This window comes from Saccopteryx leptura, chromosome 3 (genome assembly GCF_036850995.1).
Source record: "Saccopteryx leptura isolate mSacLep1 chromosome 3, mSacLep1_pri_phased_curated, whole genome shotgun sequence".
NCBI classification, from domain to species: Eukaryota; Metazoa; Chordata; class Mammalia; order Chiroptera; family Emballonuridae; genus Saccopteryx; species Saccopteryx leptura.
Genome location: NC_089505.1, coordinates 16,213,027 through 16,357,205, shown reverse-complemented (window position 1 = coordinate 16,357,205; position 144,179 = coordinate 16,213,027). Strand labels below are relative to the sequence as shown.

The 144,179-nt window shown below is 47.2% G+C and overlaps 1 protein-coding gene, 3 long non-coding RNA genes and 1 pseudogene across 7 annotated transcripts; 3 read left to right on the top strand and 2 right to left on the bottom strand.

The window, feature by feature from the left end:
* Positions 1-57,881: 57,881 nt before the first annotated feature.
* On the top strand, positions 57,882-88,620 carry LOC136398722 (uncharacterized). Its single transcript, XR_010750037.1, has 5 exons — positions 57,882-58,021; positions 58,850-58,944; positions 61,765-61,986; positions 63,795-63,947; positions 88,365-88,620. It is a non-coding gene; the product is annotated as an uncharacterized lncRNA (long non-coding RNA).
* LOC136398724 (uncharacterized) lies at positions 62,762-63,798 on the bottom strand. The gene is made up of 3 exons (XR_010750038.1): positions 63,682-63,798; positions 63,117-63,260; positions 62,762-62,833 (listed from the first exon to the last, which is right to left on the bottom strand). It is a non-coding gene; the product is annotated as an uncharacterized lncRNA (long non-coding RNA).
* LOC136398720 (retinoic acid early transcript 1E-like) lies at positions 88,365-132,286 on the bottom strand. 4 transcript variants are annotated; one of them, XM_066373001.1, is made up of 6 exons: positions 120,245-120,328; positions 90,557-90,805; positions 90,022-90,291; positions 89,529-89,672; positions 89,108-89,245; positions 88,365-88,720 (listed from the first exon to the last, which is right to left on the bottom strand). In XM_066373001.1, exons 1-6 carry the CDS (start codon positions 120,321-120,323, stop codon positions 88,569-88,571), a joined length of 1,032 nt encoding a protein of 343 aa, XP_066229098.1. In that variant the 5' UTR covers positions 120,324-120,328; the 3' UTR covers positions 88,365-88,568. The 4 variants fall into 4 exon arrangements, with proteins under 4 accessions (XP_066229098.1, XP_066229094.1, XP_066229097.1 ...); XM_066372997.1 differs by lacking the exon at positions 120,245-120,328 and adding an exon at positions 102,246-102,447; XM_066373000.1 differs by lacking the exon at positions 120,245-120,328 and adding an exon at positions 132,203-132,286 and having other exon boundaries at positions 88,366-88,720.
* On the top strand, positions 98,446-98,594 carry LOC136401826 (U4 spliceosomal RNA; annotated as a pseudogene).
* LOC136398725 (uncharacterized) lies at positions 101,482-103,349 on the top strand. The gene is made up of 3 exons (XR_010750039.1): positions 101,482-101,765; positions 102,257-102,466; positions 103,219-103,349. It is a non-coding gene; the product is annotated as an uncharacterized lncRNA (long non-coding RNA).
* Positions 132,287-144,179: the final 11,893 nt, after the last annotated feature.

Genomic DNA, 144,179 nt, shown 5'->3' with positions numbered 1-144,179 from the left:
ATTTAATGCAATTCCCATCAAACTTCCAATGACATTTTTTAAAGAAATAAGAGCAAAAAATCATCAGATTTATATGGAACTATAAAAAAACCCGAATAGCCAAAGCAATCCTAAAGAAAAAGAATGAAGCTGAGGGCATTACAATACCTGACTTCAAACTATATTATAGGGCCATGACAATCAAAACAGCATGGTATTGGCAGAAAAATAGACACTCAGACCAATGGAACAGAATAGAAAGTCCAGAAATAAAACCACATATATATAGTCAAATAATTCTTGATAAAGGGGCCAACAACACACAATGGAGAAAAGAAAGCCTCTTCAATAAATGGTGCTGGGAAAACTGGAAAGCCACATGCTAAAGAATGAAACTGGACTACAGTCTCTCCCCCTGTACAAAAATTAACTCAAAATGGATCAAAGATCTAAACATAAGACCTGAAACAATTAAGTACATAGAAGAAGACATAGGTACTCAACTCATGGACCTGGGTTTTAAAGAGCATTTTATGAATTTGACTCCACAGGCAAGAGAAGTGAAGGCAAAAATTAATGAATGGGACTACATCAGACTAAGAAGTTTTTGCTCAGCAAGAGAAACTGATAGCAAAATAAACAGAAAGCCAACTAAATGGGAAATGATATTTTCAAACAACAGCTCAGATAAGGGCCTAATATCCAAAATATACAAAGAACTCATAAAACTCAACAACAAACAAACAATCCAATAAAAAAATGGGAAGAGGACATGAACAGACACTTCTCCCAGGAAGAAATACAAATGGCCAACAGATATATGAAAAGATGCTCATCTTCTTTAGCTATTAGAGAAATGCAAATCAAAACGGCAATGAGATACCACCTCACACCTGTTCGATTAGCTATTATTAGCAAGACAGGTAATAGCAAATGTTGGAGAGGCTGTGGAGAAAAAGGAACCCTCATACTCTGTTGGTGGGAATGTAAAGTAGTACAACCATTATGGAAGAAAGTATGGTGGTTCCTCAAAAAACTGAAAATAGAACTACCTTATGACCCAGCAATCCCTCTACTGGGTATATACCCCAAAAACTCAGCAACATTGATACGTAAAGACACATGCAGCCCCATGTTTATTGCAGCATTGTTCACAGTGGCCAGGACATGGAAACAACCAAAAAGCCCATCAATAGATGACTGGATAAAGAAGATGTGGCACATATACACTATGGAATACTACTCAGCCATAAGAAATGATGACATCGGAACATTTACAGCAAAATGGTGGGATCTTGATAACATGATACGAAGCGAAATAAGTAAATCAGAAAAAACCAGGAACTGCATTATTCCATACGTAGGTGGGACATAAAAGTGAAACTAAGAGACATTGATAAGAATGTGGTGGTTACAGGGGGGAAGGGGGGAATGGGAGAGGGAAAGGGGGAGGGGGAGGGGCACAAAGAAAACAAGATAGAAGTTGACAGAGGACAATCTGACTTTGGGTGATGGGTATGCAACATAATTGAACGACAAGATAACCTGGACTTGTTATCTTTGAATATATGTATCCTGATTTATTGATGTCACCCCATTAAAAAAATAAAATTAAAAAAAAAAGGAACAGATTGATAAGGGATTAGTCTGTAGGTATTTAAATATGTGTATATATATATATTCAATATATATATATATTCAATATATATATATTTTTTAACTGGTCCCATATATATATATATATGTGTGTGTGTGTGTGTGTGTGTGTGTGTGTGTGTATACACATATATATATAAAGGAGACCAGTGAAAAAAAAATCACTTTGAATAACCTCTCTCCCTCTGCTCCTCACCATCCCATAAACTTCCAGGGAGTTGGACTGTTGGAGATTCTGTGAGCTGTTCTTCCCTCCCCACCTTCCACCACCTTCCTTTCCCCTTCTCTTCCCTGATTCTTCTTTTTTAAAAAAGACTTTATTTATTCATTTTTAGAGAGGAGAGAGAAAGAGAGAGAGAGAGAGAGAGAGAGAGAGAAGGGGAGGAGCAGGAAGCATCAACTCCCATATGTGCCTTGACCAGGCAAGGCTGAGTTTTCTTTTTTTTTTTTTTTTTTTTTTTTTTTTTTCTTTTCTTTTTTTCATTTTTCTGAAGCTTGGAAACAGGGAGAGACAGTCAGACAGACTCCCGCATGCGCCCGACCGGGATCCACCTGGCACGCCCACCAGGGGCGACGCTCTGCCCACCAGGGGGTGATGCTCTGCCCATCCTGGGCGTCGCCATGTTGCGACCAGAGCCACTCTAGCGCCTGAGGCAGAGGCCACAGAGCCATCCCCAGCGCCCGGGCCATCTTTGCTCCAATGGAGCCTTGGCTGCGGGAGGGGAAGAGAGAGACAGAGAGGAAAGCGCGGCGGAGGGGTGGAGAAGCAAATGGGCGCTTCTCCTGTGTGCCCTGGCCGGGAATCAAGGCTGAGTTTTCAAACCAGCAACTCCAGCATTCCAGGTAAACACTTTTCTCACTGTGCCACCGCAGGTCAGGCTCCTCCTTGATTCTTTTTCTTCCTGTTTCTGTTCACCTCCCCCTCCAGCTTCTATTTGTCTGTAGCCTTCCATTCAGGCTCAGGGAACCCAAAAGAAGCTATGTGAGTTCATGATGCCCAGAGGTCCATGGAGGCTCTGCCTCCTTTAAGTCCTCACACTGACACCTAGTTCCTAAAAGGTCTCTGCCTTCCTCCTGTGCCCAAGCCCCTTTGCCACTGGGAATGCAGCCTAATCTCAGCCTGCTTGGTTGGGACAGTTAAGTCCTTCTCAGTCACCTTCCACCAGGGGTTAAAGCCGGACCCCTGTGCCCACAGCTCTGTGGATAGGCTCTCCTTCCTGTGTCAATCACCTGCACCCACGTGCTACTGCCCCGCCCAAGTCTAGGCAAACATTGCCTGTGCTCCTGCTGACGCACAGCACCCAAAGATGGGCCCTTTCTAGGCAGTGGCTCTGTTCTGACTCATTAGCTCCTAATTTTCACTTCAGGGACCAGTTTTAAAATAGAATAGAAAAAAAAAATCAGGTCCTTACTATTCTTTTAGGCAACTAAAAGGGTGGAATCATTATATCAGTATCTTGTTCCTCACTGCATAAGTAGTTATATTTCACATCAGAGGGAATCTCAACTTTGCATCCACAGAGAGACATTTAAGAGGTTTTGCCAACACAGAGACACAAAGGTTTATTCCATGTCCATATGGTCCCAGGAGGGAATGGCTCCCAAGTGCTGTCCCTGCCTGTGACCCTCTGGATTGCCCCTCCCCGTGGCCTTACCACCTGCTCTTTGGGGCAAAGTGTTCCCAAATTTCAATCCTTTCTCCTCAAGCTGCACATTACCCCTGCTTCCACTCATTCTCCAGGCCCACTATAGCTTCCCATCTCCTTTCCTCATTTCACAATCATTCCTTCTTAGAGACTCAAGGTTTCCGTTTCCAGGAGCCCTCCATCTTAACGAAGGGGCTGAAGACACTCTTAGCTTTCTTGTCCTCAATGGCATATTTTCTACTAGTTCCCATCCCAGCGGTGGAGGACTCAGAAGAAGGTGGAGGGATTCAGAAGAACAGACCGACAATTACAAAACAGTCACGGGGCTGTAAAGTACAGCATAGGAAACATAGTCAGCATATCGTACTAACTGTGCTCCAGGTGGGTTATGATATATCAGGGGGACACTGGAAGATAATGTAATTGTCTAACCACTATGCTGTACACCTAAAACTAATACAAAATAGTACTGAATGTAAATGGTCATTAAAAAAAGTAATACAACAACAAAACAATTACAGTGAATGGCAGTATAACTCAAAGTGAAGATTTTCAAATATCAAAAAATAAAATAAAAGAAGAAAGAAAGAAAAGGTTTGCAGACTTCTGCCTGCATATAGGACCTTTATGTGCTGACGCCTTTTTCAGGAGGTGAAAATGGGACCAGCGAGTGCCCTTCCTTTCCATCCTTCCCAGTGTCATTCTTTGCAAAAAAAAAAAAAAAAAAAAAAAAAAAAGTGCTTCCTGTCCCTCCTGCTCTAGGTTCTGTGGGCCAAGTGCAGAGGCTTTTTGGAGAGTGTCTTCAAGCAAGGCGGTGGGGGAGGGGGATACAGTGCCGCGGTGGAGGAATTAGGGTCGCTTCAAAATGGTAAGGAGTTGGAAGAACTGGTGTTCTTAGAGCGCCAAAGAATTGGGTAATCATCGTTCTGAGCCGTGCTGAGGAGACAGAAGTCATCAGGGGAAGTACCCGGCGAAGTGAGCCGCGATGGGCAACACTTTGATCAGCCAGCCGAGAGCCTGAAGTTCAAGGGCGGAGAGTGAAAGTGAGGAAGGGGATTTGCGATGGGAAAGTCGTGCGCGCAGAGTAGGGTCATGTGGCTGTCGGTGGGTCGGTGGGTCGCTACCTGGAGGGAATGACCCCGCCCCATCCTGTCCACGCCCCTCCTGCCACTGGCGTGTGCTCGCACTTCCCAAGAAGCTTCTATTGCCGCAAGGGTCGCGATGAGGCCACTTCAGTCCCTGTCCTGGCCTGGAAGGGCTCTACCAGCAGGCAGCCGCGGCGGCCCGGAGATGATAGAGGAGGGGTCCGCGGTGGAGGCACCACTGCTGGTATGGTCCGGAACCCAACCGTGGGCATCCCTGCCGCTCTCCTCCCCACTCCGTTTCCTCCCCTCACTCCGCTCGCCTCTCCCCAATCGCCCCCCCCAACCCCCACTTCTCTTCCTCCAGTATCCGAATTATTGTTCGACCTTTCTCGCTTGTTCCATCCCCAGACTCACAGCCAGACGCAGCCCAGGTAAAGTAAGGTAGGAGAAGCAAGAGCAAGCCCCGGTCCCTGGGGAACCTGGCCCACGGGGTCCGCACCATTGTGAACAGAAGCCCAGGTGGAGACCCTACTGTGCGGCCTGGTCAGTTCGTGTGATGGCAGGAGAAGTGTGCGATGAAGACACAGTTGGCCAAGAGCTTTTCTACTGGTTGCTCCGCCCACCTGTTACATATGAGCCCTAGTTCTTGCAATATTTCACCTCCCATTTACTTCCCGAGGTCAGGCCTTCTTCACCACATTGTCCTAAAAACCTAACTTTTCCCATTCCATCCCCACTTTCAGAATCATTACTTTTTGTGCTCAAAAGGCACAAACTTCCAGGTACAAAATAAGTCACGGGGATGTAATGTAGTAGAGCATGATGACTATAGTTAATACCATCTTGTGGAGGGAAAGTTATTAGGAGAGTAGATCTAATAACTTCTCATCACAAGAAAAAAAGTTGTAACTGTGTGTGGTGAGGGATGTTAACTAGACTTATTGTGGCGATCTTTTCACAATATACGCAAATATCAAATCATTATGTTGTACATTGAAACTAATATAATGTTATCTGTCAATTATATCTCAATAAAAATAGAGAAAGAAATAAGCAAAACATGGAATTGTATTCTCTCGCAGTTCTGAAGGCTAGAATTTGAGATCCAGATGTGCAGAACCACACTCCCTCTCCTAGCTTTCGGATGTCCCTGGCGGCAGCCCCTGGCTTACAGCTGCTAAGGCCAATGTCTGCCTCTGTTGTCACAGGGCCTTCTATGTGTTTGTATTCTCACATGGCTTCACCCTGTCTGCCAATGCGTCTGTTCTTATAAGGCCATCAGTCACATTGAATGAACGTTCGCTCTAATGTCCTTGTTTTCACTTGATTAAATCTGCAAAGACCTGGTTTCCAAATACGATGACATTCACAAGTACCAGTTAGGACTTAACAAATTTTTCGGGGAGACACAATTCAATCCATAATAGAGGCATACACTCTATCATTTTCCACCTCCAAAAGAATCTTTATTTTTTCAGTTTTCCTTTTTGAAACCCTTTTATCCCTCTGAGATATAATAGATATACAACATTATGTTAGGTACTTTTATACAACAAGATTTTATATTTGTGTATGTTATTAACTATAGTCACCCTGTTACATTACATTCCCATGACATTTATTTTATAAATCAGAGTGAGTCCATACTCAACCAGAGCTCAAGCTGGAAACTCGAGGATTCAAAACTGGGTTCTGAGCGTCCCAGGCCACAGCCAGCGTCCATGCCTGACTCCCATGTCCCACCCAGTGGCCGAGCCTCTGCGGCCCCGGCCCCCCACCCCAGCCTCTTGACCACCTCTGCGGCACCCCAGAGCAGGATCCTTCACTTCTGATCATCCGCGGGTACAACTGGCAGAGCATTTTCGATTGGAATGCCTCTGGAAAGCATTAACTGATCTGGACAAGGCTATGAGAAGAACATTCCCAGAGAGATTTTCTTAATACTCGCCATACAACTCTGCGCAAGCCAGAATAGAGTGGATCGCCTCCTTGAGTTCCTCTCCTTGCTGCAGACCCGTGGGCTCCAGGTTTATTCTCTCCTCCTGGTTCCTGCTGTGCTGCTGGACTGTCCCCTTTTTTCAAATATGGTGACATTCACAAGTACCAGTTAGGACTTAACGAATCTTTTTTGGGGGGACTGTAAAGCCAGGAGCCGCCATCGTGGCCATTCACATGCAGGTTCACATTGGATTCGGACAGTCGGTAAAGAAACAACAGAGCCATAAACTGATGGACCATTGTAAAGCCAGAAGCCAGGGCGACCATCACAGCTGCCTGGCCTATGCAGGTTCGCATTGGATTCAGACAGTCGGTAAAGAAACAATGGAGCCAAAAACTGGTGGGACATCATCTTTAATCCTAGCTTGCACCTGGCAGGCAAGTAAAAACACACACTGGACTCCAAAACCCACTCACATTCAGTGCTCACAAAGCTACTGACTTATCTGAGTTTCCTAGAATCAAAGGTTTCTAGCTCACCAGCCTTATTCACCTCTGTTCCCCATCTCCTTCCTTCTCTCTGCACAAACTCTGCACTAACTGGCTTCTCACTCAACACTCCGCCATCTTGGCTGCTTCTCCTGGCCTCTTCCACCTGGCCTTTCTCTGCTCTCTGCTTTCTAATGCTAATCTCAGGAACCAAGAGAGCAAGCTACCGTTCTGCCCCCATTTTATAGTGTAGATTCAAAACCTTTAATCCAATATACAAAATAGGGAAGTCTCTAATACAAAGTCACTTATCAGAGACATGATGGGATTGTACCACCCCACATCAAAAAGGGTGGAAAAGGCTTAATCCCAAAACCAAGCCCCAGGCTACAAGAATTCTGCCTGCCCACAGCCCACAGAGACACACATTAATATCACCTGGGCAATGGCCTCCACGTGAGCAGTGCCATCTTTAACAAAGTGAGCATAATACATTTTATCTGCCCAACACTTCTCCCTGCACAAACTCTGCACAAACTGGCTTCTTACTCAACACACCGCCATCTTGGTTGCTTCTCCTGGCCTCCTCCACGTGGCCTTTCTCTGCTCTCCTCTCTGCTCTCTCCTCTAATATTAATCTCAGGAACCAAGGGAGCAAGCTCCCGTTCTGCCCCTATTTTACAGTGTAGAAATCCAAACCTTTAATCCAATATACAAAATAGGGAAGTCTCTAATACAAAGTCACTTATCTGAGTCATGATGGGATTGTACCACCCACATCAAAAAGAGTGGGAAGGGCTTAGTCCCAAAACCAAGCCCCAGGCTACAAGGATTCTGCCTGCCCACAGCCCGCCCCCAACACACATTAATATCACCTGGACAACGGCCTCCATGTGGGCAGCATCATCTTTAACAAAGTGAGCATAATACACTTTATCTGCCCAACAACCATTATCTTTAATCCTAGCTTGCACCAGGCGGGCAAGTAAAAACACACACTGGGCTCCAAAACCCACTCACTCAGTGCTCACAAAGCTACTGACTTATCCAAGTTTCCTAGAATCAAAGGTTTCTAGCTCACCAGACTTATTCACCTCTGTTCTACAACTCCTTCCTTCTCCCTGCACAAACTCTGCACAAACTGACTTTTCCTTCAGCACTCTGCCATCTTGGCTGCTTCTCCAGGCCTCCTCCACATGGCCTTTTCTCTGCTTTCTGCTCTTTAATGCTAATCTCAGGAACCAAGAGAGCAAGCTCCTGTTCTGCCTCCATTTTATAGTGTAGATTCAAAACCTTTAATCCAATATACAAAATAGGGAAGTCTCTAATCACTTATCTGAGGCATGATGAGATTGTACCACCCCACATCAAAAAGGGTGGAAAAGGCTTAGTCCTAAAACTAAGCCCCAGGCTACAAAGATCCTGTTTGCCCACAGCCCGCCCCCAACACACATTAATATCACCTGGGCGACAGGCTTCCATGTGGGCAGTGCCATCTTTAACAAAGTGAGCATAATATATTTTATCTGCCCAACAGGGACACAATTCCAACCCATAATAGAGGCATATAATCTATCCTTTTACACTTCCAAAGAATAATAATTTTTGTTTTTCTTTTTGAAAATACTTTCCCCCCCTGGAGACAGTGGTGGGATTCAACTGGTTCACACCAGTTGGGTAGAACCTGATAGATATGTGAATTCCAAACTGCCCTCTTGATGTTCCACTTATGTGTCAGACCTCACCTTACTGGACTATATCATCCTGAGACAGAAGAATTACAAGAAGCTGGCAAGATCCCCAAGGAGGAGCATCCCAGACATAGCAGGACTTTTGACTCAGTATCCCCTCAGGCTTTCCCAAACACTATATAATTCACCCCTAGTCTGTAACCAGCACTCTTCTCCCCCAGAGAAGTGCCCAGCAGGGTTCCTTTCTTCCTTTCAATAAAGTCTGTTACTCTGGTCTTTCGGACTCCCATGAATTCCAACAGAACTGATACCTAGTTTTTGTTGAGTTTCGTTGTGCTTGTAAATCAGGGTTCTCCTTAAGGTGGGCGGGTGCCTGGGCAGCCGCCCAATATGGAAATCACCAATTTACATTCCTTATTCTTTTTTAATGTTCCTCTGCACAACAGTGTAGTCTAAGTGCACATAGTAATAATGTTCTTTTCGTCCATAAGCGAAAAAAAATTACAAGTGAGGATGCCAATCAAGAAGCAATATAGAAATATCTTAAATATCAGTTTCATTTTCTTTTGTCAGGTATTATACTTTTGTCAGGTATATTAATATTTTTTCATTAATATTTTAAAACTTATAATCTAGTTTTATGTAACTTTTCTTTTTAATTTAGTGAGAGGAGGGGAGGCAGAGACAGACTCCTGCATGCACCTGGACCAGGATTCACTCCACAAGCCCACTAGGGGATGATGCTGTTGTAAAGTACCCAAACCTTAATTCTGTGGGTTTACATAGAGACACCAATTCAGATGAATTTTGAAGAGTTTTATTAAAGGAGAAGATTTATTAAATATGCTGGCTGCATATAGCTTACATGGGGCAATCTGGAAGGCCCAAGCCATGTATATGCAAAATATTTTAGGGGCTGTTTATATACCCTCGATTACACACATGGGTGGAGAAAGCATGACATTTTGACATAAGCTTACAACCTTTCTTTTCACCTATACAGGTTTCGGGTAAAGGAGGAAGGGGGATGAGACACAATTCATTAGCAAGTTTACAACATTTGTCTATAGGATTTATAAAAAATATTTTTACACATTAAAACTTACAAAGTAGAACAGCCCAAATTGGCCGACTTGGAGGATCAGGTGTTGGATGAGGAGAAGATGATTCTGGATCACCTGTAGCTCCAAGAAGGTTGCTGAAGGCCAGTCAAAAGCGGTGACTCCCACTGGTCTTCACCAGCTTCTGGCCAGGGAGGTCCAGGGCTGGTACATCCAGTGGCCAGATACAGAGAGCATCAGCTCAAGACCTAACAACCATAGTTAGAGTGGTATCTTAAGGAAAGGCTTATCACACCTGACCCAGCTAAGGCATAGAAAATGTTGTCACAAACATCAAAAAGAGCAGTAGTGGTAGACAAGTAGCCTACAGAGGATTACAAACAGCTGAAGCTATCCCAGGAAGATTTAGAAATTACACAACTGAAAGCTGGAGTCAGACAACACCAACCCTATACTCAGCTACACAAACAACATATTTGAAGGAGCAGTCTATATAGAGACAAAATGGGAAGACAGAGAAGTGCAATTCAAATGAATCAACAAGAGAAATCCCCAGAAAAAGAATAGAATGAAATGGAAAGAACTAAGATGCCGGATGCAGAGTTTAGAATAATGATTGTTAGGATGCTCAAGGATCTTAGAGCAACCATAGATAGATAACATGAGCACCTAAACAAAGAGATATCTGGCATCAAAAAAGACATTGAAATCATAAAAAAGAATCAGACAGAAATGACAAACACAATATCAGAAATGAAGACTACACTAGAAGGAATGAAAAAAAGCAGGCAAGATGAAAGAGAAGATCGAATCAGTGATTTAGAGTACAAGATAAGTGAAAGCACAGAAGCAGAACAGCAAAAAAAAAAAAAAAAAAGGAAGATCAAAATGTCTGAGAAAGCTCTAAGAGAGCTCTGTGACAATAGGAAGAGAAACAACATCCATTTCATAGGGGTTCCTGAAGGAGAAGAGAAAGAACAAGGGATAGAGAACCTGATTGAAGAAATCATAGCTGAAAATGTCCCAAAATTGATGCAGGAAAAAGTTACACAAGTTCAAGAAGCATAGAGAATCCCATTAAAAAGGAACCCAAATAAACCTACACGAAGACACATCATAATTAAAATACCAAAGCTAAGAAATAAAGAAAGAATACTAAAAGCTGCAAGAGAAAAGCAGTCAATCACCTACAAAGGAGACCCCAAAATGATGACATCTGACTTCTCAACAAAAACACTTGAGGCGAGAGGGAATAGCAAGAAATATTCAAATTAATGCAGAACAAGAGACTACAACCAAGACTTCTTTATCCAGCAAGGCTATCATTTAAAATAGGAGAAATAAAAAGCTTCCCATACAAAAAAAAAAATAAAACCCTCACGGAATTTATTACAACCAAACCAATGATGTAAGAAATGTTAAGGGTCCTGTTGTAAACAGAACAAGAGGGGATGGCGGGGAATCTAGTAAAAGAGGAATGTAGATTTAAGATGTAAGAAATGCATCCAAATTGAAAAAGAAGTAAAATGATCATTATTTGCTGATGATATGATACTGTACATAGAAAACCCTAAAGTCTCAGTTAAAAAACTACTGGACCTGATAAGTGAATTCAGCAAGGTAGCAGGATATAAGATTAATATTCAGAAATCAGTGGCATTTTTATACACCAACAATGAACTGTCTGAAAGAGAAATTAAGAAAACAATTCCCTTCACTACTGCAACAACAACAAAGAAAGTACCTAGGAGTAAATTTAATCAAGGAGATTAAAAACTTGTACTCAGAAAATTATAAAACATTGATAAGAGAAATCAAGGAAGATACAAACAAGTGGAAGCATATACGTGTTAAGGATAAGAAGAATAAACATCATTAAAATGTCTATATTACCCAAAACAACTTATAAATTCAATGCAATTCCCATTAAAATACCAATGACATATTGATACTTCAAAGATACAGAACAAATATTCCAAAAATTTATAGGGAACCAAAAAAGAACACGAATAGCCTCAGCAATCTTGAAGAAGAAGAATAGAGGTATCACATTTCCTGATATCAAGTTATACTACAAGGCCATTGTACTTAAAACAGCTTGATACTGCATAAGAATAGGCATACAGATCAATGGAACAGAACAGAGAACCCAGAAATAAACCTAGACCTTTATGAACAATTGATATTTGACAAAGGAGATAAGAGCATACAATGGAGTAAAGACAGTCTCTTTAACAAGTGGTGTTGGGAAAATTGGACAGCTACCTGAAAAAAATAAAAGTAGACCACCAACTTACACCATTCACAAAAATAAACTCAAAATGGATAAAAGACTTAATGTAAGTCATGAAACCATAAGCATCTTAGAAAAAAACATAGGCAGTAAGCTCTCCGACCTCTCTTGCAACAATATATTTGCTGATTTATCTCCACGGGCAAGTGAAATAAAAGACAGGATGAACAAATGGGATGATATCAAACTAAAAATCTTTTGCACAGCTAAAGATAATATGAACAAAATAAAAAAACAAACCACACAATGGGAGAACATATTCGAAAATATGTCTGATAAGGGGTTAGTAACCAAAATTTACAAAGAACATGTAAAACTCTACAACAGGAACATAATTCAATCAAAAAATGGGCAAAAGAAAAAACGTTCAACATCACAAATCATTAGAGAAATGCAAATTAAAACCACAATGAGATATCACCTCACACCAGTCAGAATGACACTCATTAACAAAACAAAACATAATAAGTGCTGGTGAGGATGTGGAGAAAAGGGAATCCTGCACTGCTGGTGGGAATGCAGACTGGTGCAGTCACTATGGAAAACGGTATGGAGATTCCTCAAAAAATTAAAAATGGAACTGCCTTTTGACCCAGCCATTCCATTATTAGGAATATATCCTAAGACCACCAAATCACTGATTCAAAAGAAGAAATGCACCCCCATGTTTATGGCAGCATTGTTTATAATAGCTAAGATCTGGAAACAGCCCAAGTATCTTTCAGTGGATGAGTGGATTAAAATGCTGTAGTACATATACACAATGAAATGCTATGGGGCCAAGAAAAAGAAGGAAATACTACCTTTTGCGACAACATGGATGGGCCTGGAAACTATTATGTTAAGTGAAATAAGCCAGGCAAGAAATAAAAATGTCATATGACCTCACTCACATGAGGAATCCAAAGAACAATGTGAACTGAGGAACAGAAGAGAGGCAGAGGAGGGATCAAAGGGACCAGTAGAAAAGCAGACAGAGGGAAAGGGGATGAAAGGATGAGATTAGAGAAGGAAAAGAGATCAGTGAAATTATATATATTGATACATAACACAGTGTTATAGAGAGCAGAAAAGCAAATCCTGGAGGGAAGGGGGGAGGGCATTTGGGGGAGGGGGACAAGGGGGGTGTTGAGGGGAATTTGAGGATGGGGGAGGATGTTTTCAGTGGGACACTTGAATATCTGTAAACACAATAAATTTAAATAAACAACAAAAAATACTTACAAGGTAACAGAACAGTAAATATGTCATTCTACATATTAAAAGATATTCCTATATTTTCTAGTGTTCATTTACCATTCCCTTGTTTAGAGATGATTACAGGCTTTCAGGAGGGGAGAGGTAGTTTCCATGGCACTAGGGGATAAAATGCCTGTAAATGGCCCATCAATATAAGAAAAGGTTTATTTTTTTATTTATTTATTTTTTTTTTTTTCATTTTTCTGAAGCTGGAAACAGGGAGAGACAGTCAGACAGACTCCCGCATGCGCCCGACCGGGATCCACCCGGCACGCCCACCATGGGGCGGCGCTCTGCCCACCAGGGGGCGATGCTCTGCCCATCCTGGGCGTCGCCATATTGCGACCAGAGCCACTCTAGCGCCTGGGGCAGAGGCCGAGGAGCCATCCCCAGCGCCCGGGCCATCTTTGCTCCAATGGAGCCTCGGCTGCGGGAGGGGAAGAGAGAGACAGAGAGGAAAGCGCCGCGGAGGGGTGGAGAAGCAAATGGGCGCTTCTCCTGTGTGCCCTGGCCGGGAATCGAACCCGGGTCCTCCGCACGCTAGGCCAACGCTCTACCGCTGAGCCAACCGGCCAGGGCAGAAAAGGTTTATTTTAATCTTTCTCTTCCTGCACCTGGCTAGCTATTTACCTGCTTCCTTACAGGTGGTGGGAAAGACAGGAATTTAAATCTCCTTCCCCTTTTCATTTACAATACAATGCTATCGGCCATCCTGAGTTGGTGCTAATCTCACAAGTACTGTAATCACATTTACAGAATCTCTGTGCACGCCTAGCCCAAATTAATAAAATGTTCTTTAAGCTTCCTACTGTTAATATTAATTCTGTAGTGATTTTGGTACCTTATTACAATGCTCTGCCTAATTGGGGCCTGTGCTCGGTTGCAACCAGGGCCACTTTTTAGCACCTGAGGCAGAGGCCATGAAACCATCCTCAGTGCCCAGGGCCAACTCACTCCAATGAAGACTTGGCTGCAGGAGTGGAAGAGAGAGAGAGAGAGAGAGAAAGAGAGAGAGAAGTGAGAGGGGGAAGGGTGGAGAAGCAGACGAGGTCCCTCCTGTGACCCTGACCTGATTCGAACCTGAGACATCCATACTCTGGGTGGATGCTCTACCACTGAGCCAACTTGTCAGGGCCTATTGTTCTTATTTAAGTATTAAATGCGTAAAATAGCCTGACCAGGCAGTGGTACAGTGGATAGAGCATTGGACTAGGAAGCAAAAGATCCAGGTTTGAGACCTCAAGGTCGCAGCTTGAGTGCAGGCTCATCTAGTTTGAGCAAAGCTCGCCAACTTGGACCTAAGATTGCTGGCTCAATGTTGGGCAGATAAAATATGTATTATGCTCACTTTGTTAAAGTGGTGCTGCCCACGTGGAGGCCGTCGCCCAGGTGATATTAATGTGTGTCTCTGGGCAGGCAGAATCCTTGTAGCCTGGGGCTTGGTTTTGGGATTAAGCCTTTCCCACCCTTTTTTGATGTGGGGTGGTACAATCCAATCATGCCTCAGAGAAGTGACTTTGTATTAGAGACTTCCCGATTTTGTATATTGGATTAAGAGTTTGGATTTCTACACTATAAAATGGGGATGGAGTGGGAGCTTGGGCTCTTGGTTTTCTGAGTTTAGCATGAGAGAGCAGAGAGAGTAGAGCCAGCAGCGGGAGGAAGCCACGTGGAGGAGGCCAGGAAAAGCAGCCAAGATGGCGAAGTGCTGAGTGAGATGCCAGTTTGTGTAGAGTTTGTATCTGGGATAAGGAAGAAGATGGGGAACTGAGGAGAATAAGGCTGGTGAGCTAGAAACCTTTGATTCTAGGAAACTCGGTGTAGAGTCAGAAGCCACGGCCACTATCAAAGCAGCCTTCTGGCCCATGCAGGTTCGCATTGGATTCGTACAGTCGGTAAAGAAACAACGGATCCACAAACTGGTGGGCCATAGTCTTTAATCCTAGCTTGCACCCGGCAGGCAAGTAAAACCACACACGGGGCTCCAAAACCCAATCACATTCAGTGCTCACAAAACCACTGACTTATCCGAGTGTCCTAGAATCAAAAGTTTCTAGCTCACCAGCCTTATTCTCCTCAGTTCCCCATCTCCTTCCTTATCCCAGATACAAACTCTGTACAAACTGGCATCTCACTCAGCACTCCGCCATCTTGGCTGCTTTTCCTGGTCTCCTCCACGTGGCCTCCTCCCGCTGCTGGCTCTACTCTCTCTGCTCTCTCATGCTAACCTCAGGAACCAAGCGCCAAGTCCCGTTCTGCCCCCATTTTATACTGTAGCTTCACAACCTCTAATCCAATATACAAAGTAGGGAAGTCTCTAATACAAAGTCACTTCTCTGAGGCATGATTGGATTGTACCACCCCACATCAAAAAGGGTGGGAAAGGCTTAATCCCAAAACCAAGCCCCAGGCTACAAGGATTCTCAACACACATTAATATCACCTGGGCGACAGCCTCACATGGGCAGCGCTATTTTTAACAAAGTGAGCGTAATATATTTTATCCGCCCAACAATCCACCCCTATGCTCACTTTACTACCCACAATTTACATCACCAGCATTCCTGTGCAAGGAAATTAGAACATTACACAGATTACAACAGCAAAAATCATACAGTTTCAACAATTACAAAGGTACATTTCACCAGTCTCTCAGCACTTAGCCCAAAGCACAAAATGTCCTTGGCCTTCCTTCTAGCCATCAGAAAAGCTTCCCGGGTGGGGGAGTGCTTTCAGCAAAGCCACCCCCCACCCCCATCAGGGTATTTCACATTGTCCAAAATCTGTAATCCGTAAGTCCATCCAACAATGCCAATGCCCACTCCGGTCGTAGTCCAGGAAATCAGTCCACGCATATGGGGCATCAGCCACCCCCCTCATCCCTGCCGTCCTGGCAGGTCTTACACTGTCCCAAAGAGGGTCACGTGGCAATGGCAGTCAGCATTTCCATCTTGGCTCTGGAGAGCATGATAGCGTCCATCCTATGTCCCCAAAATCGCAGACCTACCAAGGCTGTAGTAGGTGCTCCTTCCAGCTGGGCTCCCATCTTATGGAGACTGCGGATTGCAACTCCAGCCCAATTCTTTTCATCCTCCAAAAAGGAACTGGAAACATCAGCTCCCGCTGCCAGGCTCAAGCCCCGGGCTGCCGCCGCCTTCTGCTCTGAAGACCTTGCAGCTCCAGACCCGGCCTCAGCTTCAGCCTTAGCCTCAGCCTCAGCCCCGGCCTCCTGCCGCTGCTGGCTCTCCACAACGTCCAGGGCAAGCTGCAACTCACGAACTTGTGAATCCTCCTCCAGCAGTTGCTCCATTTCCAGGCGAATCTCGCAAACCTGGTCAGCCTCCTCCTCCAGTGCTTCCTCCAGCTCCAGGGTCAGCATTAGTTTCTCTTGCATTTGCTCCAGCTCCTTCCACTGCTCGGTTTGCAGGTCCCGGGCAGCCTCTTCCATGGAGGTCTCAGTTTCCTCACGCATGGCTGTAAAAGTCAGCCAGCCTACGATCCCCAAAAGGACAGCCATGGGGAACCCTAACACTAGCCAGTCCTCTACTCCACTACTGAAAGGCTCCTTGCCGATCTGTATCGAATCCTGCTGACTACGCCAAATGTAGAGCCAGAAGCCATGGCCACTATCAAAGCAGCCTTCTGGCCCATGCAGGTTCGCATTGGATTCGGACAGTCGGTAAAGAAACAACGGAGCCACAAACTGGTGGGCCATAGTCTTTAATCCTAGTTTGCACCCGGCAGGCAAGTAAAAACACACACTGGGCTCCAAAACCCAATCACATTCAGTGCTCACAAAGCCACTGACTTATCCGAGTTTCCTAGAATCAAAAGTTTCTAGCTCACCAGCCTTATTCTCCTCAGTTCCCCATCTCCTTCCTTATCCCGGATACAAACTCTGTACAAACTGGCATCTCACTCAGCACTCCGCCATCTTGGCTGCTTTTCCTGGCCTCCTCCATGTGGCCTCCTCCCGCTGCTGGCTCTACTCTCTCTGCTCTCTCATGCTAACCTCAGGAACCAAGCGCCAAGTCCCGTTCTGCCCCCATTTTATACTGTAGCTTCACAACCTCTAATCCAATATACAAAGTAGGGAAGTCTCTAATACAAAGTCACTTCTCTGAGGCATGATTGGATTGTACCACCCCACATCAAAAAGGGTGGGAAAGGCTTAATCCCAAAACCAAGCCCCAGGCTACAAGGATTCTCAACACACATTAATATCACCTGGGCGACGGCCTCACGTGGGCAGCGCTATTTTTAACAAAGTGAGCATAATATATTTTATCCGCCCAACACTCAGATAAGTCAGTGGCTTTGTGAGCACTGAATGTGATTGGGTTTTGGAGCCCAGTGTGTGTTTTACTTGCCTGCCGGGTGCAAGCTAGGATTAAAGACTATGGCCCACCAGTTTGTGGCTCCATTGTTTCTTTACCGACTGTCCGAATCCAATGCGAACCTGCATGGGCCAGGCGGCTGCTATGATGGTAGCCCTGGCCCTGGCTGCTGGCTTTACACTCAAGCAAGGGATTACTCCAGGGGTCGGGAAACTTTTTGGCTGAGAGAGCCATGAATGCCACATATTTTAAAACGTAATTCTGTGAGAGCCATACAATGACCCATGTACATTATGCATTATCCAATAAAAATTTGGTGTTGTCCTGGAGGACAGCTGTGATTGGCTCCATCCACCCGCAACCATGAACATGAGCGGTAGGAAATGGATTGTAATACATGAGAATGTTTTATATTTTTAACGTTATTATTTTTTTATTAACGATTTGTCTGCAAGCCAGATGCAGCCATCAAAAGAGCCACATCTGACTCGCGAGCCATAGGTTTCTGACCCCTGGGTTACTCGATCTGCTGTAGCCCCACAGTCAAGGCACATATGAGAAAGCAATCAATGAACAACTAAGGTGTTGCAATGAAAAACTGATGATTGATGCTTCTCATCTCTTTCCGTTCCTGTGTGTTCCTATCTATCCCCTCTGACTCTCTCTCTCTGTTTCTGTAAAAAAAAAAAAAAAAAAAAAGACTAAGCTATGTCTTCAGATTCTGAAGCCCATGGTTCTTAAAATAAGTAAGTAAGTAAGTAAATAAATAAATAAATAAATGCATGAAATAATAAACTATCTTTTGGTATATCATTTTTATATGTAAAATGGTCATTAGGGCAGAGAACCAGTTGTTAAATTCTTTGAATTCTACCACTGCTTTGAGATATACTTGATATACAACATTATATTGGTTTCTTGGGTATAACAAAATTTTATATTTGTATATATAAATATTATTAACTATAGTTCACCTGTACATTACATTTATTTTATAAATCAAAGTTTGTACCTTCTGACCATAAGGAATAATTGTTTTAAAATTTGATTTTTCAGTTATAGTAACACACAATATTATACTAATTTCAGTGTACAGTGTGGTGATTAGACTTTTATATACCTTAAGAAGTGATCACCTGACATTCATGGAAGTGGTAAAGATGTCCAACAGTTTCTTTTGCTTGGAGTACTTTCTCAAATTTCCTGTACTTTTCTCTGCAGAAAGGAAATGGACCAGTCATGGTCTCGGGATCCATCACAGGACTAACTGAAGGGGAGCATGGATTCCAATTCCATCAGTTTGGAAGATAATACACAAGGTGGTACCAGCACAGGCCCTCACTTGACCCCTCTATCCAAAACACGTGGTGGGCCAGAGGATCAGAAGAGGTATGTCAGAGACCTGGGCAGTGCGCCTGCTGGCAGAGACAGTATGGCTAAGGTGTGTATTGAAGGTTCCAGGATCGCACTCTCAGGAGATCATTTCATCATTGGCTGCACAGTGGTGGGCCGTGAAAATCAAGATGACTTGAGCAAAGGCAGAAATGATGAAAGTAAAAAGACAGGGAGTGCTGGAAGTTGTCTGGCTTGTGTGACTGGATTGCCCAGTAAACATTCCCTAGAAAGACATCTGAGTCCTAGTCATTCTCCTGTTATCATGTCAGTTGTAGAAGTTTTTAACTTGATAAAATTAAACACTGCAAGCTTAAAAAGAGGTGATCCTTCAATAGGTCTAGTACCCATCTGACACCATACACAGTATTACAATATTACTGACTATATTCCCTGTGCTGTACTTCACATCCCTGTGACTATTTGTGTAACTGGTAACTTGTACTTCATCCCTTTCACTTTTTGTACCACTCCCACACCCCTGCCCATCTGGTGACCTGATATCAGTTTGTTCTCTGTATCTGTTGGCTTATTTCTGTTTTGTTTGTTAGTTTTCTTTGATTTTTAGTTTCCACATATAAGTGAAACTATATGGTATTGGCCTTTCCATCTCACTTTTCATTTAGCAAAATGCTCTCTAGGTTCATTCATGCTCACCCAAATGGTAAGATCAGGACTGATTTTAACATTGATGGAGTAGCTCAGTTGCTTAGAGAGTTGTCCATATATGCCAAAGGCTAAATTTGATCCCAGGTCAGGGCACATACAGGAATCAACCAGTGAATGCATAAATAAGTGGAACAACAAATCCATATTTCTCTCTCTCTCTCTCTCTCTCTAAAATAAACAAATAAATAAATACATAAACACACAAATACATAAATAAATAAAAGAAGGAATGTAGTGGAATAATTCATTGCATGGCCTTGGATGGGAACACAGCCAACAAGAAAAGAATGTTTTGCCAAGAGAATTGTTTTGTGATTTGAAGGCGAGTCACTGAAACAGGTCTATGTGACTGAAGGCAGTTGCTGGGCTTTTTCTCAGTAAAACATTCTCATAAGATTTCTGTACCTTCCAAGGTTATCCCTTGAGATAAAGAGAGGAATGTTGTGGAAACCATAGAGGCAATAGCAATTAATGCCTTTTGATATTATGTTGTTATTAAGCTACCATGCAGGTGTACTCCATGTATCTTTAAGTAAAAGTTATGCTTGATGTTATGCCAATTTCTCAGTAAACAAGCTTTTTGAAGTCTTGTGAATAAAAATAGGACACAGCGCGAACTCAGCGCCATTTGCCTGAGCGAGCGGTGGTCCTTTGCTAGTCCATGATGATTTCATCTGCTGATCTCTCTTTCTGCGTCCCCGACTCACAACAACATTTGGTGCCTACCATGGGGCCTTAAGAAGAGATTGGGAACAGACGGAACCCCGAAAGGGTAAGTTGGACGCGCTGTGTACGTGAAACTTTCAGGTAACTAGCAAAGTCATGGGAAATTCCCATTCATTATTAGACAATTATGTACAAGTTTTAAAATCCCTCTCAAGAGGACCAGAGATTCAGATAAAAGACACGGTTTTGTTACGTCTTTTAAATGCTCTTCAGAAACACTGTTATTGGTATACTCCTGAGCATCGTAATCAATTGAATTTGAATGTTTGGCAACAAGTAGGAAAATCTTTACGCTGTGCTCATCGGCATGGAGATCCACTTGATGCTGAAATGCAGGCTGCTTATAATCTTATTGCTACAGCCCTTAGCCCTTTGCAATCAGATAGAGATTATGTTAAAGACTTGAGTGAGGTTATTCATAATGAGCCTGAAGAATTTGATTCAGCACAGAATGAACAGAATAATGACTTGGACAATACTGTCTCTGCTTCTGAAGTTACTGATAATGTTAGTGAAATTCAGCCATCCACAGGCTTTCCTCCCTCTTTCTTAAAAAATGAGGGAGCCCCTATGGATGATGTTGCCTGTCTAAAACATTTATTAAATAAACTACAATTTACACTGGAACAACAGGAGATTGGAAATCAGTATACTGCTTATCCTGTTCAAAAGCAAGATATATGTGAGCCTACGGCTTCTCCAATTCAAGGTCAAAAATTAATTGGTACTGGCAGGGGAAGGATTTTTCAACTCCCTGAAATCTCTGAAATGCAACAGGTGCTTATGCATCATGATGATTTAGAATCTAATTCTAATAATTTTTCTGCATCTATTTTTCCAATTATTTGACAGCCTTTTCCTCTTAATGCTCCAGATCTCGGGGGAGGGCATAATATCCAATTTGACCACATTGAATTTACTTTCTTAAAGCTAGTCAAACAATCTGTTGCTACATATGGACCTCAGTCCTCATATGTTTAAGGTCTTATCTCTTCCTATTGTAATAATCATTTAATGATTCCTTTGGATTGGGATTTACTTGCTAGTATGGTTTTGGAACCAGGACAATATTTACAATTCAAATCTTGGTGGAGAGAGGAGGCTTTTTGAATATCTCATATGAACGCCAGAAATGATCCCCCGGGAGCTACTTTTGAAATGCTCATCAGCATTGGCACTTATGCAGCTGTGGGACAACAAACTGGTTATACTGATGCTGTTATAGCTCAGATTAGATTGCTTGTCTTAAAGCCTGGATGCAAATTCATGGAGTTGGAGACAAGGGAGAAAAGCTTAAAGCTTTACATCAGTTGGTACAAATTCAATTAGAATTAGGACATATAGAAGAATCATGAAGTCCTTAGAATTCTCTAGTCTTTGTAATAATAAAATAAATAAATACTAATTTTCTTTGGTGTTTTAGCTACAATCCTCTGAGCTATCATTTTGTTTCTTTCTTATTCTTTGCCTGGAAACTGAGGCAGGGGACATGCGTTGGATTTGATTATAGAAAATATCCCAGCAGCTGCCAAGAGAATTTTCTTGGGGAAATTTTGTTTAGTCTCATCCAGTGTCAGTCCCTCTGTCAGAAAATGCCCTGATTAAAATCAGGCAGGCATCTTTCTAGTCTGACTGTGCTCTGAAATCCCAGGTTTTTCTTTGGTTTGTCTGATTCTAATTTCTGTTTAGTTTTTGTTTGATGTTGTCTAAAATGTGATTTTTAAGGCCTGAATTGTGTTTACATACAAAGATTAAAAATGCTGGCTTTTATATTAAAAAAATAGTTTCATCCATATATTTTTTGCCTTAAAATTAGAAATTATAAGGAGCGCTCATTTAAATTTAAATTAAACAGAATATGGATCCTTAAGACTTGCTAATTTGGTTAATACATTGTAAGGTATATTCAAAGTTTGAAATCAAATAAGAATTCAAGTATTAGGATTAATTAAAGTCATATGTTATACTTGTGTTCTGTATTGAAAACTGTCTTGTTTGTGTGTAAAATATACTCAAATTTGTAAAACTAAGGAATTAAATAAAATTAAGTCATTTTAAGAACTTATCTCAAGCTGCTTCAGACAGTTGACTACTTGTAAGGCAACATCCTAAAAAAGCAGGCACTGAGGAAAGCAGGAATTTAGTTCCTCTGATGCCCTATAATAGACTTAACAATACAAGAAACTTTTAGATATAGAAGTTGATGCATCTCTTATTGCTAAGCAACATTAGTTTTCTTTTTAGCCGTCTTAGACAGTAGTCACTAAGCTTCAAGGCTTAGGGAAAGTCCCTAACAAAGCTCTAAGATTTTTTTTACAATAGGAAAATAACAAGGGTCATTTAGCCTCTGATAAAGAAAAACATTTATCTTATAAATAATTAAAAGAGCAACTTTTTAAATTACAGTCTAAACTTTCTGACAAGGAGTTTTTTACACTCACTATGATGAAATTTCTGTCAAAGCTCTTAAAGAGTTAAAAACAGCTTGCTCCCAGTATAGAACTAATTGTCTTTATACGCAGGAACTACTATCCTCCTTCATGGACTCTGAATGTTTTATTTCAAAAAATTTAGAAATGTTAGCTTGGACTGTTCTTTCAAAAGCAAAAGAGTTACAATTTATAACTTAGGAAAATCAAGCTTGTATTCAAGCTAATCAAAATGCTAATGCTAACCCTGTTATTAATATTACATAAGATGAACTTTTTAAATGGACAGTTTGCTAATTTACAACAGCATGTAGACAAAATGTAGGGGTGAGGATTTGCTCTTATCTCCACAGATACAGGACTAGTAGATACCTTCCAGAAAATTGAAGCCTTGGCATAAGTTGGAAATAGAAAAAAGGGATATTTGACAATTAAATAAACTTACCCAGGAGGCAAAAAATGTTTTAATTAAAACTAAGACTTCAAAAAACATCATTTACTCTGTGTCTAGCAATGCTAGCTGTTGTGTCTATAACAATAAGCAGAACTAACTATTCTTACTAAATTTATATTATTTCCATAAGCAATGTTGAATAGCCTGACACTGTATCAACATTATGTAAATCAACCTTTAAAAAACTCATCAGAAATGTCCTCAATCTTTAATAATCCATTATATAAATGACATATTAATAGCTTATAAAAATAATGCTGAACTTTCAGTCATCCTTAAAAATGCTTCTGAAACCTTAAATCAGTGTAGTTTGATTGTAGTTAAAGACAAAATTTAAACATCCTGTCCTATTAACATTGTTACTGATTCACTATATGTAGAACATACAATTAAACTTATAGAAACTTTATATTTCAAATAATAGTTCTAGATTGCACAAATTGTTTCAAGAGTTACAACTTTTATTGTAGGAATGAAATTTGCCTATCTATATAACTCACATTTGTTTCTCATACAGCTTTACCAGGACCTATGTCTACTACAGATAATGAAGTTGATCAATTACTCATTAGATCAATAAAAATAGCTACTAAATTTTATACAAAGACTCATAAAAATAAAAAAGATTTAATGCAAAAATTTTAAATAACCTGGCAAGAACCTTGGAATATTGTTAGAAACTGTCCTCAATATAGTATGATAAATGCTCCTCCATTACTGAGAGGAATGAATCCTAGAGGGCAACACAGTACTAACCTGTAGCAAATAGATATTGCTCATATTTCTTCTTTTAAAAAACTATCTTATGTATGGTTTTATTAATATTTATTCTTCCTTTCAATAGGCCACACCTTTGCCTAGAGAAAAGCCTAATTGTGTCATTCAACATCTTATTAAAGCTTTTAATGTTATAGGCATTCCTAAAGCAATTAAAACTGACAATAGTCCTGCCTATACATCTACTAAATTTCAACAATTCTTAGCATTTTAGAATATTAAACATACTACTAGAATTCCATATAATCCACAAGGACAAGCAATTATTGAACACAGTAATAGCACTCTGAAAAATGTTACTTAAACAAAAGGGGGGAGAAGAAAGGAGATTATTCCCCAGAATTATGTTACACAAAGCTTTATTTACTTTAAATTTCTTAAATACAGGAGAAGATAATTTGCTGCAAACAGACGAAAAGTAACAGTTCTAAGATTAATCAACCTATACATTATAAAAGTGAGTTGGATCAATAGGTACCTAGTGTAGTACAACATTAGGGAAAAAGGTTTGCTTGTGTCATTGCAGAATCCGGTGAAGTCCTTTGAAGTCCTGCTCACAGAATTAAACTAACAACATGAATAAGAACAATAGATTCTTTCCATATCTGCCCATTGCTGAGATGGAAGAAATGAATTTCAAAAGAAGAATCTTAAAGGTGCTGCTGCTTGATATTGAAAAGGCTAAAATACCAAGTTGGGGTTAACTTAAAAAACTGACCTTTAATGGTGAAAAAATGCTACAAACTACTAAAAAAGAAGAAAATGCTACTAACCTGTTTTTAGCAATGATTGCTTTGGTAACAATTCCAGTAAGTAGAGCTGAAAATTTTAGTTATTAGGCATATGCCCCTAATCCTTCATTAAGTAGAGCTATTTATTAGGAAAATAGTGCCTTTCCTATTTTTGTTAATGACTCTAATTGGCCTCTAGGACCTTTTAATGATAGAGGTCCCTTAGCACCTTCGAAAGAAGGTGTAAAATTAGAAAATCATACAACAGGAGTTGAGGAATTACCTATATGTATAGGACATGAGCCCCATTGTTTAAACATAGAAGCTCAAGCTTGGCTCTCTATTGTCAAAGATAATAGTAAAGGAGATAAAAAAAAAAGTTTGTTACAAGGATATAGATTTAAAAGTAATACATCTGTACATAAAACGTCATAGGTTAAAGCCCTCATAGCTCCACCTGAGTTAAAGGGCAGGGTGCTGATTTAAGGTGGCATAAGAACAATGGTTTAATTACAGCTGGTGGTCAAAGTAATCATACTATCATATAGCATAGAGGAGGGATGTCACCTCAAGCTCCTCATATAAAATTTGGTCCTATACAATATCATTTGTGGAAAGTAGCCATGGCACTTAAACATATGTCAGTGTAGAAAGGAAAAATCTGGAGAAATTATCCTTCTAATCATATTATGTTAATCTTTAAGAAGAATGAAACACATTTCATATCTGCTTGTGTTAGATTGCCTTATATGTTTGTTATAGGTGAAACCAAATAGACAGCTGAAAATTATTCAATAACTTGCAATAAGAATAAGTGTGCTTTTTATACATGTATTAGCTCTTCTATTATTTTTAATAAAAATAGTCAAAGTCTTTACATTTTAAGAACCTGAACAGGAGTCTAGATTTCAGTACAGATGCATCAGATGTGGCAGGGTTCCCCTTCCATGATGCTGTTACAAGATCTTATTAAGTCCTTGAAGTGAACCAAGAAACTGGTTGGACTGATCATCACCATTATTATGGGACTAATAGCTGTAACCACCGTGGCTGCTGTATCTGGAGTTACATTACATCAAAGTATACAGACTGTGGACTTTGTACAAAAATGGCATGAAGATTCTGAACAACTGTGGACTTCTCAATAACATATAGATAGTAACATTAATACTAAAGTTAATGATTTAGAACAGACTATGATTATGTTAAGAGATCAAAATGTTAGCCTGCAAAGACAAATTAAGCTAAGATGTAATTAGAATGTAACTATTTTTTGTGTTACCCTTATTTCTTAAAATCATACTTATTTTCCTTAGGAAAATGTTAAAAAGCATTTGTTAAATCATGATAATGTAACTAAAGAAATTATTAAATTACAAAGACATATTCATGAAGCTTTTCAAAGAAAATTAGAAATTCTAACATGTCAACCTATATTGAAGGAATTGATGGATAATTTATTGCAATTAAATTCTATTGAATATATTAAAGGATTTTGGGGACCCACTGTAGGACTTTTTATAATAATATTAATTCTATGTTTTCTTTTATATGTAGTCTGTCAACAAATCAAAGCAAGAGAAATAAGGAATGAACGACAGAAGGCTGTGTTTTCTGTGGTGCTTCATAATAATCAACATAAATAAAAAGGGGGAAGTGTAGTGGAATAATTCATTGCATGGCCTTGGATGGGAACACAGCCAACAAGAAAAGAATGTTTTGCCAAGAGAATTGTTTTGTGATTTGAAGGCGGGTCACTGAAACAGGTCTATGTGACTGAAGGCAGTTGCTGGGCTTTTTCTCAGTAAAACATTCTCATAAGATTTCTGTACTTTCCAAGGTTATCCCTTGAGATAAAGAGAGGAATGTTGTGGAAACCATAGAAGCAATAGCAATTAATGCCTTTTGATATTATGTTGTTATTAAGCTATCATGCAGGTGTACTCCATGTATCTTTAAGTAAAAGTTATGCTTGATGTTATGACAATTTCTCAGTAAACAAGCTTTTTGAAGTCTTGTGAATAAAAATAGGACACAGCGCAAACTCGGCGCCATTTGCCTGAGCGAGCGGTGGTCCTTTGCTAATCCTTGATGATTTCATCTGCCAATCTCTCTCTCTGCGCCCCGACTCACAACAACAAAGGAATGATTCTGAAAGTGGGAATGAAGATGGGAAAAGACACAATGGCCAGACACCCTGTGAAGAAAGGCTGAGGGGAAAAAGTAGGGCTGTGATAGTGAACCTGATACACGTGTCAGCACTGACACACGTAGCCATTTTCAATGACATGCAGCCGCATGTGGCCGCATACTAGAGAAGTATGGGGCTGCATGCTGAGAAGGACGTTTTATCCTTGACTCCTACATGGCCAGGTGCAGTAGCCGAGGATAAAACATTTGCTATAGTGTAGACCAGTGGTTCCCAACCCCTGGGCACAGACCGGTACTGGTCCATGGGCCATTTGGTACAGGTCCACAGAGAAAGAATAAATAACTTACATTATTTTTGTTTTATTTATATTTAAGTCTGAACGATGTTTTATTTTTAAAAAATGACCAGATTCCCTCTGTTTACATCCGTCTAAGACTCACTCTTGACACTTGCCTCGGTCATGTGATACATTTTTACATCCCACCCTAAAGGCTGGTCCATGAAAATATACTGTCTACCGGAAAGTTCTGTCCGTTTTTGGAATAAAACAAAATACAAATTTTTCTTACCGTCAATAAACTTTATTAAATAATATATTTCCACACCAATACTATCTTCCGAATATGGTCCAAAATGGTTTGCTGAGCTCAATTAAGCCTTTCTGCGATCTCCGATGTTGTCAGAAAAGGATCTTGCTCCAACATGGTCTTAACAACATCGTCATCGATCAAAGATGGTCGCTCAAAATGTGGCTTATCAGAAAGGTCAAAATCACCTGTTTCGAATTTTTCGAACCATCTTCTGCATGTCCTATCAGAAACTGTATCTTCACCAAACACTTTCAATAAATTTCTACATGCTTCTGTAGCATTTCCTCCTTGTTGAAATTCGTATACAATACAGTGGCGTAAATGAACTTTATCAGTAGCCATGGGTACACTATTGCTTCACACATAAGACTAACGTGAATCAACTTTGTTTTAGTTAATTTGCTAGGTCAGTATGTATACATTAAGAGATAAAAATAGAGAGGCACACATGCGCCAAATAAACATGTGCTTACGTGTCGAAACTTGTTATGATAGAAATGGACAGAACTTTTTGGTAGACCTTATATTTTCTGACATTAAACCGGTCTGTGGCCCAAAAAAGGTTGGGGACCACTGGTGTAGACCTCTGTGCTAGAGGTCTGTAGGCCAAAACAACAGAACTCCGGCACAGAGTGTCTAGTTCTGGGACTTCCGGTTAGGGCGTTTGGGGATCTTTGACCTCACTTCAGGCTGGCGGAGCAGGGAGCAGCAGAATGCCATGGGGGACGCATCTCTGAGGTCCCTGTGATCGCCATTACCAGCGACCACATAACTACAGCAACCATCATCCAATCTACTGTTCTGGGGTGTCGTAGATTTCTAATTGACCATCATTACTGAGATAAGTGAGGGGGAGGCTGGGAGAGGCGAGGGCCTGTGCTATGGGTGCCATTTCCTGCCATTAGAAATAGCGGCAGCCATCTTAATGTCAATTGCAGAATTTCAAGACAGCATCTGGGCTCAGGTGTTTGTCGACTAGAGGTCAAAGCTTGAGAAAATGGAAAGGTGCTGCTTAGAGAATCAAGAGGAGTGCCACTACAAACAGGAAATTTGGAGTGCCTGGAACCGATTACCAGACACTTTTAGCACCCTAAAAAATATAGCTTTACTCACAATTTTTCCTTCTGTGTACTTTTGTGAGACCTTATTCTTAGCGTTAAATAATATCAAAACCAACAAAAGAAACAAATTGACAGGTGAAGTTAGTAGCACTTGCTTGGGCTTGAAGTGTACAAAATACCAACCTTCAATTGAAGATTTAGCCAATGAAATTCAGCAACAAACAAGTCACTAATAGGCAGGTTAATTAAAGAAACCCCCTCCCCCCACTTATCTTAGTTCATGGCACCCCACACAAGGTAAATAACATCAAGACCAACAAAAGAAACTGACTGACAGATGAACAAAGAAGTCAGTCACTAAGCAGATAAGTTAAATAATTAGTTTTTGGTTTATTAAATAGTTATATATTACAATTATACATTTTTGTTATTTAAACTATAAATATCATGAAATTATGATTTTTTTCTCGAAGTGACACACCACCCGAGCTATGCTTGTTTTTTTGGCAAATTTTGACACACCAAGCTCAAAAGATTGCCCATCACTGGAGTAGGGCCTAGTCTGCTATATTACAGGATTTACCAGTGCACAGGTTCAGGTAAGGGGCAGGGCCACCTAGAGGAATTGAGAATGCAATACTCAATTGAGTGTGTGAAATGTTTCATGAATTCTGTTCCCACGTTTCAGTTCTGTCAGCTATCCTGGTCCTCCTGGTCCCGGTCCTGTAGCCAGATTCCCAGGGGATCTGTCTGGGACGCAACCGGCAGTGTGGGGGAGGGGAGGGAAGTGGCGGGAAACGGGGCTGGACAAGAAGGCTGGCTCTGTGCCTTAACAGCGGTTTGGGGACAGGGACTCCAAGGGGGTTCGAGAAGCTTCCCGCATACTGGCGCTGCCGCCCCTTCCTTAATCCTCTTGCTCGCTCATTTCCGCCTCGGCAATGTCCTGGGCTGGTTGTTGCTTTCCAGGAGAGAAGAAGGACCAAGAGGGGGCTGGGTGAAAAAGTGATCGTGGGCGAATGGGCGGGAGAGGGGCGGGGGACAGAGGGCGCGGCAGGGAATGGTGCTAGCCCAGCCCAGTCCAGCCTGCAGACCGCTTCTTCGGACCTCGGAGCCCCAGGCTGTAACTCGGAGGAACAGTGAAATGGACAGTGTGACGAGCTGAGGAGAGGAGCATCGACTCACGGGGGAAGTGGCTGGCTGCGGTCCCCAGAGGCTGCATGGCGGTGCGATCCTCTGTCCAAGGCACTGGGAAGATCAAAGGCGGAGACCGGTGGGGATAGTGGAGCTTTTCCTTGGGGAAGTCCTGTGAGCAGAGTTGGGGCATAGTTTGCCTGTGGGTCGTGACCCTCGTGAACATCCCCTGTCCACACCAGGAGCCGAGCCTGGGGTCCCACTTGGCGAGGGGCGGGCAGGGGACTGTAGGGTGGGGTGGAGTGGGGCTTTAGCGGAATTTCCCGCCACGACCCCTTCCTCCTCTCTCCCCCTCCTTGGACCAGCGTCACTTTTTAGCCCCAAGGAGCCACTTTTCTGCCTCTAGCCTTGCCTGGAAGTTGTCAACCTGCACCGGAACTGACGCCTCGGAGGAAACAACTCCAGGACGCCAACTGAGGAGGGGGCGGCAGCGCCCACTGGCAGTAAAGTTCCCCGGGTGTACCCCTGCCCCCGTCCTAGTGTCGCCAGCCCCGCAGCTGGTTTCCCGGATCTCAAAGCCACCCGCCGCCTGGGACAGTCCGGTAGCAGAAGCGGGAGCAAGAGGACACGACTGAAGTTGGTGCTCAGAGGCTGTGCCACGGAGACCTGGGGCCTGACGGCGACCCAGCTGTGGCGAGGAGCCGCGTTCATACTGTCGGAGGAGGGAATGAGTCGTGAGTGTCCCCGCCCGTGATCCTCCAGGTTGCCCTTCCCCACGGCCAATACCTGCTTCTTGGGCAAATTGAGAAAAAAATCATTCCTTTCACTTCGCGCTCCCCAATCCCCCTTTCTCTACCCATTCTCCTGGCCACCTGTCCTTTCCATCTCCTTTCCCGATTTCACAATCATTCCTTTTCTTTTTTCTTTTTGAAGCTGGAAACGGGGAGAGACAGTCAGACAGACTCCCGCATGCGCCCGACCGGGATCCACCCGGCACGCCCACCAGGGGCAACGCTCTGCCCACCAGGGGGCGATGCTCTGCCCATCCTGGGCGTCGCTCTGCCGAGACCAGAGCCACTCTAGCGCCTGGGGCAGAGGCCAAGGAGCCATCCCCAGCGCCGGGCCATCTTTGCTCCAATGGAGCCTTGGCTGCCGGAGAGGAAGACAGAGACAGAGAGGAGGGAGGGGGGGAGGGGGGGAGAAGCAGATGGGCGCTTCTCCTGTGTGCCCTGGCCGGGAATCGAACCCGGGTCCCCCGCACGCCAGGCCGATGCTCTACCACTGAGCCAACCGGCCAGGGCCCATTTCTTCCTTTCTTAAAAGACTCAAGATTTTGTTTCCGCCCTACCGTGGTGGGGCAGTAGATAAAACGTCATCCTGGAATTCTGCGGTCACCAGTTGGAAACCCTGGGCTTCCGGGATCAAGGCACATATGGGAGTTGATGCTTCCTGCTCATCACCCCTTCTCTCTCTCTCTCTCTCCTCTCTGAAATGAATAAGTAAAACCTTTAAAACAGCAACAACAAAACCGATTTCATTTCCGCTAGCACTTTGGTCCTAAAGAAGGGGGCAGAAGATATGTTAGCTGTCCTGTCATCAATGATGTGTTTTCTAGTAGTTTCTATGCCAGTGGCGTCCTAACTGTTTTGTTAAACAAAGTTCCCTCTTTGGAAGAGGTTTGTGATTCCGTTTCAGGATTTATATTTCCAAGTTTCTGCAGCAGACAAGGGTTGCAGAGCGCACACAGTGCCACTTGGAGGCCTCTTGCACGGTCTCCTCATGCAATCTGTTTCCATCCCCCTGGTAATGTTTCTTGTGTTACAAAGAAAAGAGAAGTGGTTGCATGGAGAGATGAAGAGACGAGCACAGGTTCATCAGCTAGTGCAGTGGTTCTCAAACATTTTGAAGTTGGGGCGCATTTAAAATCCTACAAATAATTGTAGGCACACTATATACAAATTTCTGAGAAATATGTTATAATAATTAAGTCAAATATTAAAGAAAAAAATATAAAGTCCAGGTGTGCTTTTATGGTAATTAAATGAAATAAATACGACAAAATTAAATTTATCCTGACATTAAAAAACATTTTTATGTTACATTTGTTGAGTTATGCTTTTTAGAATTCGTAAAAAAGGGGTTAAAAGTTAAAAAACAACAAAAAGTTATCTTTTTATATATATAGATACATTCTTAGTAAGATTTAGTAAATTTGGCAGGTCCCAGCACAAATGTGTTTTTTTATTCTTGTGTTTATAAGGAACATGAGCCTGATGTGTCCTAGCGATTTCTTCAATGTTTGGGCATATATTTGAAAGGTAAACTCTCATTTCCTCTTCAATACATTGAAGAATGCCTCTCTTTTTACTCTTAATTGTGTTGAGGCTAGAAAATCCTAATTCACTGAAATGGGATGTTAAAAATTATAGTAAAATGTTTAAAGCCTTTTTAGATATTGCCACATATTTTTTTATAGAAATCCAAAATGCTCAAGAGACAATTCCTTATGTTTAATTATCAATCCACGATCAGTGGATATAGCTGCCAGTTCTTCTTCTTCTGTTAATGTTAAACCAAAATCACTTGAAGCTTTCATGAATGGGTTTCTAATCCAATCGGATGGTTCAGTGTTAAGCGATGGAAAATGCAATAAGTTAAATTCTGCCCGTCAGCCTTCAAGTCCTATTTTATTTACACTTAACTTTTGCTCACTTCCGGAATTGGATTCTTCAATATCATGCTTCTTTTTGAGAAATTCACCCATTTTATTGGGTGTATTTATCTAAAAATAATATAATGATATGTTAATAATAAATATAATAATGATGTATTAACAAAAAGAGAAGTATTTCCATAATGAAATGGTATAAAAGAGTAACTATATTTACTTTTATATCTGGGCACATGCTGTGAACCAGCGCAGCTAGTAATTCCAGATCCCGAGTGAGAATGGTGCGGAATTAAGAAAATATGTGGAATTAAGAAAATGTGTGGTAGGGAGGGCCCTGTAATTGCTGCTGGCAAGAACAAAGTGTGCCCCCAAACCACATCTTGCTTTATTTATAGGGCAAAGTGGGCCATTAGCAAATCAATGAGATCTTTGGTCATGTTTCCAAGGCAACCCAAGAATTTTTACCAAGTGCAGAAAACCCCCACCATACATATCATCTTAACTTTACACCAAACAAAGGATAGAAGAAACTTGCCTCCAGTCTTTCTGGCGAACATGGGGGACAGATAGTGTAAACAATCCAGCACCACAGCTTAACAGCCTTTTGCAACCTAATCAGGCAAGTGAGGTGGGGTGTTGGGCAGACTGTCAGCTTACAGCCAATTCCCCACAACTCTGTCCCCCAAAAATCTGAACTCCAAAAACCCTGTTGGTTTTTTGGTCCCCAACAGACACATATTTCTCTGGAATACCATAGGATGCACCTAGAAATCTTGTAGGGCACACACTTTGGGAACCACTGAACTAGAGTGCCACCCAGATACCTGATTCCTGTTTCTGGAAGTGTGAGCTACAGTCCATGTCCCTTAAAATTGCTCCGGGAGCCGATTCCATCAGCTCCTGCAGCTGTTTTGAGTCTGGGACCAGGAGTCTGCCCTGGGATGAGGCAGAGATACCCAGGGGTCCACGAGGTTCAACCTCCTCCCGCCTGGCCTTCCTAGCTGGCCTCTAATGCCAGCCTTCTGCCTTCCTCCCATTCTCTAAGTCTCTTGCCTCTGTAACCCAACTTCATGAGTTGAGCCTACCAGGCCCTTCTCTGTTGCCTCCTACCAGGCTTAACCCCAGGCTCCTGTCCCAGAGCCCTATGCATGGAGTCTCTTCTCACACAGATCACCTGGACTCTCCAAGATTTGTCCCCAGCCCAGCCTGAGTCCTGTGCACCTCTGTGTGTCTTTCAAATCACACAGCACAGGCCCCTCATACATAATGAGCCTAGTGAATCTGTCCAGAACCTTCTATATCTTTTAAAGCTGCAAATTCATAGACTTTGCTGCTATCTCATGTTCCTCAGGTTAAGTAGAGACAAGCATGGTCTAGGCCTTCTTCACTTGCCCACAACCTTTGGATGGTAGAGACTCATTGTCATTTGGAACCCATCGTCTTCACTAGGTGAATAAATAGGATAGCAGGTCTTCATCTATTGTGCTCATTTATTGGGGATTGGCTCAGTGGTTGGGAGTCGGGTGGGACTCAGTGACTCTCCAATCTTCACACCAGGCTAATACTTCCCCTTAGCCAAGAGCCATGTATGCCAACCTCCTTGTCATTTCTGCTCACAATCCCCACTGCCCCCATAAGGGCCAAGACAAGGGTGCATTAGGGTTTTCCTGTTGGGGATGGCCAGGGTGATCCTAGTGATGAGCTGAGTGCAGGTGGGATTACACCTGCACACATGGATGGTTTTGCCACAAATGGATGTTTGTCAAGTGGGCCCTCAAAATGAGGACAACACTCCCTCAGCTCCTGTTCTCCAAGATAATTCAATTTATCACAGAATGAGTATCAGCCTGCATTAGACAATTATACTCTGCTTTACAAAATTGACAAAGGGACACATTGTATTTCCAGTGACCATATGAAGTATGCAGTCCACAGATATACAAGCACCTCTCAGCAGGTGTGATATTCTGACTGTGGACGAGGGTGTCAGGACACAGGGGAGGGGAGGAGAGGAGAGGTGATGAATTTAGCCTGCGGATGTGTATTAAGTTGGTGAACTTGGCGTTAAGGAACTTGCTCTCCATCTCATCAGTAGGCCTTATCAAATCACTTGAAGACCTGAAAAGAACAGGCCAAGCCCCTGCTCCCACCCGAGAGGAGAGGGATTCTCCAGCAGAACTCCTTCAACCTTCATGTGCACCACTGCCCCCTGCACTCCAGTCTGCCAGCCTACGCTGAAGGTTCTGGACCTGACAGCGTCCATAATCTCATGAGAAAATTCTTTGTAATAAATCTATCTATCTGTCTATATAAAGAGGGGTCCTTGAGTTATGACACAGTTCTGTTCCTATGACAGTGACATAACTCGAATTTTGGTGTAAGTTGAAACACACCCTAGCCTAAGTCACTTACCTATCCTAATACAGTTGTAAAATCATAATCTAGAACATAAAAACACAACTAAGCCACAGGAAAAAAAGGACATAAATATACTATACTGTATACTGTACTGTAGTAAACTAGTTTACCCATGTAGTTCATAAGTACGATAGTAACAGCATAAATGGAAATACTCACATCTCAATTTTTTAAAGTTTTTATGGGAACGAGCGTGGCAAACTTGAAATACGGTATGTCAGAACTGTCATAACCTGAGGACCCCCTGTACATTTTTAGTCATTTTCTGTTTGTCCCACTTGTTCTTTGTTCCTTTTTTCTTTTTCTGCCTTCTTTTGAGTTAATTCGTGGGGTGTTTTTTTATGTCAGTCCAGCAGTTGATGACAAAAACTGACCCTTGATGACAGTCTGGCTGTCAATGTAATACACTATTTTTTACTCAGTGATGGGTTTACCAAGGAGCTAATGAAGCTTAAGCTTCAGATCCCTTCACTTGCATGAGATTTTTCTATGCCTCTAGAGGGCCTTAAAAGTGTTGAGTCAGTCATGGCAGGTGACTGAGAATGACTTCACTGCCTCAACCAAGTAGGCTGGGTTTGGGCTGCATTCCCAATAGCAAAGGGGGTTGGGGAGCAGGAGGAAGGCAGAAGGCCAGTTTTAGAACCTATACCTCATGGTGAGGATTTAGAGGAGGCGGGGCCTGCATGGACACCTGGGTATCCCTGACACATTCCACCACCTTCCTGGACACCTGAGCCCGTTGTTAAAGGGTTACCTGCCTGAACAGAAGCAGGGCAGGCTCAAGAAAAGTTGTGTTAGCTTCCAGAGTAAAACAAGTATCTTCCCACACTCTCTCCACTTTGGAAGGAACCTCCCAACGTCAATCACAGGAAGAATCAGCACTTTGGAATAAAGAATGCTGTGTGCCCATGATAACTTCCTACTGTGTCATCTTTGGTATTTTTTTTTCTTGTTTCTTTCGTTCTTTTTTTTTTTCTTTTGTATTTTTATGAAGTGAGAAGCAGGAAGGCAGAGAGACTCCCGCATGCACCTGGCCAGGATCCATCCAGCATGCCATCAGGGGGCGATGCTCTGCCCATCTGGGGCATTGCTTCGTTGCAACTGGAGCCATTTTAGTGCCTGAGGGGGAGGCCATGGAGCCATCCTCAGCACCCGGGCCAACTTTGCTCCCATAGAGCCTTGGCTGTGGGAGGGGAAGAGAGAGAAAGAGAGAAAGGATAGGGGGAAGGGTAGAGAAGCAGACGGGTGCCTCTCCTGTGTGCCTTGGCCAGGAACTGAACCTGGGACTTTTACACGCCAGGCCAACGCTATACCACTAAGCCAACCAGCCAGGGCTATCTTTGGCATTTCTTGATATGCTTTTGCTGATGTGACAGAGAGAGAAGATTGGCCAAAACTAAATAATGAGGAAAAAGGGATGATAGCAAGTGCCTCTAATCCAGAGACACCAGACAAAGAAAAACCCAAGGTGATCTGACAGAATTCAACACAAACGCTGGTTTGTCTTCTGAAGTCTGAAATTCATTCTCAGACCAGAATGCATGGCGCAGTTCACCGAGAGCCTTTATGTCTGACAGTGGCTACTTGACCTGGTGTTTCATTCCTATTCTGCCACCAGACAGAAAGTGTGAAAGAATTAGCATGCCACGTCCTATGACTGTCCTAACGAGTCTGCCTGTTTTCATGAACCACCCCAGAGATTTACGAATTTCAGGAAAAGAATTTTTCCTAATACCTGATCCTGGTAATGCCTTGTCTTGCTGGGGGAACATCCATCCCTGCATATGTCCACTAAAAGACATGTACAAGAATGTTCATGGGAGCCTATTCTTAATATCCCCAAACTGGAAAATCACACACCCATCAGATGAATGGATACATAATTTACAGTCCCATGTAACTGAATACCACACAGTGTTATGAAGAATAAACTACTGTGACATGCAGCAACATGGATGAATCCCACAGACTATACAATGTGTTAGCCCATGTGTACGAAGTTCAAGAGCAGGCGGAACTGACTGATGATAGTACAAGTCAGAACAGTGGTTGTCTCTGAGGAGGGAGGGTTGAGTAGAAAAGGGGTTGAGGGAGTATCTGCACTGTAAGAATGTTCTTATCTTGATCTAGTGGTGGTTGTACAGTATACATGGAAAAATTTAACAACCGTGCTTAAACTCACACCACTTGATATTAAACTTAGTTGAAGTTTTGGTAATTAAAACAATGACATTAGATCTTGGGGTGTAAAGATGAACCCCTGTTCATCTTTACAGGGATTATGCAAATGCTCATCTGACTACCACACAGTTTGACATATGAGCTAGTTAAATAATAACTACAACAGAATAAGAAGGGAAGACCTACATGCACATTGATGCATGAAGATTTGGGGTCTAGTGAGCAGACCACAGTGACTGGATCCTTGGTCAACTGAAATAGAGGCTCCTGTGCTGAGGGGGAGGTGGCATGAAAAAGCACAGTGGCAGGAAATCCGATGGCTGACACTGACTCTCCAGACAGAAAGTCCACCAATAAATCAAACAATAGAACCATCCATCAGATTTTCCATTACACACACACTCGCATCCACACAGGGAAGGCACTAGACTCTTACAGAGAACTACCACACCTCCGCACCCTGCTCAGTTACCTGTGGGCTCCTGCACTTTCTCCATATGTTTTAAGCAATTCATCAGCCAGTGACTGCAGTCTCCCACTGAGATATTCCTGAAACGCTCTGCTAGTTCTTTGCTGTCCTCCCAGTCCTCTTGGGTCCCTCTGGCTCCAGGACCAATGACTGTCCAGTTCACATTTGTGTCAAAAAGGAGGGCAGTCTGTTCGTAGGAGCTGAACTCCAAGGATGCACCAGTGCATCATCCTGCCCCACGATGACAGCACAGCTGGACCCGCAGGGTGGGAGGGCCTGGCACCATGCCTCTGAGAGCCCCGCCATCTCCTACAGGTCGGGGTGTCTGCACGTTGAGAGGCTGTCTTGTTCTCCAGTTTGATGTCGGGCAGGATCATCCAAAGCTCTAGCCCCATCTCTCCCAGAGTTTGGGGCAATTCTGTCCATGCACTGGTGGCCTTTGCCTTCTCTCCCAGGGGACCCAATGGCTTGACCTTATTGCTGTCACTGTCATACTGAAGGAAAGGCTTTTTATCCTCTGAGCCTGGACTTCACACGAGAGGTGTCCAGGTCTGGACAGTGAGGTCAAGACAAAGAGAGTGGTCACCTGTGAAGACAAAACCTAGGTTGACCCTGGGACATTTTCTGAAGGGCCTGGCTGCTGAGGGGGGGGTCTCCATCCCGCCCTGCACTCTGTGTCCTGGGTCCTGTCTCTCCTTTAACTGTCTGAGGCAGTAGAATACTCTGGAGCTACCAGGGACCCCAGGCGCACATACTCTTAGCAGGAGGATGTGTCTGAAAGACTGTTTGTTAGTTACACCTAGGAAGTTCTGAGGTACAAAGATACAAGACAGTGTTTCTCCTCCTGAGAATTAAAATGTAGGTGAACACACAGGACTTCCGACAGAAAGGGAAGAAAGACCCCATAGGACACATGACAAATTCAGATGGGTCCTGGGTATTCAGGAAAGGCTCCTTGGAGGCTATGGTGCCTGGCAGGAGAGAGAGAGCTTCCACTGGCCAGCACAGTACCGGTGCTGTGCCTCAGGACGGGTCCCCAGCTGTCTGACCTCCCGGGGCCCGTCCAGCTCTGCCACAGCATGACCCACCTGCAGAGGAGCTAGACAGGCACCCACTTGCTTGAAGCCTGGACGGGGCCCTTCCCTTCAATACCTCCCCATCCCTCCCCCTCCCCCCCAAAGATGGAGATGTCAGGACACTCACAAAAGGCTCAGCATTTTCTAGGCTTCTAGCAGGAGTCCTTGTCCTGTAGAAGAAGCATTGAGACGTGCTGCCAACATTCTTGTGGAGCCCACGCTGAAGAATAATTAATGAGGAGCAGCCAGGTATGGGAGTACCTATCACATCAGGGTGTGCCCCAAAGCCTAACACCTAGATGGATGACAACAGACTTGTTAAAATCCTTCCAGTAAGCACTTTTGTAGGGTGTGTTTTGCAACTATTCACAGTACAATGAGACATTTTTTTTAAAAAAGAGCTTAAAACAGAATTCACCTGAATAGCCTCTCACACTCTCCTTAAGACCCCTTGGGTGAGCAGGGCTGTTAGAGGTTGTGTGATCTCTGCTCTCCCTGCCTTCCACCAGCTTCCTCTCCCTCTCCTCCTGCTTCTTCTGTTTACCCCTTTCTTCCCATCTCCCCCCAGCCTCCTTCATTTTCTCCACTTCCCCTCCCCCATCCCTACCAGTGTCCATTCTTTCCTCCTAAATGACTGAGATTTCCTCTCCCCTACTCTTCCTCTGGCAGCTCTAACATTCTACATCCACAGGGAACAGTCTCCAGTTCTCCACAGCTTCACTAAATGTGTCAGTTTCTGTTCTCTCTTCTTAGGGACCTGTTGGGCGGATAAAGTATATTATGCTCACTTTGTTAAAGATGGCGCTGCCCACGTGGAGGCCGTGGCCCAGGTGATATTAATGTGTGTTGGGGTGGGCTAAAGGCAGGCAGAATCCTTGTAGCCTGCGGCTTGGTTTTGGGATTAAGCCTTTCCTACCCATCTTGATGTGGGGTGGTACAATCCAATCATGCCTCAGAGAAGTGACTTTGTATTAGAGGCTTCCCTATTTTGTATATTGGATTAAAGGTTTTGAATCTACACTATAAAGTGGGGGCAGAACAGGAGCTTGCTCTCTTGGTTCCTGGGATGATTAGCATGAGAGAGCAGAGGGAGCAGAGCAGAGAGCAGAAGGAGGCCACGTGGAGGAGGCCAGGAGAAGCAGCCAAGATGGCGGAGTGCTGAGTGAGATGCCAATTTGTGTAGAGTTTGTATCTGGGATAAGGAAGGAGATGGGTAACTGAGGAGAATAAGGCTGGTGAGCTAGAAACCTTTGATTCTAGGAAACTCGGATAAGTCAGTGGCTTTGTGAGCACTGAATGTGAGTGGGTTTTGGAGCCCAGTGTGTGTTTTTACTTGCCCACCGGGTGCAAGCTAGAATTAAAGAAAATGGCCTATCAGTTTTTGGCTCCATTGTTTCTTTACTGACTGTCCGAATCCAATGCGAACCTGCATGGGCTGGGCTGCTGTGATAGTGGCCCTGGCCGTGGCTTCTGGCTTTACAGGACCCATCCCAGTGGAGGTAAAATGACATCTCGTTGCAGTTTTCATTTGCATTTTCCGAGTGATTAAAAATGTTGAGATTCTTTTCCATGTGCTTTTTGGCCATTTGTATATCTTCTTTGAAGAAATGTCTATTCAAATCCTTTGCCCATTTTTGAATCGGGTTGTTTGTGTTTTTTTTGTTGTTGAATTTAATAATTCTCTATACATTCTAGATATTAATCCATAGATATATGATTTATAAAAATTCAGTCATGGGTTGTGTTGGGCGGATAAAATGTATTATGCTCACTTTGTTAAAGATGGCGCTGCCCACGAGGAGGCCGTCACCCAGGTGATATTAATGTGTGTTGGGGGTGGGCTAAAGGCAGGCAGAATCCTTGTAGCCTGGGGCTTGGTTTTGGGATTAAGCCTTTCCCACCCTTTTTGATGTGGGGTGGTACAATCCAATCATGCCTCAGAAGGTGACTTTGTAGTAGAGACTTCCCTATTTTGTATATTGGATTAAAGGTTTGGATTTCTACACTATAAAATGGGGGCAGAACAGGAGCTTGCGCTCTTGGTTCCTGAGATTATCATTAGAGGAGAGAGCAAAGAGAAGAGAGCAGAAAGAGGCCATGTGGCCAGGAGAAGCAGCCAAGATGGCGGAGTATTGAGTGAAAGGCCAGTTTGTGCAGTTTGACGCTGGAGAAGGAAGGAGATGGGGAACAGAGGTGAATAAGTCTGGTGAGCTAGAAATCTTTGATTCTAGGAAACTCGGATAAGTCAGTAGCTTTGTGAGCACTGAATGTGAGTGGGTTTTGGAGCCCAGTGTGTGTTTTTGCTTGCCCGGGTGCAAGCTAGGATTAAAGACTATGGCCCACCAGTTTTTGGCTCTGTTGTTTCTTTACCGACTGTCCGAATCCAATGCGAACCTGCATGGGCCAGGCTGCTTTGATAGTGGCCCTGGCTTCTGGCTCTACAGGTTGCCTTCTTAGTCTATTAATATTGTCTTTGAAGTACAGAATTTAAAATTTTTCATGAAGTTCATTTTATCTATCTTTTCTGTTGTTACCTGTGTTTTTGGGGTCATATTCAATAACTCATTAAGTGGAAAATGTTTTTTTTTCCTATTTCCTTCTAAGAGTTCTATACCTTTAGGTCTTACAGTGAAGCATTTGGTAATTTTGAATTTATTTTTGTGTACTGTTAGGTAAGTGTCCAGTGCAACAGGGCACAGGAAACTGTATTTATCTCAGGTGCTGGTCGTCCCCGGGATGGGATGGCCTATGAGACAGGACGGAGAGCCCCCTCCCAAGTTGGAGCCTGCTTTTACTCCTTAATCTCACTCACTCTTCCCTGGGCTCACCCTGCCCCCCAGCTCTGTTCAGCTCAGTTCTGGGAAACCGTATTTATCAGCAGCGAGCCCTGCCCTGTTCCTGTTCAGGCAGGGAGCATTTAACAGGGTGAATCAGGAATGCTCAGGTGTGCATGGAGCCCCAGCCTCCTTTAACTAGGTCACCACTGAGACCTCGTTACAGATCGGGTCTCTGCCTTCCTCCCGCTCCTCAAACCTCTTTGCAGGTGGGCATGCAGCCCAGGCCTCAGCCTGCTTGGTTGGGGCAGTGAAGGTCTTCTCAGTCACCTTCCACCAGGGTCAAGCCAGACTCCTGTGACCGCAGCCTTGTGGATGTGGTGGCCTCCCCGTGACAGGTCCTCTGAACCCACCAGAGTCTGGGTAATATATACATTCCCTGTGTTCCTGCTGCCAGAATACCACCCACCACGTGGGCCCTCAACGCACTGTCCCTGGTGAATTCAGCCATATCTTACGAAGCTCACTTATCACCTGAGGGTCTGGTTTAAAGCAGAAGAAAGCCTGAACCTTGTTACAGCTTCCTGTCCTTCCCATGTGTTGGGGAGATAAAATATATTATGCTCACTTTGTTAAAGATGGTGCTGCCCACGTGGAGGCCGTCACCCAGGTGATATTAATGTGTGGTGAGAATCCTTGTAGCTTGGGGCTTGGTTTTGGGATTAAGCCTTTCCCACCCTTTTTGATGTGGGGTGGACAATCCCATCAAGTCCCAGATAAGTGACTTTGTATTAGAGACTTCCCTATTTTATATATTGGATTAAAGGTTGGATTTCTACACTATAAAATAGGGGCAGTGTAAAGCCAGGAGCCACAGCCAGGGCCACTATCAGAGCAGCCTGGCCCATGCAGGTTCGCATTGGATTCGGACAGTCGGTAAAGAAACAATGGAGCCAAAAACTGATAGGCCATTTTCTTTAATTCTAGCTTGGACCCAGCGGGCAAGTAAAAATACACACTGGGCTCCAAAACCCACTCACATTCAGTGCTCACAAAGCCACTGACTTTTTCGAGTTTCCTAGAATCAAAGATCTCTAGCTCACCAGACTTATTCTCCTAGTTCCCCATCTCCTTCCTTATCCCAGATACAAACTCTGCACCAACTCTCTTCTCACTCAGCACTCCGCCATCTTGCCTGCCTCTCCTGGCCACATGGCCTCTTTCTGCTCTCTGCTCTGCTCCCTCTGCTCTCTCATGCTAATCATCCCAGGAACCAAGAGAGCAAGCTCTCGTTCTGCCCCCATTTTATAGTGTAGAAATCCAAACCTTTAATCCAATATACAAAACAGGGAAGTATCTAATACAAAGTCACTTCTCTGAGGCATGATTGGATTGTACTGCCCCACATCAAAAAGGGTGGGAAAGGCTTAATCCCAAAACCAAGCCCCAGGCTACAACGATCCTGAACACACATTAATATCACCTGGGCGACAGCCTCCACGTGGGCAGCAGCGCCATCTTTAACAAAGTGAGCATAATACATTTTATCTGCCTAACAGGCAGAATAGGAGCTTGTGCTCTTTGTTCCTGAGATTATCATTAGAGGAGAGAGCAGAGCAGAGAGCAGAAGGAGGCCACGTGGAGGAGGCCAGGAGAAGCAGCCAAGATGGCGGAGTGCTGAGTGAGATGCCAGTTTCTGTAGAGTTTGTATCTGGGATAAGGAAGGAGATGAGAAACAGAGGTGAATAAGTCTGGTGAGGTAGAAACCTTTGATTCTAGGAAACTCGGATAAGTCAGTAGCTTTGTGAGCACTGAATGTGACTGGGTTTTGGAGCCCAGTGTGTATGTTTTATTTGCCCGCCGGGTGCAAGCTAGAATTAAAGACTATGGCCCACCAGTTTTTGGCTCCGTTGTTTCTTTACCGACTGTCCGAATCCAATGCGAACCTGTATGGGCCAGGCTGCTGTGATAGTGGCTCTGGCCTTGGCTTCTGGCTTTACAGCACGGCTTTAGGACAGTGAGGTTTCCTCGTGGCCCAGGGCTGAGCCTGCCCCCTCCCCCCTGAGCCTGCCCCCTCCCCCCGGTCTAGCTTACTCTGGTAGGGGGGGCTCTTACATTTTGTCGGGAAGGCTCAGTGAAGGAGCAGGAGGAACCCTCTGAGGTTTACGTTGCCTTATTCTTAAACAGGGTTACAATCTCCAACAGGCAGGGGACCGTCCCTTCTCCACACCCACCTTCACCCCACAGTCCCTGCTGCCCTCCTGAAGACTAGGATAAGTTAAGTTAGGAAAGAGAGAGTTGCTGAGAGTACATCGTTCATGCACCTAATATAGATGCTAAAAAGGAAATAGAAGATGGCAGTCCTTGTCTAGATGTGAATCCAGAGATGTTGTTCCCAGATCCTGCCATCTTCAGTTTAATAAAATCAGTTAATTCTGTACAAATTTACTGATTGTCTACCATGCCTAGGCCCTAAGTGTCTTCTGGGGCACAAATTGGGTGGGGGATGGGCCCTATGCTCAGGGAGCACATAGATCTACTTGAGGAGACAAACGCATAACTAAGTTAGGACACAATGGGGCCCTCTTTCTGTGGTCAGAGCTATCAAATATGGAAGGAAGAGGTGGAGAGTCTTCATAGGAGGTAATATTTGAACTGGGTCTTGATGGAAGGATTTCTAGAACTAGACTAAGAGGTACTATTAGGTAAGGAAATTCTAGGTAAAGGAGTGAGCGTGAATAAAATGTCCAGACACATAGCAGTGCGCTTAGATCGCAGGAACGCCGGGTGAACTGACCGTTGGTTATTGGGGTAGGAGGTCGGGTTATAGATAGGAAGTGATGTGGGACAAGCCGCATGTGTGGGAAATTCCTCTGGCAGTCAGATTCCCCTGAGAAAGTCTACCAGGGAAATGATCTTTCTCTCTCTTTTCCTCTCCCCCTGCCCCCACACACATAAATATCTCGGGGAGGCTTAGATCTCTTGTCAAGAGGGCCACCATATCCTTCCCACCTGCTCAGTTTCCTGTCACCTCCAGAATTTTCTCCCAAAGCACCAAGAAATCCCCCTTTCAGTAGATTCTGTCACTCTCAGTTCTCTTGAATCCATCTGCCTAAAGCTTTCTCCAATGTCCAGTGGATTTTAACCTAGTCAAAGACGAGAGACATCTGTCCATGAAAGCTGAACTTCCATCACCCACCGGTGTGTCCCTCTGCTCTGAGTTCACAGAGCATCTTTACTCAGATGTGGGAGGATGTGCCCCCACCCCTGCGGACACCCTCAAGGAGCTCACAGGACAGAGCCCTCAGGGCCTGATGAGCGCTAATGCTTTCTGTGCCCCGGGCAGCTCATGTGCTTGCAGCTGTGGGCATTTCAGAATCCTGCTGTCCCCTAAATTCTGTTGTTATTGCCAGTTAGGTTTCCTGAGCCCCTGAGCTTGGGCCACTTGAGTGTTTACACAGAACAACAAAAGTCAATTGTCCTCATCAAAACCGACCTCACTGTGCTTTGTTTGATGGTCTTCAGACCCTGGTTTTCTTCCCATGGAACCCTTGGCCGAATTCTGCAGCTTAGTGTCCCTCAGGATGATCCTAAGTCCTTCCCCACTTCCCCCTCAGGGTTGGGTTGGCTCTGATCTCTCCACTGCGGTACTCCCCTTCTCCTGCAGGGGACCCAGGCTAGGACCTGTTGCTGTCCCTGTCACAATGAAGGGAGGACTCTGACTCCATTGCCCCGTGGAGCCGGCACCCACCCCAGGGCTGGGCTGAAGCTGACAGTGAGATTGTGCTGAGGGCAGTAAGGGCCCCTGAGAGGAGCTCAGGGGATCGCGGGGAAGGGGGAGTACTGCAGACGGGGGGTTGGTGTCCCCACCAATGTGTGTGTTTAAACCCAACCCCCACTGTGATGGCATCTGAACATGGGGCCTCTGAGGAGTGACAAATGGGGTGAGAGTCCTTACAGAAAAGACCCCAAGTTCCCTGGCCCCTTCCGCCATGTGCTGGCACAGTGAGGGGACCACCGTCTAGACAGCACCAGGACACAGGCTCCCACCTAACCCCTGCCCAGGCTTGATCTCGGACACCAGAGACTCAGAACTGTGGGAATGACTTTCTGTTGTTTACAGGCCGTCCAGTCTATGGTAGGTTGTTGTAGCAATGGAGTAATGACGGGAGCTATCAGAATCCTGTCTCTGTGACAGCAGGGACAATTATCTGAGTGTCAGGACCAGCAGAGCGGGAGTCCCCAGTCTTAGTGTCCTTTCTCCCAATTGTCACTGATGCCTCCATTTAACCATCTGATGTTCTGTACTGACAAAGAGGTGCCAATTAAAGCTACTGAGGTCTTTTGGAGTGTCCTACGATGCAGTACAGCAGATTTAACAAGTATTTGGGACAGGCATCACCTATGTGGAGAGAACGGCGCCAAATGCAGGGGGTTTCCGAAAAATGTGTAGTCTTGTCTGAGCTCTAGCTGTTAGCAACCTAGCTGAAAAAAGAAAATAAAGCATTCTGTAGAAGGATAATATGATGTGTATCTAGGTGTAGGGTGGTTCTTGGCCAAGATCCCATTGCAGGAGGCTTTCACAGGCACGCGGGAGTTGCCTGCGGTGGTTTCCAGATGGAGGCGTCCCAGTTCTAAGTAGGAGGAAGAACATTCCAGGCCCCGCAGAAGCCCCTGAGCTCGGCTGGTAGATCCTGCTCTCCTGCCTTTGCTGCTGCTGCTCCCAGAAGCCACCTGGACAATTTGGCTGTGAGTGTCTGAGGGCTTCGCTGTCCCCTTTCCCCGGTCTGGGTCATCCCTGTCCTCTGCTCCTGCTTTTTCCTCCTGGGCTGGGGGCAGTGAAGGCAATCCTGGAGCCGGAGCTCTGGGAAGAACTCAGAATGGGGAGTGAAGGAAAAAGCAGAATGGGGACCCGGGTCTGGAGAGGCGGAGGAGAGAGTGCTGGGTGCAGAGTGCGGGGTGGAGGCCCCTCCTGTCCAGTCTGCCTAGGTCCTGTGCCCTCACCCTCTTTCCACAGCCCCCAACTGTCACCTCCCCCTGCCCTTCCTCCCCTGGTCACTTCCCTCCCTCAACTTCCTAACACTACACCCCCTCCAGGCCCTCTCCACCCCCTCCTCTCACAAGACACATCACATCCCGGTCTCCAGTGGGCATTTGGGGCCCTGTCCCCCTGTGCCAGGAGACGGTGCACGTCCTCTGGCCTTGGTGGGAGGGCAGGATGGAAGGGGCGCAGGGAAACTGAGGGACAACCAGGTCAGCCCTGCCCGTGGGTGGGGTCTCAGTCACAGCAGAGTCCTGGGCACCCCTGGGCCCCTGTGGGGGTCAGTCATTCCTGCTGGGGTTCCTGAAAGTAAGCTGGAAAATAGAACAGTAAGAGCGTGTTCCTCCCCACTTGTGGTTCCATGTAATTCTAGGCCGTCTCTGACCAAGGTCCAGACAGGCAGGAAGAGCCGGTCACCACTCGCATCTCTTTAGCTACAACCTGACACACTATTGTCACCCAGAATGGCCCCATGCTTCCCATATGCACCTTCCTTCCCACACTTAGACCTCCACAGTCAGACACATGCGGCCCCTCACACTGCACACATCACACCCATCACATGTCACCCCAACTCTCCATCCCAGTACTCTGTACCCCACACCCTTCAAACATGCATGTCCCTGTGTTCCCCGTGTGCCTCCACGGCTTCCTCACACAGACCAATCATCCACTAAACCCTGCTGTGCAGTAGCTCTCCTCACCCCTCACCCCTGCACACTCACTCCCCCACCACACGGACGGTCTCCCTGACACGGGGCCGCACGCCTGCCGCGCTCACTCTGCACCCTCCATGGACACACTGGTCTCCGTCTGTGCACACGTCCTGCTCCCTCACACTACTGATGTGCACACTCCTTCAACGCAGGCCTCCTCACCCCTACCCGATTCCTCCACACAAAACTTTCCCACCTGCTCCCACTCTAATCTCCAGAGATTCCTGTCCCACGAGTCCTGCACTCACTGCCTCACACACACTGGTCCCCACGTGCATCGCACACCCCCCTCTGCACACTGCACTGCACGTCTGCCTCCCATCCCGTGCTTCAGGGCATTCGGGCAGAAACTACACACACACACACACACACACACACACACCCCACAAAGTTCCCCAAGGCTCTCACACACAAAGGGCGTCCCCACCTCAACCCTCTCTCCCTGGTGCTCTCTCATTCTCCTCACTCCCTCCCTCCCTCAGTGACTAAAAAATTTCTGTCTCTCCCACATACACTCCCTTCTGCCTTCTTCCCCTTGTCCCTCTGTCCCCCCCCCAACACTGACCAGTTATCCTCTTCCTCAGCCTCACAGCCCTCGTAGGGTCACCTCAGGGTGGTTCCCAGGGACGCTGGCTGCCAGGAGCTCTTCCCCAAGGCCAAGGCTGAGCCAGGAACCATTAGCTGTTTCCCAACAACCTACCTAGAACAGTGCGTTCTTGTTTCTTCTTGTTTTCTTGTGACAGAGACAGAGAGACAGAGAGTGGGACAGAGAAGGACAGACAGACAGGAAGGGAGAGAGATGAGAAGCATCAATTCTTTGTTGCAGCACCTTAGATTTTCACTAATTGCTCTTTCGTATGTGCCTTGACGGGGGTGGGTGGGAGGGGTGGCTACAGCAGATTGAATGACCCCTTGCTCAAGCCAGGGACGTTGGGCTCAAGCTGGTGAGCCTTGCTCAAACTAGATGAGCCCATGCTCCAGCTGGTGACCTCGGGGTCTAGAACCTGGGTCCTCTGCATCCCAGTTCAATGCTCTATCCACTGCGTTACTGCCCGGTCTGGCAAATTCTTTCTGTGTCTGAAACTGCTGACAGAGCCCTGTCTTGCTGGCCCCACAGCCCTGCCCCCTCAGCAGTTAGACTCGCCTCCTCCTACCTGGAGGCCTCCTCCCAGCCCTTGGCAAGGGGGTCTCCTCCCACCAAACAGTCAGTACAGCAGCCATCCCCCCAAAGTCTGAATACCACCACCTCTTTTTTATGGTTCTCGCCACCCAGCACGTGGCCACTGATGCAGAGAGAAGGTAGTCTGGATCAGGCTGGAATTTTCTATGCCCACTTCTACACAAAAATTCAGTAACCCTGCTCAACGCTCCACCTAGCTCTTAATCAGGAAGATCCCACATCTTGGCTCAGAGTTTTAACCCACATGCCCGAGACAGTGTGCACTCCTTTTAACTCAGAATTAGCCCTATTTAAATGATAACTGTATGAAGCAGGAGAGCTTAGTCAAGTTTGCTCAACTCTATGGTGAGAGGGCTCACAGGGGGACAAGGTGAGGGTAGCAATCTGGATTCAGTCAGGATGTGGCGCCACACCATGAAGAAAGGGGGAGGAGTCTAACATAAAGGATTAAACTGCAGAAGAGGGGCTCCAATGAGGGTCCCCGGGAGGGTGAGTCATGCATCCCAGAGAGGATGGCAAAGCCCGACAGGAGGCGATGTTCATGTTGGGCTTTGCAGGCTGTCTGCTTGGCAAGTGGGAAAGCGACCTCCAGGCAGAGAGGACCTTATGCACAGGACCAGGAGGCACGATGGTGTGAGCCAGCCAGTGGGTCAGGGCCAGCCAGCCAGTGGATCAAGGCCGCTGGGCACAGGGTGTTGGTGGAGGGCTCCTACAGTGGGGACGGTGTCAGGGAGTGAAAGGGATAGGAAGGATGTGTAAGGGACCCCTGTTGCACTCACTGAATTCTCAGAGAGAATGTCCATCTCTCTGTCACCTGTCTGTCTGCTTGACAGCTCCCCCTAGAGCAGGGGTCCCCAAACTTTTTACACAAGGGGCCAGTTCACTGTCCCTCAGACCGTTGGAGGGCTGGACTATAAAAAAAATTATCAACAAATCCCTATACACACTGCATATATCTTATTTTAAAGTAAAAAAACCAAACAGGAACAAATATAATATTTAAAATAAAGAACAAGTAAATTTAAATCAACAAACTGACCAGTATTTCAATGGGAACTATGCTCCTCTCACTGACCACCAATGAAAGAGGTGCCCCTTCCGGAAGTGCGGCGGGGGCCGGATAAATGGCCTCAGAGGGCCGCATGTGGCCCGCAGGCCATAGTTTAGGGACCCCTGCCCTAGAGCATGCACTTGGACCTGGGGGTAAACCACAACTTGTTTCTTTGCATAAACACAGGGAATCCTCTTGTATAAACTGATTCCCATCTGCCCTCTCTCCTCCCCTTCCCCACTCCCCTCTCCACTATGTGCACTGGTCATGTCATTCCCTAGAAGGAGTGTCAGCCTCAGAGCCTCCCAGCTGGACATCCGAGTGTGCAGGAGAGAGGTGACTGTCAGGACACTGTGCCTTCATCTCTTCAGCTCAGAGGACAGTCCACTTTTAATCCAACAGTTCCTGAGATCTTCCTGTCCTTTCTGACACACATAGAATTGTGCAGAGACCAGCACTTGTTTGATTATCAATGATCAGGCCAAGAGCAGACAGCACAGCCGCCAAGGATGACTTTTTTTCACGAAAGGGAAATACAGTTTTGGTGCCTGAGCCTGCAGCCTCGGAATGTTGGGACGATGCTCTCACCAACTGAACCATGAGACCAGGGCCTAAGAAATGTACTGGGTGACACATAAACACGTGTAAGTTTATAGAAGAACATATAAGTTATATCAATTTCAGGGGGACAATTCTTTACCACTTTATCCATATAGTGCAATTTACAACCCGTGCGCAGCAATAAATTTTAAAACATGCAACACCTGACTATTTAGTCAGGAGCACTGACCTCTTTTCTCTTGGCTTGTCAAATAAAGAGACCATAACCAACACAGCAATAGCTATCTAGTGTGGATGAACCAAAATTATACCCATATTTTTTTGTCGGAACAGCAAAAAATATATATATATTTTTTGGTGTGCCACAGGATTTTAGTCATCAGTTTGGGTGTGCCATGAGATGACGATGGTTGAAAAATGTGGCTATGGTGCCTCGTGGGTCCCCACCCGAAGCCTAGCCCCCTTTGTCACCATATATTTGACCCGTGGTGGATAAGGGTAACATGCTTTTAAGGCAGGTATACAGGCATGACCTATCTTTATATTACATAGGATTCTATGTGTCAGGAGGCTCACCTGGTTAGGTCAGGCTTACACGCATCCTATCCCTTTCTTAAAGTCAGCTGTGCCATATAATAGTATAACCTGATCACGGGAATGAATCCCATCATATACACAGGTTCCTCCGCATGTGAAGGAAGGAGTTATCCAAGGGCAAGGCACTGGAGGTTATCTTAGAATTCTGTTGGGAGGTGTGATGGGGGAGGGGAGATGGTGGAGCACGGGTGGGAACTGCCTGTGTCTGTCACTGCCTGTTCCCAGGGAGAAGGCACCAGGGAGCTCTCTGCCTGCACTCCCTCCCCTTCCTTCCCAACGTGGTCATCTACCTATCAGCGCCACCATTTCCCTCCAATGTCCCCAACATTCCCCAGGACATTGTTTCCAATTATTTTTTAAGACCTTAGTGATTTCCATGCCTTCATGAACCAGGATTAGTTGTTGTGTATCTTATGAAGTAGAAATTACCTTTGGTTACACGATTCACCAATTATCCTTGTGCCATTTAATGATAAGATATCCTTCACTGATACTTCTTGCCACCTCTAATAGATGTCAAATTTCTAGATGTACTAGGATTCCTTTAGGCTCTCTTTTCTGTCTCATTGGTCTATTCTCTCTGTGTCTGTATCAACACCTCACTGTTTTAATTAGTATACATTAAAATAAGTTTTAATATCAAGTAGGGTGAGTTTAAGCACAATCTGATAAATCTGCACAAACACACATGTAATCACCGCACAGATCAGGATAAGAATATATTATATTTAACATGTCAGAGACCCCTCAACCCCATGTCCAGCCACACCTTTATCCTCGGAAGCAACCACTATTCTAAGTTGTACTATCATGAACTAGTTTTACCTGCTCTTGGATTTCATATAGATGGACTAACACAATATATAGGACACGTGCTATTCATCCAGGTTATTATATTTCTTGGTGGTTTGTTTTGTTTAAGGCTTTGTGGACTTTAACTGTGTATCCATGCATTTATGTTGAACATTTGTAGTTTTCTTGTTTGGGGCTATTATGGGTAGAGCTGCCATGAACATTCTTGAATACATCTTTTAATGGACGTATACATTTGTGCTTATGTCTTGAGTGGGCCACCAGCAAAGAGTGGCATTCTCTTGTCAGGGGATTATAAAGAGTTCTTTCCCTGAGATCCACAGCTCTTTGGGATGGTTGATGAAGCATGAAGTGTTATTAGGACAGTGTTGATAGGACAAGCATAGGGTGTGGCACACTAAGTCTCTTTCCATTCCCTGGTGCCAAAATGGGGACCAAAGAGCAGCCAAAGCAGCTGCTGTCAGACACTAAGGAGCTCTGGTGACCTGGGCCATGCTCTCCAGTCATGGAACCATCTTCAGACTTCAGGGGAGACATGAGTTTGTCGTAGATTTCAGGGAAACTGCAGGTCAAGTCATCCTGGGCCTGCCTCGTGCCCAGAGTCCCCTGGTTTGAGACACTTCCTGGGAGCCATTTCCCATTTGTCATTTGGCTTTACTCACTCTTCTCCCTCCTCTGTCCCAGCAGCAAATGTAATGCCAAAGGTGAAAAATTTAGAAAGTGTCACAGGCACGTAAATCCTTATCTTTTGCAGAATCTTCAAAATGACCAAGGCAGGACATTGTCAGTTCCCTGAGGAGCCACGGCAGACGCCCATGCAGGTGAAATGTTCTGAGATTGACACTTCATGGGTTTCTGGGTAAACCACTTCTGCAGAGAGGATGATGTTAGATTCACAGTCAACTTATGTCATTGTCATTCATCAACCATCAGTTTCTGTCATCAAGGTTTCTTTTCATTCTGCCACCGTGTCATGGTCAGAGAATTGATTATAAATTTAAAAAGCCTTTATTAGCCGGCTGGGGACTGCTAGCTGAGAATCCACACAGGGAAAACAGCTAACAGCCCCGAGCCTAGGGAGACAGCAGTATTTACGGGGATAAACCACAAAGTCATAGCTATTACAACAGGTATGCACAACATTCTTGACATTTCAGTAGAAAGCATTCTTTGTTCTAAAGCTGAGATTACAGTTCTTCCTATAATTGCTACAAGGCTAAAATCATAAGACTACATCTTGCTTCTGTAGGTGGGATTTAAGTCAAGATATCTAACTAGTTGAGCTTGTAAAAATTTACTACTCTAAGCCAGTGTTTTTCAACCAGTGTGCCGCAGCACACTAGTGTGCCATGAGACATGGTCAAGTGTGCCATGGGGAAATTAAACATGGGTCCCCAAACTACAGCCCACGTGCCGGATACGGCCCGCTGAGGCTATTTATCCGGCCCGCCACCAGCCGCCTCCATCCGACCATAAACATTCCCCTCACAATCCCTCCAGCTATCACTGACAGGAAGAGTGGAGGCACAGGGAACACTCACTGACCAATCACCTTCTAGGATTCATCCCGACCACTAGCGATGAACCAATAGTAGGTCGCCTCTCATCCACACCCAGGAAGGTCCCCACTCAGGCTGCCCCGCACTTGTCATTGTGTGGCCATGGCTAGTAGTTGAAGCTCCCCATGGCCCCGATTTCTAATCCTGGTCAGGACTAGAGGTAAATGTTGCCACCACTAGATGAAGCCTCAGCCTCGCTGGTTATGTCTATCCTGATGGTGTATATAGATATTTGACCTTTTTCTTTTTAAAAGAGGCCCCCGCAGAGGGTGATATACAATGCATCACAATGTTATCTATATTGTATATGGCCTCCTGAAGGGTCATCTTCTTAAAGAGCTCAAATCTCTATATATACCATCAAAACAGACAGAACCAAGACCCCTGCACCCAGCTGACCATGGGATTTGAACCCACAACCTCAGGGAGAACTCTAGTATTTATCAGAATCCTTACCTAGAGAGCAAACTTCTCAATCTGGCAGTAGAGATGCTCTGAGGACTTATGATGTTACACAAGTACTCAACATTTTCTAAAATTGATTTTGTCCAGTCTCTAGATATAGAGAGTATTTGCCAAATTGATTTGAACCCACAACCTTGATGAAAGCTCCAGTATCTATTAGCAGGACTGTATATATGAGGAGATACATGAGACTGTATATACGAGGGGTTACATGGGACTGTATATATGAGGTTACATGGGACTGTACATATGAGGTTACATGGGACTATATTTATAAGGGGATGTTACGTGAGACTATATATGAGGGATGTTACATGAGACTGCATATATAAGGGATGTTGCATGGGACTGTGTATGAGGGGATGTTATGTGGGACTCTATATGAGGGGATGTTACGTGGGACTGTATTTATAAGGGGATGTTACGTGAGACTATATATGAGGGATGTTACATGGGATTGCATATATGAGGGATGTTACATGGGACTGTATATATGAGGGGGTTATCTTTTTAATTTAACTTTTTTTTTAATAAATGTAATTTATTTAAAGGACCTCTGCCAGGCATATTTCACTCTTGTGACAGTTTGGGATCTCAGTAAGACGAGCAAGTGACAGTGATGGAGAAGTTTTTGAGAAGGGAAAATGCAAATGCCGAACAGGGCCCTGGACAAAATTCTGACCCAGATGAAGGCCCTAGTATGAGTGGTCGACAAAAGAAAAAGACAAGACGGTGAGCTCGAGGCAATACAGCGAAAGCTATCTTTCATTTGGATTTACTTTCACCGGAGATGAGACAGCACCGACTCCGCTGTGCTTGGTGTGTGGTGAGAAGCTATCCAATAGCGCCATGGTGCCAAGCAAGCTTAAACGCCATCTCCAAACGAAACACCCTTGCATTCAAAACAAGCCGATAGACTATTTTGTATGCTTATGTACAGACAATGAGAAACAGGCAACATTTTGAGAAAAACCACAAAGGTAAACGAGAGAGCCCTCAAAGCTAGCTACCTTGTTGCTGAACACATAGCTAAATCAAAAAAGTCCCACACTGTGGCAGAAACATTAGTACTGCCAGTTTGTAAAGCCATTGTAAATGAGATGCTTGGCCCTACCACGGCCAAAGAGATAGCTAAAGTGCCTCTCTCAGATAACACAATTGCCAGACGTATTGATGACATGTCTGAGGATATTGAAACTGTTGTTTTGGAAAAGGTGCGAATCAGTAAGAAATTTGCCTTGCAACTTGATGAGTTGACGGATATTAGTGGACATTGTCAGCTCTTGGCCAACGTGAGTTTTGTGGATGGAGAAGCCATTAGAGAAAACTTCCTATTTTGCAAGGCACTGCCAGAAAAATCAACAGGAGAGGAAATATTTCGGGTCACATTGGAATATCTTTTTGTTTGTTTGTTTTTTGTTTGTTTGTTTTTGTTTTGTTTTTGTATTTTTCTGAAGCTAGAAACGGGGACAGTCAGACAGACTCCCACATGCGCCCGACCAGGATCCACCCGGCAGGCCCACCAGGGGGCGATGCTCTGCCCCTCCGGGGCTTGGCTCTGTTGTGCTGTTGTGACCAGAGCCACTCTAGCGCCTGAGGCAGAGGCCACACAGCCATCCCCTTCTCCCGGGCCATCTTTGCTCGAATGGAGCCTCGGCTGAGGGAGGGGAAGAGAGAGACAGAGAGGAAGGAGAGGGGGAGGGGTGGAGAAGCAGATGGGCACTTCTCCTGTGTGCCCTGGCTGGGAATCGAACCCGGGACTTCTACACGCCAGGCCGACGCTCTACCACTGAGCCAACCGGCCAGGGCCTCACATTGGAATATCTTGATAAAAGTGGGCTTACATGGGAAAACTGCACAGGTGTCTGCACTGATGGAGCCGCAGCCATGGTCGGGCGCATCAAAGGCTTCGTAAGTAGAGTCAAAGAAAGAAACCCAGATGTTATTGTCATGCACTGTTTTTTGCACCGTGAGGCCCTCGTTGCAAAGACCTTACCAGCAGATCTAGCTCCTGTGTTGGATGATGTTGTGAGCATAGTGAACTTTGTGAAGACACGACCTTTGAGATGTCGCTTATTTGCGTCTTTGTGTAAAGAAATGGGAGTGGAACATAAAATCTTATTGCTCCACATGGAGGTCCAGTGGCTGTCACGCGGCAAAGTGCTGGCCCGTGTGTATGAGTTGTGAGAGGAACTTAAAGTATTTCTGACAAACCAGAGGTCCGATTACTCAAAGCTGCTTGCAAGTGATGAGTGGTGTGCAAAGCTGGCATACCTGGCTGATATATTTCATTATCTGAATGAACTGAACACACGCATGCAAGGCCGAAATGAAAACCTGCTTACAAGCACTGATAAAATGAATGGATTCCGTTTAAAGGTGCAGCTCTGGCAACAACATGTGCAGCGTGGCAACCTTGAGATGTTCCCGCTCACCGAGAAACAGCATGATGGCAACACTGCTGCAATGTGCGAGGTGATTGGCAGACATTTGAAAACTCTTGAGAAGACGTTGTCATTTTATTTCTCTTCAGCCTTCACAGAATGCCTTGACTGGGATAGGAACCCATACAGCTCAGTATCCATTGCTGGAAAGGACATGACTTTAAAGGAGCAAGAGGAACTCATTGAACTGAAACAAGATCGTGGTTTAAAGCTAAAGTTTGCTGATCTTCCTGTGGACAGTTTTTGGTTATCTGTTGCCAAGGAGTTCCCCATTCTGGCCAACAAAGCTATTTTGACATTGCTCCCGTTTTCAACCATATATCTATGTGAGCTGAGCTTCTCAAGCTTGACTGCAATAAAAACTAAAAACAGAGAGAGACTGAGAACTGTTGAGGAAGAGCTTTGTGTGTGTCTTTCTACCATTCCTGCCAGGATATCCCTTTTGTGTTCATCAAAACAGCCCTAGGTTCCACACTAAGTGAGTATAAATACATTTAGAAACTATATTATTAACTATATGTATAATATGTACTGTGTTAGAGTGTCATTTTGTGTCATTTTGGTAGGTGGTGTGCCCCAGGATTTTGTAAACGTAAAAAATGTGCCGCAGCTCAAAAAAGGTTGAAAATCACTGCTCTAGATCATGCGATGGCCCAATTGGGTTCCTAACCCGGGGGAAAAAGTCTCTTCTGAATAGTGAACAGGATTCCAGGGTTAAGTCCATGAATATACCATCTAAGTCCCCATGTTTTTCCTCCTTCCCAGAGGTCACTTTTGTAATTCTTAGGTGTGAGTATTGCTGGGTTGCAATCCCCAATTTGACAATTCTGAGTAGGGGCATTTGCATGAACAACTCTTTCAAATTTAAGTAGAGGATCTGTGTTCTTCCATGGGGCTAAAATCTCACATCCCATGATTTGCAGAAATAATCTTGCTTAGCTGTGCTGCAGTGGGGTGGGGAAGAAGATGGACAAGCACAATGTTGGGATCTCCATAATTGTCGTTCTAATTTTAATTTACCACAGCAAATAATTCCCCATACACCGTACTGCGTTTTTCTGGGATCAATCCCTTCTGGTTTGGCACTATCATCAATATTAATGTTAAGCCAGTCTTTTCCTAATAGATGGCAGAGGTCGATCTCAAATTTTGGGGGCCCAGGGGTATTTATTTGACCAATGGTTTCTTCATCTAGAGTCCTAGTGAGTTGCCAAGTGAAGTTGGCAGGTATATGAAGGTTTCTATTTATAGTTATTAGGAACCAAGTGAAGAACAGGGAACTTGCTTATACAATTTGAGCTTTAGAGGGTCCTCAGTGTGTTGGATGATCCATTTTCCCTCTTCTTCAACTGGATCAGCTTGCTTGACCTGCATGTGGTGGATCCCAGGGCTTTAGCTAAACCCTAGGTTACTTGGGCAATGAATGCCAGGCCATTATCAGACCCCATGGTAATAGGTAGTCCAAACCCAGGGACAATTTCAGAGACTAAATATTTTACTACAACTAATGCTGTCTCTCAGATCTGGTAGAGTGTGCCTCAGCCCATCCGGAGAATATGTCAATGTAGACAAGTAGATATTGGTATCCTCCTGGTCCAGGAGATAATTCTGTAAAATCTATTTCCCGATGTTCTCTGTGGTTTTGGCCTCTTAACCTGGATCCTCGGAAAGTTGCATCGTTCTTTCCCGGATTCACTTGAGTGCATGATTGTCATCTTCTTGCTACATCCCTTGCTATCTGAAAAAGTTTAGGAACATAGTAATCCCTTTTAAGTAACTCAGCTAATTTTGTTTCCCCAAGGTGCGTAGTCTGATGAATCTGTTTAACAGATTCCCTCCCTATTGCCTCGGGGAGGAACAGTCAATTCAGGTAGTTCCTTCTAGCCCTGCTGGGTTTCTAGAGCTCTAAGCTTTTGTCCTAATGCAACTTCCTCTTCTGTATACATTGGTGATGAGCCTAAAACTCGAGCTGGGAGAACTGGTAGAATCTATAAGGGCCCCACTGGTTTTTGAGCTGCCTCTTTTGCCGTAGTATCGGCATACTTATTTCCTTGGGCCTCTGGGGTGGTGGCAGATTGGTGGCCTTTACAATGAATGACAGCAACTGCTTTTGGCAGCCAAAGGGCAGAGAGAAGAGAAAGTATCTCCTGTGTGTTTTTAATTTTTTTTCCTCTTGAGGTTAAAGGTCCCTGCTCCTGGTAGATAGCCCCATGCACATGGACAGTAGCAAAGGCATACCTACTATCAGTGTAAATGTTCACAGTTTTTCCTTTTGCCCACCGGAGAGCCTGGGTAAGCGCATAAGTTCCGCTTTCTGAGGTGATGTCCCATGCCCTAACGCCTGGGCCCATATCACCTCGTCAGAAGCTACAACCACCGCTCCTGCATACCGTACTCCGTCAACCATGAAGCTGCTCCCATCCGTGTACAGCGTTTCGTCCGGATCTGGGAGCGGCTGGTCTGTCAGGTCCGCTCGAAGGTTCGTGAGTGCAGACAGGGATTCAGTGCAGTCGTGTAGCGGTTGCTCAGGATCATCATCCGGGAGCAGGGTAGCTGGATTTAGCGCCGTCATTTTTGAGAAGCTTACTCTCGGAGGGTCCAGTAGAAGCACCTGGTACTGGATGACCCGGGCGTTGGAGAGCCATCGCTCTGGAGGACTCCGCAGGAGGGTTTCTACTTGATGTGGGGCGATTACCTGTAAATCTTGCCCGAAGTCAGCTTAGAGGCTTCTTTAACTACCACAGAAGTGGCAGCTATGGCCTTCAAGCAGTTTGGCCACCCCGCAGCTACTGGATCAGGTCTTCTGGAGAGAGAGGCTACAGGTCTCTTCCATGGTCCTAGAAACTGAGTTAGTACTCTCTGCAATGCCCCCAGTCTCAGTCACATGCAGTTGAAATGGTTTGGTGAGATCAGGGAGGGCGAGTGCGGGGGCACTGACTAGGGCCGCTTTTAGCTTCTCAAACGCCTTAGTTTCCGTTTCAGTCCAATTTAAAGTCTCTCCTTTTCCTCCGGTACAGGAGTGCAGGGGTTTTGCTATTTCTGCAAACCTGAGAATCCACAGCCAGCAGTACCTTAATGCCCCTAAAAACTCTCTAACTATCCTCTGTCTGAGGAAGTGGGATTTTCAATATAGCCTGGATACGGCTATTAGAAAGAGTCCTTTATCCCCCTGTTCAGTTCATACCCTAGGTAAGTGGCCTTAGCAGTGCAAAGCTGAGCCTTCTTGGCAGAGACTCGTAGCCAAACTTGTCTAGGGTTCCTAATAAGTCCTTGGTGGCCACGTGACATTTTTCCTGTGTCTCTGCAGCTATAAGGAGATCATCTCCGTATTGGAGCAAGGTGACCTCAGGGTGTTCTCCTCGGAACCTGGCTAAATCTCGGCTTAGGGCTTCATCAAATAAGGTAGGGGAATTTTTGAACCCTTGTGGCAACCGAGTCCAAGTTCATTGTCCTGACTCCCCTTTCTCTGGGTCTGTTTATTCAAAAGCAAATATAGGCTGACTTGCAGGCACCTGGGGCAAGGAGAAGAATGCATCCTTTAGACCAGTGGTAGTCAACCTGGTCCCTACCGCCCACTAGGGGGCGTTCCAGCTTTCATGGTGGGCGGTAGCAGAGCAACCAAAGTATAAATAAAAAGATAGATTTAACTATAGTAAGTTGTTTTATAAAGATTTATTCTGCCAAACTTAGCAAAAATCCGACATAAAGTACTTGGTAAGTAATTATTATTATTATATGCTTTAACTTACTGTAACTCTGCTTTATAAATTTTATAAAGTAAAGTTACTTCCCTACTTTATAAATCACCATTACTGTGGAACCGGTGGGCAGTTAGAAAATGTTACTACTAACAGAAATACAGAAGTGGGCGGTAGGTATAAAAAGGTTGACTACCCCTGCTTTAAAGGACAGTATAAACTTGTCGGTCTGGTGGCAGTAAGCTCAAGAGGGTGTACGGATTCGGGACCATTGGATGGATGGTCTCTACCCCCTTATTAGCTTCCCCTAGATTCTGTACATGCCTAAAGTCCTCAGTTCCCGGCTTCTGCACAGAGAGCAAGGGAGTATTCCACGGAGAGTGGCATGGGACTAAAATACTGGCCTCTCTTAGTCTTCTTACAGCAATGCCTCTCCTGGCTTTCTGACTCATAGGGTATTGTTTTGCCCTGATCGGTGTGGCCTGTGGCCATGCTAAGAAGCTGTATTAAGAGGCGGCTCAGTGTGTGGCTAACCCAGGGGGATTATTTTCAGCCCAAATCCCTGGGATCTCTTTTTGTAACGTGGCCAGGAAATCTGACTTTTCTTGATGATTCTCTTCTCTATTGTCCTCAGTTAATAGATATTCTTCCCTGAGTGGGCAAGTCACTAGAACAGTGCGGGGTCTTGTGGCAAAGTCTACTTTTGGCATTTCTCCTTCAAATGAAATTGAAGCCTGTAATTTGCTGAGCAGATCTCCGCCTAACAGAGGGTACGGGCATTCAGGCATTACTAAGAAGGAGCGAGTTACAGTCCCAGCAGTGAGATTTGTAATCCGAGCCTGGGTCCAGGGATAGGATTTAGTTTTTCCAGTTGCTTCTTGAATTGGGACCTTCTGTTTTGAAGTTGGTCCTTCTGCTTGTTTAAGGACTGAGAAAGTGGCCCCAGTGTCCACTAAAAAGTCTATAGGTTTGCCCCCGACTTGTAGAGTGACCCTGGGCTCTTAGGGGCCCAAAACGGAGCCCTGGCCTCTTCTGTCTGTTTCAGCTGCTAATACCGTATCTGGATTCTTTAATTTGGGGCAATCCTTTTTCCAATGGCCTTCCTTCTTGCAGTATGTACATTGATCGTTTCCTGACGGCGGCCTCCTATCCCCTGGTTTCCTTTGTAAGGTCTTTTCCTTTGAGTCGTCCTTGCTGGCATTGGCCCCCCTTCCCTTCGTTCATAGCTAGGAGGACTTGGGCCATTGTTCTGTTCAGATCTTTTGGATCCTCCCTGTTGTTGAACACTTTCTGTGCAACCTCTCCCAGTTCTGTCAGCATTTTCTCCTCAAAGCCTTCGAATTTCTGTATCTTCTTTCTAATATCTGGGGCGGACTGAGAGACAAAAGCAATGTTAATTGCTCGTCTGTTCTCAATGGCCTCTGGGTCTATAGGAACGTACAGCCTATAGGTCCCCTGGAGGCGGTCTAGAAACGCCACAGGGGACTGGTTTGGTCCCTGCGTTACCTCAGTTACCTTAGACATATTGGTGGGTTTCCCTGCTGCCCCACGGAGCGCCCCCATAGGAGTCTGGCAATACCGGTCCAGAGCCTCCTGACCTTGATCAGTGGGCCCCACTTTGGGTGAGTCAAAGGGAACAGGCCTCGAGGCGCTCAGGGTCATGGGAAGGCTGGCCGTCCGCTCCCAAGACCAGCCTTGGACCATGTCCACGGATGCGCTCCCGTTTCTCCGACATAAAGAGGGTCTGGAGGAGTTGCTGACAATCATCCCAAGTGGGCTGTGGGTAAAGAAAACAGACTCCAAGAGAGAAATTAGACCATGTGGGTTCTGAGAGAAAGACGGGTTCTGATTCTTCCAGTTATAACGGTCACTAGTGGAAAAAGGGACATAAACCATAAAAGGCTGGGCTTCCTCATCATGAGGGGCTGCCACTTGGCGTAGTGGTAATATGGGAGCCGCCTCTGACGAGTCCGGGGAGGGGGCCGATCACGGGGCTCGCGGATCGCCGTAATTGGTGCCTCCGCGAGGGTTCGGGAGACTCAAGGGGTCCTGAGCTTCGGCCCCTTCAGGAGAATCGGGAATCGGGGCTGAGGCATATGGGCGTGGATTCAAGAGGGTAGGGCTGTCAGGTGGGGGTGGAAGTACCGGAGTGTTCTTCTTGGGTCCCCGCTGATGGTTGGGAGAAAAGAACTATTTGCCCCCCCCCCCCACTCCCGTTTTAGTTTTGTTCTTAGAAGGGGGCAGACAGTCCTTAAGCCACTTAGATCTGTCTGTCAAAATGTCAATCTAAATCTGAATATATAGAATTTGGTCCGGGTGGCCTGGATGTCCGAAGATAATAGCCCGCACTTGGGACTGGTAAGCAATAGACAAATCAAGAGTTCCCTCGGGGCCACCGAGATTGGGGAAAAGTAGGCCACTCTTGCTCACAAAAGGTGCACAAGTCAAAAGCATTGACAGGAACTCCCTAGTCTGCTGCAGGCCACCTCAAATCTTGAAAGTTTTTAATAAAATGCTCTAACAGGGAACAAGACAAACACGACGATGACTGACCCAACCTGGACGATCAGACACAAACGCAACTACAAGCAGACAAAAGACAACACTGGAACACAAAACAAGTGAAACCAAACCAAAGATCACCGGCCACCGTCGTGGTCCAGGATCAAGTCTCAGAAGTAATGCTGCATCCAGCCTCACAAAGACTCCCAACGGGGCGCCCCAGACACTGAAACAAATCTCACCGGTAAGTACAGATTCAAATGGCTCCAAGAGTCGAATTGCAGAATTTTGAGATGAACCTTCCCCTACTTTGTCTCCTGGAGCTGAGGAATGTTGTCTCAGAGATCTCCCCCTAGGAGTGGGGAGAGGGGGTCCCGCTGGGCTCCGACCCAATGCCAGAAAGACCTGGCCAAATCTCGGTGGGACCTCCAAATGTTATGGACCGAACGCAAGTAATTATTGATCGGAGCCCAAATTAATTATAAATTTAAAAAGCCTTTATTAGCCGGCTGGGGACTGCTAGCTGAGAATCCACACAGGGAAAACAGCTAACAGCCCCGAGCCTAGGGAGACAGCAGTATTTACGGGGATAAACCACAAAGTCATAGCTATTACAACAGGTGTGCACATCATTCTTGACATTTCAGTAGAAAGCATTCTTTGTTCTAAAGCTGAGATTACAGTTCTTCCTATAATTGCTACAAGGCTAAAATCATAAGACTATATCTTGCTTCTGTAGGCGGATTTAAGTCAAGATATCTAACTAGTGAGGCTTATAAAAATTTTCTACTCTAAGCTATTGCCACAGGCAAGCTTAACTTCCTTGTACAGATATTGGGGACTTTCTACTCCAAGCTACCAAAAGCAAGTATAAAATTCCTTTTTATGTCCAACTCTCTATACACAATACTGAGGTCCCATATACAACACGAGGTCCCCATTACACTTCTCACCCTTCATGGTGCCTGATCTCCTACGTTTTTGGATGAAAGGGATAATACAGGCAACAGTGAGGGTGAAGACAGCGATCACTGCACCGGTGATACTGATGATCCACTCAGTTGACAAGGAGGTTGAGTGCTGCGGGGTATCTGAAACATTTAAGATCGTACAAAAAGGTGAAAAAAAGCAAAAACCCAGTTGAACTGAAAATTACACCGCCCTCAGCATCTGTTTCCCCAGACAGCACCTGTCACCCCCATACTGACTGGCTTGTTAAGTGACAGCCACTCCATCACATCCTGGGGTATAAAGGTGAACAGGGGCTGTGCCCTGTCCTCTTGGAGCTCATATTCCACTGAGGGTGACAGTGTCTCTGATTATCAGAGAACTTGACACGCTTACTGTGGGCAGACAGTTTCTAGGATGACGTACCCCTGGTCCTGTTCTTCTCCAGACTGATGTCAGACAGGTTCATGCTGTGCTCTCGCGTCCTCTCCCCCTGCATCTGGGGCAATTCCGTCCTTGCGTTTGTGGCATTTACCTTCTCTCCCAGGGGACCCTGAGGGGTACTTAATTCTGTGCGGGGAAGGAGGTGAAGACTTCATAAGAGGTGATATTTGAGCTGCCTGAGAAAATACTACAGCAGAGGAAGAAGAGGAGGCTTGGCAACACCATGATGCATAGAAATTTGGGGACCATCCAATAGACCAGGGTGACCAGGTGGTTGGTTAAGTGGAGAAAGGCTCCTGCACTGAGGGAGGTGCGGTGGGAAAGGAGGGCGGGGGGTGGGGGGGGGCGGGGGATCCGATAAATGACACTGACAGGAAGTCCCCTGAGAAATCAGCCAGCGGATCCATCCGTCAGATTTTCTATCACACACACACTCACACCCACACACACACACACACTCACACCCACACACTCACACTCACACCCACACAGGGAAGGCACTAGCCCCTCACAGAGAACTACCACAGCTCCGCACCCTGCTCAGTACCTGTGGGCTCCCGCACTTTCTCCATGGGCTCTAGGAACTCCCCCAGCCAGCAATTGCAGTCTCCCATCGAGGTCTTCCTGAAATACTCTGCCAGTTCCTTGTTCTCCTCCCAGTCCTCCTTGGTCCCACTGGCTGCTGGATCAATGACTGTCCACTTCTTATGCATCGTATCTAAGAGAAGGGCCAGCTGTCCATTGAAGCTGAACTCCCAGGATGCACCAGTGTATTGTCCTGCCTCCTGCTGACAGCACAGCTTGGCCTGTAGGGTCAGAGGACCTGCAATCCACACACAGGGAGGTCACCCTGCCTCTGAGAGCCCGCCATCGCCCATAAGTCAGGGTGTCTCTGCACATTTACATGTCTGCTTTTCTCTCTGCATGACTTGCCCTTTCTGGCCATCAGGTTGACCGTGACTCTGATGTTGGATCAGGGCTCAGTTCCCTCCACAAAGTCCCTCCCCCTGTGCCCGCTCCTTCCCCCTCCTGCTCACTGTCCCCACCTCCCCTCCCCCATCCCTTACTGTCCCCACCTCCCCTCCCCCATCCCTTACTGTCCCCACCTCCCCTCCCCCATCCCTTACTGTCCCCACCTCCCCTCCCCCATCCCTTACTGTCCCCACCTCCCCTCCCCCATCCCTTACTGTCCTCACCTCCCCTCCCCCATCCCTTACTGTCCCCACCTCCCCTCCCCCATCCCTTACTGTCCCCACCTCCCCTCCCCCATCCCTTACTGTCCCCACCTCCCCTCCCCCATCCCTTACTGTCCCCACCTCCCCTCCCCAGTCCCTTACTGTCCTCACCTCCCCTGCCCCATCCCTTACTGTCCCCACCTCCCCTCCCCCATCCCTTACTGTCCCCAACTCCCCTCCCCCATCCCTTACTGTCCCCACCTCCCCTCCCCCATCCCTTACTGTCCCCACCTCCCCTCCCCCATCCCTTACTGTCCCCACCTCCCCTCCCCCATCCCTTACTGTCCCCACCTCCCCTCCCCCGTCCCTTACTGTCCCCACCTCCCCTCCCCAGTCCCTTACTGTCCTCACCTCCCCTCCCCCATCCCTTACTGTCCCCACCTCCCCTCCCCCGTCCCTTACTGTCCCCACCTCCCCTCCCCAGTCCCTTACTGTCCTCACCTCCCCTCCCCCATCCCTTACTGTCCCCACCTCCCCTCCCCCATCCCTTACTGTCCCCACCTCCCCTCCCCCATCCCTTACTGTCCTCACCTCCCCTCCCCCATCCCTTACTGTCCCCACCTCCCCTCCCCCATCCCTTACTGTCCCCACCTCCCCTCCCCCATCCCTTACTGTCCCCACCTCCCCTCCCCCATCCCTTACTGTCCCCACCTCCCCTCCCCCATCCCTTACTGTCCCCACCTCCCCTCCCCCATCCCTTACTGTCCCCACCTCCCCTCCCCCATCCCTTACTGTCCCCACCTCCCCTCCCCATTCCCTCACTTACCCCTGGTCCTGATCCCCAGTTTGATGTCAGACAGGATCATCCTGAGCTCTTGGCTGATTTCTTCCAGCATTTGGGGTATTGCATTCAGTGCATTTGTGCCATTTACCTTCTCTCCCAGGGGACTCAAAGGTCTGACCTTGTTGCTGTCACTGTCATACTGAAGGAAAGGCTTTCCATCCAGTGAGCCCTGAGCTTGATTCCAAGGCTGTCCAGGTCCAGACTGTGATAGGACAGTGAGGTTGAGGCAGAGAGAGTGAGCATCTGTGAGGACAAAACATAGTTGTGGCCTGGGGACTCCGTCTGAAGGGCCTGATGCTGAGGGAGGGTCTCATCCAGCCCCTCCATCTCTGCATCCTGGGTCCTGTCTCTCCTTTAATTATCTGTGGCAGTAAAATACTCTGATGTCACCAGGAACCCCCTGTGCGTACTTACTGTTACCAGGAAGATTTATATGAAATTTTTAAATTTATATCTATCAACTTGTTAGTACAAAAATTCAAGACAGTGTCTGCTCTCCTGGGAGTTAAAATCAAGTTGAATAGACAGGAATTAGAACAGAAACTGTAGAATGACATCATAGGACACATGCCATTCACTCTGGGTCCTGGGTATTCAGGAAAGTCTTCTTGAAAGAGGAGGTACCCAGCAGAGGAGGAGCTGCCACAGGTGAGCACAGTACCAGGTGGCATGCCTTAGGCTGGGGGTCCCCTGCGACCTGGCTATAGGTAACATCTGGGACAGTCAGCCCAGCTGTGCCACACCCTCATGGACCCTTAAGAGCAACTGGGCAGGCGCCCCCCCACTTGCTGCATTTAGAGCACATTCAGCTCTTCCCCCTCAGCCAGGTCTCCAGCACACTCACCGGCCCATGTCACGCAGGCTTGTACCAGAAACATTAGATGGAAAAGACATGAAGTGAGAGATCCTTGCACCATTCTTGCTGAGCTGAAATGGCAAAAATAGTCAGGTTCCCAGTGGATTTATGCGCAGTATGCTCACCCCACCCTGTACAGACTGACTCATTCACCTGCCTTGTGAAAATACTGGAGACACTTTCTAACCAGGCTGCAGTCTGCAAATTCCACAAAACAGGTTTTTACTAAAGAAATACAGGGACAGAAAAGAGAATGTGCTCATCTCCTCAAAACCATTTGGAGTGAGCAGGGCTGTTGGAAGTCATGTGAGCTCCTCTCTCTCCACCTCCCTCCACCAAGCCCTCTCCTTTCCCTCCCTGTTCTTCCCATGTTGCCATCCATGTAGCCATGTTTTCTCCACATTTGCCTCCCTCAGCCCAAACCCGCAAGGGCCACTGTGCCTAAGCAGGTGAGACGTCTCACAGTGAGGCAGGAAGGGCAGCTGGGCCTTGAGCAGGGCCTGGTCCCAATGGCACAGAACCCTCAGCGCCCAGGGCAGCTGGTCTACGGGGTGCTACTTCTCCCCTCCGGGACCAGGTGGTCTGCAATTTCCACCTCTCTCCGCACACAGGATCCACGCTTCTCTCAGAGTCTAGAGTTTCCTGCCCTCCAGCTGCAGAGCCGGAGTTTACCTCCCCTCACTTGCACCAAGGCACAGAAATTAGGCCAGCGACTGTCAGTCACGGAATATAGAGCCTGATGAGTCTAGCTTGGTCTTGTGGCCCAGCAGGTCCAGGGTTTGTTCGTTTGCTTTTTTTTTTTTTTTTTTTTGGCATGAGAGAGACAGACAGACAGGAAGTGAGAGGATGAGAAGCATCAATTCTTTATTGCAGCACCTTAGCTGTTCATTGATTGCTTTCTCATATGTACCTTGACTAGGGGGCTCCAGCAGAGCAAGTGACTCCTTGCGCAAGCCAGTGACGTTGGGCTCAAGGAAGTGACCATGGGCTTCAAGCCAGCGAACATGGGGTCATGTCTATGAGGCCACACTCAAGCCAGCGACCCCACAGTCAAGCAGGTGAGCCCACGCTCAAGCTGATGACCTTGGGGTTTCAAACCTGGGTCCTCAGCATCCCAGGCCAACGCTCTATTCGCTGTGCCACCTCCTGGTCAGGCCCAGCAGGTCCAGTTATTTAGGTGCCGACATGATGAGGTACAAACATAACTGCACAGCCCAGTCTTAGCCTGTTTCCAGCAGGACCCAGAAACAAATTAAACCTTGGTTACACCATTTAGCAAGAGCACTTGGGAAGCACCCGTCACAAGTCACACTTGTAAACCCTCCACTGCTACCCTTTTAAAAGTTCAACCCAAATCCTGGATCAGGAGCACGGAGAGAAGCCTTGCCTCCTGTCTTCTTGCCACTTGATGCACCAATGGAGCTCCTTTCTGTTCTCAGAAGCTGGTGCCTTAGTCTTGGCTTCCACGTGCGCCGGGCAGTGACCCCTGTCAGCTGCCAGCAGCGCTGTGGACACTGCGTTCCCTCCCTCCCTCCCTCCCTCCCCGGGATCAGCTGGGAGAGGTGGGATGGGAGGGAGCTGGGACGTCCTGACAGGCTGCCTCTACTGTGCTGAGGCCAGGCCAGCATGTGCTTGAACACTTCCACTCATTTCTATTTCAAATTCAAGAAACAAATAAACTTTATAAGTTTGGTGCTGGGTCTCTAGGACCTGCTCCGAGCGCTGCACAAACACTGACTGACTATCAATGAACTCACACAGTATGTACAGACCTCCCCATGTCACAGAGGCTAGGAGTGCAACACGTCACTCGTCAAAGTGCTTCCATGCTTGGGAAGCTCTTGAATTGTTCACTTTACGTCAGTTTATTTTATTTTTTTTGTGACAGCCACACTGAGAGAGACAGAGAGAGGGACAGATAGGGACAGATACACAGGAAGGGAGGGAGATGAGAAGCATTACTTCTTCATTGCAGCTCCTTAGTCTCCTTAGTTGTTCATTGATTGCTTTCTCATATTTGCCTTGATCGGGGGACTACAGCAGACCGAGTGACCCCTTGCTCAAGCCAGTGACCTTGCGCTCAAGCTGGTGAGCCTTGCTCAAACAAGATGAGACCATGCTCAAGCCAGTGACCTCAGGGCTTCAAATCTGGGTCCTCCCATCCCTGTCTGATGCTCTATCCACTGTGCAACCGCCTGGTCAGGCCCTTATATCAGTTTTAATTGTTACCATGTTTCCCAGAAAATAAGACAGTGTCTTATATTAATTTTTGTTCCTAAAGACACGCTAGGACTTACTTTCAGGGAATGTCTTATTTTTCCATGAACAAGAATTTACATTTATTGTTGAACAAAAAATCAACATTTATTCATATACTGTAGTCATGTCATCACAAACATCAGCATAACCAGCCAAACTCTGAATTCCATCAAGAATTTCTTGTGACTATTTCCATGTACAACAATCTACCCTGTTTCTCTGAAAGTAAGAGAGTGTCATTAATTTTTGCTCCTAAAGACGCACTAGGTCTTATTTTCAGGGGAGACCTTATATTTCTAAGCTTGAAAAAAATTACACTAGGTCTTATTTGGGGGATGTCTTATTTTGGGGGAAACAAGGTATGTAGCTCCCAAGTGTTGGTTTAGTTTTCCTGGCATCTGTCCCAGCGGCCTAACCCGCCCCCTTCAGTGTTTAAGAACCGCAGTTCTATCGCGCAGGTGTGCAGCCTGCTGAATGCAGCACTGTGCTAAATGCACCACTGCAGTACCAGTGCCAGCGCCTCCCGGCCCTGTGACTTTGAGGAGAGCCACCTCCCCTCTCTGAGCCCCAGAGCGCTCACCTCTAACACAGAAACAGTGGCATGACCTACTACCATGGCTGTGGTGAGGATAAGGGAAACAAAGCATTAGAGCACTGGGTCCATGAGCAGCCCGTGGCGTAGGCTCTAGAGCAGGGCACTGCTGTCTGCCCTCAGTTCTGGTCCACCACACCATGAAGCCTCCTAATCCGCATTCTCACATCTGAAATGCTTTCCACTCTGTCAAGTGTTTGTCACCTACAAACTGTGTTCGTGTAAGAACTGGACTGAACGTATAGGCTATGCTGGTGGAGAACAGAGCCTAGGGGAGCCTCATGAAGGCCTATCCTGCGGGCCCGTTGCTTCATTCACATGATCCCTGTGCCTATGAGTATTAGGTTATGAATCCACCCAAGTGTCCTAACCAAGCCAGACTTCTCCATCTCTTCCACAGACATGGCAAGAGAGGCTGTCAGAGCCCTTGGACAGATCTCTGTAATCTCATACTTGTCACTTTATAAAACCAATTCTTGAAAATGGGTACTAGCGCAGGGAGAATTTAGTACATTATGTGGTCTACTGCCCTATGAACATAGCTTTTCTGCCCAAGTTCTCCAAATAGGCCCTTAATTGCTATTTCTCAGACCTTGGACTAGATTGATTTTAGGTACGAGTTTTACAAAATCTACCTTTTGAAATTTAGAGTTGTTTTTGTCCATTTCTGTTGTCTGGGCACCTTTGATAATGTTTGTATAGTTTTCCCATGCTGTTATAACAAGTTCTCACAAACAAGTTCTCATAAATAATAGAAATTTGTTGTACAGCTCTCTAGGTTAGACTTGGACATTTTAAAGGTTTCTCATGCACATTGTCACAATATCCTCCAGCACCAGTTTTTACTACAGCCAGGTATAGAACCTCCGTAGGGTGTGTCCGAAGCCTACGTAATTTTATAAACCAATGTCATTCAATAAATTCAATCAAACAATTAAATAAATAAATGAAATAGTTTATATAGTAAAACATAGAAAAAAGTAAAATAAAGAACCTCCATATGCTGCCAAGGTGAGGACTCACATTGTATATTTGGTCAAAAAATTTTTTTATGAGAGGAGGGGAGACAGAGAGACAGACTTTCAAAACTGTTTGGACCAGAATCACCTGGCAAGCCTCCTATGGCTGTGATGCTCTGCCCATCCATGGATGTTGCTTGGCAACTGAGCTATTTTTAGTGCTTGAGGGGAAGCTCCATTGGAGCCATCCTCAGCACCGGGTTGATGTGCTTGAACCAGTTAAACCATACTTGTGGGAGGGGAAGTAGAGAGAGAGAAGAGGGAGGGGGCAGGGTGGAGATGCATATGGTCGCTTCTACTCTGTGCCTTGACTAGAATTTAATCTGGGACATCCACAGGCCAGGCTGACGTTCTACCACTGAGTCTACTTGCCAGGGTATATTGGGTCAATTTTAAAGTTTTTGAACCTGTTAAAGCATTTATTTCCTCAGCAGTTCTACCTTTAAAAACTTATTCTGCAAATATGGTCATAAAGTTTTAAAGTAATGTTTGTATAGATGGTCATTGCAGAATTTTTTGCAAAAGCAATAGCTGGAAAGACCCTAAACCTACAATGGAAGGCTGGTTAAATCAATTTTGCTGTACTCCTGCTCTGGACACTGCATCTCTGTAGCTCTTAGATACAATATTAAGTAACACAAGGAAGGAGCAGCGGAGAGATTACAGAACAGACCAGGGTGACTGGACCATTTGTTAATTGGGGAACGGGTTCCTGTGGAGAAGGAGGTGATACGGGAAAGCAGGGTGATGGGAAACCCAATGGCTAACACTGACAGGAAGTTCACTGAGAAATAACACGTCAATTTATCCACCTAATTTTCCATCAAACACCCACCCACATGCACACAGGGAAGGCACTAGACGCTTACAGAGAACAATCACACCTCCGCACCCTGCTCGGTTACCTGTGGGCTCCCGCACTTTCTCCGGGCACTCTAGGAACCTGTTCCGCTAGGGACTGCAGTCTCCACTCTCCCGGAAATACAGCTTGTTAAATACTTCCGGGTCTTCCAATGTACTTCCAGCTCCAAGACCCATGATTGTTCAGTTCGTCTTAGAGAGGAGGGCGGGCTTTCTGTTGAAGCTGCACTCCCAGGATTCACCATTGCGTCATTCTGCCCCACACTAACAGAACAGCTGGGCCAGCAGGGTGGGTGGACCTGAAAATCCACACACAGGAAGGTCACCCTGCCTCTGAGAGCCCCGCCACCTCCCATAGGTCAGGGTCTCTGCACATTTACATGCCTGTTTTTCTCTCTGCATGACTTGCCCTTTCTGGCCATCAGGTCGACCGTGTCTCTGAGGTTGGACCAGGGCTCAGTTCCCTCCACAAAGTCCCTGCACTGCCTGAGCCGGCTCCTTCCCCCTCCTGCTCACTGTCTGCACCCACACCCCCATCCCTCACTTACCCCTGGTCTTGTTTTCTTCAGTTTGATGTCAGGCAGGATCATCCTGAGCTCTTGCTCCATTTCTCCCAGCATTTGGGTCAACTGTGTCCATGCTCTGGTGGCCTTGACCTTAGCTCTCAGGGGACACAAAGGTTGGACTTTGTTGCTCTCACTGTCACACTGAACAAAAGTCTCTTTATCCACTGAGTACTGGACTTCACACCAGAGCTGTTCAGGTCTGAACTGCCATTTGAGAGTATGGTCAAGGGAAAGAGTGTCAGTGTCTGTGGGTAAAAATGCAGGTGTGACCTGGGGACTCTGTCTGAGGGGCTTGGCTGTTGAGGCTGTGTCTCCATCTCTGCCCCCACCCCCATTCCACATCCTTAGCCCAGTCTCCCCTTTAATTATCTGAGGCAGTAAAATACTCTGATGCCACCATGAATCCCCTGTGTGCACATACTGTTACCAGAAAGATTCATCTGATAGATGTTCTTATTTTTTAATTTTTAAAAAGACTTTGTTCATTTTAGAGATGAGAGAGAAAGAAAAGAGAGAGGGAGAGAGAAAGAGAATGGGGGAGGGAGCAGGAATCATCGACTCCCATATGTGCCTTGACTGGACAAGCCCAGGGCTACAAACCAGCAACCTCAGCATTCCAGATTGACACTTTATTTATGGTGCAACCACAGGTCAACTATCTGATAGACATTTTTAGTGACTTTTACGTAGTCTGATGTACAAAAATACAAGACAGGGTCTGTCCTGGGAAAAAATCTAGCAGAATAGACAGGAATTGGAACAGAAAGGACAGAATGACATCATAAGACACATGCTATTCATAATGTGTTTCCCGTCTCCACACAGGTTCCCAGAGAAGATGGTCTGTGGTGAGAGAGGGGAGCTGCCGCCGATAAGCGTGGAGCAGGAGCTGTGCCTTAGGTTCAAATCCCTTGTCAACTGGGTGGAGTGAACACCAGGGGAGACAGCCAGCTATGCTACACCCTCACCTGTCCTTAAGAGCACCTGGGCAGTCACTCACTTCCCTGATACCAGCATGAGGCTCCCTTATCCTCTACCCACCCCTCAGCTAAGAGTCCAGATCCCAGCACACTCACCAGCCCGTGTTGTCCAGGCTGGAAGAGAAGCAATGGAGGCAGAAGAGAAGAAGTGGGAGATATTTTCAACATTCTTGCTGAACTCAACTGATAAGATTAAGCTCAGCCTGTATATATATATGTGCCTAAACTAGGTGGGTGTGACCAATGTCAACACGCCCTCTAGCACCGACTAACCCACATACTGTCATCCTCAAATTGAGGAATTATTTCCCACAGTACAGTTTCCCAAGTATTCACAATACAATTATTCGCAAAATAAAGGGGGGGGGGGACAGAAAAACAAAATTCACTTTGAATACCATCTCTCTTGTCAAACTGTAACTGCGTACCATTAAACAATAACTCACCATTTCCTACTCCCATCTGCACCTGGCAACCGCCATCCTACTCTCTGTCTCTATGATTTGACTACTCTGAGTATCTCATAGAAGTGGAATCGTACAATATTCTCTTTTTGTGACTGGCTTATCTCACTTAGCATAATGTCCTCAAGGTTCATCCATGTTGAAGCATATTGCAGAATTTCCTTCCTTTTTAAGCTGAATAATAATAATCCACTGTATGTATGTACCACGTTATGCTATTCATTCGTCTGTCGAGTGGGTTGTTTCCACGTTTTAGTAATTATGAAAAATGCTGCCATGAATATGGGGGTACAAATATCTCTTTAAGACCCTGCTTTTAGTTCTTTTGGAAATATACCTAGAAGTCTGATTGCTGAATCAGCAATTGTAGTTTTACTATTTTGAGGAATTTTAATACGGTTTTCCTTAGCAACTGAAGCATTTTGCATTCTCGTCAACTGTGACCAAAGTTCACTAAATTCCACAACTTCACTAAACTTATTATTGTTTTTTAAAGGAGCCATCCTAATAGGTGTAAATGGTATCTCATTGTAGTTTTGATTTGCATTTTCTTAATGATTAGTAATGTTGATATTCTTTTCATGTGCTTATTGGCCATTTGTATATCTTCTTTGGAGAAATGTCTGTTCAAGTCCTTTGCCCATATTTGAACCAGGTAGTTTGTATTTTTGCTGTTGAGTTTAAAATTCTCTAAATAATTTAGATATTAAACCCATAACAGACATATGATTTGCAAATGTTATCTCTTATGGGCTGCCTTTTTACTCTATTGATACTGTCTTTGATGTACAGAATTTAAAATTTTCCATGAAGTATATTTTATCTATTTTTCCTGTTATTACCTGTGCCTTTGGGGTCATATTCAATACAGCTAGTGCTCGACTTATGACCACGATTGGTTCTGGCAGACCGGTCGTAACATGGTTCGGTCCTAAATTGAGTAGGCTATATGTACACTACTATGACATGATGTTATAAAAATCTTTAAATTGTATTTTATTATAATTTCCTTTCATTATTGTTATATATCATAATATTCTTTGTTCATTTTATGCCATTTGTATCATCTCTACACTATTTTGTTTCTTATTTCTACATTTGTCAGGTTTAAGTAAAACACTGCATTACCAGTGTTTAATATTTGCAACTGGTTTAATATTTGCAAAACATACAAAAATATAAAATACAGGTGTAAAATATACCATAGGAAACATTTTCCCAATTGCAAAACATATCAAAATATATAAACATGTACGAAACATTTTATTGGCCACTGGTTCTTGGCTGCAGATCGTTGATGTCATCATCTGAGGCAGCAGGTGGGGTTACTGGAGTTGGTTTTTTCATAAACATGTGCGATCACATTCACTTTCTTACCTCCTTCATTGTTCTTGTTCATTGATTGCTTTCTCATATGTGCCTTGACCAGGGGGTTACAGCACAGCGAGTGGCCCCTTGCTTAAGCCAGTGACCTTGGGCTCAAACCAGCGACCATGGGATCATGTCTATGATCCCATGCTCAAGCCAGCACCCCTGCACTCAAGCTGCTGAATCCATGCTCAAGTCAGATGAGCCTGTGCTCATTTTTGTGTCAAGATCAATGACCTTTCTTTCCTTCTTGGCAGGCTGAGGCATAGACAAAGACAATTTCCTCTTGATAGACAACTTGGGAGAGGTTTGATGAAAAATATCCAAGACACAAAACACAAAGTGCTGTACCAAGTCTGGGATAACAGTTGAAATGGTGCACGCGGAGATGGTAGTACTGCCAGAAGCTGGTCCCTTGTCATACACCCAGCTGGGCAACACTTGCGCTGCCAGACGCGGTGTAGTTGTGGCTAGCGATTGTGGTCGTCAAGTCAAATGGTCGTAAATTGTATAGGTCGTAAGTCGATCAATATCTGTAAATCATTGTTTAGTGGAATGTTGTGTTTCCCCTATATTTCCTTCTAAGAGTTTTATAGCTTTAAATCTTACAATTAAGCATTTGGCAATTTTGAATTCATTGTTGTGTACTCTGTAAGGTAAAGGTCCAGTGCAGCTGGGCAAAGGATTCTGTATTCATCTCAAGTGCGGGCACAGGATACTGTATTTATCCAGGTGTGGGGACAGATACTGTATTTATCTCAGGTGCTGGCAGAGGATACTGTATTTATCTCAGGTATGGGCACAGATACTTTATTTATCTCAGGTGCTGGCGCAGGATACTGTATTTATCTCAGGTGCTGGTCCTCCCCAGGACAGGAAGACCTATGAGACAGGACAGAGAGACCAATATGGAGCCTGCTTTTACTCCTTAATCTCACTCACTCTTCCCTGGGCTCACCCTGCCCCCAGCTCTGTTCATCTCAGTTTTTGGAAACCATATTTATCAGCAGTGGAGCCCTGCCCTGTTCCTGTTCAGACAGGTAGCCTTTAACAGTGGGCACAGTCAGCAAGCAAGATAGAAGCTGGGTGAATAAAGGACCCTCAGGTGTGCATGGAGCCCCAGCCTCCTTTAACTAGGTCACCACTGAGACCTAGTTCCAGATCGGGTCTCTGCCTTCCTCCCACTCCCCAAGACTTTTTGCAGGTGGGCATGCAGCCCAGGCCTCAGCCTGCTTGGTTGGGGCAGTGAAGGCCTTCTCAGTCACCTTCCACCAGGGGTCAAGCCAGACTCCTGTGACCGCAGCCTTGTGGATGTGGTGGCCTCCCCGTGACAGGTCCTCTGAACCCACCAGAGTCTGAGTAATATATACATTCCCTGCGTTCCTGCTGCCAGAACACCACCCACCACGTGGGCCCTCAACGCACTGTCCCTGGTGAATTCAGCCATGTCTTACGAAGCTCACTTATCACCTGAGGGTCTGGTTTAAAGCAGAAGAAAGCCTGAACCTTGTTACAGTTTCCTGCCCTTCCCACAGCTCTAGAACAGTGAGGCTTCCTCGTGGCCCAGGGCTGAGCCTGCCCCCTCCCCCGGGTCTAGCTCACTCTGCTAGGGGGGCTCTTACATTGTGTCGGGAAGGCTCAGTGAAGGAGCAGGAGGAACCCTCTGAGGCTCACGTCGCCTTATTCTTAAACAAGGTTACAATCTCCAACAGGCAGGGGACCGTCCCCTCCTCCACACCCACCTTCACCCCACAGTCCCTGCTGCCCTCCTGAAGACTAGGATAAACTAAGTTAGGAAAGAGAGTTGCTGAGATTACATCGTTCATGCACCTAATGTAGATGCTGAAAAGGAAATGGAAAATAAAAGTCCTTGTCTAGATCTGAATCCAGAGATGTTGTTCTCAGATCCTGCTGTCTTCAGTTTAATAAAATCAGTTATTTCTCTTCAGATTTACTGATCATCTACCGTGCATTGGCACTAATCGTCTTCTGGGGCACAATGGTGGGTGAGGGGTGGGTCCTATCCTCAGGGAGCACATAGATCTACTTGAGGAGACAAACGCATAACTGATTAGGACACAATGGGGCCCTCTTTCTGTGGTCAGAGCTCTCAGAGCATGGAAGGAGGAGGTGGAGAGTCTTCAAAGGAAGTGATATTTGAGCTGGGTCTTGAAGGATTACTAGAACTGGACTAAGAGGTACCAATGGGTAAGGAAATTCTAGGTAAAGGGGTGAGCATGAATAAAATGTCCAGACACATAGCAGTGCACTTAGATCACAGGAACACCGGGTGAACTGACCGTTGGTTATTGGGGTAGGAGGTCGGGTTATAGATAGGAAGTGATGTGGGACAAGCCGCATGTGTGGGAAATTCCTTTGGCAGTCACTGATTCCTCTGACAAAGTCTACCAGGGAAATGGTCTTTCTCTCTCTCTTTTCCTCTCCCCCTGCCCCCACACACCTAAATATCTCCGAGAGGCTTAGATCTCTTGTCAAGAGGGCCACCATATCTTTCCCACCTGCTCAGTTTCCTGTCACCTCCAGAATTTTCTCCCCAAGCACCAAGAAGTCCCCCTTTCGGTCGACTCTGTTGTAAGGTATTTTTCCCCGCCGAGAAAGAAGGAAGGGGCCAGAGCCATGAAGTGTGCAATAATAAAAGGCTTTATTGAGTACAGAGCGCTTCCCGTCCGACCAGGTTCTCTGGTCCCAGGGTGCAGGGCTCAGAGAAGTTGCAAGGGGTGACCCATGTGGGAGAGATTTAAAGGGTCCCTAGGATGGTGGAGCTAATATGACATGGTAAAATCTCCTTGGCTGACGGAGGTGTTGCTCTTTACCAACGGGCTCCTGGGAAGCCTCTTTTGGCATGCTTGGTTGTGGGCGGTCCTAGCCAAAGTTCCCGGGCCTGAGTTTTCCACGTGACCATCCTCCATTGTCCACCGACCTTACATTCTGACCTTTTGTGTTAAATAGAATAGGGGTGCCGTTTATTTGTCTGGCTACTTCCTGCTGATTAGGGGCATCGTGGGGAAGGGAGTTGGCCAGTGGTGGTTTTGAGGGGGGTCAGGAGGAACATCTGACCATGTTTGGCCGTGGGTGGGAAAACTTTGCAGATGTGGTCCTGTAAGGATAAAAAAAAAAAAAAAAAAAGAGGAGTAATAGGGGGACCTGCAGGGTTCAGCCTTTTGGTGAGATGGAGATGGGTAGAGTCCAGTGGTTCCAACTGCCAGTGGTCCTGTATGGGAGCAAGCTTGAGGCAAAACTGTATGCCAGGAGTGGCGTTAAAAGGGGAAAGGAAGGGGTCCCATCCATTCTCATAACCAAGACCTGTGAGGGAATGAGAGGTCCAGAGTGTGATGGCAAAACAGAGAAGGTAGCCCCCGTGTCCACAAGAAATGAGATGGACTTACCCACTAGTTGCAGCATACCCTGGGTTCTTTGAGTCCATGCCATGTCCTAGGAGTTTGAGCAATGTACCCACCTAGCTGGTTCGTCCTCCCCATTCGGGTGGCTTGTCCTCCACGTAGAGGCACTGAGAAAAAGCCTGTTGCCCAAAGGGGCAATCGCTCTGCCAGTGGCCAGGCTGCTTGCAGTCAGGTCAGTGCTCAATGGGCAGCCGCAGGCAGGGGACCTGCCGGGACCAGCGTCCCTGCTTGCCACACTTAAAGAACGCTGCTGGTGAGGTTTCTCTTTGTGGCCCAGACTTGGGTCGGGCACTTCCTGTGCCTTGCCCCTGTTGCTCTGCTGGCCTCAGGGTTGCCACAAGAGCCTGGGTTTGGAGCGCTACCTTCTGCTGCATGCGGGCCTGGTGAACAGCCTTGGCCTGTTTCTATAAGTTGGGACCATTAAAAATTTTAAATGCCCTGTTCACATGTCCTGGATAGGGGTTTGGGGGTTGAGAATAAGAGGAGGGGGGCTCGTGGGGAGCCCAGCACCCAGATCCTGCAGGAATCGTTGGAGCCAAAAGCAGGACAGGACCAGAACTTCCTACAAGAAAATTGGGGTTGGGCCTTGGGGTCCTGCAAACTAGTGTAAGGGCCTATGCCAGGCTGAGAATGGCCTGACGGAGGAGGAACTTAAGAACACAGTGGAGAAGGGAGGGGCCCCTGGCCAGCAGGGGAGGAGAAAGAGAGACTGGTAGTGGTGAATAAGAAACAGGATTTTGCAAAGGGAGTGGAGGGGGCTCTCCGAGGGAAGAGACCCAAGCGAGAGAGGTCTGCAAAGGGACCAGGGAGAAGTCCCTGGTGAGCGGCGCCTCCGGGGTCAGGCAGGAGGGGGAGAGAGTTGGAAGTCCATGGAAAAGAAAAGATCAGGAGTGGAGGTTTTCGGTGAGGTTTCTCTGGTCAGCCAAAGGGGCCTGTGTGGTGGAACATGTGCCACAGAGATTAAGGACGGATGTGTGAATAACTAGAGGCCGTGTATGTAAGAGATCTCCAATCAGTTCCCAGCTTTTTTGGCGATAGTTAAATTGGTGAGGGTGTTAAAACCGAAAGTCCCTTCAGGAGGCTAATTCAGTGGGTTCTGTGGCCTGGCCACAGCAGAGAAGAACAGTTTCTTCTTCTTTAGGGAGGGAGATTCCTGTGCCCCCACAGCCGCCCTCAGTCCTCGTAGTGGTCAGAGATGAGTATCAGTGTCCCAAAACTCAAGCTCTGGCCACGGACGGATAAGGTAAAGTGGATGTGCTCTGGACGTCTCCACGGGCACATATGTACTAGGACGGAAAGAGGTCCCTGACGTAGCTACGGTTTCAGACAGAAAGTCTCGGTGGAAAGAACTGAGGGGAGGCTGGAGGCAGGAGACATACCGCACCGTGTGCCTAAATAGGTGGAAGGTCGGAGATCCTGGTTCTTTCTCGGAGGGGAAGGGAAGAGGAGCGGTCCTTGCAGACTTCAACTCCTCCTGGGTTTTGGCACCAAAATGTAAGGTATTTTTCCCTGCCGAGAAAGAAGGAAGGGGCTAGAGCCACGAAGTATGGAATAATAAAAGGCTTTATTGAATACAGAGTGCTTCCCACCCAAGGAGGTTCTCTGGTCCCAGGGGGCAGGGCTCAGAGAAGTCGCAAGGGGTGACCCACGTTGGAGATATTTAAAGGGTCCCTAGGGTGGTTGAGCTAATATGACATGCTGAAATCCAACTGGCTGACGGAGGTGTTGCTCTTTTCCAAAGGGCTCCTGGGAAGTTTCTTTTGGCGCCCTTGGTTGTGGGCGGTCCTAGCCAAAGTTCCGGGGCCTGAGTTTCCCGTGTGACCATCCCCCATTGTCCACCAACTTTACATCTGTCACTCTCAGTTGTCTTGAATCCATCTGCCGAAAGCTTTCTCCAATGTCCAGAGGATTTTAACCTAGTTAAAGACGAGAGACATCTGTCCATAAATGCTGAACTTCCAACATCCACCAGTGTGTCCATCTGCTTTGAGTTCACAGAGCATCTTTACTCAGATGTGGGAGGATGTGCCCCCATCCCTGCGGACACCCTCAAGGAGCTCACAGGACAGAGACCTCAGGTCCCGATGAGCGCTAATGCTTTCTGTGCCCCAGGCAGCTCATGTGCTTGCAGCTGTGGGCATTTCAGAATCCTGCTGTGCCCTAAATTTTGTTGTTATTGCCAGTTAGATCTCCTGAGCCCCTGGGCTTAGGCCACTTGAATCTTTACACAGAACAACAAAAGTCACTTGTCCTTCCAACAATGTCACTGTGCTTTGTTTGATGATCTTCAGACCCTGGTTTTCTTCCCATGGAACCCTTGGCCGAATTCTGCAGCTTAGTGTCCCTCAGGATGATCCTAAGTCCCTCCCCACTTCCCCCTCAGGGTTGGGTTGGCTCTGATCTCTCCACTGTGGTACTCCCCTTCTCCTGCAGGGGACCCAAGCTAGGACCTGTTGCTGCCCCTGTCACAATGAAGGGAGGACTCTGACTCCATTGCCCTGTGCAGCCGGCACCCACCCCAGGGCTGGGCTGAGACTGACAGTGAGATTGTGCTGAGGGCAGTAAGGGCCCCTGAGAGGAGCTCAGGGGATCACAGGGAGGGGGAGCACTGCAGACGGGGGGTTGGTGTCCCCACCAATGTGTGTGTTTAAACCCTAACCATCTCTGTGATGGCATCTGAACATGGGCCTCTGAGGAGTGACACATGAGGTGAGAGTCCTTACAGAAAAGACTCTCAGTTCCCTGGCCCCTTCCGCCATGTGCTGGCACAGTGAGGGGACCACCGTCTAGACAGCACCAGGACGCATGCTCCCACCAGACACCTGCCCAGGCCTGTTCTCGGACACCAGAGACTCAGAACTGTGGGAATGACTTTCTGTTGTTTACAGGCCGTCCAGTCTATGGTAGTTTGTTGTAGCAATGGAGTAATGACAGAGCTATCAGAATCCTCGTCTCTGTGACAGCAGGGACAATTATCTGAGTGTCAGGACCAGCAGAGCGGGAGTCCCCAGTCTTAGTGTCCTTTCTCCCAGTTGTCACTGATGCTTCCATTTAACCATCTGATGTTCTGTACCGACAAAGAGGTGCCACTTGAAGCTATTCAGGACTTTTTGGAGTGTTCTACGATGCAGTACAGCAGATCTAACAAGTATTTGAGACAGGCATCACCTATGTGGAGAGAACGGCGCCAAATGCAGAGGGTTTCCAAAAAATGTGTAGTCTTGTCTGAGCTCTGGCTGTTAGCAGTCTAGCTGAAAATAAATAAATAAATAAAGCATTCTGTGGAAGGATAATATGATGTGTATCTGGGTGTAGGGCGGTTCTTGGCCAAGACCCATTGCAGGAGGCACACGCGGGCGTGGGCGCGGGAGTTGCCTGCGGTGGATTCCCAGGCGGAAGAGGCCCGGTTCTAAGTAGGAGGAACATTCCCGGCCCCGCAGAAGCCCCTGAGCTGGGCGGGCAGATCCTGCTCTCCTGCCTTTGCTGCTGCTGCTCCCGGAGGCCTCCTGGACAAGGTGGCCGTGAGTGTCTGAGGGTTAGGCCCCAGGGCTTCGCTGTCCCCTTCCCCTGGTCTGGGCCATCCCTGTCCTCTGCTCCTGCTTTTTCCACCTGGCCTGGGGGCGGTGACGGTGATCCTGGGGTCAGAGCTCTGGGATGACCAGGGAGTGGGGAGTGAAGGAAAAAGGAGAATGGGGACCCGGGTCTGCAGAGGCGGAGGAGAGAGTGCTTGGTGCAGAGTGCGGGGTGTAGGCCCCTCCTGTCCTGCCTAGGTCCTGAGCCCCAACCTTTTTCCATAACTCCCAACTGTCACCTCCCCTGCCCCTCCCCCGCTGGTCACTGCCCTCCCTCAACTTCCTACACCTACACCCCTCCAGCCCCTCTCCACCCTCTCCTGTCACAAGACACATCACATCCCGGTCTCCAGTGGGCGTTTGGGGCCCTGTCCCCCTGTGCCAGCAGATGGTGCACGTCCTTCTGGCCTTGGTGGGCGGGGCAGGATGGAAGGGGACGCAGGGAAACTGAGGGACAACCAGGTCAGCCCTGCCGTGGGCGGGGCCTCAGTCACAGCAGAGTCCTGGGCACCCCTGGGCCCCTGTGGGGGTCAGTCATTCCTGCTGGGGTTCCTGAAAGTAAGCTGGAAAATAGAACAGTAAGAGCGTGTTCCTCCCCACTTGTGGTTCCATGTAATTCTAGGCCGTCTCTGACCAAGGTCCAGACAGGCAGGAGGAGCAGGTCACCACTCGCGTCTCTTTAGCTACAACCTGACACACTATTGTCACCCAGAATAGCCCCACGCTTCCCATATGCACCTTCCTTCCCACACTTAGACCTCCACAGTCAGACACATGCGCCCCTCACACTGCACACGTCACACCCATCACACGTCCCCCCCACTCTCCATCCCAGTACTCTGTACCCCACACCCTTCAAACATGCATGTCCCTGTGTTCCCCGTGTGCCTCCACGGCTTCCTCACACGGACCAATCACCCACTAACCCCTGCTGTGCAGCAGCTCTCCTCACCCCTCACCCCTGCACACTCACTCCCCACCACACGGACGGGCTCCCTGACACGGGGCCGCACGCCTGCCGCGCTCACTCTGCACCCTCTGTGGACACACTGGTCTCCGTCTGTGCACACGTCCTGCTCCCTCACACTACTGATGTGCACACTCCTTCAACGCAGGCCTCCCCACCCCTACCTGATTCCTCCTCACAAAGCTTTCCCACCTGCTTCCACCCTGATCTCCAGAGATTCCTGTCCCACGTGTCCTGCACTCACTGCCTCACACACACTGGTCCCCACGTGCATCTCACACACACCCCCCTCTGCACACTGCACTGCACGTCTGCCTCCTATCCCGTGTTTCAGGGCATTCGGGCAGAAACTACACACATGGACACACACACACACACGTACACACACACGCACACACACGCGCACACACACACACGCACATACACACACATGCACACACACACAGACACACGCACGCACACACACGCGCACACACGCGCACACACACACACACACCCACAAAGCTCCCCAAGGCTCTCACACACAAAGGGCATCCCCACCTCAACCCTCTCTCCCTGGTGCTCTCTCATTCTCCTCTCCCCCTCCCTCAGTGACTAAAAAATTTCTGTCTCTCCCACATACACTCCCTTCTGCCTTCCTCCCTTCATCACTCTGTCTGTTTCCCTCCACCACCCACAGAAACACTGTGACCAGTTCTTCGCTTCCTCAGCCTCACAGCCCTCATAGGGTCACCTCAGGGTGGTTCCCAGGGAGGCTGGCTGCCAGGAGCTCTTCCCCAAGACCAAGGCTGAGCCAGGAACCATTAGCTGTTTCCCAACAACCTACCCAGAACAGTGCCTTCTCCTTTCTGTGTCTAAACTGCTCACAGAGCCCTCTCTTGCTGGCCCTGCAGCCCTGCCCCCTCAGCAGTTAGGCTCCCTCCTCCTACCCGGAGGCCTCCTCCCAGCCCTTGGCAAGGGGGTCTCTTCCCACCAAACAGTACAGCAGCCATCCCCCCAAAGTCAGACAGAATACCGCCACCTCTTTCTTCTGGTTCTCACCACGGGTCACGTGGCCCCTGATGCACAGAGAAGGTAGTCTGGATCAGGCTGGAATTTTCTATGCTCACTTCTACACAAAAATTCAGTGACCCTGCTCAACACTCCACCTAGCTCTGAATCGAGAAGATCCCATGTCTTGGCACAGACTTCTAACCCCACAGGCTCGTGGCAGTGTGCACTCCTTGTACTCAGAATTAGCCCTATTTAAGTGATAACTGTATGAAGTAGTCAAGGTTGCTCAACTCTATGGTGAGAGGGCTCACAGGGTGACAAGGCTGAGGGTAGCAATCTGGATTCAGTCAGGATGTGGTGCCACACCATGAAGAAAGGGGGAGGAGTCTAACATAAAGGATTAAACTACAGAAGAGGGACTCAGGATGAGGGTCCCCGGGAGGGTGAGTCATGCATCTCAGAGAGGATGGCAAAGCCCGACAGGAGGCGATGTTCATGTTGGGCTTTGCAGGCTGTCTGCTTGGCAAGTGGGAAAGTGACCTCCAGGCAGAGAGGACCTTATGCACAGGACAAGGAGGCACGATGGTGTGAGCCAGCCAGTGGGTCAGGGCTGCTGGACACAGGGTGTTGGTGGAGGGCTCCTACAGTGGGGACGGTGTCAGGGAGTGAATGGGATAGGAAGGATGTGTAAGGGACCCCTGCTGTGCTCACTGAATTCCCAGAGAGAATGTCCATCTCTCTGTCACCTGTCTCTGCTTGATAGCTCCCCCTAGAGCAGGGGTCCCCAAACTTTTTACACAGGGGGCCAGTTCACTGTCCCTCAGACCGTTGGAGGGCCGGACTATAAAAAAACTATGAACAAATCCCTATGCACACTGCACATATCTTATTTTAAAGTAAAAAAACAAAATGAGAACAAATACAATATTTAAAATAAAGAACAAGTAAATTTAAATCAACAAACTGACCAGTATTTCAATGGGAACTACAGGCCTGCTTTTGGCTAATGAGATGGTCAATGTGCTCCTCTCACTGACCACCAATGAAAGAGGTGCCCCTTCCGGAAGTGCGGTGGGGGCCGGATAAATGGCCTCAGAGGGCCGCATGTGGCCCGCGGGCCATAGTTTAGGGACCCCTGCCCTAGAGCATGCACTTGGACCTAGGGGTAAACCACAACTTGTTTCTTTAGCATAAACACAGGGAATCCTCTTGTATAAGCTGTTTCCCATCTGCCCTCTCTCCTCCGCTTCCCCACTCCCCTCTCCACTATGTGCACTGGTCATGTCATTCCCTAGAAGGAGTGTCAGCCTCAGAGCCTCCCAGCTGGACATCCGAGTGTGCAGGACAGAGGTGACTGTCAGGGTGCTGTGCCTTCATCTCTTCAGCTCAGAGGACAGTCCACTTTTAATCCAGAAGATCCTGACATCTCCCCATTATTGTGCAGCAATAAATTTTAAAACATGCAACACCTGACTATTTAGTCAGGAGCACTGACCTCTTTTCTATTGCTTGTCAAATAAAAAGACCATAACCAACACAGCAATAGCCATCTAGTGTGGATGAACCAAAATTATACCCATATTTTTTTTTTTTTTGGAAGAGCAAAATATATATATTTTTTTGGTGTGCCGCAGAATTTTAGTAAATAGTTTGGGTGTGCCATGAGATGACGATGGTTGAAAATTGTGGATCACCACCCGCAGCCTAGCCCCTTTTGTCACCATATATTTGACCCATGGTAGGTAAGGGTAACATGCTTTTAAGGCAGGTATACAGGCATGACCTATCTTTATATTACATAGGATTCTATGTGTCAGGAGGCTCACCTGGTTAGGTCAGGCTTACACATCCTATCCCTTTCTTAAAGTCAGCTGTGCCATATAATAGTATAACCTGCTCACGGGAATGAATCCCATCATATACACAGGTTCCTCCGCATGTGAAGGAGGGAATTATCCAAGGGCAAGGCACTGGAGGTTATCTTAGAATTCTGTTGGGAGGTGTGATGGGGGAGGGGAGATGGTGGGAGCAGGGGTGGGAACTGCCTGTGTCTGTCACTGCCTGTTCCTAGGGAGAAGGCACCAGGGACCTCTCTGCCTGCACTCCCTCCCCCTTCCTTCCCAACCTGGTCATCTACCTGTCAGCGCCACCATTTCCCTCCAATGTCCCCAACATTCCCCAGGACATAGTTTGCAACCATCTTTTAAGACCTTAGTGATTTCCATGCCTTCATAAACCAGGATTAGTTCTTGTGTATCTTATGAAGTAGAAATTACCTTTGGTTACACGATTCACCAATTATCCTTGTGCCACTTAATCATGAGATAGCCTTCACTGATATTTTCTGCCACCTCTAATAGATGTCAAATTTCTAGATGTACTAGGATTCTTTTAGGCTCTCTTTTCTGTCTCATTGGTCTATTCTCTCTGTGTCTGTATCAACACCTCACTGTTTTAATCGGCATAAATTAAAATAAGTTTTAATATCTAGTAGGGTGAGTTTAAGTACAATCTGATAAATCTGCACAAACACACATGTAATCACCGCACAGATCAGGATAAGAATATATTTAACATTTCAGAGACCCCTCAACCCCATGTCCAGCCATACCTTTATCCTCGGAAGCAACCACTATTCTAAGTTGTACTATCATGAACTAGTTTTACCTGCTCTTGGACTTCATATAGATGGACTAACACAACATATAGGACATGTGCAACTCATCCAGGTTATTACATGTCTGTGTGGTTTATTCCTTTTAAGGCTGTGAGGTATTCACATGCATAGGACTCGAACTATGTTTCCATGCGTCTCTGGACATTTGTAGTTTTCCAGTTTACGGCTATTATTATTAAAGCTGTCATAAACATTCTTGAACATATCTTTTAATGGACGTATGCATATGTGGTAATGTCTAGAGCGGACCACCAGCAAAGAGAGGCATTACCTGGGCAGGGGGATTAGAAAGAATTCTTTCCCTGAGATCCACAGCTCTGTGGGACGGTTGATGAAGCAGGAAGCCTTGTTAGCACAGTCTCGTCAGGACAGTCAGAGAGTGTAACCCACTAAGTCTCTTTCCATTCCCTGCTGCCAAACTGGGGACCAAAGAGCAGGCAGAGCAGCTGCTGTCAGACACTAAGGAGGTCTGGTGACCTGGACCATGCTCTCCAGTCATGGAACCGCCTTGGGTCTTCAGGGGAGACATGGGTTTGTCCTAGATTTCAGGGAAAGTGGGTCAGATCATCCTGGGCCTGCCCTGTGCCCAGAGTCCCCTGGTTTGAGACACTTCCTGGGAGCTGTTTCCCATTTGTCATTTGGTTTTAGTCATTCTTCTCCCTCCTCTGTTCCATCAGCAAATGCAATGCCAAAGGTGACAAAGTTGGAAGGTGTCACAGACACACAAATCCCTCTCTTCTCAGGGACAGATCCTCCCAGTGTGGGGAAATGGAGAGGGTTCCCCAAGCTGGAAGTGGGTGGGAGGGCACGATTGTTACCTCACCTCTGATATACCCGCCCCTGGACCCACCTGCCTCCACCTCTGCCCACCTGGGCTGTGGGCACCAGCACTCAGCAGGGGACCATGCCCTGCTCCTGCCTCAGTACGCAGCCCGTCAGCAGCAGGCTCAGGTGCCAGAAAGAAGCTGGCTGTGGGGGTTGTGCCCGGGTGTCCACAAGGCCCGGCCTCCTCTAAATCCTCACCATTGACACCTAGTTTCTAAAGCTGGGATCTGCCTTCCTCCTGTTCTCCAACCCCCTGTGCCAGCGGGAACGCAGCCTGTACTCGGCCGGCGTGGTGCAGGCCATGAAGCCCTCCTCAGTCACCTGTCATAAAAAATTACCGCACGTGTCAGCCTAGCATGCGGAGGACCAGGTTCGATTCCCGGTCAGGGCACACAGGAGAAGCACCCATCTGCTTTTCCACCCTTCCCCCTATCCTTCCTCTCTGTCTCTCTCTTCCCCTCCCGCAGCCAAGGCTCCATTGGAGCAAAGATGGCCCGGGCGCTGCGGATGGCTCTGTGGCCTCTGCCTCAGGCGCTAGAGTGGCTCTGGTCGCAACATGGCGATGCCCAGGATGGGCAGAGCATCGCCCCCTGGTGGGCAGAGCGTGGCCCCATGATGGGCGTGCCGGGTGGATCCCGGTCCGGCGCATGCGGGAGTCTGTCTGACTGTCTCTCCCTGTTTCCAGCTTCAGAAAAATGCAAAAAAATTAAATAAATAAATAAATAAATAAATAAAAAATAAAAAATTACCGCACGTGCAATGGCTTACCACAACAATAATGTATTCTTTCCTAGTCCTGGAGGCTAGAAGTCCTGAGTCAAGCTGTCAGCTGGGCTTGCCCCCTCTATGGCTCTGGAGCAGGACCCGTCCTTGTGTCTTTCTCATTTCTAATGGCGGCTAGCAATCTTTGGGGTTGCTTGGCAACAATGTCTGCCTCTGCCATCACGTGGCATTCTGCCCCTGTGTCTTTGCTTCACACGGCTTTCACTTTTTTATGTGCCCAAGTTCTCTCTTCCGATGAAGGCACCAGTTATTGACTCAGGGTCTCTTCTCATCCAGTAGGACCTCATCATAATTCAATTACACCTGAAAACACCCTGCTTCCAAATAAGGTCACGGTCATACACTGGTAAGGACTTGAACATATCTTTTGGGAGGACATGAATCAATCACAACTGCCATATCTGTTTGAAGTATTGCTACAGATTTGTGCCCTAGAAATAAAATAATTTTTAATAAACTCTCGTGTGAGTCTTACCTAAAAAACAAAAACTAGAGTGTATTTGTATTGAATTCTGTGCATCACTGAGTATATTCCTGACAAGAGAACACTTCCGGCTTGTCTAGACATGATCGGAAACAGAAACTTGTCTTTAAAAATATTTAACTTGTTTTATTGAATTGTAACAAACACTCCTTCATTTATCTTAACTTTATTTTAATTTATTCCTATAAAAGAGTTATTTTTAAATAAAGTCACATTTTTGGGTACTGATGAGGTGTTAGGAGTGTAACATTTGAATTTGTAAATATGCAATTTTACTACCAAAGCATTAACTTAGTTATTCATAAAAGTAAATACAAAGACATAAAACACATACCATTAAAGAAGAAAATAAGTTAGATATATTGTTTTAATCTTAAAGATTAAAACAATGCTACTGACTTTATCTCCTATGCTGTACTTTACATCCTGTGACTATTGTCTTATGTGTTTATCTATTTATTTATGCATGTTTCTCACATGACTATTTTCTAATGTGAACTTTTTCTCTTAATACCATATAAAGAAAAAAGTGCCAATAGCTGTCCAGTTCCCCCGGCACAGAGCGTCTGCTGGAATGAGTGTGGGAATGAAGATAATGGTCCTACGTCATTGTGAGCGAAGATCTTATTTTTGCAGAATCTTCAAAACAACGTCGGCAGGACGTTGTCAGTTCCCTGAGGAGCCAGGGCAGACGCCCATGCAAGTGAAATGTTCTGCGATTGACACTTCATGTGTTTCTGGATAAACCACTTCTGCATATACGATGATTTACAGCCAGACTTGTGTCATTGTCATCAACGTCACTTTCTGTCATCAAGGTTTCATTTAATTCTACCACTGTGTCATGATCCAGAGATGAAGCATCAGATGATGGAATAGCTGTTATGACAAAGGAAACTTATTGAGGTCAGTCATGCTATCCTCAGAGAACAAAGAATGTTTTCTTCAAGGTCTGGGGGAGCCCTGGGTTAACCGGGACAAGACAGCACCCACCTGGCGCCTTCCAGCTCTCAGCCCCGCCCCACAGGGCAGCACCTGGCGTGCCCCTCCCCTCAGGGCCCTGTGGTGCTGCCTGTACCCGCCTCTGCGCAGCCGCAGAGTGGCCCCAGCCCTGCTGTGGAGTGAGGCTCCGCACTGAGAAAGCGCATCATTTCTGTGGAGAGCTGGATCAGACAGGGGGCCTGTGGGGGAGACCGTGGCTCTCCTCTCCTAAGTCCCTACCAGACTACGTCCTGCCCCAGAGCCAGAGGCCGGCCTGCTGCTCACCCTTCATGGTGCCTGATCTCCTACGTTTTCGGACGAAATAGATACCAGCACCAATGATGATGGTCATGACAATCGCTGCCAAAGCAATAATACCAATGATCCATCCAGTTGACAAGGAGGTTGAGTGCTGCGGGGTATCTGAAACATTTAAGATTGTACCAAAAGGTGAAAAAAAGCAAAAACCTTGTTAAACTGAAAATCACACCGCCCTTAGCATCTGTTTCCCCAGACAGCACCTGTCACCCCATACTGACTGGCTTGTTAAGTGACAGCCACTCCATCACATCCTGGGTATAAAGGTGAACAGGGGCTGTGCCCTGTGCTCTTGGAGCTCATATTCCACTGAGGGTGACAGTGTCTCTCTGATTATCACAGAACTTGACACGCTTACTGTGGGCAGACAGTTTCTAGGATGACGTACCCCTGGTCCTGTTCTTCTCCAGACTGACGTCAGACAGGTCCATGCTGTGCTCTCGCGTCCTCTCTTGCTGCGTCTGGGGCAATTCCGTGCATGCGTTTGTGGCATTTACCTTCTCTGCCAGGGGACCCCGAGGGGTACTTAATTCTGTGCGGGGAAGGAGGTGAAGACTTCATAAGAGGTGACATTTGAGCTGCTTGAGAAAATACTACAGCAGAGGAAGAAGAGAAGCTTTGGTAACACCATGATGTATAGAAATTTGGGGACCATCCAATAGACCAGGGTGACTGGGTCTTTGCTTAAGTGGAGAAATGACACTGACAGGAAGTCCCCTGAGAAATCAGCCAGCGGATCCATCCATCAGATTTTCATCACACACACACTCACATACATACACACACTCACACCCACACACATACACACACTCACACTCACACCCACACAGGGAACTAGCCCCTCACAGAGAACTACCACAGCTCCGCACCCTGCTCAGTACCTGTGGGCTCCCGCACTTTCTCCATGTGCTCTAGGAACTCCCGCAGCCACTGATTGAAGTCTCCCTTCAAGATATTCCTGAAATCCTTTGCCAGTTTCTTGATGCCCTCCCAGTTCTCCTGGGTCCCTCCGGCTGTAGAATTGATGTTTATCCAGGTCTCTTTTATCGCATCGAAGAGGAGGACAGGCTTTCCATTGAAGATGACCCGTATGAATGCACCAGTGCATCGTCCTGCCTCCTGCAGACACCACAGCCTCAGGGTGAGAGAACCTGCAATCCACACACAGGATGTCACCCTGCCTCTGAGAGCCCGCCATCGCCCATAAGTCAGGGTATCTCTGCACATTTACATGTCTGCTTTTCTCTCTGCATGACTTGCCCTTTCTGGCCATCAGGACGCCCTGTCTCTGAGGTTGCACTAGGGCTCAGTTCCCACCACAAAGCCCCTCCCCCCTGTGCCTGCTCCTTCCCCCTCCTGCTCACTGTCCCCACCTCCCCTCCCCCATCCCTTACTGTCCCCACTTCCCTCACTTACCCACTTTCTTCATCTCAGCCAGTTCCATCCTGAACCTTCTCATCCTATCTTCCAGTATTTGGGGTATTTTGGTCAGTGCATCTGTGCCATTTACCTTCTCTCCAAGGTGACCAAAAAGGCTGACCTTGTTGCTGTCACTGTCATACTGAAAAAAAACCTCTTCATCCAGTGAGCCGTGAGCTTGACCCCAAGGCTGTCCGGGTTCGGATGGTGATCGGACAGTGAAGCTGAGGCAGAGGGAGTGAGCATCTGTGAGGACAAAACATAGTTGTGGCCTGGGGACTCCATCTGAAGGGCCTGATGCTGAGGGAGGGTCTCCATCTCACCCTCCATTTTTTTATCCGGGGTCCTGTCGAACCTTTAACTGTCTGAGGCTGTAACATACTCTGGTGCCACCGCGGACCTTTGGGTGTACATACTGTTACCAGGAAGATTCATCTGATAGATGTTTTTAGTGACTTCTACCAAGTTCTGAGGTACAAAAATACAAGACCAGTGTCTTCCCTCCGAGGACCTAACATCTAGGTGAACACACAGGACTTGCAACTGAAAGGAAAGAACGACCCCATAGGACACATGTCATATTCATGATTATTCCTGAGCATTCGGAAAGGCTTCCTGGAGGAGGTGGTACCTGGCAGGACAGGGAGAGCTGCCACAGGTGAGCACAGCACCAGGTGCCATGTCTTAGGCTGGGGTCCCCCAGGAACTGGGTGTCAAATACTTCCCGGGGAAACCCGTGCAGTTACACCACACCCTCACCTCTAAAACTCAGGGACAGTCACCGACTTCAAAGTGACCTGCATGAAGCCTGTTCTCTTTCAACCCCTCCACCGTCCTCCCCACCCAGCCAGGTCTGGAGATCCCAGGACACTCACTGCACAGTCTTCCAGGGTCCTATCAGCAGCAGTTGTGGCGAAAGAGAAATAGTGAGATGCTAGCAACATTGTTGCTAAACTGCTTGCCCAGGGTCAGAGGCAAGAGCTAGCAGGCATGTGTATAATAAATACACCTTCTGTGCAGGCTACACCCCGCCCCCGGATGACCGTGACACAGGTGATGAGATTCAATTGAGAAACAGTTTGTAAGGGAGTAGTCTGCAGGTATTTAAATATATATATAAAAAGGAGACTTGTTTTAAAAAATCCCTTTGAATAACCTCTCTCCCCTGTGCTCCTCTTTACCCCATAAACCAGGGGTCCCCAAACTTTTTACACAGGGGGCCAGTTCACTGTCCCTCAGACCGTTGGAGGGCCAGACTATAAAAAAAACTATGAACAAATCCCTATGCACACTGCTCATATCTTATTTTAAAGTAAAAAAGACAAAACGGGAACAAATACAATATTTAAAATAAAAAACAAGTAAAATTATATCAAGAAACTGACCAGTATTTCAATGGGAACTATGGGCCTGCTTTTGGCTAATGAGATGGTCAATGTGCTCCTTTCATTGACCACCAATGAAAGAGGTGCCCCTTCCGGAAGTGCAGCAGGGGCCGGATAAATGGCCTCAGGGGGCCGCATGTGGCCCCCGGGGCCGTAGTTTGGGGACCCCTGCCATAAACTCTCTGGGAGTTGGATTGTTGGAGAATCTGTGAGCTCCTCTTCCCTCCCCACCTCCACCACCTTCCTTTCCCCTCTCCTTCTTGATTCTTTTTCTTCCCCTTTCTGCCTTCCCCCTCCAGCTTCTATTTTCTTCCACACCCCTGCCTGACCCCCACCTATTCCAACTCTCTTCTTACTCACACCCGAGTTAATCAAACAAGCCGCAGACTGGGGGCACCTGGGCAGGGCTACCATCAACGAGGGGTTTCTATGAGAGCCGGACAGACAGTTGGAGCCAAGACTCTAGAAAACCTAGAAAACCCCAAGTAGCTCATCATTAGAAATAGTCTCAGGGTTCTGACTCTTGAGCTGTGAAATTAGTCTAAGAACAAAGTTTGGTGTCACATTAAAATTTCCAATGTGACTTTTTCTTCTGTGATTAGTATTTTACTGAAATTTAAAAAAATGTTTTCAATCACAGTTTACATTTAGTGTTATTTTGTATTAGTGTCAGGTGTGAAGCATAGTGGTTAGACAATCATCTGCTTTACAAAGTGGTCCCCCTGGTATTTCCAGTGCCCACCTGGCATCATACATGGTTGTTACAATGCTATTGACTTTATTTCTATGCTGTACTTTACATCCTGTGACTATTGTCTTGTTTCTTTCTTTCTTTATCCATTTATTTATGCATGTTTCTCACATGACTATTCTCTAATGTGAGTTTTTACTTAAGGTTTCCTCTTAATACAATATTTTACCATAGTTCCTCCTCACATTTACAACTGTCCAATATGTTCATCTTTTTTTTCTTTTCCAAGTGAGAGGGGAGTAGATATACAGACCCCTGTCTACACTCTGACCAGGATCCACCCGACAACCTGGGGCCATGCTCACAACTGAACTATTTTTAGTGCCTGAGGCAGAGGCACTAAAAGGCAGGTGCACTTGAATCAATCAAACCATGGCTGTGGGAAAAGAAGAGAGCGAGAGAAAAGGGGGAGGAAGAGGGGTGGAGAAGCAGATGGTTACTTCTCCTGTGTGCCCTAACCAGGAATTGAACCTGGGAAATCCACAGGCCAGGGCAACGCTCTACCATTCAGCCAATCAGCTAGGGCCCAGCTGTCCATCTTACCCTCCCCCTCCGTCAGCTCAGGCTGCTCTAACAGAACACCATGGACTGGGAGGCTTAGGCAACAAACAGTTATTTCTCACAGTGGTGGGGGCTGGAAAGTGCAGGACCTAGAAATTGGCACATTTGTGTCTAGTGAGGACCCTCTCTCCCTGCCGTGCAGATGGCTGTCGTCCTGTATCCTCACATGGCAGAGAGCAGTGAGAGTGAGCAAGCTCTCTTCTCTCATCTTAGAACCTCATCATGGGGGTTCCATCTTCATGACCTAATCACCTCCCCAAGGTCCCAGCTCCTAATTCTATCATGATGAAAGTTAGGATTTCAACATATGAATTTGGGGGCACAAGAATTCAGTGCATAGTACCCTCTGCCCATCTCGTACGTTCCCAGTGTGTGCCAGGCACCACGCTGGCAATTTAAAATGCAAGTCAGACTCACTCGGTGATGCCCTGTGGGGCCGACTCTGGGGATCTCCCGATGCTGGTAAGTGGGTCTGCACCACTGGTCTTTACTGGATCACACAGACTTCAAGGAAAGTAGCCACTGAGGACGTGCACTGCTCTTTCTCTGGAGATGCGGGTTGTTTGCTCAGAGGACTCTGCTCAGAGCGTCTCAAGGGGCCCAGGAACGTACATCAAACATTCTCTGGCTACTTAGTTTCGACAACTTGAATTTGCAGCCTGTTTCCTCCCCCTGGCCTGGTACTAGGGCAGCTTCTTAAAGGGCCCAGTATTTTCCACAAGTCTCATCAATCACAGGAAGGGTAGCACCAGGCTTATACTATAGTTAGTTCCTGAAATTTGGGTTAAGGTCCCAAAGAGAAAGACAAAGAAAGAGCTGCCAGATAGGCACTGAGTTCTTACAAAAAAGGGTCAGGGGCCTTAGCTATTTCTCCCCAATGCGGTCCTCAAGTCAGTCCAAGGAGAGACTGCAGACTTAAATCAGCTGGGCTGGATGTTTAATCCCTGAAAGTGAGTCAGAGAGCTCCTTGTGCACTGGGCAGGCTGGCTCTCTGCTTCTCAGGGCACACTCGTGAGTCCTTCAAAGTCTGTGATGGGACGAGTGTGGGTCAGGAAGGCAGGGATGGCTGGTCTGCCTGGGGGTCTAGCCACTGAGCCTGTGTGTCTGAGTTGGAGTCCACGTGTCTGAGTTGCCAACGTCAGCCTTAGGCAGTGCCTCAAACACACATGAAGACATAAAGAGCACTGATAAAGGTAACTACATACTAAGTAGGAAAGACAGAACTAATGTAAACTTGTCTGAATACAACTGCATCAGTAAAAATATCAAACCTGTTTGATTGGTTTATAATGTTTAAAGATGTAATTTGTATGACAATAGCAGCATAAAGGGAGGAGGGTAAAGGAGTAATATTGTAGCAAAATTGCTATTCATCTGAACTAGACTGTTTTAGGTTAAAAGGCTAATTGTAATCCCCAGGGCAACTAGCTAAGAAAAAAGTCGAAAGAATATGGAAAAGGACACAAGGGAATAAAAGTAGCCAGGGTGCGTGTGTGCGAGACCTGCGGGGTTTCAAAGACGGAAGAAGTGGAATTGGCCAGGAGGACCATGCGGATTTGAAGACAAAGTCCTAAAGTGACACTTCAGAACAGAAAGGAACAAAGGTTTAGTTCATTACCAACAAGATGTAATCATGTAATTCTTTAAGTACTGGATTTAACTTGTAAATGGTCATTCCATTTGGAACTCAGGATTTCGTTTATATGACAGCTAAATAAACGATGTCATTTGGTAGAAGAGATTAGGATGGCAGTGGAAAGAGCACAGACTTGGGATTAGGCCCACCGTGGTCTGCATTTCAGTGTCACCATTACTAGCATTAATCTGATCAGGGGCAGGTTATTTCATATCCTTGAGCCTCAGTCCCCTCAGTCCCCACAGTCCCCTTACCAGTTAAGTGGAGATGTAATAAAAATTCACACCTTACAGTGCTGATGTAAAGGTGAAATTGAAAAATATATGGAAAGTGCCTACTAGAATGACTGCCATGTAATTAGATATAGTTCAGTAAATCATACTCGTTTTTATTTTTGTTATAAATTCTCAATGTAAGAAAAGTACACATGGATATTATGGGGTAAATCAAAAAATCTTTTTTTTATATAGACACAGAGAGAGAGAGAGTCAGAGAGAAGGACAGCAGCTAGGGACAGACAGACAGGAAGGGAGAGAGATGAGAAACATCAATTCTTCGTTGTGGCACCTTAGTTGTTCAATGATTGGTTTCTCATATGTGCCTTGACCGGGGCTACAGCAGAGCAAGTGACCCCTTGCTCAAGCCAGCGACCTTGGGTTTCAAGCCAGTGAGGGACCTTTGGACTCAAGCCAGTGGCCATGGGGTGATGTCTATGATACTACGCTGATCCCCTGCTTAAGCCAGCAACCCACACTCAAGCTAGTGAGCATGTGCTCAAGCTAGAGATCTAGGGGTTTCACACCTGGGTCCTCTGTGTCCCAGTCCGATGCTCTATCCACTGTGCTACCACCTGGTCAGGCAAAATCCTTTTATTTTGATCATGGTAAAAGAATATGCAAAAGAGCAGTGTCAAGTTTATACCTCAATGATAGTTCACATTCACAGAGATAAGAATTAAGCCTCCTCACGCTCTGGCTGGAGAGCCTAGTTTATTGTTTCAGCAGGGAACACTCAGGAACTGCTCCACATTCCTCTCTCTCTCCTCCTTTCTCTCACCTTCATTCCCTTTGTTTCAGTTCAAATCAATAAGTAAAACATTTTTAAAAAGAAAGAAAGAAACTACAAACTGGTAAACACACACTTATGGAATCAACAGGTGCCTCTAGTGGGACAACAGGAGCAGGGCAGTTAGGCACAAACCTTCTGCGTGACTGCCATCTAGTGGGTGGGAAGTGATATCTCTGTAGTTTTGATTTGCATTTTCCTGCTGGCTAATGATATGAGTATGTTTGTTCGCATGTACTTATTGGTCATTTGTATTCTTCTTTGGAGAAATGTCTACTTTAAAATTGGGTTGCTTGTGCCTGACCAGGTGGTGGCGCAGCGGATAGAGCGTTGAACTGGGATGAGGAGGACCAGGTTTGAGACCCCCGAGGTCGCCAGCTTGAGCGCAGGCTCATCTGGTTTGAGCAAAAGCTCACCAGCTTGGACCCAAGGTCGCTGGCTCCAGCAAGGGGTCACTCAGTCTGCTGAAGGCCTGTGGTCAAGGCACATATGAGAAAGCAATCAATGAACAACTAAGGTGTGGCAACGAAAAACTGATGATTGATGCTTCTCATCTCTCTCCGTTCCTGTCTGTCCCTGTTAAAAAAAAAAAAAATGGGTTGCTTGCCATTATATTATTAAGTACAAGAGTTCTTTATATATTCTAGATACCAGTCCCTTACCAAAGGTATGATTGGAAAATACTTTCCTTCTAGAGGTCGTCCTTTCAGTTTCTTGATGATGTTCTTGGAAACAAACATTTTAAATTTTGAAGAGGTCAAACTAATCTATTTTTTCTTTTGTTATTTACACTATTGAGGTATTTAAGGTTTTTCCTAATAAGGACACAAAGATTTACTCCTATCTTTGAATTCTTTCGTGCACTGCTCACAGAAATTAGAGGCTATTTTATCACTTCATATTCATTTTGAAATATCTCCTAATTTTTGTGAGCAGCATATCTTCTTTCATGTACACATGTATATACACGATCCTCTCTGAGTGAACTTTTGTGTCGTGTGAAGGACTGTGAACCTGCCCTCCCAGAACGCCCTCTGACACATGATTATTCTGAGCTGCAGGCCCGTGAAAAACAATGGAAGCAGCCAGAGGCTTTCTCTGAGCACCTGTATCTGCCTCAGGACAGGTCCTCCAAAAGGAACCAGCTGTCATTTATCCCCTCCTGGGAGGATGTCATCAACCAGGGAGCACTGACTGGTCACAGGAGGGGAGACCAGAAGCAGACACCACATCCAGACGGATATTGTCACACACTCCTTGGCCTCAAATCTGTTTTTCTAAGGGTCCATTAATATTTTTTATTCTTAGAGAGAGAGAGAGAGAGAGAGAGAGAGACAGAGTGTGTGTGTGTGTGTGTGTGTGTGTGTGTGTGTGTGTGTGTGACAGTGAGATGACAAGCATCAACCCATAGTTGTTCATTGATTGCTTCTCATATGTGTGTTGACGGGGAGTTCCAGCCGAGCCAGTGACCTTGGGTTTCAAGTCAGTGACCTTTGGGCTCAAGCCCGTGACCACGGGGTTTCGAACCTGGGACCTGAGCATTCCAGGCTGACACTCTATCCACTGTGCCAGCATGGACGGGTCAGGCTCATTCATCTTTCTTAAAAATCTTTTCCTCTGCCCTAAGAGTCCTACCCACCTTCCCCAATTAAGATATTTTATCCTGAGTTCTGAGCTACCTCAGGAATCCCTCATTTTCCCTGAGTAGCTCCCATCTGTACAGAGGTACACATGTGAATAAACATTTTATGTTTCTCTTGGTAACCTGTCTTTTATCACAGGGGTCTCAACCAAGAACTCACTCAGGTCCCAGAGAGAGAAGTATTTTTCCTCCCATTATAGGTGAAGGGGAGTGCTGAACTTCTTCCTTCTGCGTAGGACTCTCGCAGGTACTCTTGGTGATTTCTGAGTCAGTTTCTATTGTTTCCTTTTTTTCTTGATTACGGGCCACTTTATGTTGCTTTTTAGCATGTCCAGACATTGTTTGATGGGTGCTTGAACCTTGCGGTTCTGTGCGGTGTAAAGTGTCTGTAGCCTTCCTGTCAGGCTCAGGGAACCCGACGTGAATGCGTGAAGCACAGGTGTCCATGGAGGCTCCGCCTCTGTTAAGTCCTCACACTGACACCTAGTTCCTAAAAGGTCTCTGCCTTCCTCCTGTGCCCAAGCCCCTTTGCTACTGGGAATGCAGCCTCATCTCAGCCTGCTTGGTTGGGACAGTTAAGCCCCTCTCAGTCACCTTCCACCAGGGGTTAAAGCCAGACCCCTGTGCCCACAGCTCTGTGGATAGGCTCTCCTTCCTGTGTCAATCACCTGCACCCACGTGGTACTGCCCCGCCCAAGTCTAGGCAAACATTGCCTGTGCTCCTGCTGACGCACAGCACCCAAACATGAGCCCTTTCTGGGCAGTGGCTCTGGTCTGACTCATTATTATTTTGTAATTTCTCACTTCAGGGCCCAATTTTAAAACAGAATTAAAAACACAGGTCCTAGCTTTGCACAGTGGAGTATCGTAGCCAAGGAGGCTTATCCGAGGCGCGATTATTGCTAATTGAAAACTTTTCCCAATACCCCGCTCTGAAGACTTGAAAAACATAGGTCCTTACTATTCTTTTAGGCAACTAGAAGGGTGGAATCATTATATCAGTACATTGTTCCTCACTGCATGATAAGTAGAGTTATATTTCTCATGAGAAGGAATCTGAACTTTGCATCCACAGAGAGACATTTAAGGTGTTTTGCCAACACAGAGACACAAAGTTAATCCGTGTCCATTCGGTCCCAGGACAGAATGGCTCCCAAGTGCTGTCCCTGCCTGTGACCCTCTGGATTGCCCCTCCCCATGGCCCTACCACCTGCTCCTTGGGGTGAAGTGCCCCTAAATTTCGATTCCTTCTCCTCACACCCCACAGCACCCCTGCCTCCACCCATTCTCCAGGCCCTCTATCCTTTCCCATCTCCTTTCCTCATTTCACAATCATTCCTTCTTAGAGACTCAAGGTTTCCGTTTCCAGGAGCCCTCTATCTTTTTTATTTATTTTATTTATTTATTTTTTACAGAGACAGAGAGAGAGAGTCAGTGAGAGGGATAGACAGGGACAGACAGACAGGAACGGAGAGATGAGAAGCATCAATCAATAGTTTTTTGTTGCGCATTGCGACACTTTAGTTGTTCATTGAATGCTTTCTCTTATGTGCCTTGACCGTGGGGCTACAGCAGACTGAGTAACCCCTTGCTCGAGCCAGAGACCTTGGGTCCAAGCTGGTGAGCTTTTGCTCTAACCAGATGAGCCTGTGCTCAAGTTGGCGAACTCGGGGTCTCGAACCCGGGTCTTCCACATCCCAGTCCGACGCTCTATCCACTGCGCCACTGCCTGGTCAGGCAGGAGCCCTCCATCTTAATGAAGGGGCTGAAGGCATTCTTAGCTGTCCTGTCCTCAATGGCATATTTTCTACTAGTTCCCATCCCAGTGGTGGAGGACTTGGTGGAGGGATTCAGAAGAACAGACCGACAAGTACAAAGCAGTCACGGGCTGTAAAGTACAGCATAGGAAACATAGTCAGCATATCGTACTAACTGTGCTCCAGGTGGGTTATGATATATCAGGGGGGGCACTCTGAGAGATATCTAATTGTTGAACCACTATGCTATACACCTAACACTAATAAAAAATAGTACGGAATGTAAATGGTCATTTAAAAAGGTAAGGGCCATGACCAGATGGCCCAGTGGTAGAGAGTTGGCTTGGCGGGTAGATGTCCCAGGTTTGGTTCCCCGTCAGGGCACACAGGAGAAGCACCCATCTGCTTCTCCACCCCTCCCCATTCTCTCTCTCTCTCTCTCTTTCTCTTCCCCCCCGCAGCCATGGCTTGATTGATTCTAGCACATCAGCCCCAGGTGCTGAGTATGACTCTGTGGAGCCTCTGCCTCAGGCGCTAAAAGTAGCTCAGTTGTGAACATGGCCCCAGATAGGCAGAGCATCGGCCCTAGGTGGGGTTATCAGGTGGATCCCGGTGGGGGTGCATGCAAGAGTCTGTCTCTCTATCTCCCCTCCTCTCACTTGGATAAAGAAGAAAAAATAAAAATAACAAGTAAAACAATAACAAAACAATTACAATGAATAGCAGTGTTATGCAAAATAAAGTGAAGATTTTCAAAAATAAGAAGAAAGAAAAAAAAGTTTGCAGATTCCTTCTTGCATGTAGGACCTTTATGTGCTGCTGCCTTTCCAGTAGGTGGAAAATGTGGGAGCACAGAGTGCCCCTCCTTTCCATCAGTAGTGGAATAACCCATTGCATGGCCTTGGATGGGAACACAGCCAACAAGAAAAGAATGTTTTGCCAAGAGAATTGTTTTGTGACTTGAAGGCGAGTCACTGAAACAGGTCTATGTGACCGAAGGTAGTTGCTGAGCTTTTTTCTCAGTAAAACATTCTCATAAGATTTCTGTTCCTTTCAAGGTTATCCCTTGAGATAAAGAGAGGAATGTTGTGGGAACCATAGAAGCAATAGCAATTAATGCCTTTTGATATTATATTGTTATTAAGCTATCATGCAGGTGTACTCCATGCATCTTTAAGTAAAAGTTATGCTTGATGTTATGCCAATTTCTCAGTAAACAAGCTTTTTGAAGTCTTGTGAATAAAAATAGGACACAGCGTGAACTCGGGGCCACTTGCCTGAGCGATCGGTGGTCCTTTGCTAGTCCACGATGATTTCGTCTGCTGATCTCTCTCTCTGCGCCCCTGACATATAACAACACCATTCTTCCCGGTGGCATTCTTTGCGAAGGAAGGAAGGAAGAAATGAAGGAAGGAAGGAAGGAAGGAAGGAAGGAAGGAAGGAAGGAAGGAAGGAAGGAAGGAAGGAAAAAAGAGCCTGACAAGGAAGGAAGGAAGGAAGGAAGGAAGGGAGGGAGGAAGGAAGGAAGGGAGGGAGGGAGAGAGGGACAAAGGGAGGGAGGGAGGGAGGGAGGAAGAAAGGAAGGAAGGGAAAAAAGTCTGACAAGGAAGGAAGGAAGGAAGGGAAGAAAGGAGGGAGGGAGGGAGGGAGGGAGGGAGGGAGGGAGGGAGGGAGGGAAGAAGGAAGGAAGGAAGGAAGGAAGGAAGGAAGGAAGGAAGGAAGGAAGGAAGGAAGGAAGGAAGGAAAAAGCCTGACCAGGCGGTGGCGCAGTGGATAGAGCCTAGGACTGCGATGTGGAGGACACAGGTTCAAAATCCTGAGCTCGCGAGTTTGAGTGCAGGATCATCTGGTTTGAGCAAGGTTCACTAGTTTGGACCCAAGGTCACTAGCTTGAGCAACTGGTCACTTGCTCTGCTGTAGCCCCATCAAGGCACATATGAGAAAGCAATCAATGAACAACTAAGGTGCCACAACGAAGAATTGATGCTTCTCATCTCTCTCCTTCCTGTCTATTCCTATCTGTCCCTCTCTCTGTCTCTGTCACACACATACAAAAAATAAAATTAAAATTAAAAAAGAATTTGGGTTTAAAAAATAAAGTGTTTCCTGTCCCTCCCGCTCTAGGTTCTGTGGGCCACGTGCAGAGGCTTTTTGGAGGGTGTCCTGAAGCCAGGCGGTGGCGGGGAGGGGGTACGTGCCACGGTGGAGGAATTAGGGTCGCTTCAAAATAGTAAGGAGTTGGAAGAACTGGTGTCCTTAGAGCACCAAAGAATTAGGTAATCATCAGTCTGAGCGGCGGTGAGAAGTGACTCATTGGATCTTAGTGTCTGTGAGCGGAGCCTAGATGGAGCTCCAGGATCGGCGATCAGCTGGCCGAGAGCGCGAAGTTCAAGGGTGGAGGCAGTGGAGGTGAGGAGGGGGTTCGCCTGGGAAAGTCGTGCGAGCACAGTAGGGTCGTGGAGCTGTCCTTGGGTGGCTACCCTGAGGGAAGGACCCCGCCCCTCCTGTCCACGCCCCTCCTGCCACGGGCTCAGGCTCCACTTCTCAAGAAGCTTCTAGTGCCGCGAGGTGCGGGTCAGTCCCTGTCCTGGCCTGGAAGGGCTCCACCAGCGAGGCAGCCGCGCCACCGCCGGGACGGTCCGGAACTCTACCCAGGGCATCGCCCTCTCCTCCCCGCTCCGCTTCCTCCCCGCCCTCCACTTCTCTCCCGCCGATCGCCGCCCCTCCGTCCCCCCCCCCCCCCCCGGGACACCGGCTTCGCTCCCTCCGATCGCCGCCGCTCCTCTCGCCCCCTCACCGCTTCTCTGCCTCCGATCGCCGTCCCTCCCTCTGCCGCTCTCTCTCCACCCCCGGCTTCTCTCCCTCCGGTTCCCGTATTGATATCCGTACCTTTCTCGGAGGTGCCAGCCCCGAACTTACGGCGGGGCGCAGCCCTGACACAGGACAGCAGCAGCAGCAGGAGCAGGAAGACCCGGCTGCACTTGGTGGGCGCAGTCATCCTGATCGGGGACAGAAGCCCAAGTGAAAGGCCCGGCGCGAACAGTCCGCACGCCCGCAGGAGGACCGCGGGCACCGCGCCCGCACGGCGCATGCACAGAGTGTTTATAGAGGTAGCTCCGCCCACTAGTTAGGCCCTATGCTACGGCACCTTGTCCTCCCCCTGCAGGTCGTCACAGGACTCCCAGCTTCTGTCTGCCTCCTTCCTCTGCTGGTGTTCTCTGTTCCCTCACCAAGAGCTGGTTCTGCTTCAAAGCTGAACACAAATATCACCTCCCACGATGTCTCCCTGACCCTCCTCAGGCTGAGTTATTGATACTTTCTTCTGTGTGTGCTAACATTCCAGTCCACAGTAAGACTATTGGACTTGGTGACTGCTGTTTGTGTATTTGTTTCCACACTTCAGGTGACCATTGGGAGCAGAATGTGTCCTTTTATCACTGTTATACTACAAGGTGCAATACATTCTATTGCTCTGCCATCTGTGCTAGATTGAATTCCCTGGGGAGCAGGCGATTAGTGGTGGTCCTTAAAGTTTCTGGCTCACTTTCCTGGACAAGTAGATGTGTCCAAACCATCTCTGACTCCACGGATGCAACCTCACTCCCAACTGTTCATCGCTCTGATGATTCCTGCCACCTCTTATGGTGGAACACTAATCCCTTTCTTTCCATTGAAGGAGGGAAGTAAGAGGCGCAGTTGCTCCTGACTTTTTTTTTAGGGGGAGGGTGCTTAGCCTTATGTGAGGACTGGGAGAGTCTATGAACCCCCATTCTGTTCCTTATCCACTGCACTAAATTAGAGAAATAGACAAAGCCCTCCCACTCCTCTCAGTTAAATGTCTGGATACCGTGTCCTTGTCCAGACCTGAGTCACTATATTCTCCAACCTGCCATCTATTACGTGAAAGAGAAGCCCAGGTCCAATGAGGAAGGACCTTCAAATCAACAAGTAAAAGTTCTTTCTGGCCTTTTCCAAGGACTCACATGGCCACTGACTCAGGTGAGTGTGAACGGATAGCAGACTCTGCCCAGACATTCATATGGGCATGTTGTGTTTCTATTTTCTTTTGTTTTTAGATATTTTTTACTTTTCTTTTTATTTATTTATTTATTATTCTTTTCTTTTCTTTTTGTATCTTTCTGAAGCTGGAAACGGGAGGCAGTCAGACAGACTCCCGCATGCGCCCGACCGGGATCCACCCGGCACGCCCACCAGGGGGTGACGCTCTGCCTCAATCAGAGCCATTCTAGTGCCTGAGGCAGAGGCCACAGAGCCATCTTCAGCGCCCGGGCCAACTTTGCTCTAATGGTGTCTTTAAAGCTGAAGTGAGAGGCTAGTAGGCAGCATCTAGTTAGGTCTTTAAAAAAATATTATTCATCCAGCCACTCTGACTTTTAAGTGGTGACATTAATCCACTTCTGTTTAGGTTTATTGATATGTGAAGACTCTGAAATGCATCTTATAAATTGCTTCCTGGTTGTTTATTTATGTGGTTTCTTTTCCTTCTGTTTCTGTCTACCTTTGTGACTTGAGACTGTCTGTGCTGGGTGCTCTGCCTCCCCTGTCCTTATCTTCAGGGACTCGGCTCCAGGTGTGTCGCTGTGCTGACCATGATGTCTACATGAGGCATTCCATGGACAAAACAGTCTTCAAGCTGATGACAACTTAACTCTATCTACAAAAGCTTCTCTATTTCACTCCCTCATTTTATTTGTTTGATGTCCTCATTTACCTCTTTTTAGATTGTGCATTTGTCAGCATTATAGGATCCATAATTACTTTAGTTCTCTCTTCCTCTGAGTTTTATACTACAGTTACGGGGTTAGCACACCATCTTCTTATAGATTGGAGCTCTCTGCGTCTTACTGTGCATTCACTTTCCCGGCGTGTCGTTCACTTTCATGTGTTTTTATGTTGGTCAGTAGGGTCTTTTAGTTCAGTATAAAGAACTCCTTCCAGCATTTCTGGAGAAGCAGGCCTAGTGATGAACTCCCTCAGCTTTTGTTTGTGAAGGAAATGAATTCTCCTTCAAATCTGAAGGAGAACTTTGTCAGATTGGGGAATCCTGGTTGACAACATTTTCTTTGGACATTTTGAATAAGTCATTCCCCTCTATCCTGGCCTTTAGGGTTTCTGCTAAGCAAACAGCTGACAACCTCCTGGGGGTTCCTGTGCTGGTAACAATCTTTTTTTATGTAACTGCTTTTAGAATTCTGTCTTTATTCTTAAATTATGATAGTTTTATTTCATGGGCCTTGGAGAAGGTATTTTTGCACTGAGATAACAGGATGATTTATCAGCTGCATGTATTTGAACGCTCAGTTCTCTCCCCAGGTCTGGGCTGCTTCTGAGCTATTATTTCTGTAAATAAGTTTTCTACTCCTTTCTCTCTTTTTCTAGAACCCTGATTATTTTCATATTTTTTATTTTCACAAAATTTCATAGACCATGTAGGCTTTCTTCACTTTTTATCCTTTTTTTTTTCTCCTTTGTTCTCCTGTAACTGGGTTATCTCAGATTTCCTGGCCCCTAACTCACTTATTCTTTCCTCTGTTGGCTCTACTCTGCTGTGGATGTGCTCTGTTGCATTTTTATTCCATTCATTGCGTTCCTCAGCTCCACAATCTGATTCTTTTTTGCAATTTCTGTCTCTTTCATAAAAACCTCATTTTGATGATATATAAATATTTTTTGTAAGATTTCATTGAATTGTTTTTCTGAGATTTCTTGTAGCTCAATGAGTTTCTTCATACAGCAATTTGAATTTATTTATTAGCTAAATCACAAATTTCTGGGCCTTTAAGCTTAGTATATGGAGAACTATTATTTATTTTGCAATGGCATATTTCCTTGATTTGTCATTAATCGTGTAGTTTTGGAAGCTACAAAATGTGCACATGACGAATTAGACACCCCCTGAGTCTGTTGGGTGGTGGTGAGTATCTGTGGTTCTCTCTCTCTGTCATGTACGCTGCTCCACTCTTCTTGCTCCACCTCATGGCCGAATTCTTACCGTTTATATTTTCTCTCTTTTTATACAACTAAAAGACACTTCTGTTTTATTTTCGGGAAGGTGGGTGCCATAGCTCAACTCTGTGGTTTGTCCCTTGCCCATGGTCACGGCCTGTTTTCAGGGTGCCCTCTCTGTCTGCGGGGGCTCTCACACTGCCCAAAAAATGCCCACTTGGAGCCAGCTGCACAGGGTGGGGAGGTGTGGCTTCGCACTGCACTTGCTGTTGGGGTGGCGTTGCCCAGGGACCTGGAAGGGCCATCTCCAGGTGGGGTGCTCCCTGCTCGTGGAGAATGCAGCCACCAGGAACAGCCTCCCCTACCTGCCTGCTTCCCGGCCTCCCCCTCCCCTCAGTGATGGACGTCCCTCCCCAGGCCCTTGGGTGTACGTGGAGAGAATTAGTTTCTCCAGGGCTATCTGCTCCCCTGAGGCCCTGGGGTACTCACTCCCCTCTCCTCTTCCCTCCCAGCTCAGAGGGGTCTCCGGCCCAGTAACATCAGTAGTGAGTAGTGGTGTCTTTGGTGGGAGGAAGGAGCTTCTCCACCATGGCCATGGGGCCTGCGGCAATACCGTGCTTCTTGCTTCCGTGCAGTGGCGGAACCCCCTGGGGAGGCTGGACTCGCGGTCCCCTCCCCGTGGGGATCTGCTCAGCTCAGTCCGTCCAGGCTGTCCCCCTCTGCAGATTGTCACCCCAAACAGAGGACTGTGTTCTATGTTTGCTTACAACAAACTAAGCTCCTGTAACTGCTCATCTTTGCGGGAGCATGGAGCCATCGTACCAAGTGTGGCCAACAGTTTTTGCCCCAGGCCAGATTAGAAAGAAAACTTTTATCACAGGCTGGATGAAATATTAAAATTAAAAAATATTAAATACAAAAACGATTCATTTAAGTAAACAAAATTTTACTATGTAATTTGTTTATGAATAAATGTACGTAATTTAGTACAACAAATTAACAAAAAAATCTTTATAATGGTATTTTTTAAAAAAATAAAGAAGTATCAGGAATCTATTCGACCAATTATTGGAAGTTGACCCTAGATTAGTCACACGTGGAATTTTTTCCGCATGTAACTTCTTTTTTTTTTTTTTTTTGTATTTTTCTGAAGTTAGAAACAAGGGGGCAGTCAGACAGACTCCCGCATGCGCCCAACTGGGATCCACCCAGCACGCCCACCAGGGGGCGATGCTCTGCCCATCTGGGGCATTGCCCTGTTGCGACCAGAGCCATTCTAGCGCCTGAGGCAGAGGCCATGGAGCCATCCTCAATGCCAGGGCCAACTTTGCTCCAATGGAGCCTCAGCTGCAGGAGGGGAAGAGAGAGACAGAGAGGAAGGAGAGGGGGAGGGGTGGAGAAGCAGATGGGCACTTCTCCTGTGTGCCCCAGTCAGGAATCGAACCCGGGACTCCTGCATGCCAGGCCGAAGCTCTACCACTGACCCAACCGGCCAGGGCCTTGTAACTATCTTCTTAAATATCTCAATTTCCAATAATCAAAGATGCTTCTGCTTCTGAGTAGCTAAGATTATAACTTTCATTGTTGTACAATGGTTAGATATCACAGTTTATGTATAATGATTTAAAAGTATCAGTTTTTATTTCCACAGTGCGTCTTGTGGAAAATATTAAAAATCTAATAGCAGGCCACATAAGCTCATTATGCTGGCCAGATCTGCATAGTGGGCCATATGTTGGCCATGCCTGCCGTACACAGCACATGACTGCGTGAGCGAGGCCGGACCTGCCACTGGGGCCTGTGCCCCACCGTCCTAGGGCACTGGAGGTATGGGTGGTCACAGACAGTGATCATGTGGACTTCCCGGCACCCTGAGTGGAGAATCACGATCTAGAGCCAGAGGGTCAGAAGCAAGGCCGTGCCACCTAAAGCAGGAAACTCTCACCTTTACATGTGGCTCCTGGCCTGACCAGCGGTGGTGCCGTGCACACAGCGTCAACCTGGGATGCTGAGGTCCCAGGATTGAAACCCCAAAGTAACCAGCTTGAGTGTGTGGTCATTGAGATGACCCCAAGATCGCTGGCTTGAGTAAGGGGTCACTGGCTCAGCTGGAGCCCCTGGTCAAGGCACAAATGAAGATTAATGAACAAGTAAGGTATCACAACTATGAATTGATGCTTCTCAACTCTCCCTTCCTCCTCTTCCTTTCTCACCCCCGCCTTCTCCACACCTCGCTAAATAAATAAATAAATGAGCAAATAAGCAAATAAATAAATAAATAAATAAATAAATTCAAGTGGCTTTTGCTATGGTCCCAGGGTGTGGTGGAGAAGAACTGTTCAACATGAGGGCTCAATATACTGAGTCCTGAGATCATATCATCTCAGCTGTCATAAAATAGAAGTTATTTTCCTACACTGAAATGACTTGGGTCACAGGGAAGAAATTACATACAGAAGTAGGTGGCCTAATCTTGTCACCGGAAATACAGCAGCAAAACCTGAAGCTCACACCGATGGCTTCATGCAGTGTCTGCCATGGCTGCCTTGAACCAGGAAATCTAGTGTATAGAAAGGGGGGAGCAGTGGCCCCTTCCTGGGGGAACCACATTATCTCACATTCACTCCCCTCAGAAGCCACAGACAGGACTCTTCAACACAGGCCCAGGCATCCTGGGAGATGATTTCCTAGGGGAATGGTCACCCACATCTGGAACACCCTATGTACCCTGAATCTGTGGGACAGTGGCCACATCTGGTCCCTCCTGAGACCTCCTTCAGGCTTCATGTGGACCACTGCCCCTGGGCTCCAGTATGGCGGCCTACGCTGCAGGTTCTAGACTTGACAGAAAATGTAATCTCATGAGGAAATTCTTTGTAATAAATCTGTCTGACTATATATATGTGTCTAGTATGTATCTATCCATCCACATATTGAGTTCTGTGAACAGACAGAGAGGTGGAATTATGCACGCGCGCGCGCACACACACACACACACACACACACACACACACACGCAACAACCGGATCTATTTCAGAAAACCTGTCTTGGTTACCAGGGAGCTCCAGCATCCCAGTGAGGGTCAGGTCTGTAACGGTGACTTTGCCCACCTCCCCCTGCAGCCTGGGCTGACCACGCTGATGAGGTGGAGGAGGGAGGAGCTGACCAAGGCCCCAGCACAGAAGGGGAGAAGGGAACAGGGGGTAGGGACTATCTCTGAAGATGCAGCAGGATTGATGTAATTTGTTGAGCTGTTTACCTTTTTTCAACAAATCCTGAAAATCATGTTTTTCTTCAATACAATTATTTATTTATTTATTTATTTAAAGATTTTTATTTATTCATTATAGAGAAGGGGGGGGAGAGAGAGAGAGAGAAGGGGGGAGGAACAGGAAGCATCAACTGACATATGTGCCTTGACCAGGCAAGCCCAGGGTTTTGAACCGGCAACCTCAGCGTTTCCAGGTTGATGCTTTATCCCACTGCGCCACCACAGGTCAGGCTACAATTTTTTAATAATAAAACCTTGTGAAACAAGCATACACTGATCCAGAACTTGTGGTACTACTATACAGAGAACTTTTCTTCCTGAGCCACATGACAGTAAGCTGTCACCCTGAAGTCCCTTCATCTTTTGTGATGTCCTGTGATGCCATGTATGTTATTGTGTATGCCCTACAAACCAGGACCCTCTCCAATATCACCTCAGTACAGTGACCACAGTGGAATTCACATCAACACATTACAGCTATCACATCCTGAGAGCCCATTCAAGTTTCAACAGTTGTTCGATAACGTCCTTTAGACACAAAGGAAATGATGGATTTAGGTATTCTTCATTTCCTTGATACACTGAAGATGTGGGTTATAGTTTTTATTTGCCTTTTTAGTTGCTCTGTATAATTTCTAAGGGAATGTAGAGAGATTTAGATTTAAGTGGCCAATGTAACTGTGTACGTCAGTCAGTCATCCTCAAATATATATATGAAAGGTTTAACAGTAGAGGCAGTCCCTGGGTTATGAATGAGATAGGTTTTCTAGGTTTAAAAATATTTATGTATATGCCCAGAAAGGTCAAAATAAATACTATGTTAAAACAAACATCTAAGTTGCATTTAACAGGTAAATGTACCTGTCCCAACGTGCACACAAATTCAACCTGAGAACCTACAGAACCTATCTCATCCATAACCCAGGGGCTGCCTGTGTTAAATTGTGTATTTTGATTGTTTCATTTCTGATAGTTCAGATTGTTTTTCCTCAAGTAGGGAGAATCATAAATCTTTAATCAACATTGAACAATGTATTCTACTTCAGTAGGGTATTATTGTTCATTTTCTGCTGTGACACACACACTAGACTACACAACCATGTGCCTCCATGCTTTTTGGCCCACGCTTGTCAGTCTGGGACTCACACCGGAACTTCTGTGTAGTAGGATAAGTCTTCATCCATCGCAGGGATGCAGTGACATATCTAAAAGGAGTGACTCCATTAGACTTCTGTTAACAAAGTAAGAGAATGCCTGATATCCCATCCCCTGCCCACCACTTCGTATATAAGCTGGAATTTGGTCAATGTCATGGGTGTTCAGGGTATCCCATTGTTCTTGTTATCTTGAGGATTTGGGAGCACGGTCAATATTTGCAAGGTCTTATTCACCATCTGTGAATGGCTCCAAGCATTTGCCCAAATGTAATTCTCTAATTTAGGAGAAGTAGACTTATTTGTTTATGGGAGCTTGTTATATATTATGAATACTAATCATTTGTAATAAATAGAACAACTCTGAGACAGAGAGGCGTTTCTGCTTGAAGACTGAGTTCTCACTGCAGGAGGTGAGCTGGGGGCTGGGATCACAGGAGAGTAGCTGTGGAGGGTCGGGAATAGGGTGAAATCAGAAAGATTCTCAGCACTTAAGTCCCAGAATGTTTGTTTGCACCCACAGCGTCACCATGATGTCTGAAACCAACACAAGATGCCTGTTAATTTAAGAGTGAACTTTAAATTTTTTGTTTTCATGAGACATCTAGTGGAATCCCTGGTACTATCTACGACCTAACATGGAGGAAGAGTGAAATGTCATAAATCCTCCACGGCAGGGGTCCGGAACCAGATGTGGCTCTTTTGATGGTTGCATCTGGCTCGCAGACAAAGCTTTAAAAAAAATGTTAAAAATATAAAACATTCTCATGTATTACAATCCATTCATTTCCTACCGCTCATGTTCATGGTTGCAGGTGGCTGGAGCCAATCACAGCTGTCCTCCTGGACGACACCAAATTTATATTGGATAATGCATAATGTACACGAGTTGTTGTATGGCTCTCACGGAATTACATTTTTTTTTCTGAAGCTGGAAACGGGGAGAGACAATCAGACAGACTCCTGCATGCGCCTGACCGAGATCCACCCGGCACGCCCACCAGGGGCGAGGCTCTGCCCACCAGGGGGCGATGCTCTGCCCCTCAGGGGCGTCGCTCCGCTGCGACCAGAGTCACTCTAGCGCCTGGGGCAGAGGCCAAGGAGCCATCCCCAGGACCCGGGCCATCTTTGCTCCAATGGAGCCTCGGCTGCGGGAAGGGAAGAGAGAGACAGAGAGGAAGGAGGGGGTGGGGGTGGAGAAGCAAATGGGCGCTTCTCCTATGTGCCCTGGCCGGGAATCGAACCCGCGTCCCCCGCACGCCAGGCCGACGCTCTACTGCTGAGCCAACCGGCCAGGGCCACGGAATTACATTTTAAAATATGTGGCATTCATGGCTCTCTCAGCCAAAAAGTTTCCCGACCCCTGCTCTACAGGGTTATAAAATACAACGCAAGAACTAAAATAATTAAAAATAGGACTGCTTTATGACCCAGCAATCTTGCATCTGGGAATATATTCGAAGAAACTCATAACACTGATTTGAAAGAATACACGCACCCCAATGTTCATTACAGCAGTATTTACCATAGCCAAGATGTGGAAGCAACCAAGTGCCCAACAAGTATCTGAGTGGATAAAAAAAAATTCGTTTGACACATCTTCACAATGGAATACTGCTCTGCTGTAAAAAAGGAGGATATCTTACCTTTTGGAACAGCGTGAATGAACCTGAGACATTGTGCCAAGTGAAATAAACCAGTCAGAGAAAGACAAGTACCATATGATTCAGTTACATGTAGAACCTAATGAACAAAATAAACTAGCAAACAAAATACAGACAGACACATGGACACAACAAACCAGACAGCTGTCAGAGGGGAAGGGTAGGGGGACTGGGTGAAAAGGTGAAGGGATTAAGCAAAAAAGAAACAAAACACTCATAGTCAGAAAAAACTCTGTTATTCTCAGGGGCATTGGGATCTAGGTCTTTAGCATACGTTGTGTTTGGCTCAAATAAACTAAAAAAATTCTCTAGAAAACCAAAAATAAAACAAAACTTCAAAGTAATTAAGTTTTTCAGAATATAAAGATGTTTATTTAGATATCATTAAATTTACATAAGTTACTTAATGAAAACATTCATAACTATAATTTTGTGCTTTTAAAATACACGATTGTGTCTGAGGACACAGAGAAGCCCTGATTTCTGAGTTTGGCACCGTCATTTTCAAAAACAAGGTCACGATGCAGAGACGTACCTGATCGTCCACAAAGAAGGGAGAATATGGAAAGTGCTCTCTTTGTGGAGATTTCTTACTGTAGCTACTACACTTTACATGTGGGAATTACATCTCTTAGCACCGAAGAAAGCGCATAATATTTTAAAAAGCACCAGAGAGGATAATCAGCAAATGCAAAAAGGACGTGAGGTGTTTGTTGCATCTACTGTCTCATCCGGGTCTGACGGTGGCCTCTGGACTTGGAAGGTTCGAGAACGAACAGCAGGTCATCCACAGGCTGCCAACCAGAAGAGAGAGGTGCTGAGATGGACCACATGGTCACGGGCTTCTCAGCAGCAGCAGCAGCAGCCTGCAGAAAAGAACGCGGGTTGGTCCCAGTGGCTGCAGAAATCCTGGGTCAATTCTCCTAGGGCTGCAGCACCCACCACTCCCCACCTGGAACCCTCCACTCAGTAAGTCCTGTATCCCCTGAGCCTTCCCCCCGCCCTGGGACCAGCACCTGCACCAACCTCTGTCCCCCTTTCGCATATCACAGAGCTAGTCCAAGGGCCTGTACAGAGCTGCTGGGCTCACAGCTGACGTGAGTAATGAACCAATCTGCTCCCTTCACGCAGGGCCTGATTCTCCCAGGTCTGGGAGGGCCTAACGGGCCTGGTGGGAGCTCTGACGGAGAGGGGCCTGCAGCCTGACACTGGGTGTGGGGGGGAGGGTTGCAGACCAACATCCTTCTTTCCCATCTGTCAGCCTTTTACCTGGCAACACGGGAAACTCTCAGCATGACGGAGCCAGCCCTGGACCACCCATTCCTGGTCAGCCCCACTTCTCTCCCGAGTCACCTCTGCTCAAGACACGGCCCCTCCGAGGCTCAGGATCTGAGTCTGAGGAGGCTGGCTGCCAGGTGATTGCACCAGGGCTCAGCCAGGAATCCCAGGGTCCATGGAGAACTGGCCTCCTGCTAACCACGTCCTGCACAGTCCCCACTGTGCACCTGCTGCCTTACCCGCTGTCCCCAAAGCAACTTTCTCTGGGAACTCAACCCTAAAACCAGCCTTTTAAGTTGAGTTCAAGGCCTACCACGCCTCTTACTGGGATTAGAACTTGGCCCCTCTCCTCTGAGCCCCCTGGATATTCCCCTTCCGGTGGAGACACCACAGGGAGCCACCAGGCTGCTCTCTCTGCAATGTGAGTACTGTCCATGCCCTGTGTGCCTGCTGTCCCCGCACCCCCCGCACTGGGCCCAAACACACTCCCCAACCAGAGAATCTGAGTCAGGACTGAAATCACTAACCCTTCAGCATCAACAGGCCTGAAGCCTGGGTGTGGGCCCTCCCACCCCCTCTGGCATTAACAGTGAGCACCCAGCACAGCTCAGGGCAGAGCTTGTCCAAGTCACTTCTATAAAGTGGTAAGAGGTCTCATTTCCACAAGGAGAAGGGTCAGGGAGGGGACATGGGTCCCCCTGGGAATTCACCTTCCCCTTTCCTCTCTCCAAGCCATCTGCCCCTCAGTTTCCACTCAGTTCTGACCTCCATACCTTTAACGTATGGACCAAGCAGGATGCCCACTATGATCATGCAGGTGACAATCGGAGGGAATTTCTGGGTGAAGAATGTCACAATCAAGTTTTTGAATTGAGCTGAGGCAATGGTTGGTACAGCTGTGTTTGAGGCTGTGGCTGGCGTGGCTGTGCCTGTGGCCGTGGTGGCTGTATCTATAATGGAAACACAAGAGTGACATCCTGTCCAGACCCCAATTCTGAGGAGACCCCTCCTCAGTCCCTGCTGCCCGGGGTACTCCCACAATGCAGACAGTTCTACTCCTCTATGCATGACAGCCACTGTGACAGACCCTGGACTTGGAACCAAGAGAGGAGATAAGTCCTGTCCCCTGGGGCTCATGCAGCTAACGTGGGAAAAAGGGTCACAACATATCCAGTCCCTGCTGTGACAAAAGTGGAGGTGACACAGGAGGAAGGTGGTAGAGGAATTCTCCCATGAGCTGATTGGAGGTGGTTTTGAAGGATTTCCAGAACTAGCAGGGAAGGCAAAGAAGAAAAGTGATGCTAAGAAAGGGGAACAGTACAAGAAACAGGTGTGGCCTGACCAGGTAGTGGCGCAGTGGATAGAGCGTCAGCCTGGGATGCTGAGGACTCAGGTGTGAAGCTCTGAGGTTTCTGGATTGAGGGCAGGCTTATCTGGATTGAGTGTGAGCTCACAAGCTTGAGTGTGGGGTCGCTGGCTTGAGTGTGGGATCATTGAAATGACCCCATGGTCGCCGGCTTGAAGCCCAAGATCGCTGGCTCAGCTGGAGCCCCCTGGTCAAGGCACATATGAGAAAGCAATCAATGAACAACAAAGTTGCTGCAATAAAGATTTGATGCTTCTCATCTCTCTCCCTTCTTGCCTGTCCCTGTCCCTCTCTCCTGTTTAAAAAAAAAAAGAGAGAGAGAGAAAGAAAAGAAAAAGAAACAGGTATGAAAACAGAATAATGCCCTCATGTTTGGAGTCAGCAAGAAATCCACGGTGATGCTCCAATATGTAGTGAGAAAGAGAGGCTGGGAGGTGAGAAGGGAACACAGGGATGGTGGACACACCAATGGCCGCTATTTGCCAGAACCCCACCGTGAATGGATTACTTTCTCATACCACACACAACACTGAGACACACAGACACAGTGTCAGTGTCATTTCCAGAGACCTATGACTTCAGCCCCTCTGCACAGTTACCTTTTGTGTCCAACGTTTCATTCTGGGGTCCCAAAACTCTAAGGACCTTCACACAGTCTCCAGCTGCACTCATAACAAAAAGATGTGTCAAATATGTGTTATTTTCCAATATTTCTTTTAACTTTCTGCCTTCATCATTGAACTATGCGAAATTTCTGGTCTTCGCATCAAAGTGAAGAGACTCTTTTCCTTTTATAACAAATATCCAGAATGCGCTGTTTCCATCGACTTCCTTCTCACACCGCATCTCGCCCTGTAGGGAGTGGAAACCTGTCCCCACAGTCACGGGGAAAAGGTCAGTCTCAGGCTGTGACAGGTCCCCCACCCCCGATCCAGCTCTCTGCTCCCTCCCCTCCTGTGTCCTGGTCCTGCTCCATCCTCTGTGTCCCGCCCTGGCTGCTGGGCCCCTTGGGTGGGACCACTTTTCAATATTTACATAAACACACAGCTCCCTAACCCTGCAGCACTGCTCACACCAGGTTTGGGTCTGGAAACTTACCGATGCTTTTACTCTCAAGCAGTGTCTTTACAAGCTCTTCCATCGGGTCATTCACGGTTCCTATCATGCTCTCCAAGGCCTCACTGGCATTCCCCTGCATCCTCAGAGGACCAGTGCATTCAACCTTCTGTTTACTACAGATACAATTCCATGTGGTTCCATTGACCTGGATTTCTTTACACCATGATTGTCCAGAACTGAGCTTAGTAGTGATGCTGAATTTGAGGCTCAGAGAAAAATAATCTGTAGGAAAAGTGGAGGTGACAGTTCAGGTTGGAAGAAAGGGACCCACAAACACCACTGTTCCATGTCTGTCACAGCAAGAAACTCCCCTCAGCATAACTGACCTGCCCAGCCCCGCCCTTCACCAGGTGAAGGCTAATGGCCCTCCCTTGCTTGAGAAGGATGGGAGGCCTCTGCCTGGCAGAAAAGTACACGTCCCCAGAAATGTCCCCTCTGTCCACCAGGCAGGACCCAGTGTCAGTCAGTCCAGCAGCAGTCCAGGGATGTCCAGGCTGGCTGGGGAGAAAGAGGTCTTGCTGCCAGAGAGTCAGGAGCTAGCTCAGTGCATTGTGCCGAGATGGTATGTGGGGGCCGCCCCCGAGGGGGCTGGATGATGGGGGGGCAGGTGGGAAGGGAACCCATTGTCAGACAAGGAGAATGGACAAGTATCGGTCAGGGGACTCAGCACGGCTCTGGGACAGAATGCTTGCAGGCTGCTAGCATGGGTCTTGGGAGTTGGGGAGAAAAGAGGGCTACACCGCAAGGAATACAATTATTAGGAGCTTCCAAGACAGAGAGTAGAGAGAGGGCTTAAAAGACTCAGAGAAATACATACGTCAGAATGGGTAGGTCTACGGCCATCCCAACCTGAACGCACCGATCTCGTCTGATCTCAGAAGCTAAGCAGGGTCGGCCTGGCTAGTACTTGGACGGGAGAATGGATAGAGTATGAAATGTCAGAACAACCAGGAAATGCTCGCCAACTGTGCTCAAGGGAAGGCCTGAGGACTCTTTGTTTTCTGAACTCATATAAAGAACTCATGGTGATGATGGGGTTCAAGGCTGGTCACCCTAATTGTGCCACTCTGACATATTGATTACTTTGAGTAAATTAACTTAAGAAACAACTGGAGCAAGAAGGACATGCTGAGCCTCTTGTGTCCCATTGAAAGCAGGAGATAAATCTTTCGTGGGACATATACCTTCCCTGTACTAGGAGTTAGAGAGACGTCCTTTGCACCAGAGAAAGGGAACTGAGGCACAAGAAGGCTGTATAAACAAACCTTCTTCCTTCATTTCTAATTGACTACTCCAACCCAAACACCTCTTTCAATTCTTCACAAATTTATGATTTCTTTGTTTAAAAGATATAAAGTCTGCTTACTTTGGTCACTTCAGAGAGTCTCATACTTTAATGACCTCCTATATGTACCTCATTTAATTGGTTTTCACCCATTATCGTGTCCCGTTTCAATTTAACTGTTAGACCAGCCAGAAGAACCTAAAGAGTAGAAAAAAAAATTGTTCCTTCCCAACACTGAGGACAACATCGCTGTCCTGTATCTCAGTGCTGGCTGTCTCTGATGGCAGGGATTGGCAGTGGGGAGGGTATTCCAGAAATAGGCTCCCAGTAGTGATGGAGATGAAAAATCCTGAAATAATACATTTGAGATATAGGCGTTCAACTGTTACAAGCAGTTGAAATGATGAGGAAGGTTGAAATGCCAGCTAAGAGCCTGGCCCACAGAGGACTACCCCTTTGGCTCATAGAATACAGTGATCCTAGAGGCAATATGGATGGACAGCCAACCCAGAGAACACTGGATTTAAGTAATAAAGTCAGTCTAAACACAAAGACGGGTGATTAGCAGGAGAAAAGTAATGTGCCACCAAGAGGCCAGATACTTTGCTGAGTTTCTGGGGCAGAATCACTTTTCAGAACTGGAACCCACTCATAGAAGGAGAGACCAGGATCCAATGAGGAGGGACCCTTCAAGTTGACAACAAGTTCACTGATTCCTTCTGGCCTTCCCCAAAGCACCATGTGGTCACTGACTTGGGTAAGGGTACACTGGGAAACAGGAGCTGCCCGGACATTCATATTGGACTTAGTGTGGGAGTAGGCATCATCCCCAGAGATTGGATATATCATCACAGGCCCTGTTACTGAAGAGGTGCTTGGGGTGGGGCCCAGGTAATGAGCAGATACCTGTCCCAGCTCCTGCTCATTGTGGTGTCATTTAGTTTAGCAACTCACACAGCGGTCATTTCACATTCCCCAGATTTGTAACAAAAAAAGAAAATCATCGTAGTTAGTGAATTACTTGTAGGTTGAGGGCCACACAGTAGGGAAATGCAAGTACAACCTTCTAAAACTCTCATTTTTTCCTCCAAATTTATTGTTAAAACAGTATCTGATTCTGAATAAAATGACAGAGAAGAGTACCAATCTTAAAGCCTCTGTAAGATTTCAGAAGTATGATCATTTCCTACCTGTATTTAATTGCCAGCTTTTTTCACACATTTGCTAGAAATGGTACCCATTAAATACTTCAGGCTTTGCAGATGGTAGATCTCAGTTGCCACCACTCAGCACTGCTACTGTAGTATGAAAGGCAGTATAGATAATATCTGAATGGATGAATGAGGCTGGACCTTGTTCTAGAGACACAGACCCATAATAATAGACCTATAATAAGAGATATCTGTAGTAGGATGAGGGACAATTGCGATTTCATGGCATCATTACTAGAGAATTACAACACAGAACCCTAGTTTTCAGAATAAAGGAATTGTCACTTGCAGCAGGGAAATCCACCCCATGTAAAAAGGCTGCTGGTAAAGCCCTAGAGTCTGGTAGAGATGAGGCCTCTGGGCATGTGCAGTCAGAGTCACTCATCATGAATATCATTAAGTTAGGTAAGCTCAGCGGTCATGACAGAAGTGATTCATCAAGCGATAATATGGGCAGGAGCACAGGGAACCAATGAGGTGTAGAAGCAGGTGGTGCTGATCTTGACACCAGAAATATACCAGCACTACCCTAAGCTCACACCTGTGGCTTCAGGTAGTATCAGTCCTGGTACCTCGGATTGAGGAATCCAGTCTACAGAAAGCAGGGGAGCACTGGCCCCTTCCTCTGGGACCCACAGCCTCTCACAGTCACGCCACCCAGAAGCCACAGTCAGAAGAGGGCATGTTTCTCACCCTTCAACACGCACTGGAGGAACCCTGGGAGATGATTTCCCAGTGGACAGGGCATCCATATGTGGAACACCCTAAATGTGGGGTCAGGATCTAGGGCAGTATCTAAATCTGGCCCCCCAGTCATTGCATGTTGTCTTTGGCTGCTTTCCAACCATAAACATGGAGGGAGGAGCCTAGTACATACAGACAGATAGTAAGTGGTCTGCAGAGATCATACAATTCACTATCTTACCCTTTGTGACAGCACGGATGGACCTAGAGGATATTATGCTAGGTGAAACAAATCAGTCTGAGAAAGACAAATACCAGATGATTTCCCTTGTATGTGGAATCTAAAGAGCAATATAAAGAAACAGACAAAACTGAAACAGACTCATAGATACAGAGAACAGACGGATAGTTGCAGAGAGAAAGTGATTGGGAGACTTGGTGAAAAAGGTGAAGAGATTTGGAAGAACAGATTGATAACTACAGAATAGTTATGGGGTGTAAAGTACAGCACAGAAGATTAAGTCAACAATATTGTAATAAGTGTGTGAGGTTCCTGGCAGGTACTTGAAATATCGGGGTGGGGACACTCAGTAAAATATGTAATTGTCTAGCCACTATGCTGTACACCTAAAACTAATACAAAGTAATACTGAATGTAAATGGTAATTGAAAAAATAAAACAAAAGAGTTACAATGAATGGCAGTGTGATTAAAAATGAAGATTTTTAAATACAAAAAAAAAAAAAAAAAAAAAAACCCAAAAAATAAAAGAAAAAGAAAGAAGAAAAAGTTTGCAGGGTCCTTCCTGCACGTAGGACCTTTAGGTGCTTGTCTTTTCAGGAGGTGGACAATGTGGGTTTGGGATGGAAGAGTGTCCTTCCTTACTGTCCTTCAGACTGCTACACTTTGCAAAAATGTGCTTCTTGTCCCTCCTGCTTTATGTTCTGCGGGCCACGTGCAGAGGCTTTTTGGAGGGTGTCCTGAGCAAGGGGGATAAGGGGCCACGAGTGGAGGAATTAGGGTCACTTCAAAATGGTAATATGTTGGAGGCAGTGGTGTTTTTTACAGCAAAAAATTGAGTAAAAAATGCTGTGAGCCATGGTGAGGAGCAGTGACTCATCAGGGGAAGTATCCGGCGAAGTGAGCAGCTAGGGACTACAGGATCAGCGATCAGTCAGAGGAGAGCGTCTAGAAGTTCAAGAGTGGAGACAGCGGGGTGGAGCGGGGGGGCGGGGGGGGGGCGGTTTGCGACAGGAAAGTCCTGCCAGCACAGTAGGGTCCTGCGTCTGTCTGTGGGTCGCTACCCTGAGGGAATGACCCGGCCCCACCCCGTCCTGTCCACGCCCCTCAAGCCAAGGGCTCGGGCTCCTCTTCCCAAGAAGCTTCTAGTGCCGCGAGGTGCGGGGTGGGGGCTCCCGCCCACCTCAGTCCCCGCCCTGGCCTGGAAGGGCTCTCCCAGCGAGGCAGCCGCGGCGGCCCCGGAGATGATAGAGGAGGGGTCGGCGGTGCCGCCGCGCCACCCGCTGGACGGTCCGGAACCCCACCGCGGGCACCCCCGCCGCCCTCCTCCCCACTCCGCTCCCCTCCTCCCTATCGATCGCCGCCCCTCCCCCGCCCCCGGTCACCGGCATTTTTCCTCCCGATCGCCCCGACCCACGCCCGGTACCCGCATTTCTTTCTCCGATCGCAGCCCCTCTCCCCGCACCCCCCCCCCGCCTCCGGCAGCTCTCCTTCCGAACCGCCGCCGCTCCACCCGCACCCCCGTCACCGGCTTCTCTCCCTCCGATCGCCGCCCCCACTCCCGACCCCCCCCCCCCCCCACGGCTTCTCCCTCCGGTTCCCGTATTGATATCCGTACCTTTCTCGGAGGTCCCAGCCCCGAACTCACGGCGGGGCGCAGCCCTGACACAGGACAGCAGCAGCAGCAGGAGCAGGAAGACCCGGCTGCACTTGGCCGGCGCACTCATCCTGATCCCGGCAGAAGCCCAGGCGGGGAATGGCACAGAGCGAACTGTTTGCACGCCCGCAGCAGCACAGCGCCCGCATGGGGTGTTTATAGAGGTTCCTCCGCCCACCTGTTACAAACGGAAGTAATTCTTTTGAAACTTCACCTCCGATTTCTCTCCCTGGGGTCTTCTTCACCCCATTGTCTTATCATCCTCTTTTCTCATTTCCGTCCCCACTTTCAGATTCATTAGTTTTTGTGCTCAAAAGGCACAAACTTCCACGCATAAAATAAACAGGTCAGGGGGATGTAATGATGACTATTTTCTGTAAAGTTATTAGGAGAGTAGATATTTCTCATCAAAAGATAAAAATTGTAACTATGTGTGGTGATGGCTTTTCTGCTCTCTGCAGTGTAACCGTGGCTTTTACCGAGCTTGTAAGCAGCGGGGAGAATGACAGGAAGTGACCAAGTTCTTCACTGTTACCTCAGTGGGAGCTGCAATAAATGGCTTTAATTCTTGGTGCGCTGGAAGAAAGCGCTGGAGACAGCAGGTCACAGGGAAGTAGGGATGAAGTGATCTTGAATCTCATCTTGAGATGAGATCAATCTACCCCTGTGTGAGTTTCTGAGTGTGTACACGTGGGTGTGAATGTGCATGAGTGTGTGTTTGAATAAGCAATAACTCACAGTGGGCTCTGGGAAGGAGAACGGCCACAGGTGTGCTCTGTGTCCCCCTCTCCCTCCCCCCTCCTCACTCCTCTTCCTCACTGCACATGACCTGGGGCCCCTCACTGTGGATTTCTTTCTGACCCCAAACATGAGGGCATCGTTCTGTTTTCATACCAGTTCCTTCTTCTTCTGTCCCTCATTTTTTTTCTTTTTCTTTTTTTTTTATTTTTTATGACAGAGACAGAGAAACAGAGAGAGAGACAGTCCAGAAGGGAGAGAGATGAGAAGCAGCAGTTCTTCCTTGTGGCACCTTAGTTGTTCATTGATTGCTTTCTCATGTGTGCCTTGATGGGGGGAGGGGCTACAGCAGATGAAGGGACTCCTTGCTCAAGCCAGTGACCTTGGGCTGAAGCTGGTGAGCCTTGTTCAAACCAGATGAGCCCATGTTCAAGCCGGTGACCTCAGGGTTTTGAACCTGGGTCCTCTGCATCCCAGCCCGACGCTCTATCCACTGTGCCACTGCTGTCCCCTCTTCTAAGCATCACTGTTCTTCACCTCCCCTGGTCTGTTTCTGGAAAGCCTTCAATACTACCTCCAGTGTCGGCTCCTATGATGACTTCTACACCACCTTCCTCATGTGTCACCTCCTCTCTGTCCCAGCAGGAGGGACTGGGTATAGTGTGACCCTTGCTTTCCCCATTAGCAATATGAGCCCCAAGGGGACAAGGCCTAGCTCCTCTCTTTATTCCAACCCCAGGATCTGTCACAGTGGCTGTCACACGTAGAGGGGTAGAGACTGTCTGCATTGTAGGAGTAGCTGGGGCAGCAGGGACTGAGGAGGGGTCTCCTCAGATTTGGGGTCTGGACAGGATGTCACTCTTGTGTTTCCATTGCAGCTGCATCAACAATGGCTGCAGCCACAGCCCAATCCAAGGCCACGAACAGCATGTTCAACTGAACCCTTGCTGTTTTCCTCACCTCTTCCTTCTGAGTTGTCGTCTTTGCCTGTTCACATTAAGAGATACAGAGGGCAGGACTGAGTGGTAAGTGAGGGGCAGAGGCTTGGAGTGAGGAACAGAAAGGTGAATTCACAGACCAACCCCTGTTCCCTCCCTGAAACTTTTGAGAAAATTAGACCTTCTCTTTGTGGAAATCATAGCACTTTATAGAAGTGACTTGGACAAGCTCAGCCCTGAGCTGTGCTGGGTCCTCACTGTTAATGCCAGAGGGGATGGGAGGGCCCACACCCAGGCTTCAGGCCTGTTGATGCTGAAGGGTTAGTGATTTCAGTCCTGACTCGGATTCTCTGTTTGGGGAGTGTGTTTGGGCCCAGTGTGGGTGATGTGGGGACAGCAGAGCACAGGGAGTGGGCAGTGCCCACTTCCAGGTGAGAGCAGCCTGATGGCTCCCTGTGATGTGTCCAGGGGAAGGGAATACCCAGGGGGTTAAGAGGAGGGGACCAAGGTGTAATCCCAGTAAGATGGGTGGAAGGCCTTGCAAATCCCACTCAAAAGGGTTGAAGGTCACAGCTGTGTTCCCAGAGAAAGTTGCTTTGGGGACAGCTGGTAAGGCAGCAGGTGAACAGTAGGGACTATGCAGGACGTGGTTAGCAGGAGGCCAGTTCTCCATGGACCCTGGGATTCCTGGCTGAGCCCTGGTGCAATCACCTGGCAGCCAGCCTCCTCCAGACTCAGATCCTTGCTGTGACAGAGATGGAAGGGAGGTGTTTGTGGGTCCCTTTCTTCCAACCTGAACTGTCACCTCCATTTTTCCTTCAGATTATTTTTCTCTGAGCCTCAAATTCAGCATCACTTCAAAGCCCAGTTCTGGACAATCATGGTGTAAAGAAATCCAGGTCAATGGAACCACATGGAATTGTATCTGTAGTAGAAAGAAGGTTGAATGCACTGGTCCTCTGAGGATGCAGGGGAATTCCAGTGAGGCCTTGGAGAGCATGATAGAAACCATGAATGACCCGATGGAAGAGCTTGTAAAGACACTGCTTGAGAGTAAAAGCATCGGTAAGTTTCCAGACCCAAACCTGGTGTGAGCAGTGCTGTAGGGTTAGGGAGCTGTGTGTATGTAAATATTGGAAAGTGGTCCCACCCAAGGGGCCCAGCAGCCAGGGTGGGACACAGAGGATGGAGCAGGACCAGGACACAGGAGGGGGAGGGAGCAGAGAGCTGGATCCGGGGGTGGGGGACCTGTCACAGCCTGAGACTGACCTTTTCCCCATGACTGTGGGGACAGGTTTTCACTCCCTAGAGGCCGAGATGGGTGTGAGAAGGAAGCCGATGGAAACAGCGCATTCTGGATATTTGATATCAAAGGAAAAGAGCCTCTTCACTTTGATGCGAAGACCAGAAATTTCCCAGTGTTTAATGGCGTAGGCAGAAATAAAAGAAATAGTGGAAAATAACACACATTTGACAACTCTTTTTGTTACAAGTGCACCTGGAGACTGTGTGAAGGTTCTAACAGTTTTAGGGTCCCAGAATGAAATGTGGGACACAAACGGTAACTAACTGTGCTGAGGGGCTGAAGTCATAGGTCTCTGGAAATGACACTGACACTGTGTCTGTGTGTCTCAGTGTTGTGTGTGGTTTGAGAAAGTAATCCATTCACGGTGGGGTTTTGGCAAATAGCGGCCATCGGTGTGTCCGCCATCCCTGTGTTCCCTTCTCACCTCCCAGCCTCTCTTTCTCACTACATATTGGAGCATCACCGTGGATTTCTTGCTGACTCCAAACATGAGGGCATCATACTGTTTTCATACCTGTTTCTCCCTTTCTTTCTTTCTTTCTTTCTTTCTTTCTTTCTTTCTTTCTTTCTTTCTTTCTTTCTTTCTTCTGTTAGCAAGAGAGAGGAGAGGAACAGAGAGACAGGAAGGGAGAGAGATGAGAAGCATCAATTCTTTATTGCAGCAACATTGTTGTTCATTGATTGCTTTCTCATATGTGCCTTGACCAGGGGGCTTCATCTGAGCCAGCGATCTTGGCCTTCAAGCCGGCGACCATGGGGTCATATCAATGATCCCACACTCAAGCCAGCGACCCTGCACTCAAGCTGGTGAGCCCACACTCAATCCAGATAAGCCCGCACTCAAGCCAGAAACCTCAGAGCTTCACACCTGAGTCTTCAGCATCCCAGGCTGACGCTCTGTCCACTGAGCAACCACCTGGTCAGGCCACACCTGTTTCTTGTACTGTTCCCTTTTCTTAGCATCATTTTTCTTCTTTGCCTTCCCTGGCTAGTTCTGGAAATTCTTAAAATCCAACTCCAATCAGCTCATGGGAGAATTCCTCTACCACCTTCCTCCTGTGTCACCTCCACTTTTGTCACAGCAGGGACTGGGTATGTTGTGATCCTTTCTTCCACATTAGCTGTATGAGCCCCAGGGGACAGGACCTTTCTCCTCTCTTGGTTCCAACTCCAGGATCTCTCACAGTGGCTGTCACAGATAGAGGGGTAGAAACTGTCTGCATTGTGGGAGTACCTTGAGCAGCAGGGACTGAGCAGGGGTCTCATAAGATTTGGGGTCTGGACAGGATGTCACTCTTTTGTTTCCATTTCAGCTGCATCCACCATGGTCATACCAAAGCCTCAAATACAGCTGTACCAACAATGGCCATTGCCTCATCTCAATCCAAGAACGTGACTATGACATTCTTCACCCAGATCTTCCCTGTGATTGCCACCTGCATGATCATGTTGGGCCTTCTGGCTTGGTCCATACATTACAAGGTATGGAGGCCAGAACTGAGTGGAAATTGAGGGGTAGATGGCTTGGAGAGAGGAAGGGGAAGGTGAATTTTCAGCCTGACTCATGTTCTCCCCCTGACCCTTCTCTGTGGAAATGAGACCTCATACCACTTTATAGAAGTGACTTGGACAAGCTCTGCCCTGAGCTGTGCTGGGTCCTCACTGTTAATGCCAGAGGGGGTGGGAGGGCCCACACCCAGGCTTCAGGCCTGTTGATGCTGAAGGGTTAGTGATTTCAGTCCTGACTCAGATTCTCTGGTTGGGGAGTGTGTTTGGGCCCAGTGCGGGGGTGGGGGGGGTGTGGGGACAGCAGGGCACCGGGCGTGGGCAGTGCTCACATTGCAGAGAGAGCATCCTGGTGGCTCCCTGTGATGTCTCCCCAGGAAGGGGAATATCCAGGGGGCTCAGAGGACAGGGGCCAAGTTCTAAGCCCTGTAAAAGGGATGGAAGGCCTTGAACTCCACTCAAATGGCTGGTTTTAGGGTTGAGTTCCCAGAGAAAGTTGCTTTGGGGACAGCGGGTAAGGCAGCAGGTGAACAGTAGGGACTGTGCAGGACGTGGTTAGCAGGAGGCCAGTTCTCCATGGACCCTGGGATTCCTGGCTGAGCCCTGGTGCAATCACCTGGCAGCCAGCCTCCTCCAGACTCAGACCCTGAGCCACGGAGGGGCCGTGTCTTGAGCAGAGGTGACTCGGGAGAGATGTGGGGCTGACCAGGAATGGGTGGTGCAGGGCTGGCACCATCATGCTGAGAGTTTCCCGTGTTGTGAAGTAAAAGGCTGAGAGATGGGAAAGAAGGATGTTGGTCTGCAACCCTCCCCAGTGTCAGGCTGCAGGCCCCTCTCCATCAGAGCTCCCACCAGGCCCATTAGGCCCTCCCAGACCTGGGAGAATCAGGCCCTGTGTAGGTACGTGTATTCTTTCAAATCAGTGTTTTGAGTTTCTTCAAATATAGTCTCAGATGCAGGATTGCTGGGTCATATGGCAGTTTTATTTTTTAGGTCTGGTTGTGTTTTATAACCCCAAAGAGAATTATGTGATTTCACTGTTCCTCTATGTTAGGCTGTAGATAGTACCAGCGATTCCGCTAGATTTCTCATGGAAACAAATAATTTAAGGGTCACTCTTAAATTAACAGGCATCTTGTGTTGGTCTCAGATGTCACTGTGATGCTGTGGGTGCAAACATTCTGGGACTTAAGTGCTGAGAATCTTTCTGAATTCACCCTATTTCTCACCCACCACAGCTACTCTCCTGTGATCCCTGCCCCCAGCTCACCTCCTGCAGTGAGAACTCAGTCTTCAAGCAGAAACGCCTCTCTGTCTCAGAGTTGTTCTATTTATTACAAATGATTAGTATTCAGAATATAAAATGAAATCCCATAAATAAATAAGTCTAATTCTCCTAAATTAGAGAACTACATTTGAGCAAATGATTGGAGCCATTCACAGATGAGGAATAAGACTTTGCAAAGATTGACCGGGCCCCAAATCCTCAAGATAACAAGAACAGTGAGATACCCTGAAACACGCTAGACATTGACCAAATTTTATCTTATATATGAAGTGATAGGCAGGGGATGGGATATCAGGCATTCTCTTACGTTGTTAACAAAAGTCTAATGGAGTCACTCCTTTTATATATGTCGCTGCATCCCTGTGAGGTATGAAGACTTATCCTACTACACAGAAGTTCCGATGTGAGTCCCAGACTAACAAGCGTGGGCCAAAAAGCATGGAGGCACATGGTTGTGTAGTCTAGTGTGTGTGTCACAGCAGAAAATGAACAATAATACCCTACTCAAGTAGAGTACATTTTTTAATGTTGATTAAAGATTTCTGATTCTCTCTACATGAGGAAGAACAATCTCTACTATCAGAAATGAAACAACCAAAATACGCAATTTAATACAGGCAGCCCCTGGGTTATGGATGAGATAGGTTCTGTAGGTTCTTAGGATGAATTTGTGTGCATGTTGGAACAGGTACATTTACCTGTTAAATGCAACTTAGATGTTTGTCTTAACATAGTATTTATTTTGACCTTTCTGGGCTTATACATGAATACTTTTAAACCTACAAGACCTATCTCATTCATAAACCAGGGACTGCCCCTACTGTTAAACCTTTCATATATGTATTTGAGGATGACTGACTGACGTACACAATTACACTGGCCACCCAAATCTGAATCACTCTACATTCTTTTAAAAATTATACAGAGGAACTATAAAGGCAAATAAAACACTCTGACCTACATCTTCAGTGTATCAAGGAAATGAAGAATACCTAAATCCATCACTTCCTTTGCGTCTAAAGGTCTTTATCGAACAACTGTTGAAACTTGAATGGGCTCTCAGGATGTGATAGCTGTAATGTGTTGATGTGAATTCCACTGTGGTCACTGTACTGAGGTGATATTGGAGAGGGTCCTGGTTTGTAGAGCATACACACTAACGTACATGGCATAACAGCACATCACAAAAGATGAAGGGACTTCAGGGTGACAGCTTACTGTCATGGCTCAGGAAGAAAAGTTCTCTGTACAGTAGTGCCACAAGTTCTGGATCAGTGTATGTTTGTTTCAAAAGGTTTTATTATTAAAAAATGGTATTGAAGAAAAACATGATTTTCAGAATTTGTCGTAAGAAGGTAAATAGCTCAACAAATAACACTAATCCTGCTGCATCTTCGGAGACAGTCCCCTTGTTCCCTTCTCCCCCTCTGTGCTGGGGCCTTGGTCAGCTCCTCCCTCACCCATCTCATCAGCCTGAGCAGCCCTGGCTGCAGTGGGAATTGGGCAAAATCACCATTACACACCTGACCCTCACTGGGATCCTTGAGGTCCCAGGTAACCACGTCAGAAAAAAGAGCTTTGCAGGTTTTCTGAAATACATCCAGTGTGTGTGTGTGTGTGCGCGCGCGCGATCTTACCTCTATGTCCATTTCACCTACTGAAATCTCTTCTCCAATACCCTAAGGTCAAGCTACTGGCCTATCTGCTGTTCCTCATCATGACTCTAGAATCTCTGTTCACAGACTTCAATGTGTGAACAGATAAATACATTCTAGACACATATATAGTCAGACAGATTTATTACAAAGAATTTGCTCATGAGATTATGAATGCTGTCAAGTCCAGAACCTGCAGCGTAGGCCGCCATACTGGAGCCCAGGGGGCAGTGGTCCACATGAAGCCTGAAGGAGGTCTGAGAGGGACCAGATATGGCCACTGTCCCAGTTTGCTAGCCCCAGACTCAGGGTACATAGGGTGTTCCAGATGTGAGTGACCATTCCCCTAGGAAATCATCTCCCAGGATGCCTCTGGCCTGTGTTGAAGAGTCCTGTCTGTGGCTTCTGGGGGAGTGAAGGTGAGATAATGTGGGTCCCACAGGAACGGGCCACTGTTCCCCTCTATTCTGTGCACGAGATTTCTTAGCCCAAGGAAGCCATGACAGACACTGCATGAAGCCATCGGTAAGAGCTGCAGGTGGTGCTGCTCTATTTCCGGTGTCGAGATTCGGCCGACTACTTCTCTATCTAATTTCTTCCCAGTGACCCTAATCATTTCAGTCAGAGAAGGATAACTTCTATTTTATGGCAGCCAAGACTACGTGCCATTGTTGTGAGCTTAAGGTGAAGCTACTATATTTCTGGTGTCAAGATTGGGCTGCCTATTTCTCTGTCTAATTTTTTCTGTGTGACCCTAATCATTTCAGTGTAGGAAAATAACTTCTATTTTATGACAGCTGAGATTATATGATCAAGGACTCAGTACATTAATAAGCCTAGCTCATGTTAAACAGTTCTTCACCACACCCCCTGACCATAGCAGAAGCCACTTTAATTAATTAATTAATTAATTACTTTAGTGAGGTAGGAGTGGGAGGGAAGAGGAGGAGGAGGGAGAGAGATGAGAATCGTCAACTCGCAGTTGTGATATCTTAATTGTTCATTGATCTTCATAAGTGCCTTGAGCAAGGGGCTCCACCTGAGCCAGTGACCCTTTGCTCAAGCGAGCGACCTTGGGATCATGTCAATGACCACACACTCAAGCTGGTGACTTCGAGGTTTCGAACCTGGGACCTCAGCATCTCAGGTTCACGCTGTGTGCACGGCACCACTGCTGGTCAGGCCAGAGCCACATGTAAAGGTGTGAGTTTCCTGCTTTAGGTGGCATGACCTTGCTTCTGACCCTGTATCTCTCGATCGTGATTCTTCACTCATGATGAAAAATCCTGAAATAATTCATTTGAGAAATAGGTGCTCAACTCTTACAAGCAGTTGAAATGATCAGAAAGGTTGAAATGCCAGCCAAGAGCCTGGCCCACAGAGGACTACCCCTTTGGCTCACAGAATACAGTGATCCTAGAGGCAATATGGATAGACAGCCAACCCAGAGAACACTGGATTTAAGTAATAAAGTCAGTCTAAACACAAAGACGGGTGATTAGCAGGAGAAAAGCAGTGTGCCGCCAAAGAGGCCAGATACTTTGCCAAGTTTCTGGGACAAAGCCGCTTTTCAGAACTGGGACCCATTCATAGAAGGAGAGGCCAGGATCCAATGAGGAGGGACCCTTCAAGTTGACAACAAGGGCAATGATTCCTTCTGGCCTTCCCCAAAGCACCATGTGGTCACTGACTTGGGTAAGGGTACACTGGGAAACAGGAACTGCCCGGACATTCATGTTGGACTTAGTGTGTGAGTAGGCATCATCCCCAGAGATTGGATATATCATCAGAGGCCCTGTTACTGAAGAGGTGCTTGGGGTGGGGCCCAGGTAATGAGCAGATACCTGTCCCAGCTCCTGCTCATTGTGGTGTCATTTAGTTTAGCAACTCACACAGTGGTCATTTCACATTCCCCAGATTTGCAACAAGAATAGAAAATCATTGTAATTAGAATTACTTGTAAATTGAGGGTCGCACAGTAGGGAAATACAAGTACAACCTTCTGAAACTCATTTTTTCCTGCAAATACATTGTTAAACCAGTATCTCATCCTGGATAAAATGACACAGAAGGTACCAATCTTAAAGGCTCTGTAAGATTTCAGGGGTATGAGCATTTCCTACCTCTATTTAATTGCCAGCCTGGTCCACACATTTGCTAGAAATGGTTCCCATTAAGTATTTCAGGCTTTGCAGATGGTAGATCTCAGTTGCCACCACTCAGCACTGCTACTGTAGCATGAAAGGCGGAAGAGATAATACGTGAGTAGATGAATGAGGCTGAATCTTGTTCTAGAGACACAGACCCATAATAATAGAGCTATAATAAGAGATATCTGTGGTAGGATGAGGGACAATTGCGACTTCATGGCATCATTACTAGAGAATTACACCACAGACTCCTAGTCTTCAGAATCGTGCAATTGTCACTTGCAGCAGGGAAATCCACCCCATGTAAAAAGGCTGCTGGTAAAGCCCTAGAGTCTGGTAGAGATGAGGCCTCTGGGCATGTGCTGTCAGAGTCACTCATCATGAATATCATTAAGTCAGGTACGCTCAGCGGTCATGACAGAAGTGATTCATCAAGCGATAATATGGGCAGGAGCACAGGGAACCAATGAAGTGTAGAAGCAGGTGGTGCTGATCTTGACACCAGAAATATACCAGCACTACCCTAAGCTCACACCTGTGGCTTCAGGTAGTATCAGTCCTGGTACCTCGGATTGAGGAATCCAGTCTACAGAAAGCAGGGGAGCACTGGCCCCTTCCTCTGGGACCCACAGCCTCTCACAGTCATGCCACCCAGAAGCCACAGTCAGAAGAGGGCATGTTTCTCACCCTTCAACCCGCACTGGAGGAACCCTGGGAGATGATTTCCCAGTGGACAGGGCATCCATATGTGGGACACCCTCAATGTGGGGTCAGGATCTAGGGCAGTATCTAAATCTGGTCCCCCAGTCCTTGCATGTTGTCTTTGGCTGCTTTCCAACCATAAACATGGAGGGGGGAGCCTAGTACAGACAGACAGATAGTAAGTGGTCTGCAGAGATCATACAATTCACTATCTTACCCTTTGTGACAGCACGGATGGACCTAGAGGATATTATGCTAAGTGAAACAAATCAGTCTGAGAAAGACAAATACCAGATGATTTCACTTGTATGTGGAATCTAAAGAGCAATATAAAGAAACAGACAAAACTGAAACAGACTCATAGATACAGAGAACAGACCGATAGTTGCCGAGGGGAAGTGATTGGGAGACTTGGTGAAGAAGGTGAAGAGATTTGGAAGAACAGATTGATAACTACAGAATAGTTATGGGGTGTAAAGTACAGCACAGAAGATTAAGTCAACAATATTGTAATAAGTGTGTGAGGTTCCTGGTGGGTACTTGAAATATCGGGGTGGGGACACTCAGTAAAGTATGTAATTGTCTAGCCACTATGCTGTACACCTAAAACTAATACAAAGTAATACTGAATGTAAGTGGTAATTGAAAAAATAAAACAAAAGAGTTACAATGAATGAATGGCCGTGTGATTAAAAATAAAGATTTTCAAATACAAAACCCTCCCCCCCCCAAAAAAAAAAAGAAAAGAAAAGAAAAGAAAGAAGAGAAGAAAAAGTTTGCAGACTACTTCCTGCACGTAGGACCTTTAAGTGCTTTTCTTTTCAGGAGGTGGGCAATGTGGGTTTGGGAAGTAAGAGTGCCCTTCCTTACTGTCCTTCCCACTGCTACACTTTGCAAAAATGTGCTTCTTGTCCCTCTTGCTTTAGGTTCTGCGGGCCACGTGCAGAGGCTTTTTGGAGGGTGTCCTCAGCATTGGGATAAGGGGCCACGAGTGGAGGAATTAGGGTCACTTCAAAATGGTAAGGTGTTGGAGGCACTGGTGGTTTTTACACCAAAAAATGGAGTTAAAAATGGTGTTAGCCACGGTGAGGGACTCATCAGGGGAAGTACCAGCAATGTGAGTGGCGACGGGCTACAGGATTGAGGATCAGCCGGCTGGGAGCGCTGAGAAGTTCAAGGGTGGAGACAGCGGGGTGGGGAGGAAGGTTTGCGACGGGAAAGTCAGTCGTGCGCGCAGAGTAGGGTCCTGCGTCTGTCGATGGGTCGCTACCCTGAGGGAATGACACCCCCAAATCGTCCTGAGTATATCCCTCCTGCTACAGGCTCAGGCTCCACTTCCCAAGAAGCTTCTAGTGCCGCGAGGTGGGTGGGGGCGCCCGCCCACGTCAGTCCCCGTCCTGCCTGGAAGGGCTCTCCCAGCGAGGCAGCCGCGGCGGCCCCGGAGATGATAGAGGAGGGGTCGGCGGTGCCGCCGCGCCACCGCCGGGACGGTCCGGAACCCCATGGCGGGCACCCCCGCTGCTCTCCTCCCCCCGGATTCTCTCCCTCCGATCGCCGTCACTCTCCTCCCCGCCCCCCCCCCCGCCCCCCTCCCCCCGCCGGCTTCTCCCTCCGGTTCCCGTATTGATATCCGTACCTTTCTCGGAGGTCCTAGCCCCGAACTTACCGCGGGGCGCAGCCCTGACACAGGACAGCAGCAGCAGCAGGAGCAGGAAGACCCGGCTTAACCCGGCCGGCGCACTCATCCTGATCCCGGCAGAAGCCCAGGTGGAGAATGGCGCAGAGCGAACTGTTTGCAAGCCCGCACCTGTTACGTTTGGAAGTAATTCTTTCGAAATTTTACTCCCTGATTTCTCTCCCTGGGGTCTTCTTCACCCCATTGTCTTATCATCCTCTTTTCTCATTTCCGACCCCACTTTCAGATTCATTAGTTTTTGTGCTCAAAAGGCACACACTTCCAGGTATAAAATAAACAGGTCAGGGGGATGTAATGAGGACTATTTTCTGTAAACTTATTAGGAGAGTAGATATTTCTCATCACAAGAAAAAAATTGTAACTATGTGTGGTGATGGCTTTTCTGCTCTCTGCAGTGTAACCATGACTTTAAGGAGCTCCTAAGCAGCGGGGAGAATGACAGGAAGTGACCAAGTTCTTCACTGTTACCTCAGTGGGAGCTGCAATAAATGGCTTTAATTCTTGGTGCGCTGGAAGAAAGTGCTGGAGACAGCAGGTCACAGGGAAGAGGGTAGAAATGGTCTTGAATCTCCTCTTGAGATGAGATCAGTCCACCCCTGTGTGAGTGTCTCAGTGTGTACAAGTGTGTGTGTGCCCATGAGTGTGCATGTGTGTGTGTTTGAATAAGTGATCACCAAGGTGGGCTCTGGGAAGGAGAATGGCCACAGGTGTGCGCTGTGTCCCCCTCTCCCTCCCCCCTCCTCACTCCTCTTCTTCACTGCACATGACCTGGGGCCCCTCACCATGGATTTCTTGCTGACCCTAAATATGAGGGCATCGTTCTGTTTTCAGACCTGTTCCTTCCACTGTCCCCTCTTCTTAGCATCGTTCTTCTTCACCTCCCCTGGTCTGTTTCTGGAAATCCTTCAATACCGCCTCCAGTGTCCGCTCCTGAGAGGACTTCTCTACAACCTTCCTCCTGTGTCACCTCCCCTCTGTCCCAGCAGGAGGGACTGGGTATAGTGTGACCCTTACTTTCCCCATTAGCAATATGAGCCCCAAGGGGACAGGCCTAGCTCCTCTCTGTTCCATCCCCAGGATCTGTCACAGTGGCTGTCACACGCAGAGAGGTAGAGACTGCATTGTAGGAGTAGCTGGGGCAGCAGGGACTGAGGAGGGCTCTCCTCACAACTGGAGTCTGGACAAGGCTGTTATTCTAGTGTTTCCATTGCAGCTGCAATAACCATGGTCCCAGCTGCAGCTGAAACCAGGGCCATGGCCAGTATGCCCATCACACTGACCGTCCCTGTGACCCTCCCCTGATTGATCATGGTTGTCATCCCAGGCTAGGTCCTTAAGTTACAGGGAGAGAGGATAGAATTGAGTGGGAAGTGAAGGGCAGATGCCCTGGAGCGAGGACCCCCGTTTCCTCACTGAACTCGCCTTTGTGGCAATGAGAGCAGAGAATAAGATGCAGCATGGTTTGATTGCAGTAACTTGGACAAGCTCAGTCTCCTCACTGTTAATGCTGGTTGGGAAGGAAGAGGCCCACACCCAGGCTTCAGGCCTGTTGATGCTACAGGGTTAGTGATTTCAGTCCTGACTCAGATTCTCTGTTTGGGGAGTGTGTTTGGGCCCAGTGCAGGTGGTGTGGGGACAGCAGGCACACAGGGCATGGGTAGTGCCCACTTTCAGGTGAGAGCAGCCTGGTGGCTCCTTCGGATATGTTTAGGGCAACGGGAATATCCAGGGGGCTTTGGGGAGAAGGCTCAAGGTATAATCCCAAAAAGTGGGGTAGAGGCCTTGCAGCTCATATCAAAATATTGGAGTTCAGGGTTGTGTTTTCACAGAAAGTTGCTTTGGGGATGGTAGATAAGGCAGCTGGTGAACAGCAGTATAAGGTTAGAAGGAGGCCAGTTCTCCATGGACCCTGGGATTCCAGGCTGAGCCCTGGTGCAATCACCTGGCAGCCAGCCTCCTCCAGAATCTGAGCCAACGTGCCCAGCATTGAGCAGAGGTGATGGGGGGGGGGCTGAGCTGCAGGTGGGGTGGGATGCTGACATGTGACTGCAGCAGGAATGGAGGGGGCAGGGCAGGGACAGTCACTCTCAGAGGCTGTGCTGGGACCAGGGCGGGGAGAGCAACAGAGAGGAGGGGAAGAAGGATGTGTGTGTGAGCCCTCCGCAGGGCTGGAGGAACCAGGATGTAGGCCACTGGCTTTGGACAGGGCTCCCCAGAGCTTTTTTAGAATCAGGACTTCATCCTGACCAGGCGGTGGCGCAGTGGATAGAGCATCAGACTGGGATGCGGAAGGACCCAGGTTCAAGACCCTGAGGTCGCCAGCTTGAGCATGGGCTCATCTGGTTTGAGCAAAAGCTCACCAGCTTGGACCCAAGGTCACTGGCTCAAGCAAGGGGTTACTCGGTCTGCTGTATCCCCACGGTCAAGGCACCTATGAGAAAGCAATCAATGAACAACTAAGGTGTTGCAATGAAAAAACTAATGATTGATGCTTCTCATCTCGCTCCATACCTGACTGTCTGTCCCTGTCTATCCCTCTCTCTGACTCTCTCTGTCTTTGTAAAAAAAAAAAAAAAAAATTTTTTTTTTAGAATCAGGACTTCAGCAGAGGAAGTAGATCAATTTACTTGCATGTTGAGTCCTAGCCTCATCTGTGATTAGCAGGACTTGGGTCAGACTGTCATGTGGTAAATGAGGAAGGACATTGGCACAAGCTGTAGGACCCTGTGGCGGTGAGGATTGAGGGGGATTATGTGAATCTTAGTGATGTTGGGGCTCTGAGATGGACGTGATGGGGTCTGGAGACCGTAGCCCCAGGAGAACTGACCCAGGATTGTCTCAGCCACAGGGACAAACAGGGGTGTCTTTTCTGATGGCAGAAGATGCTGCTCACAAGTTCCTGAGTGTCATAAAGTTCAGCATGTGTCCCTGAAGCTGCGTCCCAACTGGTTGGCTGCCTTTCCATCTCCTGCTGTTCCCGTGATGACAGCCAGGAGCTGCAGTCCCCGCAGCAGATGGGGAGACCTCCAGAAGATCAAGAGGATGCAGCAGATGCAGTGTTCGTGTCCTTTGTTCCACTGGGGGTCTGTCAGGTGATACAGGGCACAGTTTTGCTCTTCAGCACACAGCAGAGGCATCCTGGGAGATGCTCTCTTAGGGGAGTGGTCACCCGTATTTTGGATACCCTATGTACCCTGAGTCTGGGGCCAGCAAACCGGGACAGTGGCCACATCTGGTTCCCCATTCTTCTGCATGTTTCTTTGGCAGCATCTGTAACAATGGTGGAGGTGTGTAGCTGATATAGTGACTGATACTATGAGGCCCATAAGACAAAAATATTTACTATTGCCCGTAAAAAGTTTTGGAGGCTCCTGCCTAACTCTATGACATTTAATGCTGCTGCTCGCCCAGTGTGTGGAAACTATGGTTGGAACCAAAGTGTAGAATCAGAGGCTTCTCCTCACCATCATTTCCAGGGCCAACTCCAGGAAACTGTGCTTCCTGCCCCTGGGCCTCTCGGCTCTGGGTTCCAGGTGCAGATTTTACTGGCCTGTCCTCAGGCAAGGGAGATAAGGTGCCACTTGGTGGAGGAAGTGGTTAGAGGACTTACAGATAGGAAGGTTCTCGAGGCCCTGGGGTGATGGGAACAGGGTGGAATGGACAGTGAGAGTGTGCTGAGCTGGGGAGAGGAGCAGTGACTCACAGGGGAAGTGGCTGGCTACTGTCCCCAGAGGCTGCAAAGTGGTGAGATCCTCTGTCCAAGGCACTGGGAAGGTCGAGGGTGGAGACCGGTGGGGATAGTGGCGCGTTTCCTTGGGGAAGTCCTGTGAGCAGAGTTGGGGCATGCCTTGGCCTGTGGGTCGTGACCACCGTGAACATCCACTGTCCACACCAGGAGCCGGGGCTGGGGTCCCACTTGGCGAGGGGCGGGCTGGGGACGGTGAGGTGGGATGGGGCTTTAGCGGAATTTCCCGGAACGGAACCCTCCCCCCCCCCCCCAATTCTCCCAGAGTTAGTTTTTAGCCTCAGTGTCACTTTTTCTGCTCCTGTCCCTGCCTGGAAGTTGTCAATCTGCCTCGGAGACGCCAGGGAGGCAGAAACGAGCTCAGGGACCTGAGTGTGGGAGGGGGCGGAGGTCGCATACCCGCAGGAAGGTTCCCGAAGCAAACCCCCGTGAGCACTCCTACCCAGTTCCTCCTCCTTGCGCCCCCCGCCCCGCCCGTTTCATCCGGATCTCACCTCCCCGCGCCTCCCGGGAGAGTCGGTAGTAGAAGCAGCACCAGGAAGACAGGACTGAACTTGGTGCGCACAGTCCGCGGCCTCCTGAGATGGAGCCTGAATGCGACCCAGCTGTGGCGCGGAGCCGCGTCCATATGGTCGAGGAGGGAATGAGTCCCAAGGGTCGTCCCCGCCTGTGTCACTCGCGTTGCCCCTCCCCCTCTCCACCCACGACCCGCCACCTGCGCCTTGGGGCTGATTGATGGAAAATCACTCCTTCTCCTCGCGCCCCCAGTCCCCCCTCCTCCACCCGTTCTCCTGGCCACCTCTCCCTTTCCGTCTCCTTTCCCGATTTCACAATCATTCCTTCCTTTCTCAAAAGACTCACGAGTTCCTTTCTGGGAGCACTTCCGTCTTAAAAAAAAAAAAGGGGACCCAAGACATCCGTTAGCTGTCCTGTCATCAACGAAGTGTTTTCTAGTAGTTTCTATCCCGGTGGAGCCCAAGGCGTTTTGTACCCAAAGTTTCCTCTTTGGAAGACGTTTGGGGTCTGTTTCAGGATTTCTATTGAATATTTCCAAGTTTGTGCAGCAGACAGGGGTGGCAGAGCGCGCACAGCGCCACCTGGAGGCCTCTTGCCCGGTCTCTTCATACAATCTCTTTCCATCCCCTGGTAGTGTTTCCTGTGTTACAAATGAGAAGTGGGTGCCTGGAGAGATGAAGAGACTAGCACAGGTTCATCAGCTAGAGTGCCACCCAGATACCTGATTCCTGTTTCTGGAATCGGGAGCTACAGTCCACGTCCATTAAAATCGCTCCGGGTGCCGATTCCATCAGCTCCTGGCTGCTGATGTGAGTCTGGGATCAGGAGTTTGCCCTGGGGTGAGGCAGGGATTCCCAGGGGTCCAGGGAGGTCCATACTCCTTACCTATGGCCTCACTGCCAGTTCTCCAACGCCAGCCTCTGGCTTCCTCCTCTTCTCCTAGTCCCTTGCCTCTGTAACCCAGCCCTATGGGTCAGCCCAGCAGGCCCTTCCTGGTTGCCTTCTCCAAGGATAAAACGCCGGCTCCATCCCCCAGCCCTATGCCCGGAGTCTTCTCACACAGATCACCTGGACCCACCAAGATCTAGCCCCAACCTAGCCTGAGTCCTGCACACCCCCTTGTGTGTATTGTCTTCAAAACCTCACCGTACAGGCCCCTCCTGCATAATGAATCTAGTCAATCCATCGAGAACCTTCTGTATCATTTATGTTTGTGAATTCACAGACCTAGCTGCTATCCCATGTCCCTCAGCTTAAGTAGAGACAGGCCTGGTATAAGCCTCCTCCACTGGCCCACAGTCTTGAGACAAGAGGACTCATTGTCACTTAGAGCTCCTGTCTTCAGTAGGCGAATGTGTAGAGTAGCCTAGTTTGCTCATTTAGTGGGGAAAAGGCTTGGTGGATGGGGCGAAGTGGGACTCATCTCCCCGGTCTTCACACCAAGTTAAGTGTTCCCCTCAGCCGAAGCTACTGGGCACCAACCTCCCTGTCATTTCTGCCCACAGTGCCCTCATAGGGTTAAGTCAAGGCTGCATTAGGGTTTCCCTATTGGGGATAGCAGAGGGCTCCTAGTCATAAACTGAGAGGAGGTGCTTTGCAGCCACCGTGCCAGGGATGGTTTGGCATGAAGCAGTGTGTAAACTGAGCCGCCATACAGGAAACAACCTTCCTGCAGCTCCTGTTCTCCAGGGTGATACAATTTATCACAGAATGTTTGAGTATCAGCATGTATTGCTCTCTCTTTTACAAAGGAACACACTGTATTTCCAATGACCACATGAAGTATGCAGCAAAATATATACAAGCACCTCTCAGCAGGTGTGATATTCTGACTATGGGTCAGGTGCCAGGACACAGGGGAGGGGAGGGGAGCAGAAATGATTGATTGAGCCTGCGGATGTGTATTAAGTTGGTGAGCTCTGAGGTCAGGAGATTGCCCCCCATCATGCTGGTAGGCCTGGGGAAGTCACTTGAAGACCTGAGAAGAACAGTCAGACTGAGCTGCTGTTCCCCCCCAGGGGACAGGGACTCCCAGCACACCTCCTCCGGGCTGCAGGTGCTCCACTGCCCCCTGGGCTCCAGTCCGCCGGCCTATGCTGCAGGTTCTGGACTTCACAGGGTCCATGAGCTCCTGAGCCAAAACTTGACAATAAATCTAATCTATCTGTCACCGGTTTGTCTGTCTGTTTCCTTGTCTTGTGTGGTGCTCTTCTCTTGAGAACCCTGACTAAAACAGGAGGGAAAAAAAGACTTAACGGGGAGAGGGATGACATTCATGCCCAGCTTTGAAGGCCACTGGCCAGTGGGAATGGGAATACCTCTGCTTGCCTCCTGTCCCTTGGTCCTCCTTTGTGCTCTGTCCCCCTGCTGGGCCTCTTAGTAGGACCAACGTCCAGTATCTACATAGACACATAGCTCCCTCACCTTCCAATATTTGTTCTAATTCTGCCCGGGGCCTTTCACTTCCTCCTAGTTAGAAATCTCTGGTTCAATGTCAAGCAGTTCCTTTTTGAGCTCTTCCTTCCGGACTTACAAGGTTCCCTTCTGTTTTTCTCAGGCCTTTGAGACATTCTCCTTCATTCTCAGAGAACCTTCATGCTACTACAGGTATAATTAATAAATGTGGTCCCATAACCTGGCCTTGAACCTCACATCCTGGTTGTCCATTAGGAATCATGTTAAACTTGTAGCAAAGAAATTGCACATCTGTGAAGGAAAAATGCTGGAAAGGATTGGGACTGGAAGGAAAAGACCCAGGACACTCTGTCCCCATCTCTGTGACAGCAAGTATATGCCTGTGGGGCCTGGACTGGCAGAGCAAGCACTGACCCTGCCAGGGCGGCCCCTTCACCGGGTGAGGGCTAGTGCCCCTCCCTCACTGAGGAGGACGGGGAGGACTCTGCCTGGCAGGAAAGCACACATCCCTGGAGATGCCCCTCAGTGTCCCCCAGGCCCATCAACACCCAGCGTCAGTTAGTGCACTCCCACTGCAGGGCCGTGCCGGGCTCGCTGGGGGAGCAGACGGCGTGGATGCCAGAGGGCTGTCAGAGAGCAGCCCGTGCTGTGGGGAGAAAGCAGAGTGTGTGGGCGCTGCTGCTGAGGAAGCGGGATGATGGTGGTGGCCGTTTGAGGGGAGAATCCAGTGTGAGAGAAGGGAGGATTGACAATTATGGGCCAAGGGCCTGAGCACAGCCTTAGGAGATGGTGCCTCCCTGCCACCACGACGGCCACTGGGAGTTTGGGGAAAGGGTGGCCGCACTGCATGGAACACAATACGAGGACCTTCCAAGGTGGGTAGTATAGGAGGGATTAAAAGGCCCCAAGAAATACGTATGTCAGAAAAGAAAATACATATGTATGAAAAGGCACAACAACCAGAAGAAGTTTACCAACTTCTCTCCATGGGATCGGAGGGCTCTTTGTTTGCTGAACTTATGAGGAACACATGGTGCTGATGGGGTTCAAGGTAGGCCACCCCAAAGTGTGCCAGTTTGGCATATTGATGATTTTGAATTTAAGTTACTTAAGAACTGGTGGGGCAAGAAGGACACTGAGCCTCCTTTGTCCCCCAGAAGCAGGACACCCTCACTGTACCAGGAAGTAGAGAGATTCCTTAGCACCAGACACAGGGAGTTTCGAGCCAAGAAGGCCACATAAACACACCTTGTTACTTCATTACTAATTTACTATTCTACCCAAATTCCTTTGTCTTGACAGTTCTTCAGAAGTTTATTGTTTCTGTGCAGAATATATAAAACTGCCTATTTTGGTTGCTTTGGAGGACCTCATATTTTTATGATCTCCTCTAAGTAACACATTATAATTTTCTCATTTAATTTGTCTCTTGTCAATTAATTATTAGACCACCTAGACTAGGAACCTAGAAGATAGAGGAAACATTCTTCTTCCCTGACATGAGTAGGTCGCCACTATTGTCAAAAAGCTCAGTGCTGGCTCTCTGATGGCCAGGCTTGGAGGGTAGAGATGGTATTCGAGAAATGGACTCCCAGTAATAATGTGGACTTAAAAAATACTGAAATAATACATTTAAGATATAGGCGCTCAACTCTCACAAACAGGCAGAGTGCCATTACTGAAATGATCAGAAAGGTTGGAATGCTGACCAAGGGCCTGGCCCACAGAAAGCTATCTCTCTAGCTCTTAAATCACAGTGATCCTAGAGGTAAATTGGAAGGGCGGCCAACCCAGAGAATAGAAGATTTAAGTAATAAATACAAAGATAAAACACAAAGATAAATAATTAGGAGGCTAGGCCCTGGCCGGTTGGCTCAGCGGTAGAGCGTCCGCCTGGCGTGCGGGGGACCCAGGTTCGATTCCCGGCCAGGGCACATAGGAGAAGCGCCCATTTGCTTCTCCAACCCCCCTCCTTCCTCTCTGTCTCTCTCTTCCCTTCCCGCAGCCGAGGCTCCATTGGAGCAAGGATGGCCTGGGTGCTGGGGATGGCTCCTTGGCCTCTGCCCCAGGCGCTGGAGTGGCTCTGGTTGCAGCAAAGCAATGCCCTGGAGGGGCAGAGCATCGCCCCCTGGTGGGCAGAGCGTCGCCCCTGGTGGGCGTGCCGGGTAGATCCCTTCTGGCACATGCGGGAGTCTGTCTGACTGTCTCTCCCCGTTTCCAGCTTCAGAAAAATACAATAATAATAATAATAATAATAATAATTAGGAGGCTAAAAGTACCTCCCCAAGAAAAAGGCTGCATCCTTAGCCCAGTTTCAGGATCAAAGCCACTTCTCAGACCTGGAACCCGGGAAGGCCAGGCCAGGTTCCAGTGAGGAAGGACACTTCACACTGACAAGTGTAATATGGTCATTGATTATGGTAAGTGTACACTGAGAAGCAGAAACTACCCAGACACTCATATTGTACTTAGTGTGTGAATTGATATCATCCCCGGAGACCAGAATTCCATCATGGGTCTTGTTATTAATGTGGTGCCTGCGGATGGAGCCCAGTAGAATAGACACCTGCTGCAGGTCCTGCTCACGGTGCTGTCATTCAGTTCAGCCACCACACAGTGCTCTTTTCACATTCCTTAAATTTGCAACGGGAATAGAAAATCTTTTTAGTTAGTGAATTACTTGTGGGTTAAGTGCTACACAGTAAGGAAATTCAATCACAACTCTCTTATACTTTCTCCTCTTTGGTCCAAAGATATTATTAAAACAGTATCTTAGTCTCGATGAAATAACTGAGAAGAGGACCAACCTTAACGCCTCTCTAGGGATGTGGGGGTGTGATCCCATTCCTAGCTTCTTTTAATTGCCAGCCAGGTCTGAAGACTTTCTATAAATGAGAATATATTAAATATATCAGAAGTCTGTTGCAACTATTCAGCTCTGCTGTTGTAGCCGAAAAGCAGTGAGAGACAATAATTGACTGGATGAATGTCGCTGGACCTTGTTTCAGGCCATACGACCCAGCAGATCTATACTACCAGTGGTACCTGTGGTAGGATAGGTGTGATGAGGCTCATGACATCCCTGCTAGAGAATCACAACAGAGAACCCTAGTGTTCAGAGGCAAGGTCGTGTCCCTTGCAGCAGGGAAATCCACACTATTTGGAGGGGCTCCTGGTAAACTACCAGGACTTGTTAACCTGAGGGTTTATTTGAGGCCTATCAGAGTTGTCCATCATGAGTGTGATCGAGTCAGACAGGCCCCAGAACTCCTGAGATAGAAGTGATTCTTTGGGCTTTGAAATGAGCAGTGTCAGAGGGAACATATAAGATGCCGAGACAGATGTCTCTGACCTTTTTTTACTTTTCTTTCTTTTGTGTGTGTGTGTGTGTGTGTGTGTGTGTGTGTGTGTGTGTGTGTAACAGAGACAGAGAGAGGGACAGATAGGGATAGACAGGCAGAAAGGGAGAGAGATGAGAGAAGCATCAACTGTTCATTGCAGCTCCTTTGTTGTTTATTGATTGCTTTTTCATATGTGTCTTGACCAGGGTAGGTGGTGGGGCTCCAGCTGAGCCAGCAACTTTGGGCTTCAAGCCAGCCACCATGGAGTCATGTCTATGATCCCACACTCAAGCCAGTGACCCCAAGCTCAAGCTGGTGAGCCCGTGTTCAAGCTGGTGAGCCCGTGTTCAAGCTGGTGAGCCCGTGTTCAAGCTGGATGAGCCCGTGTTTAAGCCGGGGACCTCGGGGTTTCAAACCTGAGCCCTTTGCATCTCAGTCTGATGCTCTATCTAATGCACCATCACCTGGTCAGGCAGGTGTCTCTGATTTTGACACCAGAAATGTTACACCAGCAGTACCCTCAGCTTATACCTGTGGTGTTATGAAGTGGCTCAAAGGCCCCCCTGGTATCTAGTTTATGGATGAAGTGTGTTGGGCAGATAAAATATATTATGCTCACTTTGTTAAAGACGGCGCTGCCCATGAGGAAGCCGTCGCCCAGGTGCTATTAATGTGTGTCTCTGTGGGCAGGTAGAATCCTTGTAGTTTAGGGTTTGGTTTTGGGATTAAGCCTTTCCTACCCTTTTTGATGTGGGGCGGTACAATCCAATCATGCCTCAGTGAAGTGACTTTGTATTAGAGACTTCCCTATTATGTATATTGGATTAAAGGTTTGGATTTCTACACTATAAAATAGGGGCAGAATAGGAGCTTGGACTCTTGGTTCCTGGGATGGTTAGCATGAGACAGCAGAGGGAGCAGAGCAGAGAGCAGAAAGAGGCCATGTGGCCAGGAGAAGCAGCCAAGATGGCGGAGTGCTGAGTGAGATGCCAGTTTGTGCAGAGTTTGTATCTGGGATAAGGAAGGAGATGAGGAACTGAGGAGAATAAGGCTAGTGAGCTAGAAACCTTTTTTTTTTTTTTTTTTTTTAAATATTTTATTTATTCATTATAGAGAGGGGAGAAAGAGAGAAAGAGAAGGGGGGAGGAGCAGGAAGCATCAACTCCCATATGTGCCTTGACCAGGCAAGCCCAGGGTTTTGAACCAGCAACCTCAGCATTTCCAGGTTGACACTTTATCCACTGCGCCACCACAGGTCAGGCAGAAACCTTTGATTCTAGGAAACTCGGATAAGTCAGTGGCTTTGTGAGCACTGAATGTGAGTGGGTTTTGGAGCCCAGTGTGTGTTTTTTACTTGTCCACTGGGTGCAAGCTAGGATTAAAGACTATGGCCCACCAGTTTTTGGCTCCATTGTTTCTTTACCGACTGTCGGAATCCAATGCGAACCTGCATGGGCCAGGCTGCTGTGATGGTAGCCCTGGCTTCTGGCTTTACAAGGAGGAAGGGGTTAGGGTCACTTCACAGATGGCAGGTGATCTTGGGACCCCAAAGTGTTGGATAATCACCTGGGGGAGCCAGGGAGGGTAGCAGTGACTGCAGAGGGAAGCGGCTGAAATGAGTGCCTGTGGCGGAGGGTGTGCAATCCCCAGCAGAGCCCTCAGGGAAGGTCGAGGGTGGAGAGCTCTGGGGCTGGTGGAGGGTCTGCGGAGACAGTGCTCTGAGCAGGGTAGGGCAATGGGATTATCTAAGGGTGCCTGTGTGTGGAAACGCGGCGGGAACATCCCCTGTCCTGCCCAGGCCCTGGCAGCCAGGGGCTCTTGCTCTTACTTCCTCGGATGTGGGCCGGTGGCGGTGGTGGAGGGAGAAGAGCTGCGTTGGGAGTGTGTGGGGTGACCGGTGGTGTTGTGCAGTGTCAGCGGGGCCGGCCCG

Bases quoted from the DNA above. Each gene is read 5' to 3' on its own strand.
- LOC136398720 (XM_066372997.1), bottom strand. From the start codon at position 102,447: ATGCGCCGTGCGGGCGCGGTGCCCGCGGTCCTCCTGCGGGCGTGCGGA. The intron at 89,673-90,021 runs GTACTGAGCAGG...TTCCCCGCACAG, and splicing joins GAAAGTGCGGGAGCCCACAG to AATTAAGTACCCCTCGGGGT. The intron at 89,246-89,528 runs GTACGTCATCCT...TAAATGTTTCAG, and splicing joins GGAGAAGAACAGGACCAGGG to ATACCCCGCAGCACTCAACC.